The sequence below is a fragment of the Delphinapterus leucas genome, chromosome 9 (assembly GCF_059928025.1).
Source record: "Delphinapterus leucas isolate spDelLeu-1000000601 "Yukka" chromosome 9, BTC_Dleu_Yukka2, whole genome shotgun sequence".
Classification (NCBI taxonomy): Eukaryota; Metazoa; Chordata; class Mammalia; order Artiodactyla; family Monodontidae; genus Delphinapterus; species Delphinapterus leucas.
In genome coordinates, this window is record NC_143137.1 from 22,295,306 (window position 1) to 22,439,484 (window position 144,179).

The 144,179-nt window shown below is 42.0% G+C and overlaps 2 protein-coding genes and 1 long non-coding RNA gene across 7 annotated transcripts; 1 reads left to right on the forward strand and 2 right to left on the reverse strand.

The window, feature by feature from the left end:
- Positions 1–26,495: 26,495 nt before the first annotated feature.
- KLHDC10 (kelch domain containing 10) lies at positions 26,496–81,430 on the reverse strand. 3 transcript variants are annotated; one of them, XM_022581171.3, is made up of 10 exons: positions 81,155–81,430; positions 53,267–53,353; positions 38,175–38,396; positions 36,641–36,795; positions 35,295–35,443; positions 33,631–33,715; positions 32,702–32,768; positions 31,601–31,648; positions 29,661–29,800; positions 26,496–29,029 (listed from the first exon to the last, which is right to left on the reverse strand). In XM_022581171.3, the coding sequence occupies exons 1-10, from the start codon at positions 81,327–81,329 to the stop codon at positions 28,820–28,822; spliced, it is 1,338 nt and encodes a 445-aa protein (XP_022436879.1). In that variant the 5' UTR covers positions 81,330–81,430; the 3' UTR covers positions 26,496–28,819. The 3 variants fall into 3 exon arrangements, with proteins under 3 accessions (XP_022436879.1, XP_022436890.1, XP_022436900.1); XM_022581182.3 differs by lacking the exon at positions 53,267–53,353 and having other exon boundaries at positions 81,155–81,428; XM_022581192.3 differs by lacking the exon at positions 53,267–53,353 and having other exon boundaries at positions 81,251–81,427.
- A 12,433-nt stretch (positions 81,431–93,863) lies between these two features.
- Positions 93,864–112,137, forward strand: ZC3HC1 (zinc finger C3HC-type containing 1). 3 transcript variants are annotated; one of them, XM_022581112.2, is made up of 10 exons: positions 93,864–94,025; positions 95,509–95,620; positions 97,724–97,874; positions 98,649–98,732; positions 105,218–105,345; positions 106,583–106,740; positions 107,502–107,745; positions 108,551–108,793; positions 109,257–109,463; positions 111,697–112,137. In XM_022581112.2, exons 1-10 carry the CDS (start codon positions 93,880–93,882, stop codon positions 111,763–111,765), a joined length of 1,542 nt encoding a protein of 513 aa, XP_022436820.2. In that variant the 5' UTR covers positions 93,864–93,879; the 3' UTR covers positions 111,766–112,137. The 3 variants fall into 3 exon arrangements, with proteins under 3 accessions (XP_022436820.2, XP_022436829.2, XP_022436864.2); XM_022581121.3 differs by having other exon boundaries at positions 108,581–108,793; XM_022581156.2 differs by lacking the exon at positions 108,551–108,793.
- A 2,484-nt stretch (positions 112,138–114,621) lies between these two features.
- LOC149748358 (uncharacterized) lies at positions 114,622–125,390 on the reverse strand. Its single transcript, XR_016394284.1, has 3 exons — positions 121,323–125,390; positions 120,056–120,434; positions 114,622–119,986 (listed from the first exon to the last, which is right to left on the reverse strand). It is a non-coding gene; the product is annotated as an uncharacterized LOC149748358 (long non-coding RNA).
- Between the last annotated feature and the right edge of the window lie 18,789 nt (positions 125,391–144,179).

Consider the following 144,179-nt stretch of genomic DNA (forward strand, 5'->3'; position numbering starts at 1 on the left):
GCAGCATGTAGGTGGCATTTCTAAACTCAGCTTTGTGATTATAAATCCTTTGAATGCGGGCATTCCTCAAAGGTCATGCTTTGGTCCTCTGTCTCACGGCTTATGCTTTTCCTTAGAGATCTCATTCATTCTGTGACTTCATTTATCACCTCTGCATTTGATTCCCAAGTTCATCACCAACCATACTGTCTCTCCTGAGCTCTAGTGTTAAATTTCCTGTGACCTGTCAGACATTTCCACTTGGATATCATGCACATTCTCCATGTGTGGAACTGAATTCACATCTGCTGAAACAGCTCCCTCTCTAACATCCCTTTTTCTGTTCATTGTACTACCAGTCGCCCACACTCAAAACTGCTGTCATCTTGACTCCTTGAGCTCCCTGGGTCCCCAATCCAATCAGGCAGCAATCTCATCCATTCTTTCTTAACAATGTCTCTTGCAGCTGTCCCTTTCCATTTCTGCTGGCACTATGCTCATTTACACCCTTATCAACTCACACAGGACTACTACAACAGCCTAATTAATCTCACAGCTTCCTAATTGTTGCCATGCTTCCAGATTTTCCAATTCATCCTGCACACTCTCTTGAAATTCATCTTCCTAAAACACTTGTTTGATCATTTCATTCTCCTGATAAATTCCTTGGCCTGACATTTAAAACCCTTCATAATCTGGCCCCAAGCTAGCCTTATCCACCTGAATCCTTGGCTTCAGCCATTGTAGGCTGCTCCTTGCTGGGCTGTCTGCATGTATCTCCTGCCCATCCTGATCACTCCCTGGGGATGTCCCCTCCCCCTCTACAGTCTACCCTTCCCTTGAGACTCTGCTTTAATTAAACCCGCTATTTTTTGGAGCTGATCCTGACCACTGCAGCTGGCAGTCATTTCTCCTCCAGGGTGATTAGATCTGTGCCCCTTTTTTGGCACTCAGCCGCCATATGAATGAATTCAGAAGTGACTTTTAGTCTCTAAGGATGGGTACTCATAGCTTGTCTCATCTTCATGAAAGACATGAGTTTTTTACTAGTCTGAGCTGTGCTACTGTTCAGGAAGACTTTGATGATGGCTAAAGCTACCTTTTGGGAAAGGCTTGAGTTCTTGTCAAAGGACACCTTTTGAGCAGCCAGGCGCACTGACTTTCCTTTTGTGTCTAGGCCTAAGGAGGAGGAAACATTCCCAGGCCTGAAGAGCTGCAGCAGGGACATTGCCTAAAATGTGTAGGCATTAGGAAAATACACAACCAATTCCCGGTACTCTTGGGGGTCTTCCTTAGTGACCTGAGGTGAGGCCGTTAAACTTACCAGCAGCACATTGTCCCAGATCTTGCAGGGTCCACTGTGAGGGGCCAGGAGAGGCTAGCTGGCCCACCCTTCCGTCCAGGTGGCTTCAGTGACAGCACTCCTCTGCTTGTAGGTAGGGCCAACAATACCTGAGGATAAGCAACAGAGGGCTGGAATCTCTGGCAAGAAGGCCTTGGGGAAGGATCCTTGCAGGGGTGGGAGGGGCGGTAATCTGCCCACTTAGAGTGAGAGGGGTTTGCACATCAGCACCTGTGCTTCTTAGGCCCCAGTGACATTGCCACATCTCATTGTGTATGCCAGTGGCTTTGTGCTGAGCCTGCTGGATTGTTAGGCATTAGCTCTGAGCCACATCTCTAATTTGACCCCTGAATGGTCATCAGTAATTCCATTTCCACACTGAATGAGCTGCACTGACCTGGGGGACAGGTTATGGATTCTACAGAGGGTAGCACCTCAGTCGGGGTTAGGGAGAAGAGTCCAATAGAGCATGATGGGTATGAAGAACAGCCTCATGGGTGCCCAGAATTCTGTCCACCTAGGACAACAGTGACCCCAAAGATATTCCCTAGCAAAGTCACATGCAAACAATCCCAGGCACTGCTGTGGATGAAATGTAAACTATAACTAAATCCTTTCATGCCCCCAAAACGAATATTCCACAGTCAGTCTAACTAGACAAGCCACTGGCCTGAATGGGCTGAGACTTTGGAGGACTGAGCTCTGTCACTATTGGGGCAGGGCAATTAACTTTTTACACGGTGATTTCTGGGCATAAGAAAGATACTATTCATACCTCAGAGATCATTGAGAAGCTGAATGAAAATAATGGATGACAGTGCTTTTGGGTAAGGAAAAAATGGCTTTAAAAAGTCTTTCAGAATAACATTAGGATAAAACTAGGAAATGGCCCTTTTTAGCATTGTAAAGCAACTCTGTCATTCCTGGATCATGCTGAGATGTATACAGATCTTCATGCCTTGACACACACCCACCCCAACTGTCCTAGCCCAGCTGTATCTGCCTCTTGCTCCCTCTTTCCTTCCCCCACCCCAGACCTGGCCATTTCCCAATCAGAGACAGTACCGCCCTTGTATCTTGAAGGCTGGGCTTGCTGGTCTACCAAGAAAACACTGTCTCCTTCCTTTCCCATTTCTAAACTAGAAGGAAAAAAAATAACAATCCTGAATCAGACTGCTTTCATGAATTGCATCCCATAGGAGGAAAGTCAGAAGGTGGTGATCGGCTCTGTTGGGGGCAAAACTTGTTTTTTCAGGAGCCGCAGCCAGGCATGATTCTTCCTCAAACACATGGTACGTAGACTGGAATCAGGCAACTCTGTGATAGTTTTGGCCCAGAATACAGGCATTAGCTTACTGAGCTCCAACTCCAAAGAAAGGCCCCTTTTGTTCCTAATGGGGAGGGTATCATCCACTGGACAGCGTGAGGAGAAGAGTAGTCCTGCTAACTCGTGAAAGTGAGACTTGACAGAATGAAGTCTGAACTAAAGCCATCAGCCCCAAAACCTGGTGGTTTGAAAAGGTGTTATATGGCTTCCATCTCAAGTTAGCTAACCACCCTTAAGAATAAATTCAGTACAATGCTCTGCTTCCAGTTAAATGTTCTGCATGCATTCTTTAAAGTTTTTTTAATGCCATCTTGAAAATTCCTGGAGTTAACTACCTTAAAGCGGTGGTTAGACTCCACTTAGACCAAGTGCCTTGGATAGAACCCGGAGGCAAAGTCCATATCCTAGAATACAGTGTCTCTTAAATAAAACACAGATATTTTTTCTGTGTAGCCAGAGAAATGATTTTTCATTTAAACTACTGTATCTCTCTGAGTAAGTTGCTACTTTCTCCTACCACAACTCTATTTCACCACACATACCCCTCTCCACACAACCACCCCCAGGCTGGCTTGCCCTCCTGACCCTATCCTGGCAGGTATAATAGTAGGGCCATGCTACAACAAATACCCAAGGAAAACTGCAGGCCTCTCAGATGAACAGAACTCCTATAAATGATGGAGCTTCTGTTAGACTGCGGCTTCCTTAAGGTCCTTGAGAGCAGGTGCATGTTAGGTGTTCAGTAAATATTTGTTAAATTAGTAATTGGGTTAAGCAGACAGAATTCACTTGAAAAGCAATCCTTTTCTTTTTTTGGACTGTAATTTTCGCCGAGTGTGCTTTCCATGCTGAAGACCATGGAGAGTTCTCTGGCCGGTGAGTGGAAGCGTGGCAGAGAAGAAAAGAAGCAAGGAACTGGCAACAGGCAGTGGATCTAAACTTGTAGAAGGAAAGGCCAGAGGGCCCGCTCTACATTTCCATGCATTCCTCTTTGTTGGGCTGTATGAAAATTGATTCAATAGTAAAAAGTGTGTACATGGCTGGGGGAGAAACCCCATCTAGATACATATCTGCCAGTAGTTTCTCAGTAGAATGCAAAATTGGAGGCATCTTGCAATCTCTCAAAGCTGGAGCTGTATTGGGGGTGGATGCAAGGTATGAGGGCTGGGAACACTCTGATCCAGTTATAGGATACCATTATCCTGTTCCCTAACACACCGTACAGTTTCCTCCAAGTTTATGTATAATCGGACTAGAGGATGTGTTTTCCGAGCTGCTTCTCTGAAATCTGCTTTCTCTGATGAGGAAACCAAGATAGCTTCAATCTACTAGGTGGTCAGAGTCTGTGCGTCCTGGCCAGGACAATGTATACCCTAGTTATGCACACTTTTAACAAATGTACAAATGCATAAGCATTTACCAAGTGCCAGCTAAGAACTGTGAACAAAAATGCAGTGCTGTATCCCCTCAAGGAGCTTACAGTTGAGAAGCAGAGATGAGATTTTAAGACTTTGGGGTAAATGCCCACAAAGAGGCCACACTCCAGGGCTCATGAGGTTGTGGTGAATCTGCCATAGTCCTCCACTGCTGATGGCAGTGCAAATTGGTACAGCCCTTTCGGAACACAACATGGGACTGACTACGTGTGTGTTTCAGTCACTCCTGCTGCACAGGTTGCCCCCAAAACAATAATCATTTAGTATCTCTCTCCATGGGTCAGGAATTCAGGTTGGGTACAATGGGGATGACCTCTCTCTGCTCCACAATGTGTGGGACTGAAGGACTGAATAAATTTAAGGCTGTTCATTCCCATGTCTAGTGGTTGATGCTGGCTATTGACTGGGGACCTAATTGGGAATGTGGGCAGAAGGCCCACATTTGGCCTCCACATGTGGCCTGGGCTTCCTCATAATATAGTGGCTGAATTCCAAGGGCAAGTATCTTGAGAAAGAGGGGGAGGTGGAGACAGAGCATATTACCTTTTATAACCTGGGCTTGAAAGTACCATGTTTCTTCCACTGCATTCTGTTGATCAAGACAGCTACAAAGAATTGACCAGTTTCAAAGGGAGAGAACATAGACCCCACCTCTCAATGGAGGGATGTCCCACATCACAGCACGTGGGATGGGACATATATTGATGTGGGCATTTTTGAAAAATATAATCTGCCACAATGTGAAAAGCCCACCAAAATGTTAATTTTCATATTAATGCTCTTTTAATACTCCTTGGCTAGGAAAACATTCATCAGGAAAAACATTATGTCTAAGGATGTTTATTATGTGCATTTGTTCATTTATGTATCCATCCATCCAATAAATATTGATTGAAGTGTTTGCTAGGTGCTAGGAATATAGAGAAGGCTTAAGATATCCTTTTTTCTCTCAAATACCTTCTAGTCTATCATAGCTAGACTATAACAAAACCCATCAAGTGTTCAGTGATAGATGGTCTAATAAATTATAGTACATCAACTCTGTGAGATACATCCTTGAATGAGACACTTATAGACTTACTTTGACCTCTTTTAAAAACTCCTACAACTTTGAAAAGACTGTGGGAAGATGGGGGAAATGTTGGGTGGAAGTAAAAACAAATCAAAGTTGTATGTCTACTATGATAACAGTTATGTAAAAATATGCATGAAGATTGCCAAGGACTAGAAAAACTATCAAATGTGAACTCACTTGTTGAAATAGGAATATGGATTGTTTTTCCATTTTCAACTCTTTTCTCAATGCTGTATTCCTTTTACAGTTGAAAAGGTCCAGAAAGAAAAGTGATGCAAATAGGATTTTATAGGTTAAAGGATAGAAAGCTCTGCTGAGACGTAGAGAATGGACTTGAGGACACGGGGAGGAGGAAGGGTAAGCTGGGACAAAGTGAGAGAGTGGCGCGGACTTATATATAAATGTAAAATAGACAGCCAAATGTAAAATAGATAGCTAGTGGGAAGCAGCCGCATAGCACAGGGAGATCAGCTCCATGCTTTGTGACCACCTAGAGGGGTGGGATAGGGAGGGTGGGAGGGAGACGCAAGAGGGAGGGGATATGGGGATATATGTATGTGTATAGCTGATTTACTTTGTTATAAAGCAGAAACTAACACACCACTGTAGAGCAATTATACTCCAATAAAGATGTTAAAAAAAACACAAAAAACCAAAAACTCTGCTGAGCAAGAAGCTGAGGAGAGACTTCATGGGAGAGGTGGCAATCAAATTTCAGTAGGAGGAGAAGCAGCAGGAATCAAGACATGAAGACAGAGGAGGAAGAGCTGTCTTTGGAAAACTGCAAAGAATCCAAACCAAGATGTATTTAGAAGAGCATGGGAAGGTGGGACCAGAAGGAAAGGTGGACCTTAGTTACTGGGCTAAGGACTGCAGACTTTATTTGTAGAGACTCTGAAGCTTTTTGAGCAGAGGAAGTCAAAGCAGTACTTAAGGAAGATGACCGACCACAGTCCTGAAGATGGACAGAAGCTGGAGCAGCTGCAGGCACGGAGACCTGTGAGAAGGCTGCGGCAGTAATCCAGGGCCTGGACTGCAGAGGTGGCAGAAAAGGCTGGAGAGCATTTGTAGAAGAAAACTGGTCCTAACTTGGTAATTTGGTGCACACGACTCCAATGTTTCAGTTTAGGTCATTATTATATGAAGATAGTGGCAGTAACAGAACTAGAGGAAGAGGAACTGGTTTGGAGCAGAAGAGAAATTTTAAACACATTAGGTTTGAGCTGCTCTTGGGACATCCAGATGGAGATGACAACAGATAGTTGGAAATAAAAGTCTGAATCGTCTAAGAGATCCCCACTTTTGGCAAAACAATTTGACTGTATCCCTCTTCCCTGAATGTTCTTCCCCCAGCTATCTGCAACGGGTCCTTCCTGTCTTCACCAAGCTCTCTGCTCAAACATCACCTCCTTGGACCCTTTCATGCTACCCTTAAAATGGCACCCCTGTCACTCACCATCCCCCATCCCCCACCTGCTCAGTTCTTCTTCATTGCCCATGCCTGAGATTTTACTTATTACCTGCTCCCCTCACCAGCATCCCCTTTAGAGATGGGATGCTAGCCTCATCTTCCTGTTTGAAGAACTAAACATTAAAGGGTACCTATGTGTCAATTCACTCTTAAATAAATCTCTACTGTGAAATGATAACAACTAATAGCATATGTTTTTCTGACTCCATCAGATCCTAGTCTAAAGGCTTAAAACTCTTCTGCTATGTTATAGATCAAAAATACAACTCAGAAGAAAGGGCACACACCAGTGGGGCGGTGGCAGACACTTCCAGGTACATCCCACTGGCCAGCAGTTAATCACAAGGACACATCTAGCTGCATAGGAACCTGGGAAAAGTTGTTTTGGGGCCATGGCCAGCTAATAACCCTAGTACTACAGAAGAAGCAGGGAATGGATATTAGGCAACAGCAGTAGTATGTCCCTGCAGGAGATGTCTGAATCAATCTGCAGAGCCCTGGATGTGCTTGACTCCAAGAACAGTAACTGTGCATACAGAACTCCCAGTCCCCTTGAACAATTTAACTTTCGCCAAGTGCTTCCATAATTGGCTCACCTTCTCCCCCTTCCCCAGGCACTGAAAATGAGGAAATGTTCAACATTTCTGTATTCCAGATGCCAAAATTCTATAGAGCAAAACACTGCAGACATGTCCATGCTGCTTCTCCTTGACCAACATCCTAAGTACCTGCGGCCGGCACCAGCTTCACATCTGCAGGACCCAGTGCAAAATGAAGGTGTGGGCGCCCTTGTGCAAAAATTATCAAGACTTTTAAGGCAGCCACAGCAGAGCATTAAACTCAACACAGGGCCCTTCTAAGCGTGGGGTTCTGTATGATTACCCAGCTCACAGGCCTGGGAAGCCATTTCTGTATTTAGCCTTAAAAAAAAAAAAAAAAAGAAAAAAAAAAGAAAAGGAAGAAAGGAGCTGTTACATATCGTGAAACCCACAGGCAAGTAATGTTGGCTTTTCAGCCTGCTTCAGCTTTTAGGTGTGATCTTTTTTTTTTTCCTCATCATGGCTCAGAAAACATAGAAGTGGTCTGGGGGAGCAAACAGCTGGACTGTCTCATTTTACAGAAGACCCGGAAGCCCAGAGTGGGCCTGTGAGTGTCCAGGGTCTGGCTTGGTGCTGGTACCAGAGTCCACTCTAGAAGTCTGGCCTCTACACTGTGCCCCCTGGGAGCCCTGGCTGCACTGCAGGAGGGGGTCATTTTCCCCATCAGACAGGCTCTGTGATGTCAGGTCCCAGGCATCCTGGACAGTCTTGGGACCTCCCATTGCTTACTCTGTCTAGACTCTTCTTTGGGCCTCTAGTCAAAGAAGAGACAAAACCAGAAGTCACCCTGTTCTCGGCTCCCTTTGGGGGAGGTGCCACTGGTCACGGAAAGGCTGAGTGGTGGCCTGAGAAGGAAGAGCTTGGCCACTGCGCTCTGATGCTCCCTTGTCCGACGCCTCCAGGCTACGGGTCTGTGCCCCTCTGTGTGGAGGTGGGCAGAGAGGTTACAGGACGGCTGCTGGACACAGCTTGCCTGCCAGGTGCCTGAGGCTCACCATGAGGGACACTTACCAGAGTGAGGGATGGGCACACAGTCATCCTGGCGGAGGTTGCAGCAGGAGGCCGCAGGCTGGGGAGTGCCGTGTGGGGACTGCACAGAGCAGGGGCAGCGGCAAGGACAGGTGAATGCGTCACCGGGAGCAGGCAGGCCAGGTGTCAGATGGGCACGCTTTTCCCCAGGGGAGGGAAGGCTGTTCGAGACGCGAGGCAGAGAAGAAGGGAGTGATTAGCAAGCAAGGAGTGAGTCGCATCCAGTCCCCAGGGCAGCGCGCGCACGCGCGCGCGGGCTGCGGGCTCTCCTGGGTGCAGACTTGGTGGCAAGTGGCACAGCCGGCACCAGGAAAGGTGCCAGGCTTCCTGCGGGGGCCTCAGGAGGTGGGGTCGGGAGCCTGGGGTCTGATGGCCGCCTGCTCTCGTCTGGAATCCAGAGTTCGCGGGCATCTCTGCCTCTGGGCCTCGCTGGCCTCAGATACCCTCCCGGTGAGCAGGCCTGATGTCCCCACCGCCCCGTGCCCTCCAGCCCTCCCCCCCCTGCCCTCCCCCTCTCCCACCACACAGTGAGGACTTGGGGTTTCTGAAGAGCCGGAGGGAAGCAGAAAGCCCCCCAGTCTCCCTCCCAGCACCGCTCTCGCCCGGAGGACAGAACCGGGGGCCCCGCAGGGAAGGAAAGGGCCCTGAGGCGCGGGCGGTCACGGCCACACCTCCGCGGGCTGTCCCTTCCTCTCCAGGACTCCTAGGCTGCTGCCCACTAGTTTTCTGGCGCCCTGGGGAGTTGTGGGCAAAAGAAACCCGATTGTTTCTCCTCCCCCGCCGTAGGCTGGAGAGCTGTGCGCGGCTCCCCGCGCCGCCAGGCCCTCGTCCCTCAGGCTCCTGGGTCCCTGCATCCCTGGAAGATGCACACCCTGCGGCCCTGTTTCTAGAAGACCCTTTTCAGAGCCGACGGCCCCGCACTGTCCCTCCCCCTCGTGGCACTTCGTTGGCACCTCTTCCCTGGGCTCTGCTTCTCGGTGGCTCGTCAGCGCTGTGGCGGTGGGAGGCGGGACGGAGGGCCGAGGCCGGGGATGACAGGGAGCCCGCGGGAGGGACTGTTCAGAAAAGCAGGCCGGCGCCGCACTTCTGCGGCCGCGGGAGGCCCATCTCGAGCTGGGGCCCGGGGAGCGTCTGTCCCTGAATTCTGCCCTCCACTCGGGCCGTCGCTGCCGCCCGGCCCGGGCAGGGGGAGGGGGTAGGTCGGCAGCGGCCTCTCTCCCATCTCGGGCCCTGGAGTTATTCAAGCACCAGCTCCTCCCTGGATCCAGGAGGTCACCCGGCGGCCACGCGCCAGATGTTAGCCCTCCCACAGCTGTGCCAATGGCTCCCGAGGACGAGGGAGTTTTTCACACCCTGTGCTGGTCACTGATGCTTGCCCCTCTCCTGCCAGAAGCTTCTCTGCCCTAGCTGAGGGGTGGCGCGGACAGGCGTCCAGGAGGTGGAGGCCTCTCGGCTCCGGCCCCGGGCCCTGCTTGCCGGCCTCTGTGCCCCGCCCGACCCCGCACACGGCCGTCAGTGTCCTCTCCCTCCTCCCATACCTCCGCGGAGGTATGGACACTTCAGAGGCTCAGGGCCTCGCTGCTTTCGCCTTCCGATCACTTTCCTCACCCGCCTCCATCTTCTCCGTCTGCAAAATGAGACCAATACCTCTCGGCGCTGAGGTAAGAGGCTCTCTCATGGCAGAGCTGGGGAGGGAACAATAGCCAGGACCTTCGCCCCACCTCGAAGCCCGGTGAGGCGGTGACGCATTTTCTCTCCAAGGGCAAGAGCGAGCTGAACGAGCGTCGTCCTGACGCTGCCCTGCGCCACCGCCGCCCTGCGTCACCGCCGCCCTGCGTCACCGCCGCCCTGCGTCACCGCGTGGGCGGCCAACTCACCCTACCTCGCGTCACAGATTAGAGGCGCGGGACAGGGGTGAATGGCCCCTGGTATATTTTCCGGGTGTGCCTGCGCGTGTGTGTGGTATTTTGTGTGGTGGGTGTGGTGTATGTGGGTGGGTGTGGTGTGTATTTTGTGTGGTGTGTGGGGGTGTGTGTGGTGTATGTGGGCGTGTGTGTGGTGGGTGTGGGCTTGTGTATTTTGTGTGGTGGGTGTGGTGTATGTGGGTATATGTGGGTGTGTGTGGTGTATGTGGGTGTGTGTGGTATGTGGGGGGGGTGTGGTGTGTGGTGGGTGTGGGTGTGTGTGGTGTGTGGTGTATGTGGGGGTGTGTGTGGTGTGTGTGGGTGTGTGTATTTTGTGTGGTGTGTGTGGGTGTGTGGTGTGGTGTGTGACTTGTCTGTCATGTGGCGTGTGTGGCTTGTGTGCGGTGGCGAGGTCAGCACTGGGGGTGAAGGCGCTGCGTGCAGAGGAGGTTTGAACAGAGGACAGGCCCTTAATGTTTCCTTCCAGAGGCTGTTACAGGGAAGGGCCTCGGTTTGAGCTCCTAAAAGAGTGATTCTCAAAGTGTGGTTCACAGTGGATCCTACAGCTGACCCCCAATTTACTGAAGCAGAACCTCTAGGGTTGAGGCCTCATAATCTGCACTTTTTCACCAAGCCTCAAATAGTCCTTTCCGGCCCCTCAAGCCTAAAAGCCGCTGATCCGGCCAGGAGGGGGCGCAGAACCCCAGCCTGCAGGCGGCGCTGGTGCGCAGGTTTCGTCCACGCCTGCGGGGCGCTGGCAGGTGTGGCCCATCCTTAGCATGGTAGCAAACAGCTCCCTGGGTCTCGGTCATTCCCTGCGCACAAATGTTCTTCTCCTTCCGACTAGCCCCCTCGGCCCCATCTTTTGAAACCTCCTGGTTTCGTAAGTATGTACTGCCCCTGGTTTGGTTTTGTTCTCAGGCCCTTTGGTGGGTAGATTTGTGTTTCTTGACCTAAATTAGAATATCCTTGAAAGCAGATGCGTTTCTGTCTCTTTTGTTTCTTTTTTGCTCCCTGGGGTCTAATGTGGGGCTCTGTACACAGCTGGTGCTAAAAACCGTTTGTAAAATAAAATGGTGACAATGTAGAGAGGGTAGGAGAGACTAAGAGGCTGGTGGGAGTTACTGGGGCTTGGCAGGCACCTCTCCGCAAAGCCCTCTTCCCTGCAGCTGCCTCCTCAGCACCCTGGCCTGGCCGGCCCTCCCTCACCCCCTTCATTAGATGAATGTGGAGATGAAGCAACTCTTGGCAGACGTAGAGCAGATGTGGGTGCAGCTGGGACAGCGTAGCAGGTGGCCGTCCTTATCCAGCATCCTCTCGGTGGAGAGCTGGGTTGGGTGGGCTCAGGCCCTTCCAGCCCAGCAGGACTGCGAGTGCCCCGCCACTGGTGGGCTGCTTGAAGCTCCTCTGCAGGGAGCAGGACCTGAAGCTGCACCCCACCATTAGTCCTCAGGCAGCAGAATCTGGGGGAGGGCGCAGCACATCCTCAATGCCCCCTCCACGATTATATGCCAAGCAGCCTGGGGGTGGAACAGGAGGAATTCCGGGCTTTCAGGGTCAAGTGTCTTGACAGGCCTCTTAGCCTCCCACTCCCCAAGCTGAGTCAAATTTTAATTGAAGCCTGTGAAGCGCAAAGTCCTACAGAAACTATTATGAGAGTTTTCTGGAAAATAGAGACTGACGACACTCCCTGTGGGGAAGAAGATGAAAGTAATTCAGGGCTCACCAAGCCCTCTGGGCCACGAGCCCCAGGGCACCCAGCAGAAGTCTTCTCCATCTCTGTCCTATCCCAGTCCTCTCCCAATCCTGATCTCATTAAAAGGAAACCGAAAGGGCAGTATTACTTGGCTTCCATCTGGCCTCTTGAGATTTAAGGACTTTAATCAGTAGAACGTTAAAGAATAAAATAACTCTACAATAACAAGAAAGCTGCCAGCTGGCCCTTCCAGTGACCTTGCCAGAGTGCATGGGAAATGGATCGTACCATCTGGGCTTGACTTCCCTCCGGGGGAAGAGTGAGTGATTGCACACTTTAGGATCCAAGTTTACCCAAATTAAGAAAAGCTGTGCCCGGAAACAGCTTATATGCCGTATCATCTGCTTCCTGCATCCCACTGCCTTCACCCCAACCCAGCCCTCCTCTGTGCCCTATTCCAGGTCCACAGTTCCAACATGGCATTTTTGGGAAGGGTTAACAGCACCACAGAAAGCTCCCAGGGAAGAAATGTGGAAAAGACTTTAAAAGCAGGAAATAAATGACACTGGTTGAAGAGACAAGAAAAGGTGTGGAATTCTTCCCTCAAGTCCAAGTCTAGGATTTCCCAGTCCTCCTCCGGAGGCCATCCTGCTCTCACCGGGGGAACTTACACCTAAATCTGTGAAGGAAAGCCAGAGCAAGCAAACTGCCCAGTGGTGACCGTCGAGGAGGGAGGAGGGAGGAGTACTGGTGGTTCATGCTGACCTTCCCTTCTTCGAGGAGACATTGAGAGGAAGCCTGAGTTTCTAGACTGGGAGGCAGCCCCTAAATTCCCACACACACCCCTCTGGCAATGGCTGACTAGCCCCACCTGATGAGTCCCTGGGGAAGACTCCTCAGGAGGCAGGACTGAAAACTGGGGCTGAGGCTCAGGCTCAGCTCTCTGAAGCGCCACCGTGAGGAAGGGGCTGGGCTCTTCTTCCCCAAAAGGGCTGTAGCAGATGAGGCCGTTCGGGGTAAATCTCCCCACTGAAGGACACACTGCAGCCTTGAGCCACTTGGCCAGCTCCCCCTCTCACCTCGCTGCCCCTCAGACTCCTTTCCACAACCTGTGGAAGCTTTGTCCCCCTTTGGCGGGTAGGACACCACAAGCAGGCCCCTGAGGTCGTCGGCGTCTTGGCCACGGGTGCCCTTTCTGAAGGAAGTGGCCATCCGTCATCCTCCCAGGGAGCACCCTGGGCTACAAAGGTGAGGGTGGCCAGACCATGGTGGGAAGAAGTGGTGGTGAAGAAGTCGTCGCTTCCTGAAGCACGAGAAGCAGACCCTGGAGAGAGATCCTCAAGAGGTCAGCAAGGGCTTGAGGTGGGAATAGGGGCTGGTGGGTGGCACCTGGGTGGCTGGTGTGGATCCCGAGGCTGGGACCAGAGCTTCTCCCAGGCTGTAAAGTGTGACATCAATCACCCAGTAAGTATCGAATCAGACACCTACTGACATTCTGGCACTTTACAGGCACTCTGTTTTTCTTCTCGTGCTTGATCCTCACAACCTTCTGAGGGCAGTTTTTCTCATTTTAGAGAGGAGGGAAGGAAGGTCCAGCAGATCACATTCTAAATAGAATCACTGAGACTCAAAGCTATGTATTGTTTAAAGCTCATGTAACTAAACCTCCTGGCCTGGCCAGCTGAGTCCAGGTGCTCACAGGGCATCAGAGCCCACTCGCTCGCTGCCTTGTCCTGGGGCAGGCTCTCCCCAGACAGAAGTCACACGGCCCCAGGCTCAGAGCCACCAACCCCAGTAAAGAGAAGCTGAGTCTTTTTTTTTTTAAATCCTTTAAGTGAAAGTATAGAGAATATTCATACCTACTACTCAGATTTGTCTTATATCTACTACTCAGCCCTGAGCTGGTGTTTAAAAAAAAGGGTTTTTTTTTTAAGAAAAAAATTAGAAATAGATAAACTGTAGTATATCCAGACAGTGGAATATTATTCAGCACTTAAAAGAAATGAACTGTCAAACCATGAAAAGACGTGGAGGAAACTAAGTGAAAGAAGCCAATCTGAAAAGGCCACATACTGCATGATCCCAGCTATGACATTCTGGAAAAGGCACAACCATGTAGACAGTAAAAAGATAAGTGGTTGCCAGGAGCTGAGGGGAGGAGAGATGAAAAGGCAAAGCACAGAGGATTTTTAGGACAGTGAAATTCTTCTGTATGATACCATAATGGTAGATACAGGTCATTAAACATTTGTCCAAAGTGTGAACCCTAATGAAAAGTAGACTCTGCCTACTTATGATGTGTCATCCATTGCAACAGATGTACCCCTCTGGTGGGGGATGCTGACAGTAGGAAGCTGTGCCTGTGTGGGAGCCGGGGGTACATGGAAACGCTGTCTGCCTGCCTCTCAATTTTGCTATGAACCTTAAACTGCTCTAAAAGAGACAATCTTGTAAAAAACAAAAAGTACAGGAACATTAAGAACAGTAACACCCAAGTCTCCATGATGCCCCACGGAAATAGTTTCACAGGTCAGTCATAACAATGTACCTCAAACCACGTGGCTTAAACAACAGAAATATATTGTCACACAGCTCTGGAGGCTAAACATTCGAGATCACGGTGTTGAGTGGGTTCCATGCCTCTCTCCTAGCTCTGGTGGTTGGCTGGCGATCTTTGGTGTTCCTTAGCTTGCAGATGTATTGCCCTGATTTCTGCGTTCAGGTTCACATGCCGTTCTGCGTGTGTCCGTGTGTGTGTTCAAATTTTCCCTTTTTATAAGCACACCAGTCACATTGGGTTAAGTAGGACCCATCCTAATGACCTCATATTAATTTACCTCTGTAAAGGCCCTATCTCTGAATAAGGTCACCTTCTGAGGTACTAGAGGTTAGGACTGCAACATATCTTTTTTTCAGGAACACAGTGCAACCGGTCATGTCTGCTGGGGACAAGCCTTGCCCCAGCATGTGGCAGCTGATTGAGTGCTATGTTGCTACAGGACCATTCAGACTGTTTATAACCAGCCACGGCCGAGTTGATTTTATTCCATTTCGGAATCTCACAGGTAATTTCACAAATGGACTACAACTCACCCCTGGCTCTCCCATCAGAGCAGCCTGTCAACCCGCAGCGTGGCAAGACACATTTTCCAGGTGTCACAGGACAGTTCAACACGTGGCAGGTCAGCAGGCACTCAGCAGGTGCAGACAAGTCTCCACCAGTCACATCCAAAGGGTCTCAGGGAGACCTGGGCACTCCCAGAGCTTCTCTCTTTCTTATTTGTCTCTGTGCCACAGAACCCATGCCAGACATTCCACCAGCAAGAATTTTCTCAAGATCTGGTGCCCAAAACATACTTACTGTCTGACACAGTCATTTTTGTACCTTTTAGAGTCCCTTTTCGCACTGCTGACTCCAAGAAAGCTAATTAATTATTTTATACACCACTAATAAATTGACAAAGTGATTAATCTGATAATCCTTTTTATGAAATTACCTCTGAAATGCTAACTTCTCATCTTCTGAAACTCACTGTGTAAAGTACTCTGAAGATTACATTGTACCAGGTTTTGGCTCTGTAAATCTTAATGGCAGGGTTTTTTTTTTTTTTGCCAAAAGCAATAAAAGCTGTCCTGAATTTATCAGGTCAATCAGGAAAGAGGCAGGCAGCAGAAAATTGAAGGTGACTCACACTGCAAGTGGGGTTTGACTGACATCGTTCGAACCTGCTGTTGCCAGTTAGCTACGGGGGACTTTGCATCAGTGAGCGGTACAGTGGTAGCCTCATGAAGCAGAGGGGCATGTGGAGCCTGCAGTTGCAGGTGTCAGGGCTCCCTGCCTGAGAGAAGAACTAGTGTGGTTCTGAGTGGTCCCTCCCCCCACCCCTTCCACCGCCTTTCCTGCATCTTCTCTCAGTGCACCCACTGAGTCTCTTGGTGGTAGAGACCTCCCAGCGTGTCCCATTTGGGCTCAAAGCCCACAGAGAGCTGCTTCATGGCTGCCCACCCTGAGCAATCCCCAAAAGTCCTTGGCATGGGGTAGGGGCAGGGAGCGCACCTTGGCTATTGCCCTCCACTACACTTTACTCCACCCAGTGGGCAGGCTCCTGGACTCCAGTCTCAGGCTCTACCCATGCTGTCATCGCTGTCCCACAGAGGGAATCTTAAAGCCTGCAGAGGCTACCAGGTCTGGTAGAAATAGCAGAGTCCATCTTCATTCTTTTTTCTAACAGCTAGTTTTCTTTCTTTTTCTTTTTAATAGTAAGTCCTGTGCATCCCAAGTGTGCCTTACCAAGAGAGTGTTAGGTCACTTTGCCAGCATCTTCTAAAGCTGCATGCAGAACACCTTTTACTTGTTTTGAGAACAGGTGAAAGACAAAACCTATTGAACCCATGGCCTCATGTATCCATCCACCAGCCCAACCATCCATCTATCTCTCCACGCCTCCACCCATCCATCCACCCATCCATCCATCCATCCATTCAGCAGTGTATATTGAGCAACCTACTGTGTGTCAGGCTCTGTTCTAGGCTCTGGGTTAAAACAGAACAAGAACACGGCAGGGATGATTCCTGCCCTCATGACACTTCCATTCTAATAGAGAAGTTGGACAATAAATAGGATAAATGCTAAATGAGATGGTGTTCCATGCTTTGGGAAGAGGATAGGGACTTCTAGTCGGGGTGGCAGTCTACAATTGTAAATAGAGGGGTCAGGGAAGGCTGGGTTGCCTCACTCACCTCACTCTATCCCTGGCTCTGCCTCATGGAGAAGATGACATTTGAATAAAGAACAGAAGGAGGTGAGAGATTGAGCCCTGTGGATGCTGGAGGAAGAGACTTCCAGGCAGAAGGAACAGCCAGTGCCAAGGCCCTAACACAGGAGCATGACTGACTGGTCAAGGAACAGCGAGGCAGTGCTGTGGCCGGAAGAGGGTGGCGGGAGTTGAGGTCAAAGAAGTTTGGAATCCACGGGCCATGGAAAGAGCTGAGTAAACTTGACACTTCTGGGTGCTCTGCAAGGGAAGAGAGCATCTCTGTGCCTTGTTCCTGTGCTCCCCTGGCGTTCCCTTGTACCCCAATTATGACCTGAAGGTGTCTATCCCCCAGGCAGACCACAGCCTGAGGGCCCAGGCTAAGAGAAGGGTGTGGGCTGGAGAGCATGTGGGTGAGCATTTCTTGGGCTCTGAAGCCCCACTGCCAGGATTCTCTACATGGCCTGGGGAAACTGAGGTTAGAGGGCACCTCCCTCCAGCTTCCCCTGTACTGTCACTGCAGCCGCTTCTCCTCTGAGCAGGTTCCTTCTAATTCGCTGGGGCAGGAAGTTTACCACCTACAAGTTCCCTCTGTTCCAGATTTTCTCCCATCCCTGCGCACACAGGTGAGATAAACGAGAGAAGGGCCCTTCCCAGGAGCTGCTGGGCCGATTCCTCTGGTGGAAAGTTTCTGATGAATCTAACATGAAGCCTTGAAACCAGAAGCGGTTAATGATGCCCTCACGTTGCTCCTGAGGGAAGACCGCAGTGCGAAAGAGGGCTCCAGTCAGCGGCTGGAGAGTGGCACGGTGAAAAAGAGACAGTCATTGTCCTCTGGAGGGCTGAGGGGGACACTCCTCTGTGACCCTACACCCAAAATCCTGTGTGGAAGTTAGTCTATTTCATCACACTCCCCCCTTCAGCAAAAGGATGACTTTTCCATAGTCATGATGCCACATTGAGGTGTCAGCCTTCCAGGGGTCTAAAGGAGGTACAGGAAGAGCCCAGGAGGCCTCTGAGGGGAGCACAGAAGGGACAGCAGTGTCCCCTAGCTCACCCGTAGTTGTTTGTTTCAGACAAACCCTGTCTTTGGGCCTGGGGCTCTGAATCTAATCTGTGACTGCCCCTCCGCTGAGCTGCCCCACGAAAAAATTTTCTGGAAAGGGACAGCCAGGTGTGAGTTTGGGGAGACTGAGAGCTCTGGCATCTCTGTTTTTTGCTTCCTGGGTGTGAGGATAAGTGACAGATCGATAGATGTCACAATAGCACTTTGGTGTGTCCCCAGCCCTCTGGCTCATCTGCCACTCCACCGCGAGTGCCTGACGCCTGCCTCCTCTCCTCCCCTCCTCCCCTCCTCCAGGCCCACATCACGTTCCAGAACAACCCCCCACCGTGTGCGTGGGGAGCGGCCTTACTCCCTGTTGCTTTTCTAATGAGCCTTTTCTTCCTCCTGAAGCCACACTCACACACCCGAGAGCGCCATATCGACTGCCCTCTGGGTTGCCATGGAAACAGAGCATTCTTCCCTCCTCCCTCTTCTCTGTTTACCTTGGTCAGGGACTGCGGCAAAAACCAGCCTGTCGCGGAAGGAGAGGGAGGACGAAAAGCCAGCCGCTCTAAACCAGATCATTCCGGTTCAGAGTGGTGCCCCCGCCCCTTTCCAATCCTGAGAGCCTTTCCGGTAGGCGTGGTGGGCTACACTGGGAGGCTCTGGGCCCTGGGGCGGGCAGGGTCCGGGGCTCCTCTCTCCGGCCTACCCCTCTTCTTTCCTGCGGGGCTGGGTGATAGCAAAGTCTTTGCGGTGCTGGCCCAGGTTGCTGGGCCTAAGCCCAGAGCTGGGCAGTTGTTCACTGCACAAGAGCGCCCTGCTGGGGGTGAGGAGGAATGAGAGCTGAAATCCAGCCGTGCCCGCTGCCCCGGCCCAAAGCATCCTCACCCTGCCTGGACCACTGCCATGTCCTCCTAACAGAGTCCTGCTTCCTCTTGCACCTTCCCTAAGGCAGCCAGAAGCATCCTTTTGTGTTCTCCCTGCCTTAACGTTTTCCACGTTAAGGAAATAAAAGCTCTTAAAATAAAAGCTAAACTATCTGCCCAGCTCGTTATGATCTGCCTGGCCTGCCTCTCCTTTCTCGCCTCCAGTACCTCTTCTTCCGGGTTCCCCTTTCTCCTTCCTTCTAGAAGACTCCAGGAGGTGGGTTTGGTCTGTTACCATAACATTCTTCCTCATGGCGCTTTCTAGCTCTTCCTGCACATTCACTGGGTTCTTAAAAAGGCTTTATCTAACTTTTCTATGTAAAACGTAAAATAGTTCGTATTCACATTAGCCCCCCCACCCCGACCCGCACCCAGATGCAAGCTCCCTGAAGGCAGGGCCATATTCCCTGCTGCATCCCCAGCACCCGGCACTGCGCTCGGCACGTAGTAGGTGCTCAGTTAGGAACTGACCCAGAGGTAGTGAGCGCCGGACCCCCTCCACCACCACTTCTTTCCGGGTCCGGCCGGGTGGCGGTTGCCCGCTCCGGGAGGAGCTCCGCCGGCTCCATCCCCGCTAGGGGGAGGCAGGGAAGCCACCGGGACGGCTCTTCGCAACGCTTGACTGCAGCACCAGGCAATCTTGCTGCGGACGGAGAAACTCGACTCTTGACTGCCCCGCCGTGTGTCCAAGACCCAACCGGGCAAAAGCCGGGGCGGCAGGGCGGCGGGGGTCTCACTGCAGGAGTGGAGGTGGCGCGTCGGGGATCCGGCGTCCCTAAAGCTGTAACCCCAGCGCACCCCGAAGTCCCGACAGCACGGCCCTTCCCTGCCCCAGCCCAGGGCTTCACAGCCCGGAACAGCCCACCCCCGGGAGGCTGGGGTGGGCGGATGTGGTTCTCCAGACGCCCTTCGATAAGGGTTCTTTCGGTAACGACTTGCTGCCTGCAGCCAGGCCCCGCCCAGCGGGTGGCAGTTATTACAGAAAACCTCTCGGAATTGCAGGCAGGGCGCCCCTTTTCTGGGCTTTGCGGTTCAGGCAAATCCCCTGGAGGGCTGAGGGGGTCACTCCTCCAAATCTCGTGACAAATCCCCTGACTTGGCTTGTCTTGGCTTCGCAATCTGTGAAATGGGGTAAGACCTCCCCATCCTTTGATTCACCCAATCATTTACAGCCAGACTTGGTCAGAAGGGACCCAGATTTACGGTATCCTGAAGAAGAACTAAATTGAAAGAGCTGTGAAATTCTGCTTTATAAAGGGGAAAAAAGGAAAAAAACAAAAACCAAGAACACACTTGAAAAATCAGCAGCCCCTGCTGCAGCTCTTCTTACCTTCCAACCTGTCTTACAACTGTTAGCTCTTTTGTCTTTCTCTGGATACCTTTACATCTCTAATTAATGTGTTTCCTGGTTATTTGAGACATTCTGTATTTTTCCTTCCTGGTATGGAAGATGAGGATTTATCTCACTTCCATCACTCCACCTCTCCTGTCTCATCCTCTCATATTTAGTTTCTTTATTGGTTATTTTTATAATTTTAGTAAGTAAAAGTACTTCACCTTTATTTCTTGTTCCATCAACTCCAGAGAGCAACCTAATAATGCTTACTATGTGCCAAACATCGTTCTGAGCACTTTACATGTATCTACTCATTTAAGGCACACAATAATGTCAAGAGACAGGTTATTGTTATTAGCCCCATTTTAGGGAAAAGAAAACTAAGGCCATTTTACTATCATTACTAGTGGTTTTCCAAGGGGGAGAGGAGGGGAATGTGGGTGGCCAGTCTGCCATCTTCACACTGAGTTCTAACAGAGCAAGTTTTGGGAAGCACTTACTCTGACCTTTGCTCTAGTTCCCTGTTGGGCAATGAAGTGTGACAGTGACAAGTAAGGTAGGGAGGTCTCCCGGTCATCTCAGCCAGTACCAGACAGTTAGCTCAGCTGTGGGACAAGGATTCCCAAATGTTGTAAACCAGCTAAATTGTAATCAACTGAGGAGTATGTTAAAATAACCCACCTACAAGAACAGAATCTTTGGGATTTGGGCCCGGGAATCTGTTTTTAACAAGCAGGCCTCCTGCTTGGAAACCAGTGGGTCATAGGTGAGTCTGGCAGCTGGCCTTGTTCTATTCCATACTCCATTTTCAGCACTCTTCCTCGGAGCCTGCAATGAGCAAGTGGGTACCCTTTACTGTGTCACTCACTAAGGAACTACCTGGCTTTTGCAGTAGACCTCCTATCAAAGTAGGATCAACGATTTTAATATGAAGATCAAGGTGAAGAGCTAATGCAAGTCCAGTCCTAGTGTGGATTCTCACGTATGATGTTCACCATTATGCTCCAGGCCTTTGGTCATAATCACAGAATGTTAGATCTGAAAGGGACCTTGGAGATTATCTAGCCAAACTCCTCACTTGACAGATGAGTAAACCAAGGCCCAAAGGAAAGCAAATTGCATACAGAACTATTATGGACTGAGCCAAGAGCCAAGCCCTGGTCTCCCAATTCTCCAGGATGTCTCTTTCTAGAACTGTACTGTCTAGGTAGCCACTAGCCACGTGTGACTATTTACATTTAAATAAATTTAAATCAAAAATTTAAAAAAAAAGTTCTTTTTAGATTTGTTTTATTTTTTTATTTTTGGCTGCATTGGGTCTTTGTTGCTGCGCGCGGGCTTTCTCTAGTTGTGGCGAGCAGGGGCTACTCTTTGTTGCGGTGCGTGGGCTTCTTACTGCAGTGGCTTCTCTTGTTGCGGAGCACGGGCTCTAGGCACGCAGGCTTCAGTAGTTGCAGCACGTGGGCTCAGTAGTTGTGGCTCGCGGGCTCTAGAGTGCAGGCTCAGTAGTTGTGGTGCATGGGCTTAGTTGCTCCGCGGCATGTGGGATCTTCCCGGACCAGGGCTCAAACCCGCGTCCCCTGCATTGGCAGGCAGATTCTCAACCACTGCGCCACCAGGGATGCCCTAAATCAAATTTAAAATTTAGTTTCTCAGTCACAAAAACCACATTTGAAGTGCTCAAGAGCCAGCAGCTAGTGGCTACTACATATTGGACAGTGCAAACACAGAACATTTCCATCATCATGGAAAATTCTATAGTCTAGGGCTGGTCTGGAACCTGGGCCTTTCATCTGAAGGTAGTATGGGAACTGGATAGTTTTATCAATGTCTTCTCCCCTCAAACAATTACTGCAGAAGAGTAACTCAAGAGAATGTGGTTGTACTATTCAGTTAACAGTTAGCATTTTGACAAACTAGAATTTTATGCATGAAACTGGCAGAACAAACCCACCCAAACCAACTAAGCCACTGAAAACTCCTCCTAAGCTATGATGGGTCTCATCTAAGAACCAAATCAGATACTAACATGAGTTCATTTTGAAGCTCTGGCTGGTTTAAAAGGTGTAAGGTCCATTTCTTATTCCTGGTAGGTCTGAGGGGAGTATACTTTCGAAGAGACAGGAAAAATAAACCAAAGGAAATAAAATTGCTCTGCATAATAACTGTAAAATGTTAACTGTAAGGTGGGCTGGGAAGGTTTATGAATTAATTAAGGGGCAGAAATTGTATCTTTTCCTCCTTGTGGATTTATAATATCTAAGATTATTCATCCCGGGAAGGTGTATTTGATCCAAAAGTTTGTCAATGGAAACACTGGAAAACAAAAGGTGCACGTGCAATTCTGGATGGGAGACCTTAAAAGTGACCAGACTTGCGAGTGTCCACCCTACTTCACACTTAAGAGACATGAAGAAAAGTACTACTGGGAGAGGGGATCTCATTAGAAGTGAAACTACACAAAGCAGAGGTCTTGGAGAAGGAAGCATCTGGAAGACCAGTTTCAGAACTAGGAACTGTGGTTTCATTCCCAAAGGACCCTGGCGAAGGGCTCAGATCCTCCTGGGGCTTTTCCCTTGAATCATACAGATAGTCTTGACTCTGTATGTAAAGGTTCACATTCTTCCTCTGAATTCCCTGTAGCTCCTCCAACCCTTCAGAAGTCTTGATACATCCATATAAACTTGTGTGGAGGTGGTCTGGGGAATATATGGGAGGGGGCAGTAAAAGGGAGTATGCCTTGCCCCACAGTTACTCCCTTGCTGATGTCCTGGAGGGAGCCACGTTGCGTTGAGTGGATTACGTGTGTCCAGGAGTTGCAGAGGGGTAGCAGAGAGAAGGTGCCCACAGTGGGTGGGTGTGAAAGGTAGACGACACAGAGAGAAAACTGGACCCTGTGGGGTGGTAAAGGGAGTGGCGGAGGTAGGTTGGACTGACGCTTGGGTCATAGAGGTGAGCTCACATACACAAGTTACTGTCAGACAATCAAGGTGGCCTTGAACCAAATAGATCTGGATAAGATTTATTGATCAGATTGTTTTAGAAAACCAACAGCAAAACACTGACAAGATACATAAATACAGACTGGACATTTTAGGGTAAATTCACTATATTTCCTACCTGCTTGTAGGAAACCAGGTAAGGTGGGAAAAGCTGTCCTGATCATATGGCATGCACACCAGACTGCAAAAGGACTTCCACACTATTTAACAGGACTGTGGCAAACAGCTTTAAAGTAAGGCAAGCATCGTGTGTGGCCTAAGCATATCCTGTACCAAGAGCCAAGCCCAGGCTCGCCTCAGAGACTGCATGTGAGTGAGGTTTCCCTTTCTTGCCTAGTTCTTCCAGAAAAATCCTCATTGGCAGGTGCCTTTACAGGGAGATGCCTGGCGCTGTCCCTGCTCAGACTCTGTGTACAAGGAAGTGGCTTTAGAGAAAGTCAGTGTGTTTCTGATGCCTCCTTTGTATTCTAAATGTGCAACTAGTAAAACAGCAATTACTACAGCTTGGTGAAACTGCCTCTGACTCACCCTGTACAGTGACTAAGCAGGGCCTTTTAAAAACTTCTAAAAAGTGAAAATAATAAAAGATAAAAACATGAAAGTTATGTTAAAAAGATGGTACCACTTTTGAAGCACAACTCAAAACTTCTTTCCGTAACACCAGATGAGGGAAGAGGTCGCTTTCCACCAAATCTAACGACCTTAGAAGGGAAACGCCACTGCTGGGCATGATCTGGTGGCGATGCACACAGAGGTTACAGAACTCTACCAAGCCTACCTCAGGCCCTGCCAACGCTCCTAGAGCCCCGAGGCATTTGGGGAACCTAAGCAATTTAAGCGAATGGTGACCAGTTCTGGAAGCTTATGATCATAGGACCATAAACCCTCATCCATCCTGGAGCTCAATGCTAGAACAATGAAGAAGGAGGAAACTGACTTTTTGTGCTATATCGGAGTGCTGGCAGGTGGACAATTCAGTAACCTATGCCACCTTCTAAACATCTTTAAGACCACATAAAAACAAACTGGTTTTACAGAATTAAGACCAACGTAGTCTTAAGAGGATAATTCAACCTTTCCTACAAGCCAAGCTATGGGTTGTAGGAACGGTTGAGGCCCCTTCAAGAATAGTGGAAAAGCAAGTATTTGCAAAGATCCAAAGAAATGTATTCAAATGATGGGATTTCCTCTGCATCATACACAGCTTTTTTCTTCCAATATGTGCTAAGAGTTCTTTGGTGGTTATAGGAGAGACAGCCTAGAACTCAGGGCAGGAGACTATGCCAAAGCAGAAGAGTGAAGAGTGACATCTAAACTCACCATTAACCACTGTCATCAGGTTGATCACCTACAGCTAACTGGGCTGCTTACATGTTTGCTGGTTTCTAGCCCCTCCGTGATTCCTGCTTTTCAATTTCTAACTACACATTAGCCCCACTCCACTGAAAAGGAGGTGCTTGTGGGAAAGGGTAGGGAGAAGGAAGAACTATAAATCAATCAATTGTCTGATAGAAAAGTTGAAACACTGATTATCTATGGATTTCAATTATCTGTGCTTTACTCTGGGTAATGAAAGGTCACTGTTAATATACCTTTTGCTTAGAAATGTTAATGTTTATTATTATATTTTTAAATCTAGCTATGTAATGGACACGAATAGCTTAGAGCAAATTTTTACATCATGTCACCAGGGCCCTGAAAAAAGAAGATTTGCCAGTAGAAAGGGTTTCAGTTTGGCCCCTGAACAGTTAAAATTTCAATCTATTCTATATTGGTTTATAGATTTTCCAGAATATGGAAAATACCTTATTAAATGAAGAAAGCATCATTTTCTTCATTTAATAAAGTATTACTTTCACAGATAAATTAGTATATACATGGGAGAACTCATAGTATTAAATATTAGGTTTTAATTCTCCATTTAGAAAACTCCTTACAGGTAGACTTCCTTGTTCCTAGGCAAAGAAATGTAAGAAGATATGCAAACATGAGATAGTACAAATATGACTGGGGAAAAGTCTCAATTCTAACAAACCCAAGAAACAACAAGTCTCTAAGAGTTGGAGTAAGGAGGCACTGGACTTGAAAGTCCAGCTTTACCAAGAGTTGGCCTAAGCCAGCCAATCACATCTCAAATTTTTGGTATAATTTGACTCTAAAGTAATGAGCTGGCTTCCCCAAGACAGATACAAAATAGTAGTCTACCTGCTTTATAGTCACACCTTATATATAATCTGTATATATCCATATGTGTTTCTATATATTGCACTTAAACTTACAGGACTGCAGTAAGATAGCTGGGAGTACCTCAAAGAGGCAGAGAAGCAGCAGGCATAAACTTTCCTAAGTCAAGTAACAGTGTCAGGAATTCAGAGTGCTGGTTTTGGATATACTAAAATGCCTGGTGACTCCCTATATAAAATTCTAGTCATCTACATTTAAGTCATCATACACACAGTCTCATTTGGCATTCAGAACACGTGCACATGTGTGGTTCTATAGCACTCAGAGCTGATCATACTACATCATTTTCACTAGTGTTATATTAAAAGAAGACACTTTAGACCAAAGATATGTACTTTTATGAAAACGTCACACACAAGGTGTTGGATGTCAGGCCTCCAAAGTCTACCTCAAAGAATACCGCCTTCAAAAGGTTTTAAAAAGGATGCTAGGGGCTTCCCTGGTGGCGCAGTGGTTGAGAGTCCACCTGCCGATGCAGGGGACACGGGTTCATGCCCCGGTCCGGGAAGATCCCACATGCCACGGAGTGGTTGGGCCCTGAGCTATGGCCGCTGAGCCTGCGCGTCTGGAGCCTGTGCTCCGCAGCGGGAGGGGCCACAGCGGTGAGAGGCCCCCGCACCGCAAAAAAAAAAAAACGGATGCTAGCAAGTGTGGATTGAACCAGCCTCTCTTTCAGCTCTCTGGTGTCACAGAATTAGAGACCTGCTTATATCCCAAGGACTATGGAAGGATAAGCACAGAGGCTGAACATTCAGTCTTTGGTCCCTATAAATCCAGGACATTGTAAATAGAGCTGCAATGAACATTTTGGTACATGACTCTTTTTGCATTATGGTTTTCTCAGGGTATATGCCCAGTAGTGGGATTGCTGGGACATGGAAGCAACCTAAGTGTCCATCAACAGACGAATGGATAAAGAAGATGTGGCACATATATACAATGGAATATTACTCAGCCATAAAAAGAAACGAAATTGAGTTACTTGTAGTGAGGTGGATGGACCTAGAGTCTGTCATACAGAGTGAAGTTAAGTCAAAAAGAGAAAAACAAATACCATATGCTAACATATATATGGAATCTAAGAAAAAAAAAGTCATGGAGAACCTAGGGGTAAGACGGGAATAAAGACATAGACCTACTAGAAAATGGACTTGAGGATATGGGGAGGGGGAAGGGTGAGCTGTGACAAAGTGAGAGAATGGCATGGACATATATACACTACCAAACGTAAAATAGACAGCTAGTGGGAAGCAGCCGCATAGCACAGGGAGATCAGCTCGGTGCTTTGTGACCACCTAGAGGCGTGGGATAGGGAGGGTGGGAGGGAGGGAGACACAAGAGGGAAGAGATATGGGAACATATGTATATGTATAACTGATTCATTTTGTTATAAAGCAGAAACTAACACACCATTGTAAAGCAATTATACTCCAATAAAGATGTTAAAAAAAAAAAAAATCCAGGACTTTTGCCACCCTGGGTAGTGTGACTTGTTTAATTATGGATAGTTTCTGCCCAAACATCCAGAGACTAGATTGTAGTCACGCAGCAAAGCTTTGTTTTGAACTAATGGAGCTGCTCAGACTGACCTGCTCTGGAGAGAGCTCCTCATTGAAACAAGCCTAGCAGTGGGTGGCAAGAAGTTAAAGGCCAGACTGGTCATGGCAAGAGGGGGATGGGGCCTCTGGAGGAGATGCTCCTTTCCCTGCTTCCCCCCTACCCCCTCATTCCCCAAAAGGACCCAAACTCGCAGATGAAAGGTTGTTACAAAACCTTGCAGAACACAGGCTCTATGAACTCAACCCCACATGGATGGGAGGTTATAATAAGGCCTGGAGGTTAGGAGTCCAAGTCTAGAGGCCACATTCTTCTCTTCCCCAGAATTGAACACTAGATGGTAACTTTTTAGCCATAACTCAAAGGTGATTTTCAATCCACACATGAGCCTAAGAGATTCCCTTCTGGGACGAAGGGAGAAGAATAATTTTAAAAGCTAAGCGAAAAAGAGGCACTTAAAGCAAAAACATGTCCCTAGTCTCCCATCTGAGTCTCCTGTTATGATGTAACCAACGGAATGATCAGCACTGTGCCCTCTTGCACACCTTTAGCACCTTTCATACACCGAAGGACTTCCAACTGCTCATGTCTCAGTGACCACTCTAGCAGCCTGATGGCAAAGCAAGTAAAAACTTAGGTCATTTCTTTTTTAGAATTAAAATACAACACAAAACAAACCAGAACTAAAATTTCACACCAAAAAGTGAATGATCCTCAGTTTCATTCCTTCCTCATGCTAGTTTTAAAAATGATACTTAGTTCTTCAGGAAGAATGACCTGTGGCTTTTCCCCAAGACCTTTTATCCAGTTACTAGGCAATTACTCACAGCACCATGCACATTAAAGCAGACAGAAAATGAGGCAAAAAGCTAAGAGAAAAATCAAGGGCCAACTGGCTTTCTAGAGAAAAAACCCATTGCCTGAGAATACGGCAGGTGCACGGCCCAGAGTGAGAAAAGAAACAGTTCTGGAAGAGATACGGGAACATATGTATATGTATAACTGATTCACTTTGTTATAAAGCAGAAACTAACACACCATTGTAAAGCAATTATACTCCAATAAAGAAAGAAAAAAAAGAAACAGTTCTGAAAGGAAATGGCCGATATGACAGTCAAAGTTCACAGCCCAGAGCAGAAGCCCTCCCTGCCCTGCTCTATTCAGGCCTCTCACGAACTTACATTTATGTCCCACAGCATTTATGCCACACACTTAGGGTCTGCAATTCCCCACAGTGAAGTCAAAAAGATACTTGAAACCATTAATAAGCATAGGAGAATTTCAAAACTGCCCAGAACGAAGAACTGTGACCACCATAAATTTCTTGATTTGAAATGTTCTTGGTGCCATAATTTCTAAGAGCAACAACAAACAGCACAACTACAACACACAATAAAGTCTTTAGACAAGTCAACTCTAACCACTGCTGGCACCATAAGGATGAGAAAAGAAATCACTAATCAAGAGCTGCTGAGCTGCTTAACTTTTCTCCAAAGTCAAAGGATCGGTTTGGGTACCTAGGCAGCAAGACATCAACCACCGCTGCCATTAGATCCAGCTACTCAGTTAGATGTACCTTTGAAAACAGGAAGTTAAACATCTAGCTTTCCCTATAATCTGCAAGAGTCTCAAGGTTAGCCTTCTTGTTCTATCCCCAAAACTTCTTGTTGTTGTTGCTGGATTTAATTTTTTTAATTTTATTTTTGTTTTTATTGATGATGTTGCTTTAATTTATAGAGCACTGCCTGACAGGGTCATATCCTTAGAGTTCCTTTAAAATTTTCTTTATCTTATCTTAATTCATAACATTATTAAGGTACTTTCAGACTTTCCCTCAACTCCATCAAGGAAGAGGGAGTATGTGAGTATGTGTGTGTGTACTGGGGCAGAAGGGAGAGAAGCAAAGAAAAAAGCACGAGGGAAAGTGAGATTCCATAAACTTAAAACAATTTACAGAAAGGCATCTGATGTATTTTCTGAATAAGGCCTTGATCAGGGTAACCAATCCTCTCTGTAGCACATTCTACACTGCCCATAAATAAAGGAGTCTCTTTAAATTAACATTTCCAGTATCAATGAACAGTCCAGAAATCCTCATTTCAAGCGCTCGATGAGTCCCTGTGTGAGTCCAAGGTGCAGAAGCTGTGTCCGGGAGAGGTTTGCTAGGTTGGGGAAGGCCGCAAGCAGCTTCTCCCACGCCAGTTCCAGCAGGCTAGGAACCACCAGCCAGATCTTAAACAACGACCCAGTCCGTTTATTTTCGTGGATGTTCACCACTCCTCCATGAATGTACATGCAACCAGCCTATGAACAAATGGCAGTCAAAAGAGGATAAATTCACATGGGAGAGAAACAGGTACTTACGCTGAAGATTCAGCCAAAAAGTTCATAGTAGGCTGAATTAGATAACAGGAAACAGAAAAGTTTCTCACTGATCCCAACACAGTGCAGAGATCAAGAAAGGCTTAGATACTGAACGAGTTACTAAGGGAAAAGCAAGAGGCTGGTTTTGCTTCAACAACAACTCCAACAACGGTAAACTAAGACTATATTAGGCATCCCCTGTGCCCAGTACTAGGGTACAAGGTGAAAATAAAGGTCTTTGCATTCAAGAAAGTAGTAGAATCTTCAATAACATGGCATCTTGGGGGTAAAACTGTTCTGCCCTCCCAGGAAACACCTTTGATGTCACTGTCAGGGCCTGAATGCCACATGTAGCATTGCTTTTACATTTATGTTGCTCTTTTAAGCTTGTATTATGATGGTTTTTCTCCCCTTTTCTCAGGGGAAGAGCTAGCTTTGGAAGAAATGTCTTAAAAACACATTCTTAATCCAAGCTTTGCTAATATCAGAATCTTCTTTTCTTGCTCTATGTCTAAAAGTAGCTCCTTATCATCTGCAACTACATAAAAGAGATACGAAAACGAAGGCTTACTGGTGTAACAGCTGCACAGTGAAAATACACTGGCTCTGGCATGGTAGCTGGGAGCTTTACCCACTGAAAAGTCTGCAGATTCAGCTTCCAGATGTCTCCCAGGATCACTTCTCCATTATAGCCCCCGCAAATAAACACATCTATCAGGAAAAGAGAAAGCCAAAATCACACAAAGGAAAAGGGCCACGGTGACAGCATGTCCTGTCGTAGCTCTCACGGCTAGATGACACGGGACCAGTTCAGTCCCCATACCATACAGGACTCCAGCTGGCGGGCCGCTCATGCTGCTGTCCTGTCCCTCACTAAAGTTCGGACACTATGTTGGGATCTTTGCTAGGGCTAAGAATGCAAGCCTCTGAGGAAGCTTCATGTCTAGGTTCTCAACTACAGGTGCCAGGCATAGGAAGTGAATGAGCAAGAAGGTTCAGGGAAAATAAACAAATAGGTCCAGGGAACAAACAGGAGTGCACATGCTCTAACGAGGAAGATGGCGATGCAGCTCCAGCTCATCGATGCCATGCAGGACTTAGGGTCAGCAACTGCCAGATCTTCCAATTTTTTAAAAGACGCTGGAAATCCAGATTTTTTGAAAAGTGAAACATTTTGATTTTTAAGTATTGGCCACTAATTCAAAAACTGTAATACACACATGAGCCAAAGAGAACACATCTGCAGGCCACCAGGCTGCAAACTCTTCTTTTAAATAACATCCTTAAAAGGACATTTTTCTGCCCATAGAGACAAACATTCTCTACTTAGACAATTAACCTGCAGTGTTCAGTTTGGGGGCACAAAAGAGGTTTTTCCAAGCTTTCTTCAGCCCAAAGAGGACAGTTTGAAGTCCCATTTGACCTGTACCAGTTATTTATGTCAGGAACAAAACCTTCCCAAAATCAAAGGGTTTTTTTTTATTATTGTTCTTGTTGTTCTTTTTGTTTTTATAAAGTCAGTTAGTTATAACTAAGTAGACAACAAGTAACAAAGGCTATGTGAACCTTCAAGCTAAATGCCCACAACTATAGCTGAATTCCATTTGTATGGTGCCTGGACTCAAAGAACCAAATGAATACATGTGTTAACTCAAATCTAGATCAAGTTTAAGTCAATACAATTAAACTATAAAATACACTGGAAACTTTTCTGGCTAGGATTTTAAAAAAGTATGGATCCGTTCTTAAGAGAGGCAAAGCTGAACAACGCCACTATCTATAAATCTTGTCCAAAGAGCAGAAGCATAATAAAAAGCGCCTCTGTACTAGAGATGGCAGCATAATCCTAGTAAAATCTGAACTAAGCTGCTGAAAGGATACGGGCTATCAAACTCATTTACACACACCTTCCTCCCCTCCAAAAATTTAAGGTGGTATATCCAACTATAAAATAAGCTGTAAATTAAAAGACAGGATGGTTGTCCAAAGAGGAGTCATTTATCACACTCAGATAAAGTAGCTGCAGCTGCTTTCTGAAGCCATACAATGCTTGTGTTGTAATATGGCCAAAGAATGAGCTAAGAGTTCTATCTGGTATCAGATAGAGAAGAGAATAAACTTTATGAAATAACACTCTGAAGGAGCTATTACAATTTTAATACAATGTCTACCAAGGTTTCTACTGTATGTCAGGATTATTAGTGTTACCCACCAAAACCAGAGACATCTGTTGAGGTGGGGTGCTGAACGATTAGGTGGTAGAGTAAAAGCTTATTTATCACTTATTTTTGAGTTCTGTGATAACTGAGGGAACCCAAACAATACATTCGTTTACTTTATGAAAATTGCTGAGAGACGCAGAACTTTATGGATTTCCCTTTAAGTCTAAACTAAAGGAAATAGACTCTCCCCAAAGTTATGCCTCTTTTAAAGAGTTATCATTAAGAAATAAAATAATCTCAGTAGGTACAATTACAAAAATGGAACCAGCCTGTTATTTAAAATCCTTACCATTTTTTATCTGAACACAACTGTGACACCTTCGGGCTGCAGGAAAACCTGCCAAACACATAAATACAGAAATTCCATTATTCACAGAAAGACTGGGAGTAATGGTGATCCGACACAGCAAAAGACATACTATGAATAACTTGCTTAAAACAATCCCTTTGTTTTGCATTAAAGCAAACATTGACTAGTCCTTCCAATCCTGCCTTATTTCACACTAGAATAAAGCCATCATAAGTTTCATCATAATGATATAATGTTAAGGTGTCAGGAAAACAAAGTGAGGTGGCAGTGGGCAGGGGTTACTAGTGGCTTTCCCAAGCCCTTTTACCCACAAAGAGACAGGTAGATCTTGATTTAAGGGCCTACTTTTATCCTTCCCAGATTTCCCCTCTTCCACAGAATTCACCAATCCCCATTAAAAGTCTGTGCTCATGGGCTTCACTGGCGGTACAGTGGTTAAGAATCTGCCTGCCAATGCAGGGGACACAGGTTCAAGCCCTGGTCCGGGAAGATCCCACATGCCGAGGAGCAACTAAGCCTGTGCGCCACAACTACTGAGCCTGCGCTCTAGAACCCGTGAGCCACAACTACTGAGCCCACGTGCCTAGAGCCTGTGCTCCGCAACAAGAGAAGCCACTGCAATGAGAAGCCCGCACACCGCAACGAAGAGTAGCCCCCGCTCGCTGCAACTAGAGAAAGCCTGTGCCCAGCAATGAAGACCCAATGCAGCCAAAAATAAATAAATAAATAAATTTTTAAAAAATGAAATAAAAAAAATAAAATTCTCTGCTCAGTTGCTGAGGAAGAATAATAATTGGACTAAGGAATACAAGTAATTTCTTTTCTTTTTTTCTTGGCCACGCCGCACAACATGCGGGGTCCTAGTTCCCAGATCAGGGATCGAACCTGTGTGCCCTGCAGTGGAAGCTTGGAGTCTTAACCACTGGATCGCCAGAGAAGTCCCACAAGTAATTTCTAATACCAATTTAACAGATATTTTTCTTCTCATATAATGCAATAAAATTACTTTTTCTCTTTCAGAACAAGTAAAACTATAAAATACATTTATTAAAGATAAATGAATCAATATTTTAAATTTACCTATTTTTTCATGGGGTTTTGTTGCAATTTCCTCCCATGCATTCGTTTCAAGGTTATATGCATGAATCTTGGAGAGAAAAGAAAAAAAGAGGATACACAAAAAATTTTAGCTAGCCTGAAAACTGGATTTTTCATAACAGCCTGTACAAACATATTCTTGGTTGAAAAGCCTTCTTTTCCTTTGCTATTCTCTGATCTTTCCTAATTCTAATATAAGGCAAAACATTAAATGAAGCAATTGAAAATTAAGCACATACATAATTTTATTATTTTTAAATCATAGAAAAGAATGAAGAAAAAAGTTGGAATTCTGCAACTTGCACATTTTCTACAATGAACATGTATCATTTTTATAACAGAAGAAAGCAAGTGTTGGTAAGAAAACACGGAACTGCAGTTTTGACAAAACTTGAAAAAGACCATTAAGGTTCCCAATCAGGAGCTCTGAGGCCTACAGATTTCCCCTGGGACATATGGATTTAGAAATGCCACAGAGACAGATGAATAAAAGCCCTTCAGAATGCAGCTTTCTAAAGGTAGTGATGTGCAGTCCTAAACATGCCTGTTCTTTTTAGATACACAGCACTGACAATGACAGGGATGTGACATTCTGAGAATCCTGGTTCCAAATCTAATTAGTTGCTCCATTTAACCAACTATTATCTTTCTTTTAATGTCTTTTCTCATCTAGCATAAAGAGATAATTCTAATAAAGTATTTTCAGTGTGTGATTATGCAACTGTCAACTGGAAAGCATATCAGGGGCACAGAGTTCAACCTTATAAAGAGCATCTAACACAAAATAGGTGTTGATGAAGAAACTGCTTGAAAATTACAATATCTACAGTAACAGAATTGTTACTTATTATGCTTAGTGTAACACATGCCTCTCTCTAGCCTTCTTCCTCTCTCTCTCTTTTTTAATATACCTTGTTTAAGGAATAAGCTGTCCAAGAAGTACCACCTCCCAAGATGTAAATCCTCTGCCCATCATGTGCAATTTCATGTCTGTATCTGAAAATATACAATAAAATACATTTATAATTACGGGAAAAATGATCTACCTAAGATTTGGCTGCAAGACTTTTTATTGCATCATTATTTATAATAATAAATTATTGGAAATAACCCAAATGTTTAATAATAGTGAACTGGTTAAATAAATTATACAATATATAAAAAATGGATTAGCATGCAACCAATAAGAATGTAGGAACAGAGGATGGTTAATATACTGAGAACTTCTTTTCATGTCATTAACTGAAAAAAAAAAATCAGTTATATAAGAGCAGATAGGCTATAATCCTACTAAGAATTTATAGATATACAAATATGCACAGAAAATGACTATAAGGATACATGCAAAATGTTAACCCTGGTTATCCCTGAGTTTAGATTTTGCTTTTTATTTTCTTCATTTTGCTTATTGGTATTTTCTAGATTTTCTATCATGTTTTTGTGATAACTTTGTATAAGGGGGGAAATTATTACAGTTTTAAAAAGTGATCTGCCTACATTTAATTAGAAAGCTTAGACTGTGGGCTTTCAAATTAAGACACTTATTTAACAGATATAAAAATATCAGAAAAATTATGCTACATAAAACTGTGAATATAATATGAAACACCTACCAGAACTTTTATCCAAGCAGTCTAGCTAAAAGCTGAAACAAGTTATAATATGTCCATAAGATGATTCAAAGAAGGCAACCATGTGAAAATGCTTTGAAAACAATCTATTTCCTCCTTTCCCTGGAGGCCCTGGTGCTGATAAAATAAATTACATCAAAATTGCTCCCCATACGAAGCCAGCTTCCAAGTCCTCTCATGGTAGTTCTGCAATAATCAGCCCACTAAGATACTACAATAGAAATAAGTCTTCCTTGGCACCCATATGTCGTTTTTTTAAAGGCAACAAAGACATAATAGTCTAAACAGTGAATAAAAAATTATTTACTGTCTTCGCTTTTAATCTAGAGGGCAAAAAAACCTCTTTAAGTTTTCCAGTGAGTTTAATTCTAAGAAGAGGCAACTGCTATTAGGAAAAAAAAAAAGTGAAAGATCTACGACTGCTACTAGAAGGCAACTAAAGAGAATCATGTGATGTTTGAGTGTTTAACAGAGCACTTAAAATAAATGACCTTCCCTTCCTTTCTTCCATCCACCCAACCAACACTCACTGAGTACCACTATGGGCAAGGCACTGTGTTCTTACTGGGGATACGGTTGTAAGCAAATGAGCCAAAGAATCCTAATATGCAAGTTAAGAAGGGAAATCAAAAAGTAACTAGAATGTAATTATTTTGCCTGTAATATGAAATTTAGTTACAATTGTTACCATTGGTTTCACTATTTTCCTAATGCAGGAAAACTGAAGTACAAGAGGAAATAACAGGAAAAAAATTCTTTAATTCAGAGGGAGATATCATTCCCTCACCAGAAGATCCTTCTTTAATGCTGAACTGGGATCTAACAGCCAGTTAGCTATTTTAACCAGGCCAAAGGGTCTTCTTCAAACCATACTGCCAATATTCTGAAAAAAAAGTAAAATCTTAGCAAGAAAGAATAAATATGCTTTAATCCTAGAATCTCACCTCTCTTCTGGTAGATCACAGGATAGGTTGTTTGGTTTCAGTTGTGTCCACTCTCTGGTATTGAGATCTAATTTGTGCAGGTCTGTGCTGTAAATATAGCCAGTTGTCCCTCCAAAGACATAAAGGGAGCCATTGATGATAGCCATGGCCTGGATAATGAGGAAAGGTGAACGAGACTTCCTCGTTAACACTTGATTGAAGAATGTAACCTTATTAGATATCCCCAAATCAGGTTTTATGAAATTTTCTTGTATTTTTTAACTTTCTAAAAATCAGACCCTTAAAAAGGACTAAAGATTTTAGAGAAACAGAGATTATTTTTAGAAAAGTTAACTTTGCTCAACTGGAAAGAAAGTTCTATCCAGATAGGCAAAGGGCGTCAGATGATCCTTAGGGGTCCTAGCCAACCAAAGAATTTATAGATCATGGACATGAGCATTTCCACTGAAAGCTGCTTCACTTTCTAAGCAGTCTGAAGAAAAATGCCCTTAAGGAGAAGGAGCAAGTATGAAAATAAGGCACCAGAATCCCTTAAGTAAGAAGTCTAGAGGTGGCAGTCCCCCAAACTTGACATTTTCCACCAGACTCTTCTCAGTGTAAGTTTTGCTATTGTTATGGTAATTTATTAGAGTTTATTAAATGCCTCCTGTGGTGGGATACGGTCATCCAGTATGTGCCTCACACATAGTTCAGAAGCTATGTATCAGTACCAGTGCCAGCCAGTGCTAGTTGAGAAAGAAGCCACAGCTTTGGTTGTTTTAAGCTTAGCCCATTACTCTCAAAGGGTCCCTGAAGTATGGTGAGTTTTTCCTACCTTTTTAGATACAAATTTTCAAACCTAAGGTTTGAAGCACTAGAACCTAACTGGAAACTAATTTCTATATAATCTGTGTTTTAGCTCAGATCTGTATAAAAGTCTCTTAACATCACTGCCTTAGCAAAGACCCAGTGGGACTCAGTAGATAGGGATCATCTACCCTATTACTTAGGTTAGAAAGCTCTTCAAAGCATCATAACGCTCTAAAGGCGATAGGACCTGGGCCATAAACAGCCAAATCTCTCATTGGGGGTGGGTGAGGTCCTGACATTTATAGAAATCTCCATACAGGTCTAGATCATTGATCTTAATCAGAAACAAAGAGTAAGGGGAAAAAAAGGAAAGAAGAATGCAAGCAACCAGATTTACAAACTACAATTTCACATCAGAACTGAAATATCAAATAGTAACCACAATGAATTTATTCTCCATTAACAAAAATTGGTGGCAATATAAATATTCTGACATTGTTCCTGGAACTAGAAAATCTGAACAAATACATCCACAATGACTGGCTATAGATTGGTACCTGTCCATATATACGACTGGGTTTCTTCCCCCGACAGCTGAGTAAAGCCCATCTCTTATACTTCACGTTACAGACATGGACGTCATTGCCGTTGCTCTCACCAAATGGGATGCCTGTTCCTCCAAACACCAACAGGTTGTTTCCATGCAGCACAACTGGGAAAGGAGAAGCACAAATTTCATTTTTGTACTGGCTACCTGCAATGTGTTCCCACATTAACCCAGAAAATCTGAGAAACTCAAAAATGTCCGCTTTAATACTTTCAGAAGATAGCTCAAACCACTGACCTATAACTACTACAAAGTTTTACAGAAAAAGGTCTAATTCACACTATTTCACATAGCTCACTGTTTGATATGTGACATGTATTGTGAAATGCATGAAACACTGTAGATAACAATACAGAATGATATGAACTACAGTCCACCACTGCTGCGCAACACAGTTCAAGTACACAGTAAAGCAAAAGAAAATGAAGGATCATCACTGCCTTAGCAAAGACCCAGTGGGACTCAGGATGAAGGGATAAAAGGATCATTCGGTTTTTGCCAGGGGAATGATCTCTACATTTTAAATTATAGTTTCTGTCATCTTAATCCTCCACCAGATAAAAAGAACACGAATATCCTGCTAGTAACTTTCTGCTCCTGTCATCACACACACTTGTATATACTTTTTCTCTCTCTGATGGCAAATATTCTGAAAATACTGCTACTGTATTATTTCAGTGACTTTTTTTTTTAAACCAATTATTCAATTGATGTAGTGTAAGAGTCAACAGCATGAGCTCTGGTGCCCGTGAGAGCTGGGTTTAAAGTCTCGTGTGACCTCAGGAAAGTTATTTAATCTCTCTAAATTAATCTTCCCAACAACCCTATGAGGTAGGAACTATTATTATCTTTTCCATTTTTATAGATGATAAAATAGAAGTGGTGAGAGGTTTAAATAATTTGTTGAAGGTTTCCTAAAAAGAACCTTGCCAAGCTAGGGTTCAATCCCAGGCAGTCTGGCTCCAGAGCCTGCACTCACAGCCACTGCCCTTCGGGCCTCTCTAAAGCCTCAGTTTCCTCATCTGTACAATGGCGATAATTCCAGTGTTGGCATCATAGAGATGTTGTGAGGATTAAACAGATACCACATGTGAAGTACTTTGCTCAAGAGCTGCAAACCCCATTTGTTGATCTTCTACTACATTTTGCCTAGCATATATATGATACTTTATGTTGAACCCTCTGAGATATTATTAATTCCATTTTATAGGTAAGGAACTAGAAGCTAAAAATCATCTGTCAAGTAAATGACATACAGCTAAGTTCAAACTCAGGACTATCCAGCTCACAATTGATTCTGAATCACCATGCTATGGTATTGACATAGTATTATCACAGTAAGAGTCTATCCATTAACAGGGTTTAATTATATTACTATTATGATTTAGTATTATTAAACATTATTAACAAGGAAAACATGTGACACTGAGCCAGACCTCTCAGACAGTTCATAAAGTCAAAAGTTCAGAACTGCTGGCACTCACGTGACATAGATGCCAACTCTCGGGGCATGTAGCCATCTGTGCCCATCTGGTGCCATACTCCTGTAGCAAAATGATACCTCCAAAGCTCCCTGAAGAGAGGATAGTCTTCATTATCTGGCCCTCCTGATTCATCATAATCTGGGTTATAACCTCCAAACACATACAGATTGGTATTATCTGCCACACAACGATGTCCGCTTCGTGCTGGTGGAGGTCTGTGGCCTAGGAGAGAAGAGGACAGCTTTCCACAGATGACCCAGCACATTAAAAGCACAAACAAAATTTGGCAACAAACGTTTTATCTTTAAAAGGAAATCAGGGAAAATTTATAATGTGGATGTACTTTTTATTTACTTAGGTTATTTTATACATTCACACATACTACTTAGGATTTTAAGGAGCTAGTCTCCATTTCTATTTCATAGGACTATTTTCAGATTTTGATAACTGTAAAAAGATTTTTCCCAAGGGAGGCAAAATAGCATCATAAACTTGAGAAAATGGCTGGTAACTTGGAGTTTTCAAGAAAAGAAGGACAGATTTTCTATTTTCTTAGAGGAGAAGAAAACACAGGCCAACGAAATTAAACTGAAAATATTAGAGAACTACATAAATATAATCACAAATGTGAATGAGTCATGTATAAATAAAAATACACATACATAAAACCTGTGATTTTTCCACAATATATAATTATACACTTAAAAAGAAAACTGGCTTTCAAAGAGTTATAGCAATGTCTGGAATTTAAATACCACTCCAGACATTATGGTAGTTAACAAAGAATATCCCTGTATTTATCTCAAAGAGCATCTTTCATCCTATTAAGAACTTTACTGAGAAAAGCTATTTCAGGGAATTTCCTGGTGGTCCAGTGGTTAGGACTCGGTGCTTCCAATGCTGGGGCCCCGGGTTCAATCCCTGGTCAGGGAACTAAAGATCCCACAAGCTGCACAGCCAAAAGAAAAGAAAAAAAAAAGCTATTTCTACAATTTGTATTTGTAAGCTTTCTGAAGTTTAAATTATGTCAACTAGTTTACTAAAAGTTACTTCAAGATTATTTTAGAGTAAAAAACCCCGGAATTTTTATTACTTCTATTATCCTTACAATTTTTACACCAGTCTACACAAACCCTTATATAGCTACAGAACCAAAGATGCTTAAATACACACTGGATGGGATAAGCTACTATGGTCATCTGTTATCCTACAGATTTATCTACTTTCATATATTAGGAATAGATACTAGTATAATATTAATATTTATGACAATGCTGGACACCTAATAAACATTTGTTATATAAACATTTATTACCAGCCTAATATAGGCCTCACATATTTATATTTTAAATCAAAATCCCACTTCCTACGGTATGCTTTTAAACAAGAACTGAAAAGAAATTGCACAGAGCTAGAAAAACTAAAAACCAAACGAACAAACCACGAATCACCCAATCACTTAATTCCAACCTGTTGGTCCTGAGAATCTTTGATGGCTCCTTACTGCTCAAGCTTGAAGTCTTCAAACAGCAATTCAGAGCCTTTCCTGATCCTGATCCCTCACACTCCTGCCTGTTTACGTCTGTCTCTCTGCTTAGAAAGCCGAGTCCTTCCCTTAGCTCTTGGCCTGGTCTACCTAGCCTTCAATGCCTGGAAGATCCCTGGTGGCCTAGTGGTTAGGACTCTGGGCTTTAACTGCTGTGGCCTGGGTTCAATCCCTGGTCGGGAAACTGAGATCCTGTAAGCCGCGCAGTGCGGCCAAAAAAAGAAAAAACCTACAGCCCTTACAATTCAGTACCATACCACTCAAATAATAAGACAGACATGGACAATTAATAAGACGATTATACCATAACTATGTAAATACATAATAAATATAATTTTAGGCAAACTATAATCACTTAGGAAATTTACTCACAAGCTGTGATTTACCTCAAGTGAACTCTATTTCTCTTTCTAAAAATCTTGAAACACAGAAAACGTGGTGTGGAAGAAAGAGCAATAACTTCTACAAATATCTAGATTTGAATCCAGGTTCTTTCTAACTGCTTCCTTGAGCAAGTCACTGACCCTCACTGAGTCTCAGCTTCTTCATTTGTATGAATGGATTATTATTCCTGTACTTTACAGATTTATTATACTTGCTATTATGTTAAAATGTTTATTGGTTAATAATATATGTATCTTCCCAGGAGGCTATAAGCTATTTGAGGGAAGAGGAATTATTTGCATTCACCTTTCTATTACCAAACCTAAGGCACACAGAAAACACTGAACAAATTTACAAATTTAACTTTTCTCTACTCATTTAGTTAATATTTATTTTTCTTCTCCAAATAATTCTAAGTTTCTAAAGGGCAAAAATCATGTATACCAATTAGCCTGTATCACCCACAACACCTAAAACAGAGATATATAACAGAAACTAGAAGTTTCACTGATACTAACTTCAGTTCAAAGTTAACAGTAACAGGGATGATCAAAACAGTGTAGAGCTCTCAGTGGACTTTGATATTGTGCTTAAGAGAGATACAATTTTGGGGACAGGGGTTGGATTATGCAATGGTCTTCTCAAAACACAAATGTTTCTAAGAATTAGCAAGACAAATTTTAAGAAAAAAAACAGAGTTGCTATGGTCAACAGACAGGAACTCTAAGAATCTCTATAATGTCATTTGCTTTATTACCTGGAGCCAAAAGATACTTTTTGAAACTGCTTTTGGGCAAATATGAAAAGACATACAGTATATTCCAGGATTTTCTCGAAACGACTGTACAACGGAGAAGACATTCCATTCTAAGTTTACTGCCAACTATTTTTGAGACAAATGTAACTAACATGGATTAAAGGTTGAGGAGTCAATGAAAGATGATTTTATATTTACCCACTCATTCATTCATTCATTAAGCCAAAAATATTACTGGACGCCTCTACATACCAGGTACTGTACTAGTTGCTGAGGATACAATGGTAAGACCATTACTCTTTCTGTCCTCTGCAGCTTACAGTCTAGTTCTGCGCTGTCCAACACAGTGGCCACTAGCCACATATGACTCCTGAGCATCTGAACTAAGGCTGGTTCAAACTGAGCTATGCTTTAAATGTAAAATACCCCCTGGATTTCAAACACTTAGTATCCAAAAATAAATGTAAAGTTACTGATTTTTATAACTGAATATAGGTTGAAATGACATTTTTGATCTCTTGAGTCAAATAAAAATTAAGATTGTCACCTATTTTTTACTTTTTTCATGTGGCTACTAGAAAATTTAAACTTTTGTGGCTCACATAATATGTCTATCAAAAGTGCCTGTCTAGCTCAATTGCTGGCTTCTGTAAATAATGCCATTATCTATGCAAATTAAACTGCTGGGTAAAGAGCATCTGATCAACGTATGATAAATATTAAACATCCTGTCAAGAAGTCTTATAGCTAGGAGTAAAGAGGTAACTATTCTTTCTCTTTAGTCAGTAACTAAAGATTTCTTTGTACATATTTATAGTCCAAGAGTGACTAACATATTAGAAAGCCATATTTTATTTTGAATAAATCCTGGGGATTTATCAGGGTTAATGTCACGGAGACTACACATTAATTTTCATTATAAAGAATATAGCATAGGCTCCTCAACCTTGACCAAAACTTAACTGGGTTTTAGATTCTTAAAGTAGTTCTCTGAATCTTGTCCCAAATTCTCCATGTGCAAACCCCACTTTCCTAAAAAGTACTTGCTACTAATAAAATCAGCCACAGAATTAGGTTACCTGATTGAGGAACTCCAATTAGAAAATGCAGAAGTCAAAAATTAAAACTGAACCTGTGGGCTTCCCTGGTGGTGCAGTGGTTGAGAGTCCACCTGCCGATGCAGGGGACACGGGTTCGTGCCCCAGTCCGGGAAGATCCCACATGCCGCGGAGCGGCTAGGCCCATGAGCCACGGCCGCTGAGCCTGCGCGTCCGGAGCCTGTGCTCCGCAACGGGAGAGGCCACAACAGTGAGAGGCCCGTGTACCGCAAACAAAACAAAACAAAAACTGAACCCGTATGCAGAGGTGAACTCAATACCCAGAAGGGAACATGCAGCTGAGGGAGTATGGACCTGTGGTAACTGAGCCATCTTTTTGCTTCAGTGTGCTCTCATGTGGCAATGATGAGCACACTTGCTCTTTACCCCAGGGAGTAAGCCAGAGTTTACTGTAACCAGGGACATGGGCTTTAGTTTGCAGCCCAAAGGAAGAAAGAAGCTGTCAGAGATAAGGCAATGATGAGGTTGCGCCAATGTTATTACCGTTACAAATAATTTTGTAACAAAGCTTTCTTTATGTAGATTTATATGCAAATGTCTAAAAATTTCTGGAAACAGAATTTCTGGGGTCAAAGGAATATACACTTAAAATTGACACAGATAGGGGACTTCCCCGGTGGCGCAATGGTTAAGAATCTGCCTGCCAATGCAGGGGACAAGGGTTCGATCCCTGGTCCAGGAAGATCCCAAATGCCGTGGAGCAACTAAGCCCGTGCACCACAACGACTAAGCCTGCGCTCTAGGGCCCACGTGCTGCAACTACTGAGCCCGCGCACCTAGAGCTCGTGCTCCACAACAAGAGAAGCCACCGCGATAAGAAACCTGTGCACCACAAGGAAGAGTAGCCCCCGCTCACCGCAACTAGAGAAAGCTCACGCACAGCAATGAAGACCCAACGCAGCCCCCCCAAAAAAAATTCTTACAGATATAATATTGTTATAGAGCCATATTGCTTTCCAAAAAGACTGCAACAGTTTATACCCCCAGCAACAGTGTATGGTAGTGCCTATTCCTTTATGCCCTCTTCAACCTTTTTAGTTTGTGCCAATCTGATGGGTGTCAGGTTACTTTGTATTTCCCTGATTTTTACTAGCTCACATGTTTATTGGCCCATTTGTATTTCTTCTTTGGGGAATTGCCTGATCATATCCCCTGTCCACCTTCCTATCTATTGTGTTGTCTTCTCACAGATTTGTAGAAATTATTTATTTATTCTATTTCTTTCTTCCAGCCTGCTATTGGGCTTTTAATTTTGTTTATGGTACCTTTTACTATATGGAAGTTTTTGTGTAATTGAATCTCTCAATCTTTTCTTTTAAGGCTCCTTTGCAACAACAACAAAAGGCTCATTTGCTTTACATCTCATTTAGCTCTGCATCATTATAAAATTGCTATTCTTATTTATTTCTAACAATTTTTTAGTTTTGATTTTTAATATTCAGAACCTGAATACATTCAGAACATATTTTTGTGTATTTTATGAGGTAGGGCTCTAATATTTCCTGCAAAATGGATAGGCTATTGTCCCTAAACCCCTTATGGAAAGTCATCCCTTCTACACTGAACTGAAATGCCATCTTTATCGTGTACTAAATTGACATGTTCTAGAGTAGAATTAATAAAATCCCAATATCCAGGTCTAATCACCTTGGACACAAAATCTATTGCTCTTTAAGAATGCACACAATCAAGACACATCACACAATCTTAAATGCAAAAGCTTGCAAATAAAGTAGCATATAACATTTTTGCTTAATAAGCCTATCACAAGATGTAGCCACCTCTAGATGTGCTATCAAACATTTGTGATAAGGCCACTGTAAAAAAAAATTAAAACCTTTATTGCTAAAAGTATTAACTAGTTATATATATCATACAGCCTAAATGATAAATTCAGTTTAACTTAACTGGTCCCTTCTTTCCAAATATAAAGTCCAGCATTACCTCTACCTGAGAAGACAGGTCTTTTATTGTACACCTGGAAGCCTGGACAGGAAAGCCGGGGAAGACTGGGCCAGCTGGTTCCTATCCCTGACTGGTACGTAGACCGTTTTACTACTCCCAGAGTCCAAGCTGCTTAGGCAAAGGCCATCCACCCACAGCAGCACACAATATTCTTGGTTATGTAAGCATCTCCTACCACAGAGACTCCATACACTGTATGAGATTCATATATAAAGATCTGGCTTCTTAAGGCAGAGTAATCTTAAGTCTAAGTTGGCAGCAGTAAAAGAAACTTGCTTTGACAGACTTTGGTGTTACCATGAGTTAGTTTCAAGCGCTGAGCAAAGCATACTGGAGACAGCTGTCACTACATATCAGCCTGGGCTTCTGGGCTCTGTTCAGTCCCACTGTTTATTTATTGATTCCTGTACCATTACCACACCGTTTTAATTACGAAAGCTCTGAAGTATCTATCAACATCTAGTAGGACAAATTCCCCTTTGTTACTCTTTTACAAAAACTTCTTAGCTATTTTCCCCCATTTACTCTTGCATTAGGTTTTAGAATCAGTTTGTTAAAATCTGTAAGAGGCCCCTTGGACAGACACCATCTTATCCAGGTGATCAAAGTTAACATCACCAGTAAAGGGACAAATCAACATCATGTGCAGTGAAATGAACACAGCATTACTTCCGACTAAGTCCCTACTGTTCAAAAATATTAAGGCTAAAGATACATGAGAACTGAATGCAACACATGATTCTGGGACTTTATTTTACTATAAAGGACATTATTGGAATAATTGGCAAAATCTGAAATGAGGTCTGTAAATCTGATGATAATGTTAATTTAATCCATTATTTATAGTGTTAATAGTGTTAATTTCCCAATTTTGGTACTTGCTCTGCAGTTACATAAGAGAATATCTGTTTTCCAGGAACAAACACCAAAATATTTAGGGGTAAAGGAGCATAGTGTCTGCAGCTTAATCTCAAGTGGTTCAAACAGAAAAACAATATGTATATGCATATGTATTACAGATAGCGAGGGGAGAAAGGGAAGAGGAGAGGAGAGAGAGAGGGAGCAGGATAAAGTAAATGTGATCAAATGTTAACATCTGGGGGACCTGGGTGAATACAGGACCATTTTTTTACCATTCTTGTAACTTCTCTGTAAGTCTGAAATTATGTCAGACTAAAATTTAAAACTAAATTTTAAGCAAGTCCCTTGAGGATTTTACTTGAGATGACCCATGAAGAAATATAGTCTCTAGCCATTTATCCTCATCTTTTTGATATCATCAGTATAGTTTCATTGTTTTCTTCTTGTTTTTTATTCCTAAATACCTCATAATTTTCTATATAATTGTGAATAGATATCTTTTATTTTTTAATTTCTTGTTGTTAATATACAGGAAAGTAATTTATCTTTGCAAGTTTAAATTTTATCCAGCCAATTTTCTAAACTCTAATATTAGTTATCATTAGTTAATTATCTTGAATTTTACATCAGACAATCATATCATCCTGTTATTAAAGACAACTTTCAGCTCTTTCTTTCCAATATATGTACCTTTTAATTTTTTCTTCATTGTATTGGCTGAAACCTCCAGAACAAGGTTGAATAGTGGAGATGATAATGGGCATTTTTGTCTTGTTTTTTACATTTTTAATGATGATACTGGTAATGTTTCACTATTATATATGATATTTGCTATTGGTTTCTTGTAGATAGTCTATCAGTAAAATAAAATTTCTTTCATTCCTGGATGCAAATTTTTTTCTTAACCAGGAATGGTTTAAACTAAAGTCTTTATTAAAATGTATGTATAGAAAAGTACATATATCATGAGTATAGCTTGATGCATTTTAATAAAATGAACACACTGAGTATCAAATTTTATTAAATGCTTTTGATAACGGAAAAATCAAACTGTTTCTTTTAACCTTTTAAAGTACTAAATACATTCCACAGATAGACCCAATTTGATCTTAATTTCTATTTTTATTTAGATTTATCCCTGCCATCATATATATATATATTTTTTAACCATTCTTTCTTATGATTTCATTTTCCCACTTTTCTAGTTTTACTGAAATAATCAAGCTTTCTTTTTTCCTTTCCTTTTTCCCTAGGGAGATCTACATAGTATTACCCCTAATATTTTTAAAAAACCCATAAATTGGTATTTCTCTAACAACAGAGTAAACCACGTCTGGAAAGAACTTTGGCTATTAACAGTGGTTGCTTCTGGAAAGGGGAATAAGGTGAGGAGTAAAGATGCAAAATGGGACCTTGCTTTTTTAATTTAACCTCTTTCATTGTGAAATACAACACATGTATAGGAACATAATTATAAACGTATAGTTTAACAAATTATCAGTAAAGTAACATGTCGTCATCATCCAGGTCAAAAAATAAAATACTGCCAGCACACAGATGCCCTCTTACCTGCCCCTTTTGATCACAACCCTCTCCATCCCACCTCCTTCACTTCCAGAGGAAACCTATTTCCTCATTTTTATGGCAATCATAAAACCTGCTTTCTTTTAATAGCTTTATTATACCTAAGTATGCATCCCTAAACAATATTGTTTATTTGGGCCTAGTTTTGAAGTGTGTTTGTATAGAATGATATAGTATGTTTCCTTTATGGGATCTTTCATTCAAAATCATGTTTCTGAGATTCATCCACATTGCTGGGGTTAGAGGTAGTCTGTTCATTTCCATTGCCAAATAGTATTTCTTTGTATGAATATATACCACAATTTATCCAGTCTATGTTGCGTGAATGGACATTTGGGTTGTTCAAATCGGTGGCTCTTAATGCTGCTATAAACATTTTTGTACATGTTTTCAGGTGTACAGGGGCCCATATTTGTTGGCTATAAATGTAGAAATGGAATTTCTGAGTCATAATGTATGGAAATCTTTACCTTTGCCAGATAAAGGCCAAACTGGTTACAAAATATTTAGTATTAGTATCATCATTCTTTTTAATTTAGCAATTCCTGTGAGTTTGTAGACCTAGCTCACTGTGGTTTTAACATGCATCTATCCCATTACTAGTGAGGTTGAGCACATTCTCATGTTTGTTGGCCAACTGGATTGATCCTTTTGGGAAGTGGCTGCTCAAGCCTTTTATACATTCTTGTACTGAGATGTCTTTTTCTTATTGATTTATACAAATTTGTTATATATGCTTGAGATAAGGACATTCATTTTTCACCCTATATATTTCCATATTATTTGAATTTTAATAAGCATATATTACACCTAGAAATTCTAAAATGAAAAATTATAAGATCTTTAGCAGAGTTTTACTTTCTTCCTATCCCCAGTTTGTTTAAATCATCTGAAATGTTAGTTACAGAATGTTATATATATACATACACATACATACACATATACTAGATTTACATTATTCTTCTATATATTTAGAAAACTTTTCTTATCAATTATACCAGGCTTCACAGTCCCTGTATTTAGACACAACTCTAAGTTTTTCTGCTTTTTTTATACACTACTGCTTCTTATGCCCAAACCTTCCTCTTTCTTGGATTTGTTTTTCATTTTACTGGGAACACCACTTCAAGTAATTTTCTCAAAAAGGGTGTGTTCATAAACTTTCAGAGTTCTTATTTATTTTGACCTCCATTTAAACATTTAAATATTAGTGAGGCTGGGTACAGTTCTGTGTTCAAAATAATTTTCCCTCAGAACACTGAAGGCACTTATCTTCTAGCAAACTATGTTGCAGGTGAGAAATCTCAGTCTTGAGTCTTTCTATGTAGCCTGTTTTCTAACTCTGGAATCATAAGTAGTTCAGTAATGTACAGATAGATGCTTTTTGCTTTTACATTTTTCTAGCTTGTTCCTTGGTGGGCCCTTTATACTTGAAAACTCGAGAGTCTTTCTTCAGCATAGGGAAATATTCTTTATTTCTTTATTTCCTCTCTTCCACTGTCTTTCCTTATGTAACACTATAAAATGGATACTGGATCACTTAGATCTACCCTCAAAGTATAATTTTCCTCATGTACTTTCTCTTTTTGTCCTCTTGCTTTATGGTCTGTAAATTTCCTCTACTTTACTTTTGTAAAAATTGGTCTTAAGCCTGTGTATTATTTAATCCTCCAACTGCATCTTTATTTCAGCAAGTTTCAATATGGAACTAATTCCTTAACCATTCCTTTTTTTTGCATGGCAGTTGTCTTTTTATTTGTGGACCCAATTCTCTCTTGACTCTGGGGAAACCTGCTGTGATCAGAACAAGTTTAGTTTCCCTAAAATGTCTGGTAAGCCTTGATCACTGATTCATATTAATAAGTGAAGGACTACATTGATTAGTATTCTAAGAGATAATGAATTTCCTCCACGGTTGTATTACTCTGTCTCCAAACCTCCAAATGGGAGATGTGTTTGATTATGGGTGTCTTCAGGTAAGTGGTACACTCACAGACAGGTTTCTCTTTAGAAGTGGAGAAAAAGCAGTTTTTCTAAAATAAGGAAGGCTGCATTTTGCTAGTATGGTCATTTAATGTACATCAGTCCTTGGTGGAGTTTGCTTTCTTCTCCTCCCCCTATTCCACCCTCCTCATCCAATCTATTGTGGAGGTCCATTACCTAAAGCTCTGCTTTGTGCGCACACTTTCCAATCCCAGTCCATGAAAGCACTGCCTGTTCAACCCTCCCCTAAACAAATCCCCTACTTTGCTTGAAGAACTGTTCTTAGAGCTTTATCTTAGAACTAATGCCATTGCCAGGGAGGGAGGGAGAGAAGTAGGAGAAATAACAGTTCTGAAGGCAGTCCCTTAATCACCTGCCCTGATGTGCCATCTTACCCCTACCTGCTCCCTCCTCCTACACTTGCTGATTCTAGGCTTGAGTTTCAGGAAAGGAGCTCTTTAGGAAATTATCTGATTTCCAGCGTGCAGCAGGAGTACCTATTTGGGGTTGCATTTTATTCTGTTCTGGTTCTCAATCACTAGAATTCCAACTGCTTTCTGTCACCCTGAAATTCCTCAAATTTGCTGGTATTTTATAACAATAGCAAGAATGACAGCAGCTAACATTAAGTCAACGTTGGCTACACAGACTGTCAGTATAAATATTTGTTATCCTGGTCTTTAGCTAGTTGACAAGCTAGAGTTAAGGGAATTAATTTGGCTTGTTAGGCTGACTTTGTTTCTGATAAATAAAAGTTTTCAATTATGGAAAAAAAAAACATCGGCTAAACGTAAAAACTCTTCTAAGTGCTTTGCACATATTACCTCTCTTGATACTCACAACAAACTTAGGAGGTTGATACTATTATCATCATCCTAATTTTACAGATGAGGAAACTGAGGCAAAAAAAAAAAAAAAGAATAAGCAACTTGTCTAAAGTCACACAGTTGGTAAATGGCAGAGCCTGGATTCAGACATAGGTAATCTGGCTTCAAAGCCTCCCTTTTCTGTTTTTCAATATAGTTATGATTCATTCTTTTTTGTAGGTCTGCTTTGTCATTTTCAGTTATAAGTGAGAAGTATGGGAGGGTAAATGGGTGTAATCGGTCTATCATTTTGTAATGAAAACACACTGTTTTCACTACACTGATACTGTTTTCACACCACTTATAATGGGTAGCAACATCTTTTAGAGAATATGCAGGATCTAGTGAAGGAATCTAGCGACAGAAAATGAGCCCTATGAAACTGTTTAATCAGAATCAAAAGAGATAATGTGTAGTAGGAGTCCCAGAACGAGAGGCTTGAAAAAGTGGCAATTTCAAAAGTATAGATAAGTTGTTTTAAAAATCTAAGGAAACACTAAGTAGCATTTTCGTATTCTCAGCAACTTATTAGTTTACTGTCACCACCACCAGAGAGAAGTTGAGAATGTACTAAAATTTTAGTCCCATCCTATTCCCTGACAGCAGCCTTACAAATAATTCAGTTCAACTCAAATACATATGATATACCTACTACATGCACTGAGCTACAAACTGGAGATAAAGAAATGAAAGGCACTCTCCCACTGTCCCTGCCCTTACAGAGCGTACAGTCTATGGCAGGCAGGAACAAGTAAACAAATGACTATAATTCAGTGTGGTAAGTGTTATGATACAGGCAGATACACAGAGGGTGCAATCAAAACAAAGAGACAAGCCTTCCAAGGAGGTTTCTCTAGAAATAACTCATAGACTGAGTGTTCAAGGATATGCTATTATTGGCTTAGGGAGATTAAACTGAATTTATCATCTTTTCCCTCAATCTACTCTTCCATCCATCTATATAATACCTGGTAAAGAGAAAATGGTCCACACAGAAAGCTGGAAGCTTTCTTGACTTTTCCCTCCTCCTCTTGAATTGGTCATCAAGTCTCATCTAATTCCACTTCCTTATATTTCAAATCAATTACCTACTCTCTATTCCTACTAAATATAACTACCTTAGTTGCAGCCTCTTATCATTTCTCACCTTGATAACTCTAATAACCCTAACTGGTCTTCCAATTAAATCTCTTCATTAATTAAATAAACTGATCCTGAAAACTCCCCTTGGGTTGTGCTCCACTTGATATGGGCCCTCTCCAGCTTCTTCTTTCCACACTCTTTCCCACTCTGCCAAACTTCCTACAGTTCTCTGAAAGACCGTGCTCCGTTTTGCCTAACTGCCTTTATTTAAGCTGTTTGGTCCTTGTTTTGGTCCTTGTTTGAGATGTTCCAGCCTTCCCCTGTTAACACATACTCAGACTACTCAATACATCTCTTCTGAAAAGTCATCCTGATGGCTACTTATCTTCCCCTGTCCTTCCCACATGCTGAGTCAGATACCTCTTCTGTGTGCTCCCATACCACACTAACTCATCAGGACACTTATCACAAAGAATTACACTCAAATTATTCTGTAATTGTTTCTTTACTTGATTCTCTATAATCTAGATGATTGAACTAGCACAAAGCCTGTTACACAGGAGGCAATCAAAAAATACTGAAAGAATGAAAGCATGAACAAACGAACGAACGAGGTTAGTTAAGTCTGTGAAATCTGATGAGATAACCAAAGGAGATAATGGAGAGGACAGAACGTTGGAGCAATGCCCATCTCTAGTGAGTAGGAAGAAAGAAGCCAGTAAAGGAAACAGAATAAACAATCAAAGAGGCAGGAAGAAAACATCTCAGATTGTACAGCAAAGTATAACCCAAAAGAAGAGAAAACGTTAAGAAGGTACAGGTGGTCAACAGATCAAACACTACAAACAGGTCAAAGAAGGTGAGGACTAAGACAAGGCCACTGATTTAGAAGTGGTCACCGGTGATCTTGCTGTTGCTAATGCTGAGGTTACTCCCGCCTCACTCTTCTCAGCACTGTCAGAGACCATCTTCCTCAGAAATTTTTTGAGGCAATTTAGGGCTTACGAAAATAACCAAAGATATGAAACTTACCTGTGCTAATCTCTTTTTTCCATGATTAAAATATTGAAAAACAGAGAATATAAAGAAAACAAAATCCCACCATCCAGATATAATGTTATTTCACTATTTCCTTTGTTTTTTATGTTTATATTTGTACAAAACTGATATTATATTGAATTTTACATCCTAATTAAACAATTTCTTAATTATACTTAAATTTAGTCAGCCCCCAAGTCAGCCTTCTCATTGTAAATCAAAAAATTAGTATTCTAATTTTTAAATAGAAAAAAGAAAAATTTTACAAATTAGATGTACTGCTTGGCTACGTGTGCACAATGGTTTTTTTTGTCACATAACACTAAAATTACCTATTAGTTTCTATCAATAAAATTATTTATGCTAAAAGGTAGCATAGCAGGAATTCCCTGGTGGTCCAGTGGTTAGTACTTGGTCTCTTCACTTCCATGGCCCGGGTTCAATCCCTGGTCAGGGAACTAAGATCCCATAAGCCACACGGCACGGCCAAATGATAAAATAAAATAAAATAAAAGGTAGCATAGCACCCTAAGTATGTTATCTTGACCCATTTAGGCTAGATTTTTTTTTTCATGATCTGGACCTTGGCCACTAAAAATAGGTTAGGCACTAGATATAGAAACATCTTTAGCTGCTGCAGGTCTTTTTTCTAGTCTTTTTGTTTTTTTAAAAATAATCTCTTCAGTCAAAATTAGACACACTGGGGGCCTTCCCTGGTGGCGCAGTGGTTGAGAGTCCGCCTGCCGATGCAGGGGACATGGGTTCGTGCCCCGGTCCGGGAGGATCCCACATTCCGTGGAGCGGCTGGGCCTGTGAGCCATGGCCCCTGAGCCTGCGCATCCGGAGCCTGTGCTCCGCAGCGGGAGAGGCCACAACAGTGAGAGGCCCGCGTACCGCAAAAAAAAAAAAAAAAAAAAAAAATTAGATACACTGGCTTATAAATAATAAGGTCTAAACTATAACATTAAAAACGCTTGTCTGACAATTTATTATATCTAGAAAAACAGTATGAACCAGAGTTTTCAACCCTCTTCTGAGATTTTCTTTTTTCAGTAGGGAGTATGTTTTACTAGAAGTAGTAAAAAATAGAAAGAATGAAACATTTCTAAAAGTAAGAATTACTAGGTCAAAGGATGTGAACGTTTTCAAGGCTTTTGATACATATTGCCAAATTAAATCCAGAAAGGCTGTGTCAAATTTACACTTCCTTCAATATATGAGCTTCATTTCCCCATACCCTTGCAACACTGAGTATTCTTATTTTTAGTCTTTGCCAATCTAATAGGTAAAAAGATAACCTTATTATTTTAATTATGTTTATAACAATAGTGAAAATAAACATTTGTTCATATTTATTGAGCTTTCTTTTTTACAAATTGATTATTCATGTTCTTTTACCTATTTTTCTAGTGGGTATTTGCTTTTAAACTATTGATTTATAAGAGCTCTTTATATATTCATGATATTAACCATTTGTTACACATACTTCCCCCTTTTATCTTTTTATTTATGGTTTCTGACATAAGAGGTTTTTAGTTTTATAGTCAGATAAATTTTATTTCTTTCTTAAAATCATATTTAGAAAATGATTTCCCATACCCCATATTTTATAAATTATTCAAAGTTCTTTTTAATATGTTTACAGTGGAATAATACTGACATCAATGAGATGATTTATTTCTATGACCTAATACACATTAAGTGATTCTAACTTCCTAAAACTTATAATTACAATTCCAACAGTGGTCACTATGAAACACAGGTTTAAAATTAAATTCTAGATTTTCTTTCATCCAATTTTAGCTGTTTAGACAATTTTTTAAAACCAGAGTTTTGAGTTTAGAAAATTCATTCAAAGTTCCCTTTAACCCATACGAAGCACAGATCTCTTGCTAGTTATCACCCACCTCTCAAAAACCTGTTAGGGATCCTTATGATGGGACAGGACTGAATGAAGCGCCTCCTAACTGGGTCCCATCGTATTTTCTTCTTACCTGTTACCACAATTATCAGCAATAAGTCAGACACATACAACACATGGCAAATAATACATAGTAACTGTAGTTATAAAGACAGAAAAACAGGAAACAAAACAATACTTGAATACAGAAAGAAGTGATGTAAAGTAGCATTTAACCCTGTTGCGGAAGTCAAAACAAAATTTAATTAATACATAAGCAGTGATGAAGGTTTTCAACTCATCCCCAAAAGAATAAGAACAATTATGTGCACCATTTTTCAGAATTCTGGTTCAACAGACATGCATTCAATAATCACCAATGCCATCTTGTGGCAAAAATTCACCAGGAGCTTTATAAACAGATTAGAAACGATGACATTTTTACAAGTCAGTGAATGTTAAAAAGGGAGCTCTGACTAAAATTAATTTGGCATAACGTAGGCTCCTGTTCTCTTCCAGGTTTGGTATTCTTTTATCAGTTATATGGTTAAGAGGATAAAACAATGGGCACCATTCTTTAAATATGAAATAAGCTGATCTTGCTATAATTAAAATTGTGTGGTAGCAACCAAATAAAACAAACATTTAATATCGTGACACTTCCACTGTGGGGGGAGAAAAAAAAGGAAATTCCTCTGCCTTCACAGGAAGCAAATTAACTGCACATTAACCCCAATTAAAACTTGTTTTCTTATAACATGGAAGAAAAATGCAAAGCATAGAAGTGCTAAATGGGATAATTTTGTCTCTTCCCAAAGGTTTGATAGCTCCCAAAAACAGCTCTTACAAGCAATAAAAACAATTAACACTGGTATAGAATTTAAAGTTTAAAACAGCTTCTACCAGTGTTATCTCATTTGATCCTCACAACAACCCTGTATGGATTCAACAGTCATTTCATTAAGCACCTGCTATGCCTTGAGCCCTAGGCTAGGCTCCACGTAGCCAAAGGAGGATATGACTCCTAGCCTCAAGAACTCATGTGAGGAAGGCAGATGCCTAAACTAATAATTACATTACAGTGAAGTAATTGCTATAACAGGGACTATAAAAACACTTTGAGGAAGATATTATCATCTTAATTTTACAAGTAAGGAAGCTAAAAAAAAAATTAAGTGACTTAATGCCAAAGCCAGGAGTCAAGCCTGGGCAGTTTGACTCTAACACCTGCCTTCTTTCTACTATACCACACTTAACCTGTCTCAAATTCCTTGGAAAGCATATAGTTTTTGGTTTTGGCAATTGGAAATATCTGAGATGTTCATCAGCAAGGTCTGGTCTGTTTACTAGAGCACTTGTACATAGAGATACATAAATTCAGTGTAATGAAATAGCATTACCCGCACATGTATACTTAATATTGTGGTGGAGACAGACTCGTGAGCAAGGGAAAGAATTATTTTGCAAAAGAGTTGCAAACGGGTTTATCTATTAATTCTCCAAGTCTTTTAAATCAGTAGTTCCCAAATGCTGGTCTACAGACCACTGGTGGGCTAAGGTGAAGATTCACCAGTCCAACACAAAATGAGAAAAATATGGACAAGGCAATGAGTTTTTAAAAATGCTAAAATGTTCCATTTAAAAGTCTGTCCTTTTTTCAGAAATTAGAAACTTTTTATTAAATATTCTTTTATTTTAAGAGATGAAGATGATAGAAAATGGTACTTGATTTTGTTTTTTAATATTCTTTCTCAGAAAAATAAAAAACTTGCAAGCCTATATGTATCCCCAAAATATACATATATTTAAATTTATAGGTTTATGACATCCAAAGACTGGAGAAGCACAGCTTTAAATCAATACAGTATTTGTTGATCACTCATAAGTCCAACATTGTCAACCACACTATCAAAGGATACATAAGATGTATAAGAAAATTCCCTTGCCCTCAAGAAGTTTATATTCTAATTAGGGAGACAAGACAAACACATAAAACAGTTAGATAGCAATACAAGACAGAATATAACAAGTGATTAGCTTAAAATTTGACATTTTTATGTATCAAAAGCATTAAAATGTACATACCCTTTGACCCAGCTATTCCACTTCTAGGAATTTATTCCTAAAGAAATAATCATAGATGCATGGAAAGATGTATGGACAAAGATACACACTACGATATTATTTATAATGGTAAAAAATTAGAAACACTTTCAGTGTCCAATGATAGGGAGATGGTTAAGTATGCTAAATAAACATATTTAAATATATTCATATTCTATGCACCACTAAAAAAAGTACATACAAGAATATTTACTAACATGAGAAAACATTCACAATATATTGCAAATGAAAGGTGCAAGGTACAAAATAGTAGCAGTGCATGATACCATATCAACAAAGAAAAAAGTATATATTCATGAAAAATACAGGCAGGATATACATCAAATTTTAATTGTGGTTATCTTTGGGCAGTTATTATGAGTGATTTTGGTTTTTTCTCCTTAGTGCTGGTGTTTATTTTCCAAGCTTTCTCATTGAGTAGGCATTACTTTTGGACTGGAAAAAAAAACAATACCATATTACTTTAATTTTTTTTGAAGCTATGATAAGAAAATACTATAAAGAAACATACCAAAGTATTAACAGTGGTTATGATTCAGGTTGAGGATTATCACCCCTTTTATATTATCCAAAAATTCTAAGACATATTGTTTTATAATGGAAAAATATAAAACAAATTTAGATAACAGTGAGGGAGTAATAATGAAAATTATTGAACCAAAGTTGTAATCAAAAATCCTTTTTGATGTTTTCTCAGAGCTCTGTCAGACATCTTTGGCCTGCTTTTCTCTCAGCAACCAACATAAGTCTGTCACAGGCATAGGCTAATGTTGACTCTACAGAGGTTATTCACCCAAAGTAGGCACTAAGTTCAGAATCCATATTTTCTTCCTTCAGCCAAAGAGCACAAAACAAGAGAAACCAGCAACATAGCATACATATGCCTCTCCAATTTCATGTAAATATATTCCTGAAAAATATATTTGTTCTTGAAGCTTTAATTTTTATATATTTGAATGCCAATGTTCATTTGTGATTGCTTATACTCTTCAAAACAAAAACCATAATTTTTTCAATCATTTCATCAATATTTTATTTTTTGCTAGCTTTTCAATTTTTCCTTTTTATTTATTTCACTATAAATATGACATAGTCATTGACAGTCAAGATGGTAGGCTGAGCACACTGCAAGCAAGCTCCCCTCTCCCCAAAGCCCCACAAGTAACACAAAAGCCGTTTAAAAAAAAAAACACCTAAGGCTTCCCTGGTGGCGCAGTGGTTGAGAGTCCGCCTGCCGATGCAGGGGACGCGGGTTCGTGCCCCGGTTCAGGAAGATCCTACATGCCGCGGAGCGGCTGGTCCCGTGAGCCATGGCCGCTGAGCCTGCACGTCCAGAGCCTGTGCTCCGCAACGGGACAGGCCACAACAATGAGAGGCCCACGTACCGCAAAAAAAAACACCCCCAAAAAACCCCAAAAAAACTATAATCAAAAGAAAGCAAGAAATGGTCTTAGTCAATCACTGAAAGATGTAAGGCTGACAGAATCAGCTTAAAGAAGGAAACCACAGTGCTATACACCCAGAGTAGAGGGCTACTGCAAGTGATCTGAACAGCCCTCAGAGTAAACTAAGCCCAGAGGTGGAAGACAGCAGAAAGAACTGAAATAATTTATGGAATTTACAGCATAACTGGTTAGGGGGTAGCATGGAAGTTACAAAGCAGGTCAACCTCTCCCACCATTTACCATTTTGGTTCAAGCATTATAGAACAGAGGTACATAATTTGCTCCTAGATGGGAACAGTGGCATCAAACAAGAAAGGTGTCACTCCCCAGCTAGGAACAATGAGTATAAACCCTTGGATCAGAAAGACAGGACAGAGCCCTGGGTGGATATTAAATCCCAGGAAAAAGAGGGGACAGACACTAAAGAAGTCTGGCAATTGGTACGCTCTATCTCATTGCACATTCCATCTCTACCCACAGTCAGTGGAGACCTGCTGCAATAAACATATGTAACATTCACAGGAAGGCTAACAAGGGCTCTCAAATAAAGGTGAATGAGCACAAAACCAAGACTCAAACATGAAAAAGTTATTAATGTGACAAGCAGAACTCGTACCCAAAGAAAGACAGTTGACAAATTAAATAGAATAAAACCTTAGATTAGGTACAATTACTGTCCTGAGATATGCAAGATGATAATACATTTATTTTAAAAGAAATAAACTGGAACTCTTAGAAGTTAAATTTTGATCATTTAAATAAAAAAACTAATTAAGGACTGAAAAAAATAAAGAACAAATTAAATTAGTAATCTAAAAAATGGAGCCAAGAAATGCATCAGAATATGGTATAGAAGGAAAAAGAGGTGGGAAGCATTTTAAGAAGTTAAGATATAAAAGGGGATTAAGCAACTACTATCAAAACGCCACCTGCCTTTTTTGTAGAAACGGACAAGCTAATCTGAAACTTCATACAGAAACACAAGGAAACCAGAAAACCAAAACAATCTTGAAAAAGAACTAAATTGGAAGACTCACATTTCCTGGTGTCAAAACTTACTAAAAAGATATAGTATTCAAAACTGTAGTCCTGGCATAAGGATAGACATGTATATTAATGGGACAGAAATTGAAGGGTCTACAAGTAAACCCATGTATCTATGGTCAATTGATTTTTTTTTAACATCTTTATTGGAGTATAATTGCTTTACAATGGTGTGTTAGCTTCTGCTTTATAACAAAGTGAATCAGCTATACATATACATATACCCCATAGAATAGACTTATGGTCAATTGATTTTTGACAAGGGTGACAAGATTACTCAACGGGGAAAGCATAGTCTTTTCAACAGATGGCCCTGGGACAACTAGATATACTTTAAAACCTAGAATTCTGTATCTACTCAAACTCTCAGTCAATTGTGGGAGTGAAATTAAGACTTTTTTTTTTTTGGCTCTGCTACATGGCTTGCAGGATCTTAGTTCCCCGACCAGGGATCAAATCTGTGCCCCCTGCAGTGGAAGTGCAGGGTCCTAATCAGTGGACGGCCAGGGAATTCCCAAGACATTTTTGAATGTACAAGGACACAAAATTTTTGCTTCCCTCAGGGTTCTAGTGAACGAATTACTCAAAGATATACACCTGGAATTTAAAAAAAATAATCCAAGAATAATAATCAAGGTATAAGAAAAGAGTAAGCAGAGAAATCAGTAAAGTAAGTTTAAATAAGTGCTGACTGGAAAACAAAACAAAACACAAAAGCTTACTAACATTCAAAACTGTAATCTCAGTGATACCGACAGGAGTAATTATGAGGGTAAGAACAAGGGCTGGAGAAGGGAAACCAGGTGAATGGTAAAGTCCTTGTCTTGTTCAGAAGAAAGATATAGAAAGTGATTAATACAGATACTGATAGAAAATATAAATTTAAGTATTATGTAAAAAATTTAAGATGGCTTCACTCCAAACATTTAAAGAAGACACAAATTCTTTCAGAGAATAGAGAAACTCATTTATGAAACTAGTAGAACCCTGATATCAAAGTCTGATAAAGACATTAAAGATCATTACAGGTCAACATCCTTTATAAACATAGGCACAGAAATTCTAAACAAAATATTATCAAATCAAAGTTACATAAAAAGAATAATACATCATGGCCAAGTGAAATTTGTTCCAAAATTGTGAGGCTGTTATAACGTTCAAAAATCAGTATAATTCACCACAAAAACAGAATAAAGAGAAAAACTATGCAATCATCTCAATAAATGCAGAAAAAGCATTTGATAAAATTCAACACCAAGCCAACTGGGGGAAAAAAGAAATTTATGCTTACACAAAACCTTCTACGTAAATGTTCATAGAGGGACTTCCCTGGTGGTGCAGTGGTTAAGAATCCGCCTGCCGATGCAGGGGACACAGGTTTGAGCCCTGGTCCAGGAAGATCCCACATGCCGCAGAACACCTAAGCCCGTGCACCACAACTACTGAGCCCGCGCTCTAGAGCCCGTGCTCCACAACAAGAGAAGCCACAGCAATGAGAAGCCTACGCACTGCAACAAAGAGTAGCCCCCGCTCACCGCAACTAGAGAAAGACCATGTGCAGCAACGAAGACACAACACACCCAAAAATAAATTAATTTTTTTAAAAAGATAAATAAATAAATGTTCATAGAAAGTTCATTCATAATAGCCAAAACCTGGCAACAACCTTCCAATGAATCAGAATGGGTAAATGAACTGTGGTTCATCCATACCATGGCAGACTACTCAGTTATCAATGAACTAACAATTGATGGGGGCAATAACTTGAATGGCTCTCAAGGGAATTATGCTGAATAAAGAAAGCCAATGTCAAAAGGTTGCATGATTCCACTTATATAACATTATTGAAATCACAAAATTATAGAGACGGAGAACAGATTAGTGGTTCCCAGGGGCTTGCCAGGGGGAGGTGGCTATGCCTAAACAAGGGCACATGAGGGGCCCTTGTAAATGGGTCTGTTCCATATCTTGTCTAGGTGGCCATGCAAATCTATACATGTGATAAAATTACACAGAACTCAATACAAACACATGCACAGACACACACACAAATTAATGCATGTAAAACTAATGAAATCTGAGAAAAGTAAGTTGATGGTATCAATGTCAATTTCCTGGTTGTGTTACTGTGCAGTAGTAACAAGATATCATCTGGGAAACTGGATGAAGGGTGTATGAATCTCTCTGTATTATTTCTTACAATTGCATTATAAATCTACAATACCTCAAAGTAAAAAGTATGAAAAATTAAATAAATAAAAACCAAAATGCAGAGAAAAAAACCTGACTATGTTGATATGGGGCAGGTTGCATTCAAAATGATATATCTGAAACAATTATGAATATTTTAACAATGAGAACTATTGATAGAGAACATGATCTAAGAATTCTGGTTTAGGTGATATGGTCCTACTGCATTATACAATTCAGTATCTATAAAGAATTTCAAAAGAGAAGCAAATTAACACTGTATTCAGAATCACTGCACAGTTGTGCAGACTGCTTACTGCACGAGAGCTCCATGCCAAGTGGCTAAATTGGGACTAAAATCCAGCCTGCACTTTGCTGCCCAATGTACTCACAGAACTATGTCTACATGCGCCATGGCACACTTTGGGCTGGCAGTGACCAACTTGTTAAGTGAATGACTTTCTTTTAAACATAAGAGAAATAACATTTATTGAGTATCTATTCCTAGCACTTATATACACTCATTTTTAAATTTCTGCCTTTGCCTTTCAAAATAAGATCTGAACCCATATCTTAGTTCTTCTGTGCTGCTCGTGTATAGAGTATTCCTCAGGAGGCTTCGGTTCTGTCTCAAATCCTTTTTGAAACAAAGTGGTGTATAAATTAATACAAACCAAAATATGAATTACAGTACAATATTGTACTGTGTTATGGCTTAATTAGTCATGGCAAAATATATATGTATGTTTATGTGTGTGAAAACAGCTGCATTCCTTAATAAAAATACTGTTCCAAGAACTCATTTAAATCCTCACCACAACTCTTAGATAAAATTATGATCCCCAATTTACAGATGAGAAAACTAAGACATAGAGAGATTAAGTAATTTGACCAAGGTCACTTCGCTAAGTAAGCAAGTAAAAACTCTGGGATTCAAACCCATGCAGTTTGGATCCAAATCACTCTTAACCACTCACAATAATGCTCATAGTCACAATTCAGTTTGGCACCTGAAAAAGTATGTCTGACAGAGGCACTTGATAAATACTTATTAAATGAATGAATGAATGAATACTATGGCAGTAATTCTCAACCAAAGGTACACTCTCCCAACTCCCTAAAGAAGTTGCTCTCCTCTCCCAGGATTCTGGTATTATTCTCCATTATACAGTCATCCCTTGGTATCCACTGGGGGTTGGTTCCAGGACCCCCGAGGATACCAAAATCCTAGGATGCTCAAGTCCCTTCTTCTATAACATAGCTAAGTGTTTCCACACAACCTACTCGCACATTCTCCAGTATACTTTAAATCCTCTCTAGATTACTTATAATACCTAATACAATGTAAATGCTATGTAAGTAGTTGTAAATACAATGTAAATGATCTGTAAATAGCTGCTGGAGTGCAGCAAATTCAATTTTTGCTATTTGGAACTTTTATTTTCCTCAAATATTTTTGATCCGAGGTTGGCTGAATCCATGAATACGGAACCCGCGGATACAAAGAGCCAACGGTATCATTATACTGCCACTTAATTAAGAATAAAAACCAGGGACTTCCCTGGTGGCACAGTGGATAGGACTCCACGCTCCCAATGCAGGGGCCCTGGGTTCGATCCCTGGTCAGGGAACTAGATCCCACATGCATGCCACAACTAAGAGTTTGCATGCTACAACTAAGGAGCCTGTGTGCTACGACTAAGGAGCTGGCGAGCTGCAGCTAAGGAGATGACAAGCCTCAACTAAGGAGCCCATATGCCACAACTAAGGAGCCCGTAAGCCACAACTAAGACCTGGTGCAACCAAATAAATAAATAAATAAATATTTTTTAAAAAAAGGAATAAAAACCATAGTAAGTCATAGCCTATCACAGACTTCTTTCCTCCTATAAAAATGAAGTAATCACAGCACACTGAGAGACATCTTCAAACCTTAAGATATTCTTGTCATTTTGGTTTATATCATTAGTTATTAAAGTATGACTTTACTGAAAAAACAGCCTTGTAGGGTGAGTAGTTTTGTCTTTGGGGGAGGGAGAGAGCACAGGAGGAGTTGTATCAGGCTCAAACTGTTCCAAAAGGCAGATGTGATACTGAAACCACTGTTCATAAATGACTGAATTCTAAGTTATACTATCCTTCCTTAGAAATAGTAAAAACAAAAGAGGCTAAAAATTTTACAGATTAAAAATTAATCAAAAAGTATTATAATTCATAAACCTATGTTAGATTAAAATATTAAATCGGGACTAACAAACAAAAATTCTAGGAATACTCCTGACTTAAAATAGCGCCATCACATTCCTAATGTATATGAATGGCTGCCAAGACTTTGAAATAAAGTTTTAAATAAAAACCCCACCCTTTGGGACCAGTTTCATCTTTTGATAGGAAGAATTAACTATAAACACACCACAAACTATATGTATACTAGATGGTCTCTAAAGCTCTAAGAATTCTACAATTTTCAGTGGAATCAAAAATGCTCTAAGAATCTTAGAACTTACCCAGTGCAATGGTTCCTGAGATGCTGACTAGATGGCTCGTTGCAAGCTTATTAAGAAATATAAAAATAAAAACAAAAACAAAAAAAGCAGATTACCAGGTCCATCCCAGTAGGTCTGGTATATTAACTTTGGTAGGGAATCGGGTTCTATTGAGACTAATAAGAATTATTGGCTCTCTTCCCAGAAAAATGCACATATATGCTCACAATTTTACATATGATATAATCCTCTGAAGACTATTCACAGACTTGTGAATTGAGGGACTCCAAGTTAAAAAAATTAAAAGAATTTAACCCACAATGTTATAATTGTTTTCAAAGGGTAGTTAAATGGAAGAAGGAATAACCTTTTCCATATTCTACCAGAAGACACAACTGGGAGAAACTCATAAAGTTGCAGCTGAATTTAAGGCAACAATTAGAGCCAACAAATAATCTGACAGCTCTCTCCACAAATAGGCAGCCCATTAATTTAAGAGGTCAAAATAAGTAGACCTCTTTAAAATAGAGGTTAAAAAAAAAAGATTAGAGGTATTGTGGAAAGGATTCCCACACTGGGTAGAAGATAAGGCAAGATGACTTCCAATGTCTTTTTCAATTTTATGATTCTAAGGAATTTTAGAAGAGGGGAAAAGGGAAAAATAAAAAGTCAATCTTAAAACTTTTTTTTTTACTCCTTATAGGTTGTTTTCCACATTTAAGATTAAAAGAAAAAGTCTGCATTTGCGCTCTATGTTACCTGTGTCAATGTGCCTGTCTTCTTTATTTTTTAATTGAAGTATAGTTGATTCACAATGTTGTGTTAATGTGTGCCTGTCTTGAAATGTAAACCACAGCCAAAGGATCTGTTTTTCTTAATTCAATATTGCCTCCTTCCTTTTTATCTCAAGCAGAACTTCATTAACAAGCAAACAAAAAAAGCGTATAGAATATATCCTACAACCCTAGAAAATAACCCAATCAGTTTCTTTACTAACAACTATGTATTTGAATCTTAATTATACTGAAATAAAAATTTATAGTAATAATTCACTCAAAGAGCCAGACTATATTATTTGATCTTTTCTTGTTCCTGGATTTCTTGTACTCTATAACTTGAGTTTCCAGAGAATAACCTCTCTCCCCAAAAACATCCCTGAGAGACAGAGAAAAAAAAAAAGACTATATACTGGGTGAGTATAGATGTAGGAGATTAAATATGGAAAATAGATTTTTAAATCAATACATTTTGGCAAAGCCTACTGATCTAAAATTTTGCAACCTCCCTCCTTTAAGGAGCACCAAAGATGGGTAGCTCTTTAGAGGTACAGAGTCCACGCTCTTTCTGCAAGTGAAACTGAGAAACTAAAGAGAAGGAAATCCATAAATTCTAATAGTTAAATGAATGTATCCAGAAATGTCATTTATTACTTTTACTATGCATTCTGTTCCTTGATTAAGACTAGAAAAGTGATCAGTTTTGAAAGTGAAGACACAGCTGTTCTATATGAACTCACTTTCCCTTCTCTCAGGTAGCCATTTTCTGTTGGCAACTGCAGTGTCTTCCTAAAAAAATACCTAGACTTGACCAAAGGCAATGAGAACTTGTGTTGGACTAAATCTGGCAAAAAGCAACAAAACATTCACTAAATAACAAAATTTTAATACCAGATATTTTTAAGAACTGTTTTTAAAAGTCCAATATTTAGAAACAAGCTATCCTGAGAAACTGATAATAATCCTGTTATGTAAAAAGCAGAGGAGCCAATAAGAACATCTTAAATGCAAAACTAAAAGATGCCAGATATGAATACAGCCAAAGTACACATGATTTCTAGTAAGACATTTGCATGAAGCATTATATTCAGAAATAACAGCTATTCTTTTTTTTTTTTTTTTTTTGTGGTACACGGGCCTCTCACTGTTGTGGCCTCTCCCGTTGCGGAGCACAGGCTCCGGACGCGCAGGCTCAGCGGCCATGGCTCACGGGCCCAGCCGCTCCGCAGCATGCGGGATCTTCCTGGACCGGGGCACGAACCCATGTCCCCTGTATTGGCAGGCGGACTCTCAACCACTGCACCACCAGGGAAGCCCCTGGAAATAACAACTATTTTTACTCAGAAACAAAAATTTCACAAGAACATTTACATTGAAGCATTTTTTCTATAAGTGCACAGATCAGTTTTGGACTTAAAATCATAATTGAAAAGATTTTGATGTAGCTTTAAGAAGTTATTTCTCTCCCTGAGTGGTTTTCTCAGTGTTTTCTTTTGTATATGCACGTTATTAAAGCTAAATACATTACCTCTTTCTAAGGTACACAGTTCACATTATAAAATTCATATTCCTGCATCAAGCTTGTGTGTTTGTGTGTGTTTTAAGGAATTTATTTTATGTGACACCCAGATATTTGCGGTTGGCTTTGGTTTGATCAATTACACATCTGATTCAAATTAACTGAGTTGACAGTTTGCTGATGAAACCATATAGCAAGAACTACTGTGGGTAAAAAGGGAAACAACTTTTTCAAAAAGTACCTTTCAACTCCAATGACTATCTACCTCATTTTTTTTTTGGCTTAATTACTTCTAATTTCACTATCCAGTCTTACAGACAAACTCAATGATCAAGCTTGGAGCAAATTCACTGACAGTATAGCATATATAAAAAGGAAGAGTATTAGATCGAGCTGAATTCTAAATGCAACAGGAAGCCACTAAGGATTCTGATCTTGGAAGCAATAATAGTTATGCTTTGGGGAGATTAATCTTGTTTCCGTATATAGAATGAAATAGGAAGACTGAGAATGACAAAAACATTACAGGTTTCCCCTGTTATCCTAAAGTAGAGTGTTCCTAATGAAACATTTCCTAAGTCGAAATGGTGTAATGCACAGAAGCAATTACCTTAATTACCTTTGTGCTAACCGATGCACAAAATAAACCCTGAAAAAGCACGGATGCTCGCAGACACAGTACAAAGCTATACGGCTCGATGCTGAGATGATGAGTACAGTTCCCAGGGGAGGAGCTTGGCGAGGCCACTCACGCTGCTTGGGGTGCACCCTGCCTCTATAACAGCTAGCTGCAAAACAAACGCTGAACCAAGTTTTGCTTTTCACCTTTTTTTTATAAAAGTGAAAATCCTCTTCAGATTTCTCTCAGTTAGTGAAAACAGATACTCTCTTAAAAATGAAGTGGCGTGGGCTTCCCTGGTGGTGCAGTGGTTGAGAGTCCACCTGCCGATGCAGGGGACGTGGGTTCGTGCCCCGGTCCGGGAAGATCCCACATGCGGCGGAGTGGCTGGGCCTGTGAGCCATGGCCACTGAGCCCGCGCGTCCAGATGTGTCCGCAACGGGAGAGGCCACAACAGTGAGAAGCCCGCGTACCAACAAAAAAAAAAAAAAAAAAAAAAAAGAAAGAAATGAAGTGGCATAAAGCAAACTTTGTAAAAGCAGGGGATACCTGTATTAATATAGCCCTATTTGAGGCAGTGAAGGCCTGAACTACAGCAGAACTGGGAAAGACAGGCAACAGAGACGAGGATGGCACAGTGGTTAAAAGCATGGACTTTGGAACCATCCTGCTGTATCCAAATCCTGGCTCTGTCCCTTGCTAGCTATATGGCCTTGGACAACGTCTTATCCTCTGGGTCTCAGCTTCTTTCTCTATGAAAAGGGGACGATAACATTACCTACTCCTCATTAGGTTATGAATAAATGTTTATGAAAGTGCTTAGCTAAGAATATTATTTGGGGATAAAGCACAAGGACTTAAAGACTAGCTGGATGGGAAAGCTGAGTAACATAAAGAGATAAACTATAAGTGTGAGTTTTTTAATTCTGTAACTTAAAGAAAATTTTAAAAACACAGATACTATGGGCTTCCCCAGTGGCGCAATTGGTTGAGAGTCCGCCTGCCAATGCAGGGGACACAGGTTCATGCCCCGGTCCGGGAAGATCCCACATGCTGCAGAGCGGCTAGGCCCGTGAGCCATGGCCACTGAGCCTGCGCGTCTGGAGCCTGTGCTCCGCAACGGGAGAGGCCACAACAGTGAGAGGCCCGCGTACTGAAAAAAAAAAAAAAAAAAACCAGAAAACACAGATACTAAAGGGTAAGTTGGCAATATTTATCACTACGCATTGCACAATGCTTTTAAAGAGTAAAAGACCAGAGACAATTTAAATATCTATCAATTGTGTGGCTGGCACCTTGCTGTACACCTGAAACTAAAACATCATTGTGAATCAACTATACACCAATAAATTTTTTTTTAATTTGTGTGGCTGGTAAATTAGTGTACATCCATACAATGCAATACTTTCAGCCATTAAGAAGAAGCAGATCAATCTAAATGCGCTAATATAGAACAGTCCCCAGAATATATTTTCACTAAAAAGAAAAAAAAAGAGGAAAAAAGGGCAGGTGCAGAAAGAATACTTTATGTTCTACTCTAATTCGTTTAAAAATAAAGTCGACATACACCTATATGCATGTATATGCGAATTCTAATTCTGTCAAGATACACCAGAAACTAACAGATGATACCTCTGGGGAGAGACTAGAGAATCAAGGATGTAGGGAGAAAAGAGATTTTTGTCTCCCTTGTATACAATTTGATTTTATCATGTGTATACAGTGTTTTTTAGTTTAAAAAATATTAATGAAAAAACAATGACAGGCAGGGAAGGTTGAGTTCAATAGTAAGAAATCATATTTACATATTTAAGTGAACATAATTTTATGTGTTCTACAAGTTTGCCCAGTATAGATTCTGGTAACAGTCTAATGATCTGGGGGTTCAAAGACACTAAAGGCTTTTTTTAAAAAAGATGGTCTTAAAAATAGCTCAGGGAGAATAAACAAAATGAACCTTAAAAAGTATACAGGCTATTAAAAACTAGGCTGCATTTCAAATTTCTAAATTTTTATGTCAGTTTGTGATCTGAAATTCTGAATATGGTTTCCCATGTTACATATAGTTAGTAAGTCTCTAGGCCACCCCACAAAAGCCTACTATACCGACAATGATAACTACAGTACTGCAGTAATAGCAGTACAGAGTCCACCATTTTAAAACCTTATTTTACTCAAGTTCTCAGGCACATCTGACAAGGTGAGCTCTCCCTCCTTGGAACAATTTCTTCTCTTGGCCTTTGTGAAACCAAGCATCCCTGCTTTTCCTCCTATTTTACTGACCTTCCTCACTTGCTTCTCCTTTCCTTCTCACCTTCAAGAGTTATAGTCTTCTGCCGCTATTTCTATTTAATCTTTCTTGGTGATCTCACCTAATTCAGTGACTTTAAATACCATCTGTATGCTAAGAATTCCAAACTTTATATCCTGAGCCTCCACCTCTCCCTTGAGTTTGATTTATATATGAAGACTGCCTCCCTATATCCTCTACTTGGAGGTCAAACAGGCATCTCAAGCTTAACACAGCCAAAACAGAACTCTCGATTGACCCCTCACAATCCTGCTTCTCTCAGTCTGCTCCATCACATTTAATGACACCATCATCCATCAAGTTGCTCAAGACAAAAACTTTGGAGTCATCCTGATTCCTCTCTTTCCTTCATATTTCACAGTAAATCTTGTTAATGCTACTTTCAAAATATATCTCATACTCAATGACTTCTCACCACCTATACCACTGTACCCTACTCCAAACCACCATCATCTTTTTAGGAGACTACTGCAATACTTTTCTAAATGGCCTTGATGCTTCACTTTTACCAATTCCCACAATCCATTCTCCACCCGGCAATCAGAGAGAGCTTTAAAAAATGTAAATCACATCACATACTCCCCTGCTTAAAACTGTCCAATAGCTCCCCCTCTTAGAATAAAGAAAGGTCACAAATTCAGTTTTAGACATGATAAACTTGAGGGGTAAAAGCCATATAAGTGCAGACATGGAGAAAGCAAGTATTTGGCCCTCAAGAGAGATCCGGGCAGAAGTTACAAAGTGACCCTACTTATTAGCATATGAATGAAAAAATGAAAACCATGGATTTGGAAGAGAATACTTAAAATAAGTTGAAAAAAGAAGAGCAGAGGCAAGGGACCAAGACTTGAGAACTCCAATAACTTAAAGGTCTGGTAAAAGAAAAAGGATCAACAAAGAAGACTAAGTATGAGAGGCCAGACACGTAAAAAGAAAACCAGACCTGATGCCAAGGAAGCCAAGGATAAAGGACGTTTCAAAATGAAGAGAGATCAGGTAAGATGGAGACTGAAAATCAACCACTTTATTTGACAACATATAAGTCATTTGTGACTTTAGCAAGAGCTACTTCAAAGACAATGGGGAGATATGGCAATGAAGACAGCAACTCTCAGTCAATGCTTTCACAAACTTGGTTATGCAAGAAAAGGGAGAGACCAGAGATATAAAGCTTGAGAAAGCTCAAATGCTATAGGGATGATTTGATGGAGAGAATGAAGTTGAAGACACAGATAAGTGACAAAAATGTAAATTTTCTGAAAAGACAGGAAGGGATGGAATCAAGGCACAGATGGAAGGATGCAACAACTATTCTGATAATACTAAACATAAAATTGTACTTGGAAAAAAAGTATTTGGAAAAACCACACAAAAATTGTATGTGCTAAATTCCTAGATTAAAAAAGTGTATTAGACTTATGTAATGTAATGTAAAATAATCTAAACTCAATTCTTTTGCATGAATAACTATAGACATTGACAATTACTAACTCATTCAATAAACATTTAGTAAAAGTCTGCTATAAGTGGGGCAGTGTTCTAGTCTCTGTGGAAGGTGACAGAGAATAAGACATTATTTTTGTCTTTAAGAAGCCCATTGTTAGTAAGCAGATAATTGTGAAAACAAATACTTGCAATTCAGTATAATTACTGTAATCTTTTGTATATAGAAAGGAAGGTGGTGACACAAAGAAGAGGCACAATAGCATGGACTGTGAAGTCCAACAGACTGGGTCTGAATCCTAACTCTGACATTTATTAGCTGTATAAACTTTGTGCAAGTTGTGTAGCTTCTCTCTAAGCCTCAGTTCCTCATAACAGAAGGGGATGAGAAAGTTAATTACCTCATAAAGTTATGAGAATTAAATAAATTAATACCTGCAAAACACCTTGAACAGAGGCAGACACACAGTAACTACTCAGTACAAGTAACTTATTTGTATTAAAAGAGAGAATAGAAAAAAAGCTGTATAAAGTATACTTGGGTAGGTCTTAGAAGACAGTAGGAGAATGGCAATCTAGGAAGAAAAACCGTTATGTGCAGAATCATGACACAGTGTGGTACTGCAGGAAACTGCAACTCAAAATAAAATCTCTCCCAACCTAACTTCTTCCAAGAATTTATGGCAACTAACGGCAAATAGATCTATAGCTGAAATATAAAATGAAAGACATAAATGGCGAGGCTGGAGAGGTAGAAAAGGACAGACAGAAAAGTTAGAGTAAAGAGGAAAAATTGACATGACTTTATGACCAATTGGATAAGGAGTGAACAAAAGAAAGGAATCTAATGTGATTCTCAGATTTCTGGCTTGATTCACTAAATTGATGAGGTAGCCATTAAATTAGAATAAGGAGCATAAAGGGGAGAACAGGTTTGGCAGGAAAGATAATGAAATTGTTTTCAGACATGCTGAATTTAAGGCACTCATCAGTCACTTGGGTGGCAATGGCAAACAGGCCAGGAAAAGAGGTCTGGATTGGAGACAGATTTGGATGTTGTCAGGATAGTAATGATATCACCCAGGGGAAAATGTAAGAATAAGGAGGGAAACAAACAAACTAACATATACTCTTGGATGTCAATACTAAGGGACAGATAAAGAAAAACTAATGAGAAATTCAAGCAATAAAAAGGATAAATAAGACCTCTTTAGTAACTAAGAGCTCTTTAGGAATACAGATGTGTCTAGTTATGTATTCCCAGACTTTAGTACAGGAGGTAGTCAAAATCAAAATCTAGAGAAACTGGGTAGGATGAAGACTAAGAGATACTAATGGATTTGTCAGTTAGGAAGTTATTACCTTACCAAGAGCACTTGAGTAGAATGATGCAGGTAGAAGTGAGGCTGCAATAGACTGAAGAGGAAAAAAAGAAATTAAACAAGAGAGTCTATTCTTTCTGAAAGCTTGGCTGTGAAGGAAAGAAGTAAAATAGCACATCAACTAGAAAAAAGCCTAAAAGGTTATTAATATGATAAATTGAGAAGAAACAGATTCTACTTGATAAAATAACAGAAAACATAAATAAGTGTTTATGAGTAAAACATTTAAATACAGAACAGCTTTAGGAGAATCCCAAGTTGCTACTAGTAATATGTACTTATTTATATTGTATTAAATAAAACACAATTCACTGATAAAGAACTAAAAGGAAAGCAAAATATCAAAATGTTGACACAGTTGTCTTTATGTGGAATTAGTATAGATAATTTTCCCCTTGTTTCAAGTTTTCAATATTTTCCAAATTTTAATAATGAGCTTGTATTCCTTTTTTTAATCAAAGTATAGTTGATATACAATATTATATATTTTACAGATGTACAATATAGTGACTCACAATTTTTAAAGATTATAATCCATTTATAATTATTATAAAACATTTGCTATATTCCCCATGTTGTACTATATATCCTTGTAGCTTATTTTCTACCTAATCGTTTCTTAATCTCCTACCCCTATATTGCCCTTCCCCACTTACTTCTCCCCACTGGTACCCACTAGTTTGTTCTCTGTATCTGTGTCTGCTTCTTTTGCTTTATTCACTAGTTTGAGGTGTTTTTTTAGATTCCACATATAAGTGATATCATACAGTAATTGCCTTTCTCTGTCTGACTTATTTCACCTAGCACAGTGCCCTCCAGGTCCATCCATGTTGCTGCAAATGGCCAAATTTCATTCTTTTTTATGGCTGAGTAGTAATCCATTGTATATATAAGCCACAACTTCTTTATCCATTCATCTGTTGATGGACACTTGGGTTGTTTCCTTATCTTGGGTATTGTAAATAGTGCTGCTATGAGAGCTTGTATTCCTTTTATAGTGGTGGTGGTAGGAGGTGGAAGACAATAAGCTTTACCAAAATTAATGATACTTCAGGGGCAGAAAAGACTTAAGTGATTCTAACTTGAGGAAGATAGATAATAGAGAAAGATGAAATATTAGCAGGCAGACAGCAGAAAAGAAATGGAAGGAAAAAAATAAAACCAATGCAGAAATGAAATCTTCATTGTAAGTAGCACAAAGGAGTACAAATACTGTTGAAAACACAGTAAAGGACCTGGACAACAGGACTGAGAAAGGCAAGCAAGATATAACCTAAATGGGAAGGAAATCCAAAAAAGAGGGGATATATGTGTAAGTATAGCCAATTCTCTTTGCTGTACAGTAGAAACTAACACAACATTGTAAAACAACTACACTCCAATAAAAATTTTTCTTTAAATACTGTTTTCACCCCCCCAAAAAAAGATATAAACAAACTCTGAAAACCATAAAACATTGTTGAAAGAATTAAAGAAGATCCAAATAAATGGGAAAACATCCCATGTTCAGGGATTAGAGGACTTAACATTATTAAGATGGTGGTATCTCCAAACTGATGTACAGATTCAACACAATCCCTATGAGAACGCCAGCTGAGTTCTTCATACAAATTGACAAGCTGATTCTCAAATTTATATGGAATTGCAAGGGACCCAAAATAGCCAAAACAAACCTGAAAAAGAATAAAGTAGGAGAGGGACTTCCCTGGTGGCGCAATGGATAAGACTCTGTGCTCCCAATGCAGGGGGCTGGGGCTCAATCCCTGGTCAGGGAACTAGATCCCACATGCATGCTGCAACTAAGAATTCACATGCCACAACTAAGGAGCCCTGGAGCCACAACTAAGGAGCCAGCGAGCCGCAACTAAGACCCGGTGCAACCAAATAAAAAATAAATATTAAAAAAACAAAAAGAATAAAGTAGGAGAACTCACATTTTCTGGTTTCAAAACTTGTTCCAAAGCAACAGTAACAGAAGCAGTATGGTACTGGCACATGGACAGATATTATAGATTAATGGAATCAAGAATCCAGAAATAAACTTACATATGTTTAAAGTCAACTGATTTTCAACAAGAATGCCAAGACCATTCAATGGGGGAAAGAACAGTCTTTTCAACAATGGTGCTGGCACAACAGGACAGTCAGTTAAGATAACCTTTACCACAAATCAAACATAAAAACTAACTCAAAATGAATCAAAACATAAGTGTTAGAGCAAAACTATAAAACTCTTAGAAAAAAACAAAGGGGTGAGTTCTTCATGACCTTGGATTTGGCAAAGGATTCTTAGATATGACACCAAAAGCAAGAGCAACAAAAGAAAAAAAATAAGATAAATTGGACTTCATCAAAATTTAAAACTTTCATGCTTCAAAGAACACAATTAAGAAAGTGAAAAGACAACCACAGAACAGGAAAAATATTTGCAAATCATATATCTGATAAGGGACTCGTACCTAAAATATACAAAGAGCTCTTACAATTCAATAATAAAGACAAATAATCCAATTAAAAATTGAGCAAAGGATCTAATAGACATTTCTCCAAAGACATACAATTAGTCAACAAGCACATGAAAAGATACTCAATGTCAACCATACCTCAAAAAAAAAAAAAAAAACAGAAAGAAAGGAAGAAAGCAGGAAAGGAAAGGAAAGAAAAAGAAAAAGTGCTTGACATCATTAGACATCAGGGAAATGCAAATCAAAAACTACAATGGGATGCCACTTCATTCCCACTAGGATGACTGAAATCAAAAAGTCAGATAACAACAAGTGTTGACAAAGATGTGAAGAAACTGGAACCCTCTTATACCACTGGTAGGGATGTAAAATTCCAGCCACTTTGGAAAACAGTTTGACAGTCCCTGAAATGATTAAACATAGAGCACAGAGTTACTAAATGACCCAACAATTCTATACCTCGGTATATACCTAAGAGAAACAAAAACGTATCTCCACACACAGATCTGTACACAAATGTTTACAGCAGCATTATTCATAATAGACGAAAAGCGAAAACAATCTATATTTCCATCAATGGATAAACAAAATGTGGTATATATCCATACAATGGAATATTATTTAACCAGAAAAAGCAATGAAGTACTGATACCAGCATCAAATGAATAAACTTTGAAAATAGTATGGAAGGTGAAAGAAGGCAGTCACCAAAGACTCTATGATTCCATTTATATGAAAAAGTCCCTAATAAGGAAATCTATAGAGACAGTAGACTATGGTTGCTTAGAGCTGGGATAGTGGGTAGGGGAGGATGGGACAGGAGGATAAGGGAGTGACAGCTTAAAGGACATGGGGCTTCTTCTTGAAGTGATGAAAATGTTCTAAAATTGACTGTGGTAATAATTCCACAAATCTGAATATACTAAAACCCACTGAACTGAACACTTTAAATGGTGAATTGTATAGTATGTGAAGTGTATCTCAATAAAGCTACTAAAACCACAGGAATGAAAATGTTAAAGTTTAAAAGGATTAACCACTATTGTGCCAAAGAAAATAAATAAATAATTGAACTGCAAAATATTTAGAAAATAACTACAAGAAGCCTACAACCTACAAGACACAACTCAAGTAGTATTCAGGAAAAAACTCATAATTTAAACACTTAGAAAGAATGAAAAGAACATTAAGCAACTAACATAAGAAGACAGAAAAACAACCACAAAATAAACCGAAGGAAACCTAAAGGAAGGATTTAAAACATGAAAGAAAAAATAAATAAATAAGAAAAGAGAGAAAAATAATAGAACTAATTTTTTTAAAAATCCAAGAGTGGGCTTCCCTGGTGGCTCAGTGGTTAAGAATCCACCTGCCAACGCAGGAGACACGGGTTCAAGCCCCGGTCTGGGAAGATCCCACATGTCATGGAGCAACTAAGCCCGTGCACCACAACTACTGAGCCTGTGCTCTAGAGCCCACAAGCCACAACTACTGAGCCCGCAAGCCACAGCTACTGAAGCCTGCGTGCCTAAAGCCCGTGCTCCGCAACAAGAGAAGCCCCTGTAATGAGAAGCCCGTGCACCACAACCAAGAGTAGCCCCCGCTCACTGCAACTAGAGAAAGCCCGTGCACAGCAACGAAGACCCAACACAGCCAAAAGTAAATAAATAAATAAATTTATTTTTTAAAAAAATCCAAGAGCTGGTTCTAAACAAAAACAAACCAAAAAAAGGGCAAGGCCTCACATGTACAAAATAAGAAGTGATAATGAGTAAAGTGATAATGTAGTCACAGACACAGGAAATTTTTTTTAATCGTTAAAGAGTATCTTGCCCACTTCACACAAATAATTTTGAAAACTTAGATGAAACGGACTATTTTCTAGGATAATATAAGTTAGCAAATCTTCCTCTCAAAGATATAAACTATAAGCAGTCGAATTATCATAGAAGTAAGGAGATAATTGTCAAAGAGCAATTCTCCCCCCAAAATACTCAAGGTCCAAGTAATTTCACAGGCAATTCAACCAAATCTTTAACTTCAATGCCATTTAACTGGACAGGGAAAGAAAAAAGCATAGAAAAAGAAAGAAAAGTTTGAAATTACTTTTATGAAAGTGGCAGAATCTAACAAAGATAAAATACATAAAAGAAAACTACAATGCAATTTAGCTTAAGAAGAATGATGCAAAATTTCTAGATAAAGTTTAGCAAATAGAACCCAGCAGCACATTTTAAAATAATAATACACAATAACAAAGTGAATTGATTCAGGAAAGCAAGGATGGTCCAGTAATAGTAAATCTACTAGTACAATTCACCACAACAGTAACCAAAGGAAAAAAATTACATAATTCCCACAGAGGCTAAATTTTCCTTCCATATTTTAAAAAATCTTAATAAAATGGTAAGAGCTGACTACTTTAACATAATATTTGTACTTCAACTAAAGTCAGGTCTAATCTTAACAGGAAAGCACTAAAAAAAAAACTCGAATTGGGGCTTCCCTGGTGGTGCAGTGGTTGAGAGTCCGCCTGCCGATGCAGGGGACACGGATTCGTGCCCCGGTCCGGGAAGATCCCACATGCCGCAGAGCGGATGGGCCCGTGAGCCGTGGCCACTAGGCCTGCGCGTCCAGAGCCTGTGCTCCGCAACGGGAGAGGCCACATCAGTGAGAGGCCCACGTACCGCAAAAAAGAAAACAACTCGAATTGATGTCAGGAATAAGGCAAAGATCCACTACTATCTTATTGTTTAATATTTTTGGAAAGTACTAGCCAAATCAATTTGACAAAAGAAAGAAATAAGTATAAAAGCTGGAAAGGAGGAGATAAAATTATCTTTACTTGGTAATGATATGATTATTTAGCTGCAAAACCCTAGAAAAACAACTGGGAAACCATTACAGATAGTATGAGAATTCCAAAGGTGGCCAGGTACAAAATTAATACTCAGAAATTAATAGCATTACCATATTCAAACAACAAGATAAAAGACATAATAGCAATAGAAACCCCATTTACAATAGCAACAAAAAAGATAAAACACCAGGAATAAACATAAAAGAAATGTGAAAGGTCTACATGAAAAAAACTTTAAAATGTTATGAGGGCTACAAAAGAACTCTTGAACAACAAGAAATGAATGTACACCCTGTTCCTGAACAGGAGACTGAACCTCAAAAAGATGTCAATGATCTCTAAATCAGTCTACAAATATAATGCAGTATCAATAAAAATACCAAAAGATGGGGGAGGGGAGCTTGATAAACTAATTCTAAGTTTTACAGAACACGCAAAGAATATTCAGGAAAACTCCAAGAAGTAGAATGAGAGAGGACTATAATCAAAGAATGGGGTCACTAGGTATAAATAGGTAAACTGATCAATGAAACACAATAAAAAGTCCAGTAAGAGTGCCAAATTATATGTAGGAACTAAGTACATCTATAGATAATATTTCAATACTGTGATAACTGGGTAGCAACCTAGAAGAATAGTAAATTCCTACCTGAATACTTTACATAACTTAAATTTTGTATGAATAACTTAACTTAAAAATAAATTATAAAATTACCAGGAAAAACACAAGAATTTTAATTTTAATTAGAAATAATATTGAAATAGGAAAGGCCTTTCTTATGACAAAAAAACCTAAAATCCAAAAAAAGATTAATAATTACAACTACAAAAAAACTTTAATTTCTTCTGAAAAAATATACCATAAACAAGGTTAAAAGCTAAATGAAACTGTGACAAATATCTGCAACACATAACCAAGGCAACTAATTTCCGTAAAACAGAGCTCCTATAAACAATAGTAAACATCCCAGTAGAAAAATGAACAAAAAATATAACCAGATGAATAAGAATGATAAGCAGATGTTATAAATAAAGGAAACAAATATGGCTGTATGGTTCTTATACCTATTGAAAAGATGAAGAAAAATATACCTTTTAAATTGGCAATGTAAAAAAAGTTTAATAACCCACACCATTACCAAAGGTACGGAAAGCCAGAACTCCAGCACCAATAGTGGAACACAAACTGGTACAACGTCTCTGAAGGGCAATTTGACAATATCTATCAAAATTTAAATAGCACATATCGTTTGACCCAGCAATTGTACGTCTAGCAATTTACTCTAAAGGGATATTAACTGTATCATCCTTTGGATTAGCAAGACTGTAAACGTTTTAAATGTTCATCCAAACAAAGAAATGCTACCATTTTTCTCCCCTCCTACACTCACACACACACACACACACACACACACACACACACAAGCCAATTAGCTTGGGTCAAAGGAAGAAGGAAAATCTGCCTTTTACCATTTGTACCACTTGTGTCTTATATCATGAACATATATCACATTGAAAATTTTTAAGTTAAGATTTTCAGTATTATTTTTACCCAGCTTTACCAATTGTTATATTTTTCCTCCTCTTTGTCAGTTTTCCAGTTCCTACATTAGCAACAATGTTTAACTGTTTCTCCAAGAAACACATGGCATTTACTAAAATTCACACAGTTAAATCACAATAGTAATGTGGGTTCATTGTCCCCATGATCTCCTTGCCCCTGAGCTCTACACCTGCATACTTATTCTACAGAGAGCACTGTCCCTGTTCTTTACTGTGTATACGGAGATTATGAGTTAGGAGAAATCCAGGACTAAGAAGCTATGAATTTCTTGGCCTATGGGGCAAACACATAATCACTATTGTATTTTAGGAGACAGAAAAAAAGTAAGAAGCTGCTCAAACAAGGTTTCATGAAACATTATTTGTGCTGTCACCGTGGATGCAGAGTCTAGTCCACTATTTTTATGTTTAAGAAATTGATTGTATCCATTTGTCCAGAGTCAATGGGGCTACAGGGAATTGAACCACACTAACCAATCACATTCACAAGAACTTAGTTGCTTACACATAATGCCAATGTATTAATTTAGAATTTAAGAATATATATGTGTGTGTATGTATACATGTATATATACATATATATTTGATGTGTATGTGTATATGTATATATAAAGAGTAGCAAATCATGCATATCAAGGAATCACACACAAATGGTAATATATGCCCAAGGAGAACCACATGATAGCATGAGTGTGTATAGGGAGAAAAGAACAAATAGAAGGTCAGAGAAGACTTCCCTGAAAAACACAGTGTGATCAAGCTGAGATCCAATGGAAAATAAGTTTAAAAAAAGAACAGGAAAGGGCTTCCCTGGTGGCACAGTGGTTGAGAGTCCACGTGCCGATGCAGGGGACACGGGTTCGTGCCCTGGTCCGGGAGGATCCCACATGCCGCGGAGCGGCTAGGCCTGTGAGCCATGGCCGCTAAGCCTGCGCGTCCGGAGCCTGTGCTCTGCAACGGGAGAGGCCACAACAGTGAGAGGCCAGCGTACCGCAAAAAAAAAAAAAAAAAAGAAGAAGAACAGGAGGAGTAAGAGGGTTGCTGGATGATGGAATAGTAAGTACAATGGCACTGTGGCAGAAGGGAGCATGATCTAAGGAGGTAGAAAAAGATCAAAGAGCAAGACAACATGATGTAGGGTTATCTGGAGAGCTAGAGAGGGGCCAGACCATGCGGTGGCTTTTGGGCCATGTTAAGGACTTTTGCCTCATCTTAAGAGCGATGAAAAGCTAGTAAAGGGTTGTAAGCTGAGATGAGAACAGACTTGTGCTTGCAAAAGATTAGTGTGCTGTACACACTGCAGGGCAAGAGTAGAAGCAGGAAGACTGCTTAGAAAGCTGGTGCAGGAGACCTAAATCAGGGATGATGGCAGCATGGACTGCCACAAATAAAATAAATAGGACTTGGTGACTGATTGCACCTGAAATGCAAGGAAGAGGAAACCCTTAAGGAGGATGCCCAAGTTTCAAGTGTGTATAACTGCAGGAATAAAGATGCTATCACTGAAAGAGAGAACACTCCAAGACCAGGTTGTTTTGATTTTGTTGTTTTGTTTCTTTGGGGGCTAGAGAGAGGGTAGATGTGCAAAAAAGTAAGAAAGGGTTCTGAGTGCCCAGTATCTGAAAATCTTGCTAGAGAAGGATGAAAAATGGAAAATGGGATTAGAATTCAAAGGCGGGAGAAAGTTAGCTCAAAAACTTATTATTTTTTAACCTCCATGGTCAGCCATAAAACAGGCCTAGAGATTTCTACCCCTCCCCATCACCTAAAATCTTTTTAAACATATCAAAATAAAATCTTTCAATCAAGGGGAGAGGTAAGGCTTAAAATGCAATACTTGTAAAAATAAAGAATTGGTGTGAAAGAATTTCAAAGTATATACCGAAACATCAGATGTTCTTAATTCTGAGAGTGAAGAGAAGACAGAGGCTTCCTACTTGGGAAAGGAAGAATTAAGTGCCAGTCAAGGAGAAAAGAAAGCAGAAAAGAAGAGCTGATGGTTCCACTGCATGAATTTTCAGTTTAAACACATTTATCTTTACCTCTGGACAAATGGGTGTTCTTGGCCTTGTGTGCTAAGAGAATGCAGAGATAGCTCCACACCTAACCCCCTTTTCAGAAATTATGGCCTCCACTGCCATCAGGTGGTGGCAATGAGGAAGTACACCAACCAGTTTCTTCGAGCCTATATGAATGCCTATATGAAGCCTATGGTATAATTAATCTAAGATCAAAGTCCTAAGATTGCAGTAGTAGAGGACAAACTGGTTATAGTCTTTGGTAACAGATTTATCTTCTAACCTGTCAATACACAAAAATGAAATTTTTTGCTATTAATTTGGGGTAAGAAAAAAAGATTTCTCCTTTTTTTCTTTTTCATGTTAAAGAGCATATATTTAGCAATTTTAAGAATACCCAGTCTGATACTATCATCTCAAATCCAACTTTTGGTGTATTATATATTTGACTAAAACTGCTTCACTGTTAATTTTAATGGCACATATAAATGGTGCATTTCTAGCATACATCAATAACCTTATCACAAACACAAGCAATTGTCTCATTGAATATGCAAAATTCCCTTTATCTTCAAATTAATCAAATAATAATTTTTTACTACTTGGAAGTACAAGGCATGGTAGTAAACACAATTCAAAAACCCTCATATTCTCAAAACTCATCAGCTAAACAAATATATCACTGATAAAATCAACTTCAATCTTATTCACAAAAAACATGGTGAAAGATTAACACACATTCTTGATAGTTCTCGTCATGGTAAAAATAAACTTGCCCAATATAATATCTGACATTCTGGGCAGTACACCTTTATTCTACTATACTGAATATTCACTTACAAATGTAGTTCTTTAAATTTGCTGCACACACACATCGATTTGATTTGTCTGTCTTTCAAGTCATTTGAACACAAGGACACAAGGATAGGAAATCGTAGGCAAAAACGTGAAATAATCACACTGGGTACATTTTTCCAGTTCTCAATCAGCTGTTTTCATATGGTAGACACTGCATAATTTTGTCACTGAGTATATTCCTGATCTTCATTTTCTCCCATTAAAATCCATACACACTATCTATTCTGTCTCTGTACCTTCCAAAATATTAATAATTCAACTAGTTTTCCCTAATTCTCTTGGTTCTGTTTCCCACCCACCTCCCACCCACCCCACTTCCTCCTTCTTTCTTGTTTCAGAATGCCTAACTCTTACACACTCGAGGTGGTTTTTTTTTTACAAAAATCACTCTTTGGGATGCTCTTCCCTTTTCTCTCCTTAAAAATATTTCCCACAGATAGGCGCCAATGTCTTTCTTTTACAAGATCAAACTGCGGAAGAGGACGAGACTGGGAATCGAGTAAGCGAAACATTTGAGAATGTCAATGAGACAGCGGCCTCTCCTTTGAAAAGAAAACACAACTCTCAGCACAGACCTTTCAACAGAGCAAAAATACTTTTTATTTTCCGCTGTGTTCCTGTTCCCTCCCCGACCTCAAAGACACCTTTCCTTTTCTCTAAGCCCCAGTCGCTTTGCTATGCGTGGGGCCTGCCTTTCCTCCTCCCGAGGAAAAGAAAGAGGGAGAAAAGAAAAGGTAGCAATCACCTTCCCGCCGCGCCCGCGAGCTGTCAGGATCGTGCCCTACGACTCACCTGGCAGGTGCGGCCGCCCGGAGAGTTGCACGAAGCGGTTGAGCTGGCCGGTCCCCCGACCCCCGCTGCCCCCACTGCCCCCGCCGGCCCCGCTACCTCCGCCGCCGCCGCCACCACCGCCTGCGGCGCCTCCTCCCCTCCGGCGGTTCCTGTCCCAGCCCTGGGCGGCCGACATGACCCGCTAACGACAGCTGCAATCCGATCGCGGCAGCCCGTGGCCCGGCGGCACTAGCCGAGGCTCCTTCCTGGGCTCCTCAAGAGACCCGGGAGACAGGGGAAGGGGGAGCGCCCTGTCTCACCAGCGGCCAATGACTGACGGACTTGGTGACAGAGAACCAATGGCCAGTCGTCTTCTTGGTAGGTGGAGGGAGGCGGGGAGAGACGTGGTAACCATAGCTATGGCTAAAAAAAAAAGTGGGGGGAGAGAAAGGCAGAAGCAGCCACTCATCACTCGCATCCACCGCGCTAAGCAAGACCGCGTTGTAGTGACTCCTGCGGGATCAGGCGAGCCAATCGAAGGCCGAGTGAGAGAGGCCACGCCTGCAGAGAGTCCCAGTGGCGACTCCAGGCGTGTCAGGATTCAGGAATGGGACGCGCACATAATACAGATATTTTGAGGCAGTACTGTGTTCTGCCAGCTTTACAGGCTGAGATCCCTTTCCCACACTACACAAAGAGCTCTCTTCGAGGGGGAAAAAAACAGGGGGCGGAGTCAAAGCTTAACTGTAAGAATGAGGTTTCATTTGTCTTGTCTTTCAGTCGACTGGCGGAACTCCTCCCTAATTCAATATAAGCCACGTCCCAAGCAAACAGTTTTAAACCTGGTTAACAAACATGGGAAGATGTTCAAGCTCACCAGTAATCATAGAATACAAATTAAGACCCCAATGAGAAGCCGTTTCAGGCTTATTACGTTAGAAAGATTGTTAAAATAACACCCAGCAGTGAGTTGAGTCCCAAGAAAAATGTTCTTTCATAGATGACTGATGGCTATGTAAATGTTTTTGTTCAAATTCATTTTTGCTCATAGAAAATTTGAATCAGCTGGAAGACAGGAACAGGTACGGAGGATCAAGATCAAAGAAAAATGTAGATGTACAGATCAGGAATTCCTATTGTTCCAAAATTAAACAGAAAATTTGGCTTTGAACTTACTGGGCACAGTGCAAAGTGGGAAAATAGATTGTTCACTGACGTTTATGAGTGGTAAGGGAAAACCATATTAATTCCTCAAGGGAAACAAAACTTTTCAAGATTCTTAGATCTGGTGGATTTTTTTTTGTGTGTGTGTGTGTGACGTTTCATGTAGGAGAACCTTACGTGATGAAATGAAAAAAGAAAATCTGCTGGAGCTGAGGATGCGTATCCTCTTGGTGCAAATTTCATGTCCCACTGGCCCCGCCTCCTTATTTTGCTACTTTCAGGCCCTGTGGGCAGGTATTTTACCCATGAAGCATTAGAAAGCACTGCTTACAAAAATGTTTGAGATCTGAAAAAAAAAGTCTATGGCTCTAAAATATGAAAATCAAAATTAATCAATATTAATTTTTATAAAGAAACTGTAGCATTGAGTAACCAAATAATAGATGAAGAAAATTTTCTTTTTATAGGAGTATTCCAAGTAATAAATAATGAGTGATAGACTATCACCATTTTGCAATCTCTAATGAATTCAGAGATCAACCCACTGAGCATCAACCAGTGCTGTTATCACAAAAAGAAAGTTGAAACATACATGCCTCTAGAATGTAAACATGACTATGAAGTAGTCTTGTAGGAAAAAATTGAACCTGAATCCCATCAGAGGTCTATATCTAACCACCAATTTATAGGAAATATGGAGGACAGAGGAACATTAAAAAATGCTACAGAGATGCAAAAAGCAAAATCCAGACTATGGATATTCTACAGGATAAACAAGCAAATTTCTTCAACAAAAATTCCAGAGGAAAAAGATTTGAAGGGAAATAAAATCTATAGATTAAAAAGAGACTTGTGATGATTGTATAACTCTGTGAATATATTAAAAATCTTGACTGGCATTGGTTACACAACTTTGTTAACATATTAAAAACCACTGAATTGTACACTTGAAAAGGGAGAATTTTATGTTATGTGAATTATATCTCAAAAAAATTTTAAATAACATGGGAGGAGTGGATGGTGAGATAGATGAAACAACACTGACTTCATTTTAAATCAGTAAATTATATGTTATGTGAATTATATCTCAATAAAGCTGTTTTAAAAGAGAGCAACTTAAGAGGTATATCAACAAATTGCAATAACATTCACCCTTTAGTAGCATTACCAAACCAAACTTGGGTCCACTCACCCATGCACAGTAAAGCCAAGGAAGGAATGTGCAGCGTTTACTGCAGACGCCAAACAAGGAGTAGGGGCAGCTAATGCTCAAAAGACCTGAACTCCCAGATGGATTTTAGATAAGGGTTTTTAAAGGCAAGGTGAGGGAGAGTCACAGGGTGTGTGATCAGCTTGTGCATAATTCTCTGATTGGTTGATGGTGAGGTAACAGGGGGATGTCACAGGGGTTAACATCATCAGTCTTCAGGCTCCAGCCTGTCTGGGGGCTAAGTGTTCATGGTCATCATGCAGTTAGCTTCTTCCATCTGGTGGGGTTTACAGTATCTGTAAAACAACTCAGGAATGCACATCAGACACTGTCATCTATGTCCTTCAGGGAGGAACTAAAGGTTCTGTGACTATACTATATGGCTGATCTATTGTTTAAGTTGTCACCAGTTCTCCTGGCCCAACTGCTATCTTTTGTTATATGTTCACATTCTTCCAGACATTAACTCTTGAGCCAGCCTTTTGTGGCTTAGGGGAGGCCTGAGAGACTAAAGGTTTTCTACAAACAAGCAGCAGGCAGAGGACATGGGGTGGGGCTCGGGGGGGGTCTGTCCTGGGAAGACCCCTAGGGTGCAATAGTAAGCCTTATGTGAATACTGATTCATAAAAACTGGGGCAAAAAGCATGGATGAGACCACTAGAAATCTGAACACTGAATATTTTATGACATAAAGAATTGTTAATTTTTAGGTGGAATAATATTATTGTGGCTATGTTAACAAGAATCCTTTTCTTTTCTTTTTTTTTTTGGCCGTGCCACATGGCTTGTGGAATCTTAGTTCCCCGACCAGGGATTGAACCCCAGCCATGACAGTGAAAGCACCAAGTCCTAACCACTGGACCACCAGGAAACTCCCCAAGAGTCCTTATCTTTTAGATATACATACTGAAATATGTGTGGATAAAATTATATAAGTCACTTATTTGCTTCAAAATAATATAGGAACCAGAAATTCCACTCCTAAGTGTATACCCAAGAGAAATGAAAACATACGTCCACACAAAGATGTGTACATTGCTGCTTATAGCAGTATTATTCACAACAGCCCCAAAATAGAAAAAACCCAAATGTCCATGGACTGACGAATAAACAAAATATGGTATATCCATACAACAGAATATTATTTGGCAATAAAAAAGTGGAATACTGATACATGGATAAATGTTCAAAAATTATGCTACGTGAAGGAAGCCAATCACAAAAGACCACATATTATATGATTCTGTTTATTCAAAAATGTCCAGAATAGGCAAATCCATAGAGAAGGAGATTGGTGGTTGCCAGGAGCTGGGGGAGAGAAGAAGGAGTACAGGGATTCTTTTTTTTTTTTTTTGTGCAGTACGCGGGTCTCTCACTGCTGTGGCCTCTCCTGCTGCAGAGCACTGGCTCACGGGCCCAGCTGCTCCGCCGCATGTGGGATCTTCCCAGACCGGGGCACAAACCTGTGTCCCCTGCATCAGCAGGTGGACCCTCAACCACTGCACCACCAGGGAAGCCCAGGGATTCTTTTTAGGGTGACGAAAATGTTCCGAAATTAGACAGTGGTGATGGTTACACAATTTTGTGAATATATTAAAAACCACTGAATTGTACACTTGGAAAAGTGAATTTTATGGTACATGAATTATATCTCATTAAAAACAATTTTTGATAACACAATCCTTATCAATCCTTTTGATAAGGAGAGAGAAGTGGATGGGGAGCTAGCCCACCTTTGTATATGTTAAAAATTCTTCATAATAAGAAGGAAAACAATCTACAAAAATAAGATGATATTAACCAATCAACTGAAAACCATCTCATATAGTTACATAAATATATAACCATTTTAAATTCCAAGAACAAAATGAAAGATTTATTCTGAACTAAATTTAAAATTATTAAATTATTTTAAAAGCCTTTTAGGACTTCCTGGTGGCTCAGTGGTTAAGAATCTGTCTGCCAATGCAGGGGCACGGGTTCGAGCCCTGGTCCAGGAAGATTCCACATGCTGCGGAGCAATTAAGCCCATGCGCCACAACTACTGAGCCTGCACTCTAGAGCCCGCAAGCCACAACTATTGAAGCCCGCGTGCCTAAAGGCCGTGCTCCACAACAAGAGAAGCCACCGCAATGAGAAGACTGCGCACCACAACGAAGAGTAGCCCCCGCTTGACGCAACTAGAGAAAGCCCTTGCGCAGCAATGAAGACCCAATGCAGCCAAAAGTAAATAAATAAATAAATTTATTTTTTTTAAAAAAAAGCCTTTTAAAAAGGTTACAGCTGATTTTTAACATGGAGTGTGGGTACACTGATGGGTATCAACATGCCTTGGAGAGGGGCCTTCAAAATAAGTGCATGCAGACAATATATACCCACTAACATGATATAATATGAAGTACACAATATCACCTATGGAGTAATTATGCCAAAAACATTAACTTGAATTAATGAAGATATAAGTGCTAATGTCCAGTTTATAGGAACTTTCAGGGGACAAAGGAACAAGTTAAATGGCATGTGAAATGATCTAACAAATCCAGAGGGACAGTCTCCATAATAGCTAGACTGATCTTGCCAATAAGTCAATGTCATAAAAAACAAAATGAAATAACACAAAAACAAAATGCGAGGGTGGTAACCCCTAATGACATAATAGATCTAAGCAATGATAATCAATGGCTGCTAGCACAGCAAAAAGAAACCAGCAGACATTACGTCGATGAAGTATTCTTACCAAAAAAAAAAAAAAAAAAAACCCAGAATCTGAATAAAGTCAAAGTTTTAGCTCTAACTACCAGTTCACAGGAAATAAAAGGACAGAGAATATGTTAAATGATATCTTAGGGATGTAATCTGGAAAATATATAATGTGGAAAACTCTACAGAACAAATAGCCTGTTTTCTTCACCATTACATTTCAAGGAGAAGGAGGAAAAGGAAACCCACAGATTAACAGAGTTTTAAGAGACATATCAACCAAACGTAGTATTTGAGCCTTGTTTGCATTTTGATTAGAATAAGCCAAATTTTTTTTTATTGGAGTATAGTTGCTTTATAATGTTGTGTTAGTTTCTGCTGTACAATGAAGTGAATCAGCTATATGTATACTATATCCCCTCCCTCTTGGACCTACCTCCCACCCCACACCCCCCATCCCACCTATCTAGGTCGAAGCAGAGCACCGAGCTGAGCTTCCTGTGCTTTATAGCATGCCAACTTTTTTTTTTTTTTTTTTTTTTTTTTCCGTTACGCGGGCCTCTCACTGTTGTGGCCTCTCCCGTTGTGGAGCACAGGCTCCGGACGCGCAGGCCCAGCGGCCATGGCTCACGGGCCCAGCCGCTCCGCGGCATGTGGGATCCTCCCGGACCGGGGCACGAACCTGTGTCCCCTGCATCGGCAGGTGGACTCTCAACCACTGCGCCACCGGGGAAGCCCTGGCCAATGAACTTTTGACATGTGTGTCAAGTACATTGAATGGGGAAATAATCTCTTCAACAAATGGTGCTGCAATAACTGGATTTCCAGAATAAAGCTAGACCCCTAACTCACACCATATATAAAAATTAATCCTCAGTGTATCAATGACCTACATATAAGTGCTAAAACCATAAAACTATTAGAAGAAAACAGAGGTGAATCTTCATTATCTTGGATTTGGCAATAGATTCTCAGATATGACACCAAAAGCATGAGCAACAAAAGAAAAGATAGATAAATAGGATTTCATCAAAATTTAAAAATTTTATGAATCAAAGGACATTATCAGAAAAGTGAAAAGACAACCTACAGAATAGAAGAACACATTTGCAAATCATACATTTGATAAGGGTTTAATATCAAGAATACATAAAGAACTCCTAAAACTCAGCAACAACAACAAAAAAAACCCAATTTAAAAATGGGCAAAGGATTTGAATAGACATTTCTCCAAAGGAGGTATACAAATGGCCAATAAGCACATGAAAAGACGTTCAACATCATTAGTCATTAGGGAAATGCAAATCAAACCCACCTGAGGGGCTTCCCTGGTGGCACAGTGGTTAAGAATCTGTCTGCCAATGCAGGGGACACGGGTTCGAGCCCTGGTCCGGGAAGATCCCACATGCCGCGGAGCTACGAAGCCCATGGACCACAACTACTAAGCCTGCGCTCTAGAACCCGCACACCACAACTACTGAAGCCCGCGCGCCTAGAGCCCGTGTTCTGCAACAAGAGAAGCCTCCTCAATGAGAAGCCCGCGCACAACAACGAAGATGAGTCCCCACTCGACGCAACTAGAGAAAGCCCACGGGCAGCAACAAAGACCCAACACAGCCAAAAATAAATAAATGAAAAAAAAAAAACCACCTGAGATACCACTCCACATTCCCTAGGATATCTAAAATCAGAAAGATAGACAATAATAAATATCAGTGAGGATGCAGAGAGTTTAGAACACTCATATATTGCTAATGGGATTGTAAAATGGTACAGCCACTTTGGAAAATAGTTTGAGAGTTAAACATAGAGTTACTGGGCTTCCCTGGTGGTCCAGTGGTTAAGACTCCACACCTCCAATGCAGGGGGCGTGGGTTCAACCCCTGGTCTGGGAACTATGATCCCACATGCCACGCAGCACGGTCAAAAAAACCCCAAAAAACAAAAAACAACATAGTTACTATATGACCCAGAAATTTTACTCCTTGATTTATATGTAAGAGAACTGAAAACATATGTCTGCACAAAAAACTTGTACACATTCATAGCAGCATTATTCACAATAGCCCAAAAGTGTAAACAACCCAAATGTCCATCAACAGATGAAAAGATAAACAAAATATGATATAACCATACAATGTGATATTATTCAGTCATAAAAAAGAATGAAGTACAAATACATGCTACAACATAGATGAACCTTGAAAACATCATGCTCAGTGAAAGGAGCCAGACACAAAAAGCCACATATTGTATGACCCCATTTATATGAAATGTTCAGAACAGGCAAATCCATAGTGATTAAAAGATTAGTGGTTGCCAAGGGCTGGGGGGAGGGAGGAATGGAGAGTGACTGCTAATGGGCACAGACAGGGTTTCTTTTTGAAGTGATGAAATGTCCTGGAATCGGATAGTGATAATGGTCGCACAAACCTGTGAATATCCTAAAAGTCACTGACAGGTACACTTTATTAAAGGGTGAATTTTATGTTATTTTAGTTATATATCAATAAAAAGTAGCCCATAAGAATTCAAAATGTTTGATAAATGTGTGCCCAATTAAAAGCCTATTAAGTATCATGTTTTATAGAAACTAAATTTTCACTACAAATATAAATTTTGCTGTTTGATAATTTTTCTACTTCATGAAGGAATTATACTAGCAAACATCGCATGTTTGACTTAAAAGGAGAGGTCCTACATAGCATAAAAAGCTTATCCACATACATTTTTTGTATATTCTCACCTGAAAAAAAACACAATAAAGACAGTCTGACAACTGGAGCTATCAGCAGAGCTGTCTGCTTCACAGGGACAAACAAAATGGATAAGGTGACCCTGAGAGGGCGATTAACATGATGAAAGTTTTGGGGGAGGGCACATGGGACCAAGACCATGGAAAGGAGGGGAAGGAAGCAGGATTGGGCAGGTGGAGAGGCTGGACTGTGATGCAGTCTCAAGGAAGGCCCCAGGAGACCCTACTGGAAACTCTAAAGCTAATGGCCCTTTAGCATTGTCCAGAGTTAGGGCAAGGGGCTAGGCCTTTTATACCTCTGTCTTGATCAATCACTGGATGAAGGATATCCTTGAGAAAGGGGGGTGGCGACCTCAGGCAAAATGGCCCTCTCCAGTCAATAACTCCTAAGGGAACTGACAGCCAAGGGTTTCCTGTTGATGGTACTCCCAGTGGCTGGAGGAAATAGTTCCTCATTCCTGAAGGGGGATCTGGGTGGTGCATCACTGCCTCCACCACCTATACTAAAATGCTTGGGAAGAAAACTAGGACTTACCAAGAACCTACTGATATGTGCCAACCACTTTCATAGACGTTATCCCATTTAATCTCATAACCACAGGTCCCTTGAACACAAGGTCACAAGGTGAGTGATGGAAGTGGGAGGCGGGGCCGTCTCTGATTCTAAAACTCTTTCTTCCACATCACATTTTCCAAGTGACTCTTTGACAATTGTAAGTTTCAAAAGTATTTATTGACTCATGACTTAAAATTGGCATTTTCTGAGCATCTATTATGTCCAGGCACTGGGAAATTATAGAAAAAAGACAAAATGTCTGCCATACACAAACATGCACACAAATATACATATATATGTATGTGTGGAAATACACATGTAAATATGTAAACATATATGTGTGTATATATATACATACATGTATATGTATATATGTGTGTATATATACATATATATATGTATATATACACACACATACTTGTTCAGGCCAAAATCTTGGAGTCCTCCTTGAAATCTATTTCCTCACATGCTATGTATAACCCATCACCACGTCCTGTTGTTTCTAGCTCCAAAATGTACCTTGAATCTGCCCACTTTCAGCTACCTTTGCCCATCATCATCTTTTGCTGGGGTTTCTTTAGCAACCCCCTAATGGTCATTCTGTATCCTCTCTTGGCTCCAATCCATTCATCACCTAGTCTTCAGAGTGATTTTTCCCAAAACGCACAACTGTGCATGCTACTGTGTTGCTTAAAGTCTTTCAATGGCTACATTTGGCTTTTAGGATAAAGTCTAAATCCTTTAGAAGGTTAACATACATTTATTTAACAATTATTAATTGAGTACTCTGGTCCAGGCACTGTTGTAAACAATGGGAATACAGCAATGAACAACAACAACAAAAACCCACAATAACTCCTACTCTTGTGAAAATTATAAAGATTATACTCTAGTGGGGATGGGGAGAGACAGAAGTAAACATAATAAGAAAATTACATATGCTATAAGAAGATAAGCACTATAGAGAAGAACAGAGCAGGGTAAGTGGAAGAGGAATTCCAGGTGTCTGTTTGGGGAGGGGAGGAGTTGCAAGTGTCTATAGAGTGATGTGGGTAGGTCTCACTGAGAAGGTGACATTTGAATAAAGAAGTCACAAAGAATTGAAGGAGGTAAGGGAGAAAGTCACGTGGGTGTCTGGAAGAGCCTTCCAGGCAGAGGGAACAGGGAGTGCAAATGTCTCAAGGCAGGACTACATCTGTTAAATTCAAGGCCTAGTAAGGAGGCCAGTGTAGCTGAAGCAGAGGGAATGAGGGGGAGAATGGAAGATATTGGAATCAGTGAGAATAAGTAATTTTTTTCAAGGAGTTTTGCTGTAAAGAAGAGCAGAACAATGGAGTGGTATCTGGACGAGGAACTGCAATCAGAGGTTTTTGTTTTGTGTCATTTTGAAGACGGGAGAAATAATATCTTAATGCTGACGTGAATGTTCAGTAGAGGGGAGAATCACTGGGCAATGTCCTTGAGTAGGCAAGAGGGGACTAGGCCGAGTGTACAAGGTTGGCCTTATGTAGGAGCACAGACTACAGCAAGTTTTCTCAATCTCTACACGTTTGACATTTTTGGGTGAGCTAATTCTTTGTTGTGAGGGGCTGTCCTGTGCACTGTAAGATGTTTAGCAGCAACACCAGCCTCTACCATCACCCCATCTGTAATAACCAAAAATGTCTCTAGAAATTGCCAAATGTCCCCTGGGAGGCAAAACTGCACCCATTTGAGAGCCACTGATCTATAGTAACAGGAGGAAAGGTAAAGTACTATCAGAGGATAAGACAACCACTCAATATATGAAATGAAAAGACAAAGCTGCATTTATTGCTTACTATAGGCAGTGAGAGTCATACTTGTCAGGCACATGTTTAGAGAAGACCAAACTGCTAATTTTATATTCGATTTAGAGAAAGTGGGGTGTTCAGGGATTGGTGACCTTTCAGAGGTCTAAGTGTGTTGACATTCTCTGCAGAAGTGATAACTTGCATGAGGATATTGTTGATTGGTTGGCACTTGGAGGTGTGTGTACTGAAGTGAGTCTGTGATTGGCTGATTTTCAGAATCAATGGGTTGTCTCTGGGCTTGCAAAAGTATGTTCACTGGGGTGAGTTATCAATAGACTGAACTTAAAACTGGCTCTGATTTCTGGCTACTACCATGGGAATGCGGGAACTTAAAAAATTCTCAGTATTCCACATGCTAGTGGGTAGATGCGGTGGTGTTAATTTGTGGAAGTTTTCTTCTGATTGCTTAAATTTTTTAAGTGAAATAGGAAACAAGGACATCAGCAGACAGGGAGGATGGATTCGAAGAGACACTGAAGATTTGAGGAGAGAAATATGAAAGTCATCTATGAAAGTAGGAGAGGAGGTACACTAGGGAAATGTAGTATGATTACTGGGCAGAATTAAGGGCCCACTTGAGGTCGACAGTACAAAGAGAGACAAGTCAGAATGCCATGCATTTTTTCTTTAACCGTATTCAGCTGACAGGGTGCAGGAGCAGAGTGGTGGAACGCTGAACTCTACTGTGATTGAGGTTTTGCCAAACGAGTACTACAAAGCAAGAAAGGTCCAAAGAAACTGAGAGTACATTCTAGAGGATGTATTATTTTCAGTTATATATTTTGCTTTTTTATGACATTGTCAAAAATACTCAGTAATAGAAAGAATAATATAATGAACCCCCATGAGTCTATCACTCAAATCCAACAATTAAAAACATTTTTCATCATGGGATTTCCCCTGTGGTCCAATGGTTAAGACTCCACGTTCCCAATGCAGGGGGCACAGGTTGGATCCCCGTTCAGGGAACTAGATCCTGCATGCATGCCGCAAGTAAAGATCCCAAGTGCTGCAACTAAGACCTGGAGCAGCCAAATAAGTAAATAAATAAACATTAAAATAATTTTTTTTCATCTATTCTCCTCACATTTTCTTTTCCTCCAGAACTTTAAAGCAAATCCCAGACATCATACTAGTTCACCCACAAACACCTCAAGACGTATCTCTTATAAGTAAGGATTTTTTTTGGCCACGACACGAGGCTTGTGGGATCTTAGTTACACAACCAGGGATGGAACCTGGGTCCTCAGCAGTAACAGTACCGAGTTCTAATCCCTAAACCACCAGGGAATTCCCAGTAAGGACTTTTAAAAACCATAATCACAGTGCCATTATCACATATAACAAAACTAAATAAGTCTTTAATATTAACTAATTCTCTGTCCATATGCAAATTTTGCAAAGGAATGATGATAATGATTGGCATGGAACTGAAGCTGGCTAAGGAGAGAATAAGGTGGTGTTGTTCGGAACAATGGAAAGGCTGAGATCAATAGGCTGAAAGTCCTGGTGGGCGGGAACAACTACTGAAGTTAGGAGCCCACAGAGAGTGAGCTGGCGGGGGGTGGGGGGGTTGGGGGGTGGCCCCACTTTTACCTTTGCCCATTGCTCAGTCACATCAGTCTCTTTTTTCTGTTTATTATATGAGGCAAACTCCTTCCAGTTTGGGATGCTGTTAGAGTCTGTGTAGATCTCTTTCCCACAATCTCATCTATTTTAACTCCAGCACAGATGCTCTCAGGAGAATCTGTAGACTGAATTAGGTCCTCCTTTACCCTAACCCTAACCCTTGGGATTTCTTTGGAGCACTTGTAATTTCAAAAGTTCAGGAAAACGTATTTTTTTAATGTCTAACTCCACTAAAAATTACGTCTCCTTTATTCACTGCTGTCATTGCCAGCGCCGAGGACAGCGTCAGTAGGACACCCTCAATAAATAATTTTTGGACAAAGCAGGGAAGAAGTGTTCGATAACGGCAAACGCCAGACTTCTAAACCCACCCGTAACACGGTTTCTAAGGATTCTAAATTATTTACTCTCAAGTGACTGTCGCCATTCCCTCACATGTAAAAAGATAAACTTAGGAGAGTCTTATCAGTTAATTACCTTAAGACTAAATTGGGCCCCTCAACCCTGCTGAACTCGGAAAGACAGCGCTCTAAAAACCTCTTATCAAGCCAGGTATGCTCGTACATAAAGGAAACGACTAATCTTGGTGTTTAACCAGAGCCCTCCCGCGAGGGTCTACCTCGGTTTTGTTTGGGCCACGCCGCAGGGCATGCGGGATCTAAGCTCCCCGACCAGGGGATGGAACCCACACCCCCTGCAATGCAAGCGCGTAGTCTTCACTGGACCGCCAGGGAAGTCCCTACCTCGTTCTAAAATGGCCAGGAAGGGCTGGGCCCGGCGGTGACACCCGGCAGGTTGCTTGGGCCAACGCGTGGGAAGCCAAGAGAGGATCCTAACCGCTCAGAACGGAAGTTCCTGAGCCTTCACACGCGCGGGGAAGCAACTCGGAAACGGACCAAGATGGCGGCGCCCACTGAGGAGCCAACGTTTGCCGCGGGGGTCGAAAAGAATTGTAGTGCGGTTGTTCGCTCCCCAGAAGAGACTCCCCAGAAAGTCCGGCAGCTGATAGATGAGGGGATTGCCCCGGAAGAGGGAGGCGCCGAAGCGTGAGTCCGCGAGTCCACCCTGGGTCTGGCGACGGCGGATTGGAGAGGGTTTGGGGGACTCAGGCCAGGGTAGGATACCCTGGGTCTGTAACTCGGGCGATGGGAATGGCTGCGGCTTGGGATCTTGAAGAGACTGGGGTTCCTTCGCTCAGTCGGCTTTAATCTTCTCCTCGGGAGGTACTGGGCGCAATTTTGCCTTAAGACAAGTTTTGGGAGGAAGGAAAAAGACAGGACCGCGAACTGAATATGCGCACCTGATTTCTCTGAGACTTCTTAACCTTTTTAAGTCCTAGACACCTTTGGCAGCCTGGTAAAGTTTATGAACACCTTCTGAGAATTATATTTTTAAATGCATAAAGTAAATTACATAGGATTATAAAGGATACCAATTACGTTGGAATGCAGTTATCAAGAAGTAAAAGAAAAAAAGTGATGCAGTAAAACGCTTCATTATTTAAGAGTTAAATAATATCTAGTAATAGGTCTGTTATCTACCATAATTTTGAAGTAGCGAGAGCATAAACGGTATTTCAAAACATGTGCAACAACCATAATGTGGTGACAAAATACCTGTGATTTCCATTGATGACAAATTTACAGGTACTGCTGATGCTACTGTGGTTTTTTAAATTATCTTCATTCATAATGGAGGGAAATGCTACATTTCAGTTAGAGGATACCAAAATAAATGTCATTTTTTTCTATCCAAGTTTATGGAAGCTCTGAATTTTTTCCAAGATCCACACCTCCCTGAGGCTGTCACTCTCAGAAGGATTCTTAGAATAAATTACTTTATTTTGAGTTATAATAGTTGGTGTAATCTTACTTTTATTAAAATTACTTTTGTCTTCAGTAGTTCCTCCCTCTACACTTCCCAGGTGCTGTTGAAATGCCTTTCACTGAATATAAAAGAATTGTTTTGCTGGGTTTTTTCTCCTTGAATTTTTTCATGAAATAGCTAAAATTCTTTACTTTGATTTAAATTTTCAAATTAGTTCCTTTGGGGAAGAAGTGCATAGCAAGGATCAATCCAGGTAGAAATATCAAAATTGTCATTTTCTGCTGTTAAAATAGTTAAATTTCTAAGATGGTTCAAATTGGATAATGCACAGAAGCCTTGAGTCTTATTTTGTGTTTACAAAAATTATGCAAAATACTGTTGGAGAGCAATGAGTGCGGTAGCATAGTTTGCCAGTATAGGATTAGTGGAGTATGGTCAAGGTAGAAATTGCTTGAAACTTAGTTATGGCCAAACTGTAGAGATTTGAATGCCAGTCTGAAGAATTTGGATTCTGCTTAGTAAGTATTGTGAAACTATTGACAGTGTTAAACAGAAAAATTACCTGACTGAAATGATATTTAGAAAGGTTAAAATCCAGAGTGGCGTGATTGATGATACAATGTGCAGAGAAGCTAGATAAAAAACGTTTAGGCAAAGTGATGCCTTGAAAGGATTACCAATAGTTCTGCCACTTTATTTTAGGAAGGACACATCTGCCACACTCCAGTCAGTTAATGGATCACCCCGAGCAGAAGAACCTCCATTGGAATCTAGAAGCAAAGAAGCCTTCTTTAGCAGAGTGGAAACCTTTTCTATATCCTTTTTGGTTCGAGTGAGTTGCACTTTCTGCCTGCTTCTGGAATTATTCTTCTAGGAGTAACACCACTTTCTCTGATGTTTTTAATTTTTAGAATTAAACTTGGTAAGAAATTTGGCTGGAGCTCCGTGGGCTCTTCACAGGGATAGTTCACAACATGGCAGCGGGCTTCAGTCAGAGTGAGCAAACAAGAGAGAGCAAGATAGAAGCTAGGTCTCAACTGACATCACATCACTTTTGCCATTTTCTATTTGCTAGAGTGTTTTTAATTTAAAGCAATTACAGACTTATAGAAAGATTGCACAGGTTACAAAGAACTTCCTTGTGAGTACTTGAAAGTAAGTTGCCAAAGTGACACCTCATTACCCCCAAATATTTCCCACAAACAAGGACTTTCTCTTACATAACCACAATGAAACCATCAAAATTGGGAAATTCACATAATAAATTACTGCCATATAACCCTTACATCATAATCATTCCCTCAATTGTAGTAAAAATGTTCTTTATAGCAAAAGGATCCAGTTGAGAATCCTCAGTTTTTCCTTGAATTTCATGACCTTGATACTTTTGAAGATTATAGGCCGTTATTTTATAGAGTGTATCTCAACTTGCATTTGTCTGATGTTTCATTATGATTAGATTCAGGTTATGTAGGAATATCACAGAAGTAACGCTGTGTTCTCATTGCATCCTGTCAGGTGGCACATGATTTTGATCTGTCCCTTTACCCTCGATCATCATTTTGATCAATTGATTAAGGGAGTGTCTGTCGGTGTTTTCCATTGTAAAGTAGCTTTTTCCTCCTTTGTAATTAAACTTTTGTGGGGATGTGCTTTGAAACCATGTAAATATCGCATTCCTCATCAAACTTTATGTAACTTATTGTAGCAGCATGGGCTCATGATTTCCTTTTTTATTCAATGGGTCATAATCCATTACTATTATATATTTTGAGATTCCAGTTGCCCCTGATTTGGTGAGTGGGAGCCCCATGTAGATGCTCTTTACACCCCACTTGGCTACAGCACCTCAAGGTAGGCCCCCCTCTGTATGGACTCCCTCTTTACCCGACTTGGCTTTTTTTTTTTTTTGGCTTTTGACACCATGCGATGAGCTGTCTCCCCACCTCCTGGCTTAATCCTCTGCCTTGCTCACCACCTGGTGGCTTTAGGACTGAATTGTTCAGGAAGGGGAAAGTATTTTAACCATGCTTCTACTCCTGTTCCTTGGATTCATTCCTGATATTGACAAAGCATTTAAAATCATTTTCTTTTGTTGTTTTTTTGTTCCCATTGGATATAAATTGATTGCCACTTTGATATGATAATTATTTATTTAACTTAAGCTAGTTAAGTGATTCTATTACTTTTATTCTACATAATCCAAACTCCTTTAACATTTATATTTAGATTTTGTTTCTAGCCTTCAGTCCTCCTTTTGCTGCTATTAGAATGTTTTCAAGTTCCTATATCCCTTGTAAAAATATAGAACTTTCCTGCATCTTTTATGTTTTATCCTTTTTTTTTTTTCTGTGCTCTGTAAAACAAGAGCTCTATAGGTAAAATAGAAAAAGCTGAGTGTTGAATATTAAAGATCAATAAATATTTTAGGACATATTTCCCATGCACATACTTACAGATGCTCTTGATGCTCTCAGCTTACTTAAAACACACATACCACACACACGTTAGTATATAACAATCAAATTTGGAGTAGGGAGGAATAATGAATATTATTAATTTTACTGACTTTATTCTTCAGAAGGCAAAAGTGGATGTGATACAACAGGAGAGCAGAGATGAGTGATAAAATATTTTAGCTTGTTTGACCTTCACCATCCCTTACTGCTTAGGCAAATCCCAGTGCTTTCACTAGTGTTTTCAAATCCCTAGTATTTCATATTAAGCAAAAGCGAATGGCTTTTCTACTGTACCCCACAACCAATAATAAAATAAACATTTAAAACATATAGATACATAGGGCTTCCTGTTGCTTTTCCTCTTAATGTGTTTATTCCTATATACATTGAGTTAAAGTTTTCATTTCTGACTTGTTCATTTTAATGTACATGCATGCTGTCTTTCTTAATGTGAATACTCTTTGAAATGGGCAGGTAAGCCCCCTGAGCTGTCTCCACTGGTCTGTGCAAAATATGGCTGGGTCACAGTTGAATGTGATATGCTGAAGTGCTCCAGCTGTCAAGCTTTTCTCTGTGCCACTTTACAACCAGCTTTTGATTTTGACAGATGTAAGTATAAAGTACAAATTACATTTTTCTCCATATTCAAAAGATATCTATACTAGGTGTTTTTTGTTTGTTTTTTTTTGTGGTACGTGGGCCTCTCACTGTTATGGCCTCTCCCGTTGCGGAGCACAGGCTCCGGACGCACAGGCTCAGCGGCCATGGCTCACGGGCCCAGCTGCTTCGCGGCATGTGGGACCTTCCCGGACTGGGGCACGAACCCGTGTCCCCTGCATCGGCAGGGAGACTCTCAGCCACTGCGCCACCAGGGAAGCCCTATACTAGTTTTTCTGAAACGACCAGTCACTTGTGTTTGACCAAAGAATGTGTACTTCTGTATATAACAAGGTGAATTTGTGATTGTCTTCACCCTAATTACTAGCTTTAGTCATTACTTTTTTTTTTTTTAAAGCTCAGCTACTTTAGAGTGAACCTGACTTTGTGTATTCTGGGAAACTAACAGCAGTATGTTTATTTTATAGTTCCAAAATTTATACTTAGGCTAAGAGACACAGGACTTTTATGAAGGCTCACATTTTGGAATGCCTGCCTTATAAGATACATGATATCTCCTTTGTTATTGCTTTCAGAATCTTGATTTAGAACTTGTTTTGTGAAAAATATTAAGATGTTTCAGTTGCTAATATTTCATGTCTTTAAAATTTTTCTGAGTTATTTTAATTCTTAGTTGTATCTATACTCTTAAAGGCTTTTGGTCATTGGATTTTGAATCCATACAAGACATTGTTTTTAAGGCATTGTTATCTATTCGGGTTTCAGATAAGGAACGATGTGCTGAGCTGAAGAAAGCCTTGTGTACTGCCCATGAGAAGTTCTGTTTCTGGCCAGACAGCCCCTCTCCAGGTACTTATTTACAAAATTTCCCATTTACCATCTCTTCTTGGTCAATGCGGGGTTCTCTTGTTTTGTTTTTTTGCTTGTTTGTTTATTTGTTTTTAATTGGGGTATAGTTGCTTTACAGTGTTGTGTTAGTTTCTGCTGTACAGCGAAGTGAATCAGCTATATGTATACATATATCCCCTCTTTTGGATTTCCTTCCCATTTAGGTAACCACAGAGCATTGGGTAGAGTTCCCTGTGCTATACAGCAGGTTCTCATTGGTTATCTATTTTATACATATTAGTGTATATATGTCAATCCCAATCTCCCAGTTCATCACTACCCCTGATCATTGCGTTTCTCATATTGTCTATTTCTTTGAGAAAATCTAGCCTTTGAAGTTTCTTTTTCCTCCTGTCTATTTGCGCTTTACAAGAGAACTAATATTCATTCACTTATTGTGTTATTTATTAAGTGCATTTGACATGCCAAAGGTTTAATCGTACATACATTATCCCGTTTAATCCTCTCAGGGGCCCTGGGAGGTAGATATCAACCTGATCTTTAGGTGAGGAAACTGAGAATCAGAAATCTTTTTTTTTTTTTACTATTTTATTTATTTATTTATTTGTTTGTTTGTTTGCTTATTGCTGCATTGGGTCTTAGTTGCTGCGCGCGGACTTTCTCTAGTTGTGGCAAGCAGGGGCTACTCTGCGTTGTGGTACACAGTCTTCTTATTGCGGTGGCTTCTCTTGTTGTGGAGCACGGGTTCTAGGCGCACAGGCTCAGTAGTTGTGGCTCACAGGTTCTAGAGCACAGGCTCAGTAGCTGTGGCGCACGGGCTTAGTTGCTCTGCGGCACGTGGGATCTTCCCGGACCAGGGCTCAAACCCGTGTCCCCTGCATTGACTGGCGGATTCTTAACCACTGTGCCACCACGGAAGTCCCAAGAATCAGAAGTCTTAAAACCAGCTAGTGAGGAGCCATGACCATGGTTTTATCTGATCTCAGACTCTCTGCTTTTCCCACCAGAGCAAACAGCCCCATGTTCTACCCAGGCTTCCTGGTACACTAATGGCACTAACGGTGGCAGTTAAATATGGTTCAGTTGCTAAAGAAGACTCACAGGACCCCACATTAGAGTGATCACAAATCTACAGTTTTTTACAGTAAAACAGCACAATATATCAGTAGCACTGAAGTAAGGATATCATCACAGCCAAAGACTGCCCCATGGTAAGGGGTCTGGAGAGGCCAGGTGCAGGCTCCTCTTGTCCTTCTCGTGTAAGGGCTGTGGCAGTACGCACTCTCTCTCGAATCAGAAACCACTGATGTGTGCACAAAATGCTTCAGAACACGGGAACCCAAGACGTAGTCTCAAGTGGGATTTGCTTTTATTTTGCTGGTCGTGTTGGCATATTCCTGCTGAGTAACCAGCTTCAACAGCCGAGCCCGCCAGGGGGCTCACCAAGACCAGGGACAAAACTCTTTGGACCCATGTTTACAATGCAGCACTATTAATTCATATATTTCATGCCTGACAGGAAATCAGCTCCATGTAGGTATGTTTTTTATTTCAGTAGGACAGCTCAGGCTAATTCCAGGGTCACTGATGCCCAGGAATATTCCATGAGTGACCACTAAGAGGAAAAATTAGTTGGAAAGTGACCGTAGAGTGCCATCTACTGATATATGAAGAGGTGATAGAAAAGGAATTATTAAGAAATAAAATTTTTAAAGTGAAAATGACTGTATAACAAGGATTTCCTGCTGTTGGCCTAGCTGTTTCACGGTGTAGTATAACAAAACTCAGTCCTATGCGTATTTGAATCTTCTCTGTCCGGTGCACCCAGGGCAGAGATAGATTCTCTATCTGCTAAGGCCTATGTTGGTGGTTGCGAACTCTTGCTACCATGCACTCTACTTTCTTTTTTTTTTTGCATTTTAATTTTTTTGTACAATTTTTAAAGGTTACTTTCCATTTATAGTTATTACAAAATATTGGCTGTATTTCCCATGTTGTACAATACACTCTACTTTCTTGGTCCCATTTGTGACTTCAGCTACTACCTACTTGAAGACTTCTGACTTCTATTCAGATCTCTCTTTTGAACTTGACTCATATTTTCAACTACCTTCTAAACATTTCCACTTAAAATCTTACAGGTACCTAGAACTCAAAATATACAAAACTGGTTTCTTCATCTTATGCTTAAAACTTTATTCACTTCTTATGTTGTCTCCATCTTGGTAGATGTTACTTACCTCCCCTTCCAGTTATGCTACCCAAAAACCTGAAAGTCACCTTAGATGCCCCTCCTTATCATCACCAGCTGGTCCTATCCATTCTACCTCCTAAATAGATCTCAAATATGACCTTCCAATTATATCATCCCTTGATTTGTTTTTTTTTTTGCGGTGCGCGGGCCTCTCACTGCTGTGGCCTCTGCCGTTGCGGAGCACAGGCTCTGGACGCGCAGGCTCAGCGGCCATGGCTCACAGGCCTAGCCGCTCCGCGGCATGTGGGATCTTCCCGGACCAGGGCACGAACCCGTGTCCCCTGCATCGGCAGGTGGACTCTCAACCACTGCGCCACCAGGGAAGCCCCCTTGATTTGTTTTTTTGACATTCAAGAGACTTTTGTGTGGAGAAAAGAACACCTCAACTATTTATACTTTAATGCTTGCATTTATTAAGCATATCTAATAAAATTGTGAAGGTAATTTTTTTCTAACATTTACCAATAATTACAAACTAAATTAAATCACTGTAAACATTTTAAATTACAATTACTAATTTATTAGGACTGATTATTTTGAGCATATCGTATACTTTAAAGTAGACAAAATATACACATACATTAATTGTAAAACACATATTTAAACTTATGTGAAGACATTTTCATGATGGGATTAATTTCTTCTCTGTTCACTCTTTTCCCTTTATAGGTTTTTAGTGGTACTTTCTTAGGGTTGTAACAATCAGACCAAATCCTGAATTAGAAGATGATAGATAGGTGTTGGGACCTGGTTTCTTCTCCCAAGTTTTGTTAAACCAAAGCCACTGGTCATCAGGACGTGTTTCCGTTTTATTATTAAACCTCACTTTTTTAAAGTCCACACCTTTCTCATTGATTTCAGTTTTTTATTACCTGACTTTTCTAGTAAAATGATGCATCTTTTAAAATTAATGACTTTTTTGACCTATTTGGTTGCTTGCAACAACTTTAAATTTTTTTAATTTATTTTTGTCTGCGTTTGGTCTTCATTGCTGTGCGCAAGCGTTCTCTAGTTGCGGCGAGCAGGGGCTACTCTTTGTTGTGGTGCGCGGGCTTCTCATCACGGTGTCTTGTCTTGTTGCAGAGCACGGGCTCTAGGCACGCGGGCTTCAGTAGTTGTGGCACGAGGGCTCAGTAGTTGTGGCTCACGGGCTCTAAAGCGCAGGCTCAGTAGTTGTGGCACACGGGCTTAGTTGCTCTGCGGCATGTGGGATCTTCCCAGACCAGGGATCATCGAACCTGTGTCCCCTGCATTGGGAGGCGGATTCTTAACCACTGCACCACCAGGGAAGTCCCAACTTTAAATAATTTGATAAACTCTTAAGGAATATTTTGTTACCCTTGAATATAGAAAGTGTCTCTTTGTTTTATTTTTAACTTTTTGAGTAATTTCTAAAATTGTGGAGTGTTTCAAGTATAGAAAAAATTGTAGATAATAATAATATAAGAAACATCTCTGTATCTACCACCCAACCCCACCTAATACTAACGTTTTGCTATCCTTGCAAAACCACCCCACCCTGCTTTCTTTCTGTTAATCAGGAAGAATTACAGATACAGCTGTGTAGTCTTCCCCAATCTCATTCCCTGCCTCCCTGTCCTGTAATAACTACTATCCTGAATTTGGTGTCCATGATTTGCTTACATGGTTTCTATGTCTACAACATTTACATGTATCTAGAAGCAATATATATGGCACTATTTATTTGTTTTAAAATTTTCTATGAATGTTATCATTCTATATATATTCTGCAACCTACTTTTGTAGGGGGAGTCAACTTTTTTTAAATTAATCCATGTTGTCACATGTAGCATGTTTGAAGCTTTATAATAAGTAGGGCCATCTAAAATTTTAGTCTTCTAGGAGATGAGGGATAGTGTTTATCTAGTTAACTTTCCATTTGGGAAAACTAGCTTATTCATTTTGTACCATCTTTGTACATGATTGTTGTGTGTGACTGTAACTCAAACACCCTTTTCACCAAGTTATGTGTCATCACAAGTGCTAATCAATCCTTCCTGTACTTGGTACACTTCCTACCTACTCTGATTCTATTTAGCATATTCGCTCTTCCCTTCTCTGCTTACACAGATTTTGAGCTTTTAGATGTATAGATTACTGTTTTTCATAAAATTTGGGAAGTTTTCAGTTAGTATGTCTTCAAATACTCTTTCTGCCCCTTTCCCTGTCCTTCTTCTGTGTCTCCCATTATGCAGATGTTGGTGTGCTTGATAGTGTTCCTTCATTCAAAATTGATGCTCCTTCTCTCCATCCTTATGCCACTCATATCTTAGAGGGATTGCTACTTTAAATCACCTTAATGTCTGCTAAGCTTATTTCTTTGCATCCAGACTGACCCCTTAGTCTCTGCTCTAAACTAATACATACTGTCTATAATATCACTTTCACTTCTTCCTTTTAAAAAATCTTCCAGTAGTTTCTCATCACATACATTAATAAAATCATGGTCTGGCTGCTGTCTATACTTTAACCTTCTCTCCGACTAGTCTCCCCACAGGAATACTGTGTTCCAACCCTGTGAGACTATTTAGAATTCCCCACATGTGCTATCCTCTAGGGCTTTACTTTTACACACTGTTGTTGGTCTTTCCAATTCAGCTTAGACCTGACTTCTTCTGAGAAACCTTTCCTGAGACTCTGCTTTTTAAACATAATCACAGGGACTTTCCTGGTGGTCCAGTGATTAAGACTCCATGCTCCCAATGCAGGGGCACGGGTTTGATCCCTGGTCTGGGAACTAAGATCCCGCGTGCTGAACAGTGTGGCCAAAAAATAAACATAATCACAAAAGTACTATCACAACTCTATCCAAAAAAATCAGTAATTTCTTTTTCTTTTATTGTTTATTTTTCCAGCTTTATTGAAGTATAATTGACAAAATTGTAAGATATTTAAAGTATGCAGGGGGCTTCCCTGGTGGCACAGCAGTTAAGAATCTGCCTGCCAATGCAGGGGACACGGGTTCGAGCCCTGGTCGGGAAAGATCCCACATGCCGCGGAGCAACTAAGCCCGTGCGCCACAACTACTGAAGCCCGTGTGCCTAGAGCCTGTGCTCTGCAACAACAGAAGCCACTGCAATGAGAAGCTCGCACGGCACAACGAAGAGTAGCCCCCGCTCGCCGCAACTAAAGAAAGCCCATGCGCAGCAGCAAAGACCCAATGCAGCCAAAAATAAATAAATAAATAAATTTATTTTTTTAAAAAGTATGCAATGTGGTGATCTGATATACATAAACACTGTGAAAGGATTTCCCTGCCCGCATCAAGTAAATTAATTCTTTTTTGAAAATTGCATTATGGGGTTTCTAGGAACCAAAGTGTAGTATTAGAGTGAGATGATAAGGATTTTAAATATTAGGGCATTTGATTCTGGGACCCAAGAAATTGTAATCATTTTAAGACCCAAAGTACTAGAAGTTTAGCTCTATCAAATGATATTAAAAACCATACTGTAATCATTTTGTTGTTGAGAAATAAAAATCAGTACTCTGATAACTGATCTTTTAGCATCAGAAACTTAATATTATTTAATAATAGCAAATATCTATTGGGTGCTTCCGTGGTGGCACAGTGGTTGAGAGTCTGCCTGCCAATGCAGGGGACACGGGTTTGAGCCCTGGTCTGGGAGGATCCCACATGCCACAGAGCAACTAGGCCTGTGAGCCACAACTACTGAGCCTGCGCATCTGGAGCTTGTGCTCCACAACAAGAGAGGCCACAACAGTGAGAGGCCCCACGCACCGCAATGAAGAGTGGCCCCCGTTCGCCGCAACTAGAGAAAGCCCTCGCACAGAAACGAAGACCCAACACAGCCAAAAATAATGAATAAATTTAAATATATATATATCTATTGGTAGGAGTAATGAGAAATCTGTAAATTATGTGAGATATTGTCTCTGCGCTTAAGGAAAATAAAACATTACTGAGATTAAACCTAAAAACAATACCTAAAACAATCCTAAAAAACAAGTGATAAATAATGATAATAATGATGAAGTAACTGTGATACATAGCACTTACTGTACACTGGGAACTATTTTTAGCACTTCAGTTACATTATTTTAATTGATTATCACAAGTCTAGGTGTTATTGTTAATTTCTTAATATCATCGAATATCATCAATTTACATTTCCCCTGTTGTTCTATACATGCTTTTTATTTTTTATAATTTGTACCAATATAATCTCCCAGTTTACTTTTTCCACAGATCGATTTGGGATGTTGCCATTGGATGAACCTGCGGTTCTTGTTAGTGAATTCCTAGATCGTTTTCAAAGCCTTTGTCACTTGGACTTCCAGCTTCCTTCCCTGAGGCCAGAGGACTTAAAAACTATGGTGAGTTTTTCTTGGCTAGCATACAGTGGCCTTCAGTTGTCGCCAGCATGAATCATTTGTTTTAATGACAAGAGGCTACAGATAGCTAAGAAGAGAACTACTTGTTTGTCTCTTAACTGACCTTTTTCAATCTCTACCATAAAGAGGATTTGAGGGTTTAAATAAGTGAGTTCCATTTAAACTTTTAGATATGATTCTTTAAGTGGCGTAAATTCAATTTTATCTCAATTTGTTACTTAAACATTTAACAGAAGATACTGAAATGTGGCTTCATATGGTTTATCGCATACTATTTTCCAAAAGAAAGTGCTGGAGAAGTTATAAACTCCCTTTTCCCTTGTAAATAGAAATTTTGAAATGCTCTGTCCTATCTGCACTTTGAAACTGAATATTTACTGTCCCATTTCATCACCCTGTGGGTATTCTGTCAAGACAAACTTTACTGTAGGAAATAGAAGCTATTATTTTGCTTCTTCAAGTTGAGAAGCTATTATGGATTTTAGCACCAAACTGTTAGCCTCTGATGCCTATTATAAAAGTCCTCCTGTCTCTAGTCAATGAAAGTTTTTTCACCCTGTCATAATGCTTTCTTATTCTTAGAACAAAAGTAAAGACTGTGGCAAGGTCTTTTGTGGTGTCAAAAGTAAATTCAGGGCTTCCCTGGTGGCGCAGTGGTTGAGAGTCCGCCTGCCGATGCAGGGGACACGGGTTTGTGCCCCGGTCTGGGAAGATCCCACATGCCGCGGAGCGGCTGGGCCCGTGAGCCATGGCCGCTGAGCCTGCGTGTCCGGAGCCTGTGCTCCGCAGCGGGAGAGGCCACAACAGTGAGAGGCCCGCGTACCGAAAAAAAAAAAAAAAAAAAAAAAAAAAAAAAAAAGTAAATTCATTGCCAGGCCAAGAAATTAGTAGTAGTCTGTTGTGATTATTTGGGTTTGAAGTTTACAGGTTTCAGGGAAAATATGCAATTGGTAATTTGAAAACAAGTTAGTACTAAGAGAAGATGTGGTAGTTCCAGAAACACTGCTCCCTTTCTCAATCAGCAGATCCAGGGCAGTTCAGAAAGCTTCTGTGTGATACCTTAGCCCGTGCTGGAAGTAAGTCTTCTCCAATGAAGAGAATTGTCTTCGTGTGTGTCATTTTTTTCATGATTTTTGCCTTGTACCACCTAGGTACATCATTATCTATGACTTTTCATGGTGGTTGAAACTTTAAGTCTTTTCTCTTGATTTCTTTGTAGTGCTTGACAGAAGACAAGATCAGTCTTCTCCTGAACCTGCTTGAAGATGAACTTGATCATGGAACTGATGAGAGAAAAACTGCAACCAAACTAGGTTCAGACATCATCCAAATCCATGTCACTGCCTGTATTCTCTCCGTGTGTGGCTGGGCGTGTAGGTTAGTGAATTTGCCTGGGGACATAAACTGTGACAACATTATATACCCACACACAGCAGTTACTCCTATCATTTGGAGATCACATGGTGTTTCCTGTGAGAAAAACAGTGACAAAGAAAAACTAAGGGGGTGGAGGAGGGATAGAAAGAATTAGTAACAAAACCAGAATTAGAACTCAGGAATTCTTGAACATGCCTGAACTTTGTTTCTTTTACTATCACTTCCCAGCTGGGAATTCGTGTTCCTATAAACAGTGAAGCTCCTTTCTAGTTTTAGAAAGGAAAAATCAGTTTAATTGATAAGAAGTACGGAAGGAAGCACCAGCTGGAATCCTCTAGGCCCCAAGTTGGTGTCTGCATTCCAGCTGCTCAGTTCAGCAGACTCCCTCTGAGACAGAAGACTGTCAGACCAATTTTGATTTACTTTAAATATGCTTTCTTTGGTAGATTAAGCAATACTTTTCATTTACACAGAAAAACTTTAAAAGGGACATGAGAAATTTATAAAACTTACCTTTAAAATAGGCTTGCCATAGAGAGCATGCTAAGACCCCTAGATCTTTCTGTAGGAAATACGTGAGAGATGATGAAGCTGGGTCCTAGGATCGGAGGACGGGGCCCTGAGAGGAGGTGGTTCCCAGTCCCCTGGCCTGTTTCAGAGATTTGTTTGATGAGATGAAGCATACTCACAGATCATTATGCTTAGTCCCTTGAAAATGTTATCCTCTGAGAAAACGCACTTTTTTTTCTATTCCTACCTAGTTCTTCGCTGGAACCCATGCAGCTCTCCCTGATAACATGTTCACAGTGTATGAGGAAGGTGGGGCTCTGGGGCTTCCAGCAGATAGAGTCATCCGTGACCGACCTGGATGCCTCCTTTGGTCTGACCAGCTCCCCCATCCCAGGCTCTGAGTGCCGGCCAGAGCGCTTCTCTCTGGTGCCTGAGTCTCCTCGGAGGATGATGACTCGGAGCCAGGATGCCACGTTTTCCCCAGGCTCAGAGCAGGTATAGACTTAGTTGGCTTGTTTGGGGTGGACTTTTAATTTATTTTTTCAAATTTTATTCTGTTTTTAAAAAAATATTTATTTATTTGGCTGTGCCGGGTCTTAGTTGCAGCACATGGGATCTTCGTTGAGGTGTGTGGGATCTTTTAGTTGCGGCATGCGGGCTCTTAGTTGCAGCATGTGGGATCTAATTCCCTAACCAGGGAGCAAACCCGGGCCCCCTGCATTGGGAGCGTGGAGTCTTAACCACTACCACTGGACCACCAGGGAAGTCCTAGGGTGGACTTTTTTTTTTTTTTTGCAGTACACGGGCCTTTCACTGTTGTGGCCTCTCCCGTTGCGGAGCACAGGCTCCGGACGCGCAGTCTCAGCGGCCACGGCTCACGGGCCTAACCACTCCACGGCATGTGGGATCTTCCCGAACCGGGGCACGAACCCATGTCCCCTGCATCGGCAGGCGGACTTTCAACCACTGCGCCACTAGGGAAGCGCTCAGGGTGGACTTTTTAAAAACAGCATTCTTACCAAAAGTGTTGTTGGCAGAAAAGTTGGAAATTAACTTAGGTTGTATAATTAACTTAGGTTAAACTTCACTTATAACCGCATTGACAAGAATATTACAGAGTGGTTTTATCACCAGTTGCAATGGAGATGCTAAACTCATTATTTTGTGTAGAAATCTAATATTCTTTGAAGAGTTTAGTTATGTAAACAGTTCAGAAACTAAATTCTTATAGTTTTAAAAATATTAGCTTTCACATGCTTCTAGAAATATTTCTCCTGACTGTAGTCATTAATGTCATTAGGGTACTTCCATCATCTCCCCTTTCCTTCAGGCTGAAAGGAGCCCAGGTCCCATTGTCTCTAGAACTCGAAGCTTGGACTCTTCCAGTCCTGTTGACCGTCCTGAGCCAGAGGCCGCTAGCCCCACCACCAGAACCCGCCCAGTGACACGAAGCATGGGAACAGGAGACACCACTGGCCTAGAAGTGCCATCTAGTCCTCTTCGGAGAGCCAAACGGGCTCGCCTCTGCTCTTCCAGCAGCTCAGTGAGTCTGCCTGCATGTGTGGAGGTCCCTGAGCACAGCAGCACCCAAGCCCTCACCATGCAGCACAGAGAAGCAGGCATGAGCTGAGACTGCTCCTGTGGCTATAAGGAGGCCACGAGAATAAGTTTAAAGATGGGACAGTTGGGTAACCAGAGGGAAAAAAAATTTAAGGGTTTTGCCATTTGTTTCTTTGGGACATCTTCTGGCAATGTAATAAATTTGTCTTGCCCAAGGGACAGTAGTGAGAAAAGAGGATAGACCTGTTAAGGGATGGTTTAACACAAAGGGAGTAAAAGAATTTTAAAAGTGAGAGGGAAATACATAGGCGAAGTTTAAAGGAGAACGTAAAACTAGAAACGTGCACATTGTGAGATTCTAGAGTTGACAATTTATAGCAATGCCTCCCTGAACTTACATAGTATCTGCCCTTCATTAACACGGATTCCTCTTCCTCCTCTCTCAGGACACATCTTCCCGAAGCTTCTTTGATCCCACTTCTCAGCATAGAGACTGGTGTCCTTGGGTGAATATCACATTTGGAAAAGAAACCAGGGAGAATGGTGGAACTGAGGTAGATGCCAGCACCCCGGCAGAGCCAGGCTGGAAGGCAGTGCTGAACATCCTCTTGGCCCACAAAGAGTCTAACCAGCCAACTGAAACCGACTCCATGGTGAGATAAGCCATTGCCCTGACCATGTGCAGCACTTCCTGTTTATGGGATGAGGAGAGGAGGCTGGTCCTATAATTAGCACCCTGCCTGCCCACAGCTTTCATAAGTCAAGGTAGACACAGTCTGGGTTCATCCTAGAGAACAGGCATGGGACTGGTTCATTCTTTCTGCAGTTTAGCATATGGCATTCCACCGAACTCTGATAAATTCTTTGTCTTCTCCACTCAAATGACTTGAAGTAGAAAAGGAATACAGAAACAGAAAGAGATGACAGGCTGCTGCTAGTGTTGCAGAGCAGCTGCTTTTTCCATCTGAGTTACTGTCACTTGCACTTGGAGCCTGGCCAGTTAACTTAGCTGTCAGGATGGAGCACTGTGCTCTGCCACCACGACCTTGATTTCATTCCTTATGGTGGGCACGTTACTTTGCTGTGTTCCGCGGCCCCCTGTGCACTGACCCTCAGCTGCCATCACAGCAGTGACTGCTGCTGGTGACACTTGTGGGTAAATGCAAACCCGTCATGACAGCTGAGAAAACAACTCAAGTGTTTGCTCTGTGCAAAGGACGGAAGTGAGAGGAGGGTGGGCATTAAGGAATCACAAAAACTGCATTCTCTTTCCTTTACTGGCTCATTCCCAAATTTGCCATGTAACTTGCTTAGTGTAAATATAATAATTTCTGACCTCTGTTCCCTCCAAGGACAAAGTAAAATAATACTTGCCAGCAGATGTTTATCAGAAGCATTCCCAGGTTCGTGGTTTTGTAGGGTCACAGAATTCCACTGGAGGGAGCTATAGTGATGCTAGACGCCCAAGAATGTGCATTCAGGGGCTTCCCTGGTGGCTCAGTGGTTAAGAATCTGCCTGCCAATGCAGGGGACACGGGTTCAAGCCCTGGTCTGGGAAGATCCCACATGCCACAGAGCAACTAAGGCCGTGCTCCACAACTACTGAGCCTGCGGTCTAGAGCCTGCAAACCACAACTGCTGAAGCCCACATGCCTAGAGCCCGTGCGCTGCAACAAGAGAAGCCCGCAATGAGAAGCCCGCACACCGCAACGAAGAGTAACCCCCACTCGCCGCAACTAGAGAAAGCCCACATGCAGCAACGAAGACCCATTGCAGCCAAAGATAAATTAATTTAATTTAATTTAATTTAATTTTTTTTTTTTTTTGGCCGTACCGCGTGGCATGCGGGACCTTTGAAGGTCCGTTTTAACAACTTGTCTTTTAAGATTCCCCACAGCTGCTGTGACTGGGAAGTACAAAACTCAGAAGCTCTGCAGTAAAGGATCTTGAAGTTAGAAAAAAGTTTATACTATTTTTCAACTTAAATCTCTCAACTGTGTCACTGTATTAACTAAATTGCCCTCAGTCACAAGTAAGAGTTCAAACTTTTCCCTCCTGGAACTTTATTTTATTGAGACATTCAGCTGCAAAGAGTATAAGAAAACAGTGAAAATGTCGTCTTCTGTCAGAAATTGGAGTGAACTTTATGGATTATCTTGCTAGATATGTTTGTGCTCTCACTGAGACCCTGTGCTTTTCACTGTGACTCTCAAAGGCAGAGAGAACCACATGTTCTGCTTCACTGAGAACTTTTATCTTTTAGTGAACTGTTTTGTCTCCCTGTAACACCATTTCTCAGAATCTCAGGTCACTTCACAGATGTGATCAAGTGGCAGTGAGATTCTTCCTATTATTAGCTCTGCTGGCTAAATCATGAGTCTGAGAAGGCCAAGGTCATAGTTTAAACTCTTAAGGGTCATTTAACTTTGTTTCATTCCTTGGCCTTAGATTATACTATTAGCACCAGCTAGGCATCTTGTAAATATGAATCCTTGTTCACAAGAGATGATGAATAGGGCCAATTCAGCATCACAGACGTGAAATCAGTGCAAAATGTGTGCTGCACTGATGCTGGGTCACAAGTGTCATCCTCACATTCAAAGATTAGGACACATACGGGTGCTTGGAGAAGGACAATAAGCCTTATTTTAGAGGCTCCAGAGTATGTTAGCAGTAATCTAACAGTAGACTCAAGCTTCTTGATTTTTAGTCTGGCTTTAGGTGTATATTATATGTAGCACAATATAAGATTAACTGGTTTTACTCACTCCTAGACATATGTAGATCATTGTGGGAGAAATTTACAGACCACACCTTAAAGCTATTACCCATCCTTTGTCTCTATAAAAGAATTTAATCTCTAATAATGAGCTTTTCTATTCATAGAGTCTCTCTGAGAAATCAAGGAAGGTGTTCCGAATATTCCGGCAGTGGGAATCTTTATCCTCATCCTGAAGATATTCCAGCCCTTCCTGCAGAGAAGTGGAATGAGTGGCTTTGAAACATGAAGCCTGAAGTCCCTTTTGAGCAGCTGGTGCTAAGTTTTTCTCCATTCTGGTTTAATCATAAGGAGCCCCTGCCCTTGCAAAGGCATGCATGTCATCCTCTGCATCTGACTGAGGGGAGAACCTGTTTGCAACACAGGGATGTGGGCTGGGCGAGGTAGGGCGACCCTGGCTCTGTTCAAGGGGTGCGTGGTTCCAAAGCTCAACTGAGGACCCAGGACTTGAGCATTTTTAGTGTCTTTAGTGGGGGCAGTGTTTTGAGGACTCTTATATCCCAGGAATACATCAGTATGTGTTAATAAAATATTTGTTAAGATTCTCACAGCTGGAGAACTGTTTTCCTCCTTGTCTAATGGGCTGACATAAAGGAAGCTGAGACTGAGAAAACTACAGTGGAGCAGTAAACAAAGGCAAAATTTCAGTTTTCAGATTGGCTGCAAAGCCTGGAATTTATTTGTGATTCTAGTCAAAGAAGTATTCCTAAACCAGAGGCAAGACGTTGTTCATTATATCACCAGGAGATCTCCTGATGTGTTATAGTGAATGGTAAGCTGATAATTTTCTCTCTTCATTTTGATAATAACAGAATAAGAGACTATAACAAAGGCAGGAAGGCTCTTCAGAAGAGACCCCTCTCCATGTGCCTTCTAATGCAAGGCTCCCCTGAGTGGGGCTCCCCAAGGCTCTTTCACTGCTTCTGGAGAGCATTGGTGTCCATGGTGGAGAAGCTGACCCTGACCTGCCCCAACTGAATAGACTACCCATTGAGAAAGTGAGCATGAAGGAAACTAGCTATTCTCCAGAATGTTGTACTTTATTTTAGTGACTGTGGTTGGTTGGTTTTATAACTTCTTTTATACTGAAGTATTTTAAAGAACATATGTAATATAATATTCCACCCATGCTAAACTTTAGGTTATATCTCTAAAAAACAGAACATTTTTTCTATGTACTACAGCCAACAAAAATTAATAATCCCTTAATATCATCTAATACCCAGTCCATATACAAAATTCCCAGTTGTTCCAAAAATATCCTTTACTTCTTTTTTTTTTTTTTGTGGTACGCGGGCCTCTCACTGTTGTGGCCTCTCCCGTTGTGGAGCGCAGGCTCCGGACGCGCAGGCTCAGCGGCCATGGCTCACGGGCCCAGCCGCTCCGTGGCATGTGGGATCTTCCCGGACCGGGGCATGAACCTGTGTCCCCTGCGTCGGCAGGTGGACTCTCAACCACTGCGCCACCAGGGAAGCCCCTGTCTTTTACATTTGATTTGTCCAAACCAGGATCCAATTCAAGATCATGGGTTGCATAAATCTCTTTAGTCTAAAGGACACTCCCTTTTTCTCATATATGTCAGATTTTAAATTTGTCGTTTTTCAATCCTGACTTTTTAAAAGGGTAAATAGTGTTGATATCTTTCCTAAATCAAGCCTCCATCTGTGGATAAGCCTGTTAGAGGCTGCTTCCAAGTTATTTTTCTAGGGGTGCTCTTTTGCCTTTGGCACTAATGAAAGGCTTGACTGTTCATTCTCCAGTCTCCGTGGTCCCCTTAGAGGCTGGTTAATGGGCAGCTCTCTAATGTTACAGGAATGAGACTTCTGGCCCATGGTGGGAAGCCATTTGCTGACAAGTGACTATGTAGAAGTCTGCTCACTAGAAGCTCATAGCCTCTAGATTACGATTTCTTAAGGAGTAGTGTAGAATCATTAACACAAGGTATTCAAGTGGACTACAAGCCTAAGTTTCAGTTTATAATAATGTGGGGTTGTTTCTTTTGTCTTTCCATTACAATTTTTGATTTTGACCTCCCTCCAAAAGATGTTTTTACTTTTCTTTAAAATAGGCAAAGTTCCACACTTTTTTTGGTTTTGTGTTTTTTCAATCATAAATGGAAGCAGATTGGGATAGACTTGATGTGACTCAAGAAACATGAAGTTTCTTCCATGTGTGTGGCACTGTCCAAGCCCTTATATAATGCAAAGGTGAGTGACCACCTGGTTTTCACCCTCAAGAAGTATATAGTCCAGGGATTTCCCTGGTGGCGCAGTGGTTAAGAATCCACCTGGCAATGCAGGGGACATGGGTTCGACCCCTGGTCCGGGAAGATCCCACATGCCGCAGAGCAACTAAGCCCGCATTCCACAGCTAGTGAAGCCTAGAGGCTGTGCTCCGCATTGAGAAGCCCGTGCACCGCAACAAAGAGTAGCCGCCGCTCGCCGCAACTAGAGAAAGCCCCCACGCAGCAACGAAGACCCAACACAGCCAAAAGTAAGTTAAAAAAAAAAAAGTGTTTATAGTCCAGGCTGGAAGATATGTTTGTACATAAATGTTACACAAGACAAACAGTGCTAAATACTCCAGGAGTATAAAAGAATTCTCATCTTTTGAATATAAGGAATTGTAGAGAACTGGGGGGAAGGTGTGGATTTGGCCTGGGCCTTGGAGATGAGCTGGAGATATATGCTCCATGAGAACAGGGACCTTGTCTGTCTTGTTCATCATCCTAACACTTAAAACTGCCCTGCACGTGACAGACACTAAATACAAGAAGGATATTTGAGGCTGAAGGAACATTGAGCAAATGAGCAGAATTTCATATGTTCTTGAAAGAGCGGGTATTCTGCTGTGGCTAGAGCTTTCCATTGAGTAGAAGAGAAAGGATAAAAGAATACAAGTTGGGCGACTTTGGAGTCTGAGGACTTTGGTCTTGAATCTGTGGGAAAAGGGAAGCCGTTGAAGAATTTTTGAGCAGGGAAATGACATTCAGGCTCAGGAAGATAATCCTGGTGTCTATATAGCATGCAGTAGGGGAGACAGGAGTCTGAGTGAGGTGTGATGGCAGGAAAAATGGATGCCTTGATAGAAATGTCAGTGGTGACTTCAACGTCAGTTTGGGCGTGAGGAAGAAGGGAGGAGTCATGGCTGGTCTTGAGGTTTGTGGCCTGCCCAATCAAGATAGAGAACTCAGGGCTTCCCTGGTGGCACAGTGGTTGAGAGTCCGCCTGCCGATGCAGGGGATGGGGGTTCGTGCCCCGGTCCGGGAGGATCCCGCGTGCCGCGGAGCGGCTGGGCCCGTGAGTCATGGCCGCTGAGCCTGCGCGTCCGGAGCCTGTGCTCCGCAGTGGGAGAGGTCACAGCAGTGAGAGGCCCGCGTACTGCAAAAAAAAAAAATTGAGAACTCAGGTGGGGAGGGAAGATAGTAGTTTTATTTTTAACATTTTGAGTTCAGTTATGTAAAAATATCTGTCTAGAAATGGTGTTTTAGAGGTCAGGAGAGGAGGGTTCATTGCATTAAAGTCAAGGATCATTGTTTCAAATGCTCAGAACCTATAGAATCTAAAGCCACAGAGAGTGATGCTGTCAACCTCATCATCTCGCAAGGATCTTAATGCCAGCCTGTTTAACAGTGTACCTGAGGGCTCCACACTACCTGTCAAGTTTATGGTGAATATACTACGAGGCTGGACTGAGTATACTTTCAAATAGTAATGGGTGGTCTCAGATGGGGTGATGATTAATTTTGTGTGTCAGCTTAACTGGGTTAAATATGACCAGATAGCTGGTAAAACATTATTTCTGGATATGTCTGTGAGCATGTTTCCAGAAGAGATTAGCATTTGAGTTGGTAAACTTAGTAAAGAAGATCACCCTTGGACTTCCCTGGTGGCACAGTGGTTAAGAACCCGCCTGTCAATGCAGGAGACGTGGGTTCAAGCCCTGGTCCAGGAAGATCCCACATGCTGTGGAGCAACTAAGCACATGTGCCACAACTACTGAGCCTGCACTCTAGAGCCCGTGAGCCACAACTACTGAGCCTATGCACCACAACTACTGAAGCCTCCGTGCATAGAGCCTGTGCTCCGCAAGGAGAGAAGCCACCAAAATGAGGAGCCCTCGCACTGCAATGAAGAACAGCCCCCGCTCGCCGCAAATAGAGAAAGCCCGTGTGCAGCAACAAAGACCCAATGCAGATAAAAAAAAAAAAGACCACCCTCAACAATGCAAGTGGGCATGATCCAATCCACTGCGAGCCTGAATAGAACAGAAAGGCTGAGGAAGGGCAAATTTGCTCTCTTCTTGAGCTGGGACCTTCATCTCCTGCCCTGGGACTTTGGAGCTCCTGGTTTTTGGGCCTTTGGAGTTGGACTGGGACTGAACCATTGGTTTCCTGGGCCTCCAAGCTTGCATATGGTGGATAATGGGACTTCTCAGCCTCTGTAATCACTTGAGCCAATTCACATAATACACGTTTCTTTATATGTATCCTACTGGTTCTATTTCTCTGGAGAATCCTGACTAATACAGATGGGATTGAGCTCATGAGCTTCATTTCCCAAAGTGTTTGTTCTCTTCCACACACTAGGACATCACTTCAACCCCAGGCTGTTATTCATTCTTCTTGTGGGTTGTTCCTCTAGAAGTGTTTGGTTTGACCTTTCTGGTAACCCACTTTTCCTGATTTGATTATTTGAAAAATAATTTTTTTCTTTTAAAGAATGAAATTGCCTAAAATTTTTATTTTGCTACTTTACTATCTTAAAGATAGCATTATAAATCATCATTATAAGGAATTTTCCCACTTGTACCTAGCCAGACCAGGTAGCTTATGGGGATACTGTGTAATCTGTCTCCTGCTGGCTCTCTCGCTGGTAAATAGAATTTCCAATGCCTTCCTTTTTACCTCCCAGGTCAGAACCTTCTTTTGCAGTCTTGGTCCCAGGGATCAAGGCACGTGGTGCCTTGAAGACCCCCAGCTGTTCAAGGCTATCCAGTCCTGCCAACCTTCAGATTCTCCATGTATTATTTTTCTTTACTGAGACCTCTTGGATTCTATGTTTTGTTTTCACAAAAGTTGCATTTCCCATCCAAGTAGACTATGTTTTCTCAGAGGTTAAGACTGGAGCTCAAAGACATTTAATAACAAGCTCTGTCATACAGCTAGAATGTGGCAGAGCCACACTTAAACCCATGTTCCCCAGCCTTCTGTTCCTTCCATTATAATACAGCTTGGAATACCTTTCAGCACAGTGAGTCTAAGATTTTCCTTTCCTGAACATAAAGTCGAGATCTGCCTCTCACAGCGGAAAGGAATCTCTTACAACCATTCATGGGACACCAGTATCCAGAATGAGTTTCTTATCTGGCTCTTTTTAGATTTTAGCCAACTTGAATAGACTTACCAGGGGGAACATTCTCTTTGGGGGCTTTCCTCATTTACTCATCAAACTCCTAGACCAGCTGTGGCTGCTTCAGAGCCAGCTTTTAAATCCCTTGCACCCTTTTCCATCTTTGGAACAGAAACAGCTGCATGTACAGCTTGACCAAGGGCAAAAGTACAAACACTTCTTCCTCCTCAGTTTTCCTTGCTATTTTTAGTTTTATTCCTATTCTGGGTTTTCTTTGTCTTTATATAGCTGTTATCTGGGTCGAGTGACCCATGCCCTTGGAAGTGAATGCATCACCCGAGCCCTTTAATTAGAGACCATCAGTCTATCTTTATCCCACGCTCTCTTTTCTCTCATTGCTTCGTGGCTGAAGTGTTGGTGGTGGTTACTATTTTTCTCTCCACAGAGCCTCTCTGGTTGACTCGACTGTCGTGTCGCTGAAGCCAGTTAGGAAGAGAGGGAAAGGGGAACATGTATGAAGGCCTCTGGGGAGGACTGGTAGGCCATGGAGATTGGTCGTGTATCCGAAGATTATCCAAAGATTCAGACCACCTTAATATACTTCTCAGCTTTTTGTCCTTACTTCTGTCAGCTACCTAGCAATATCCTAGGATGAGATATGGGGAAAAGATGGACTATTTCCCAGGTAGGTCAATAAAAGCCCTCAAAAGAGTTAAAGTAAGGACATAAAATGTTAGACCTGGAAGGAATTCTAGGTTTACCTCCAGGTCCCTCACTGTTCTCATGAGGAAGCCAAGGTCACAAAGGCAAAATCATTTTTAGCCTCCCCATCCATTTCCTAGCTGGTCTTGTCCAGCTTAACAAAACCAAAGGAGGAGAAAGAAATCTTGGGTGGCAGGATGGATTTTGAGCCATTTTGAAGTGATAGGCAAATACTGCAGGTGGAGTCTGCATCTTAGACCTGAGAGAGGAGAGAGGAACAGTCTAGAACAGGAGAACCTCTGAAAATTGATTTTACTACTACGACAAAAAGCTGTCACTCCAAGTACATATTAAACACTGCTTAGTGTTTAACCAAGCACTGTTCTAACACTGCCTCTAAAGCCTGTGTTCCCAACACTGTACTGTCTGTCTCCTAACCAGGAACCTAGTTCAAAAGAGGGAAAGTTGGACTTCCCTGGTGGCACAGTGTTTAAGAATCCGCCTGCCAATGCAGGGGACACGGGTTTGATCCCTGGTCTGGGAAGATCCCACATGCTGCGGAGCAACTAAGCCCATGCACCACAACTACTGAGCCCACGTGCTGCAACTGCTGAAGCCTGCACGCCTAGAGCCCGTGCTCCACAACAAGAGAAGCCACCACAATGAGAAGCCTGTGCACTGCAATGAAGTGTAGCCCCCGCTCACCACAACTAGAGAAAGCCTGCAGGCAGCAACGAAGACCCAACACAGCCAAAAAAAAAAAAGTTACATACATGAAAGATGTTCGATACATAGTTACTTATAATAAGAAGTTGACAATAACCTAAACATCTAACAATTGGAGCGTGATTAACTACATAGAGTTTAAATTGGTGGAATATAATTTAAGCTATTAAAATGGTGATTGTAATGATTCCGTTGGTGTGGAAAGTTGTTTGCAATACACATGAAAAACAATGCCGGAGCATATATCTCCACTGTGATTTATATACCCATGACTAGAAGAAAACTTGAGAAAATGAAAAGCCAAATTATTAAAATGGGATTATGTAATTTTCTTAGGATTTTTTGGTCAACATACTTCAGTGCAATGAAAAATTTTTTGTGTCCTTAATCTTTTTAATTCTATAACCAGTAGTCTGTGGCCTAGCAAAGATTTCTGGTAAAGTTTTTGTTCCCTCCTTAATCCAAATCTAGAAGTTTTTATATTTTGTTTCTCCTGTACTTTTTTTTTTTTGCGATACGCGGGCCTCTCACTGTTGTGACCTCTCCCATTGCGGAGCCCAGGCTCCAGACGCGCAGGCTCAGCGGCCATGGCTCACGGGCCCAGCCACTCCGCGGCATGTGGGATCTTCCCAAACCGGTGCATGAACCCATGTCCCCTGCAACAGCAGGCGGACTCTCAACAACTGCGCCACCAGGGAAGCTCTCTTCTGTACTTTTTGTATGCATTTGATATAGGATAGGTGAGAAACAATAGAAGTAACTAATAGCTTGAATTTAGCTTGAAAGCTGCCAAATATATTGCCTAGTTTTGGTAAATGTTTTTATGCAAACAAGTAAAAACAAAACCATTCTTGGTAATTTATTAGCTCATACTGGATATCATTTTACACAGTTTATAGACTGGGCAGGAAGCTACCTGTTCTATATCATATAGAGTAAGTCCCCTACATATGAACGAGTTCAGTTCTGAGAGCACGTTCGTAAGTCCAATTTGTTCATACGTCCAACAAAGTTAGCCTAGGTACCCAACTAACACAATCGGCTATATAGTACTGTACTGTCATAGGTTTATAATACTTTTCACACAAATAATACATAAAAAACAAACAAAAAATAAACACATTTTTAATCTTACAGTGCAGTACTTTGAAAAGTACAGTCGTACAGTACAACAGCTGGCATACAGGGACTGGCATCGAGTGAACAGCAAGAAGAGTTACTGACGAGGAGGGAGAGGAGTGGGGAGATGGTAGAGCTGAAGGACGGTCAGCAATAGGAGACGGAGGGCAAGCTGCAATTTCAATCACACCTGACTTTGATGGCACAGGTTCTGGTTCCTTTCTAGATTTGATTCTACCTACCCTCTCGAAAAGAACGATCCAATGATATCTGGGTAGTAGCTCTTTTTTTCTCACCATAGATGACACGGTAGCACTGTCGCATTCTGAATGGCTGCTGCAACCTTCGTGTTCCATTCTACGTTCTGGTCCTGTGCCTCAAAAACTAACATTGCCTCCTCAAATGAAGAAAATCCTCTTGCCACTTCCTGCATCATGAATCTCTTTGGCTCTTCGGTTACTTCTTCTTCCTTTTGTCTCTCTTTGTCCTTTCTCTGGGCCTCCGATTCCATTTTTTTGCTTTGATCCACTCTCTCAATTATTTTCACTTATGTTTCCATCGTTATTGCTTGGCGCTCCTTAGCAGTACCAGCGACATCACTGCTGCTTTTACACTTGCTTCTGGACATCCTGGGCTTGAAATAAAGAAGGGTACTTCTGTTCTCTATACAGTACTGTACAGTAAAGTACACAAAAGCACAACCACTTGTAGAGGATGCACGCATGTGACAATGTACGCCGGACACGTGAACTAATTTATGTGATTGGACATGCGAATGCACATTCGCATCTTTGAAAGTTTGCAGCTTGAAGGTTTGTATGTAGGGGACTTACTGTAGTAATAGAGGAGACATGCCCTCCTTTCTTCCCTTCCTCTATTCACCTTCAATCCACCTTCTCTCGAGTGCAGAATCTAGTTAATCCTTTCTGAGCTGAGTATCTTCATAGCTGTTAAAAAAGAAATGGGGGCACACCCATGTTCAATGCAGCATTATTCACCATAGCAAAGAGGTGGAAGCCTAAGTGTCCATGGAGGGTGAGTCGATAAAGAAAATGTGGGGCTTCCCTGGTGGCACCGTGAATAAGATCTGCCTGCCAATGCAGGGGACACGGGTTCGAGCCCTGGTCCGGGGAGATCCCACATGCCACGGAGCAACTAAGCCCGTGCGCCACAACTACTGAGCCTGTGCTCTAGAGCTCGCGAGCCACAACTACTGAGCCCACGTGCCACAACTATTGAAGCCCACATACCTAGAGCCCGTGCTCTGCAACGAGAAGCCACCACAATGAGAAGTCCAAGCACCACAATGAAGAGCAGCCCCAGCTCGCCACAACTAGAGAAAGCCACGTGCAGCAACAAAGACCCAACGCAGCCAAAAATAAATAAATAAAGTTATAAAAAATGAAAAAAAGAAAATATAGGAAATATGTAATGGAACATTCAGCATGAATGAAAATTTAAAAGAAGAAAATCCTGTCATACTCTACAGCATGTATGAGCCTTGAGGACATTCTCCTAAGCGAAATAAGCCAGTCGAGAAAAGATGAATACTGCAAGTTTCCACTTACATCTAAAAGAGGTATCTAAAGGAGTCAGACTCCTAGAAACACAAAGTGGAATGTGGTTACCAGGTGCTGGGAGGGAGGGGGAAAGGGAGAGTTGTCCATTGGGTTTAGAGTTTTAGTTTTGCAAGAAGAAAAAGTTCTAAAGATCTGTACACAACAATATGCATGTAGTTAACACTACTTACTCTCAAAAATGGTTCAGATGGTAAATTTTGTTATGTGTTTTTTTAACCACATTAAAAAGAAATGGCCACTTCTACTGCCACCAACCTTTTATATGTACAGAGCAGGATCACAACTTGAACTCTGTCCCTTTCATCCTCCCAGTCTAAGTTTGGGCAGCATCGTTCATCATCCCTTTTCCTTCTGTTGACATGTTTGGGTATGTCTTTGCTTTGAGGCTCTCCAGCTGTGCCATGGTCCTGGTTTTCCATGAGCTTGAAGTTGCTCTTTCTCTAATATGGGAAGAAAATGGATGTGAAACCAGATGTGAGAGCTTTCTTCTGTAGATCCAAAGAAATGAGATGTCAAGCGAAAGGCAACTTATCAGATACTAAGTGACTAGGAGCCATCTCCCCTCCCTAATTATCATGCCACATAAGGAAGAGTAAGTCGCACAGAGTAAGTAGCTACACAGAGTCAAGATCAGGTATGCTGAGCAGTAACGCAGCAGTACCTACCAGAGCCACTAGGTGGCTGCCGTGCACCACACCTGACTTCCCTACTGAGTGACATTGCAGAGACGGGATACCTGGCCTCCGCACTTCGTTGCTAATCACTAGCAGATCAACAGTGGGGGACAGTACAGCACTTACTTTTTCAAATGGCTTATTCTCATTTTCAGCATCATTCCTACTTTGTCCTTATTTGGTTACAGGTCTTCTCCTAACCAAACTTCTTTGAAGGCTGAAGCTGCCTTGTTTCTACCGTAGGCTTATATAGTGTGGAGCGAGAGAGACAGACTGAAAGCACTGAGATGGGTGGGACAGAGATAAAGGGAGAAAATGGAGCCACAGAAGGAAAAAAGTTCCAAGGTCAGGGTTAGGACCCTGTGTCCAGGATTAGGGGAACAAGCAGCAAGGACAAGAAGCTGATTGAATGGGAATTCAACAGCAAGAGGAAACCCAGGGCAAGATAAGCCATTGGCGGGGCACACTGTCACACATGAGGCAGCCCTTCTGAGGTGGCATCTTTGTGTCGCATCTCAGCACTGGGACTAGGGGCTGGGTCACCCCAGGGCCAACCCACAAAGTTAGGCAAGCCACTAATGAAGCTTTGAGGACATGTTCTTCGAAGCACGGGCCAGAGTGGTGTGTCACCAAGGCCACAGAGCAGCTGGACTCAGGAGATGACCCTTGTGAGGATTCCAAAGGCTGTGACTCATGCTAATTAACCCTGACTCGCTGTAGCACTGAGCACAATGAGGTCATTGTCTCCACTGAATTGAGTGGGGAAACTGAGGTGTGGAGTGGGGAAGCAGCTTTGCTCCATTAGTGGCACCAGGCCCTGATCAAATGCCCATGAAGCTGCCCTTGAAAATCAGGAGCAAATACTTCCCAGAGGGCGGTACAGAGGAGGAGGAGGAGAGAGGGACATTTTCTTCGAGCTACTTCCATGTGGAGCAGAGCCATACAACTCGACAGTGTTATGTAAAACAACAAGGAGTTGCAAAGACTACTTGGCCTCACCTGCTGCTTCTACAGTGGGGAATTTGAAGGCCAGAGTTGGGGAGTGAGGGCCAAGGTCGCACACTGGGTGTTGTGGCTGCACCAGGCCTGGAATCCTGAGGATCCATGCTCAGTCCTCTTGCACTACAGCCCCACTGTCAGCAGAAGAGGCAGTAACATGGAGTGTAAGAGCACTGGCTCCAGATCCAGTAGGCTGTGTTCAAATCCTGGATCCCCCAGGTTACCTGTGTCCTTCTGCGCCAGTGACTCCGTGCTTCAGTTTCTTCATCTGTAAAAAGGTAATAATGCTAGTTGCTATGTCATAGGGATGTTTGAGAATTAAGTGAGATATGTGAAGTGTTTAGAATAGTGTCTGGCATGTAGTAAGTGCTCAGTAAATACTAGCTTTTTAAAAAAATATTATTTCGATAAGGCAGGCATGACAATCCTTAGCTGCACACCTAGCCACTCAGCCACCCTATTGGCTTCAGCTCAATGCTCTCTCTGGCGAGGTTTCTCCAGTTCGCCTGGTCTCTTGGGTCTCCTGAGGGCAGAGAGCACTGAAACAACAGGTGTTGGGATCAAGAGGACGAGACATACCAGAGCCTCTGCACCACACGGTCCTTGCTCTGAGTAGGGCTCTTAGCCCAGCAGCCTCTGTGACATCATCAGACAACACAGGTGCTGGTGAGTCAGCTCCAAGCCCCGCTCTAGACGCATCAGGAAGCATCTTGGGCAAGAAGACACAGACCAAGGAAACCACATTCCTGCCAGTCTCCTCGGGTCCTAGCTCTGGGCCTGGCAAGTCCACCCTCAGAAAGTGGTGGTGCAGTGATGACAGGAGAGCTAATTACAGTCATCACCGTGCTGGGGTAAGAATACTAGCTTGTTGGTCCAGCGCAGCTTACCTGAGTCATCCATCCTGTAGCCTGTAGCCACCTGGGCCTGGAGCTGGACCAGCATGCTGCTGGGAGGCTGGAACACCTTCTACCTCCTGCGCTGGCGAGTGCCAGCACTTTCTGCTTGTTCTCCCTTCAGAAAGCAAGTCAAGGCAGTTTGGCCTCAGAGACACAGCTTCAAACTGAGTGAAGAGCCTAGAGGGTCCTTGACAGCAGGCCAAAGGCCCCAGGACCCATCCTGGGATGAGCAGAACCAGACCTGAGCCCTCAGAGCCTTCGGAAAATCACTTCCAGGGACCAGAGATGAAACCAAAAAGTAGAAAACGGATGGGGCGGCAGCTTCCTCCTCCCTCCATGCCACCCTTTACACCACTGAGCCACTTCTGTGCTCCACTGGCCCTGGGCGGGGAGTGGGGCGGGCAGGCACTCTTGCCAAGCCCCAGCACTCCCCAGGCCAACCCCGCAGATCCGCAGTGATATGAGTCACCTCCCACTAGCTCAATCTGGGGTTTTTGCAAAGTAAAATGAGGAAGAAAATAGGAGCTATATTTCACACACACACACACACACACACACACACACACATATTTAATTACAATAGAATCAGATAATACTTTTTCAAAAGGTATGATAAATGAGAATGAAAGTCCCGTGTTCTCTCTCTGACTCAGTGGGTGGGGGAGACAAGAAGGACATGACAGAGGAGAAAAGATGTGGGCCCCTTCTGTGGGACCAGAAGGAAGAAGTTTACAGCCTTGAGGTGATTTCCATGGTGGGGACCATCTGTGGCACAGCTGGTGAAGGGAAACCTGAAACGGTCTAGTGAAGACACCTATGGATGGGACAGGAGTCACAGGAAGTAATGCGTGAAAGCGGTAATCCCGTGGGCCTAGGTATGCGGCTCTCCTCCAGGAAGGAGAGCTAAAAAACCCCATAAAACAAAGCACTGGTCAAGAGGCCAGCTTCCCTGGGCCCTGGGGGACCTGAGGTGGGGATTGCGTCAGGCTCACTCCCCACAGCTGTGGCTATTGCTGGGCTCCTTCTCCCCAAGAAACTGGAGGCTTGGTGGTGGCGCCCCCTGCTGTGCAATCCGTGAGCACTTAAAGCCTCCGCATTTCCATTGCTACCCATTGCCCCTCAGCTTTCTAGTTTGGCAGGAAGTGAGGCTGACTGGCTGTCCCCTGAGGGAAGGGAGAGGCAGGAGGGAGGGTGAAGACCTAGTTCTGACCTGGCGGCCTAGAACATGACCTCAGTCTCCTAATAACTGGCTTTCTGGTTAACCTGCCAACCTAGGGTGACTCCCAGCCCTGACCTTTTTGACAGCCTTATAAAGAATATTGAGGCCTTCCCCAGAGCAAGCTTGCCATGAACACCAAGTGAAAACTGCATGGTCTTTTCGGAACCAGCCTCAGAAATTACACAGAATCACTTCTTCTGTATTGTATTGGCTACAAGCAAGTCATGAAGGTCAACTCAAATCCAAAGACAAGGATCCCCACCTTTCAAAGAGAGAGATGTCACACAACTTGAGGACATCTTTTAAAACACTACACCTCCCTCGTCAACTTCTCTGGGATGAAAACCTTAAAGGTTAAGGATGTAAGTGAATCCTTCAATTAGAACAAAGGTATGAGAGAGAGAGGCCAACTTCCTGAAGGTAAAGGGATATGCAAAGTCTTGGGATGCAGTGGGATCATCTATGTGAGTTCAAACAGGACATCTAAGGAGCTCAAGGATAGAACTCAGGCTTGAATACCATCAACTTAGTCAAGATTCATCCAAGGCAACCTACTGAATGGGAAAGAATATTTGCAAATCATATATCTGATAAGGGATTAATATTTAAAACATATAAAGAACCTATACAACTCAATAGCAAAAAACCAAATAATCCAATTAAAAAATAAGCAGTAGGGTTTCCCTGGTGGCGCAGTGGTTGAGAGTCCACCTGCCGATGCAGGGGACACGGGTTTGTGCCCCGGTCCAGGAAGATCCCACATGCCGCGGAGTGGTTGGGCCCGTGAGCCATGGCCGCTGAGCCTGCGCGTCCGGAGCCTGTGCTCAGCAACGGGAGAGGCCACAACAGTGAGAGGCCCGTGTACCACAAAAAATAAATAAATAAATAAAAATAGGCAGTAGATCTGAATAGACATTTTTCCAAAGAAGACATACAGATGGCCAACGAGTACATGAAAAGATGCTCAACATCATTAATAATCAGGGAAATGCAAATCAAAACCACAGTGAGGTATCACCTCACACCTGTCAGAATGGCCATCATCAAAAAGACAAGAAACAGCAAGTGATGGCAAGGGTGTGGAGGAAAGGGAACCCTTGTTCACTGTTGGTGGGAATGTAAATTGGTGCAATCACTATGGAAAATATGGAAATTAGTATGGAGGTTCCTCAAAAAATAAAAAATAAGACTACTATATTATCCAGCAATTCTGCTTCTGGGTATTTATCCAAAGAAAACAAACACTAATTTGAAAAGGTATATGCACCCCCATGTTCATTGCAGCATTATTTACAATAGTCAAGATATGGAAACAACCTGTGTCCATAGATGGATGAATGGATATATATAAAATAGAATCTTATTCAGCCATTAAAAATAATGAAATCTTGCCATTTGTGACAACATGGATGGATCTTGAGGGCCTTATGCTAAGTGAAATAAGTCAGACAGTGAAAGACAAATACCATATTATCACTCTTACATGTGGAATGTAAATAAATAAAACTTAAAAAACGAAGTTCATAGACACAGAGAACAGATTGGTGGTTGCCAGAGGTGGGGCTTGGGGGATGGGAGAAACAGGTGAACTGTTTCTGTTTTGTTTTTTATTTCAAATAGAATTTAAAAAAAAAAAAAAAGCAGATGAGTCTCTTATTCTACATATCTCACCATAAAACAAGCACTGAACTCATGGCTCGCTCACTGTTGTGGCCTCTCCTGTTGCGAAGCACAGGCTCCGGACGCGCAGGCTCAGCGGCCATGGCTCACGGGCCCAGCCGCTCCATGGCATGTGGGATCTTCCCGGACCGGGGCACGAACCCGTGTCCCCTGCCTCAGCAGGCAGACTCTCAACCACTGCGCCACCAGGGAAGCCCACTCATGAGCTTTTTAAAGATCAGATGCCAAACAGGACATCTATGATTTAAGAAACTGGGTCTGGAGTTGTCTACTCAAAATTAGAGTTGGAGCCAATAACAGTTTATGTCCAAAGGAAACAAAATTGAGTCAACAACTAAAAATAAAAATTGTTCCCAGAGACTTTGGCCTCAGGACGTCGGGAAAGGTAATACATCTGGGTCAGAATAATGTACACAAAGGAATTTTCTAGCCATGATATGACATTCTTACCATTTCTTTCATAGTTCCATGTCTTTGGGGGATGGGTTACATTGTCAATTGACTTAAATTTATTTAGTACTCTTTGTGCTGTTGTGGTTATCCTGTTATATTTCCTGAATCTTGAGAAAAGTTCATACATGTTTGTGCATGTTAAAAGAAGTGTTGCTATAGCTATATATGGGGCCCCAGATGCATCATTTCGTTGTACCCTTTCCCATAAATAAATATATACATATACGTTTAGATAGAGAGATAGATAGATAAATACCAAACCAACACCAACCTCCACTTCTTTTTCTTTCTTTTTTAGCTTCAAACGATAGCCGTTTTTTTTTTTATTAACAATTCAACTTGCAATCTCAGAATACACTTCAATTTAACAAAGGTATGCAGAGAGATTTTATTCCAAGGTGTCCTCCCCAAAAAATTAAATCAGTAGCACATAGTACTGCAGCAATTATCTCCAGCAGATTTAAATTGGGGAACATACCTTGACATGTCTTTTGATATTTTAATTTTTTGTAATATTGTTTTTATTATAGCTTTTTAGATAATTAAAACTATATAAAAATTAAAAACTGTAATTAAACATTTGAAATGCTAAGGGCTGTGTAGAATATACTTTAAACTCCTCCTCTCCCCATTCTATGTGTGGGTGCGTCTGCAGTGTGTGTGCACATTCCACTTCTTTTTCAAATTGAGACTTGTATCCTACACTGAAACCCACTTCTCTTGTCCAACTCAGGTTCAAATATTGTTATTTTGTTGTTCAAAACTATCTCCTCCACATAGATCCTTGATTTCCTCTATCTCATTAAATAACTTTTCTATTTCTTCTCTCTGATATGTCCAAAATTTTAATTTATATTGACTCTTCTAAAGAATTATGAATTTTTAAAAATAAATTTATTTATTTTATTTATTTATTTTTGGCTGCGTTGGGTCTTTGTTGCTGTGCGCGGGCTTTCCCTAGTTGCGACGAGCGGGGGCTACTCTTCGTTGCGGTGCGCGGGCTTCTCATCGCGGTGGCTTCTCTTGTTGCGGAGCATGGGCTCTAGGAGTGCGGGCTTCAGTAGTTGTGGCACATGGGCTCTAGATCGCAGGCTCAGTAGTTGTGGTGCACGGGCTTAGTTGCTCCGCAGCATGTGGGATCTTCCCGGACCAGGGCTCGAACCCGTGTCCCCTGCATTGGCAGGCGGATTCTTAACCGCTGAGTCACCAGGGAAGCCCCGTGAATTCTTAAGAATGAAAGAATTAGAGAATTATGAAATATGTCTTAATCCTCAGAAAAATTTGATCTGTATATTTTTTCTTTTCTTCATACTATATTTCCACCAAATCTTAGTCAATAATTATCAACTTTATCAAAACCAATGTACTTTTTTTTTCTTTTTTTTTTTAGATGTTGGGGGTAGGAGTTTATTAATTAATTAATTTATTTTTGCTGTGTTAGGTCTTCGTTTCTGTGCGAGGGCTTTCTCTAGTTGTGGCAAGCAGGGGCCACTCTTCATCGCGGTGCGCGGGCCTCTCACTATCGCGGCCTCTCTTGTTGCGGAGCACAGGCTCCAGGCGCGCAGGTTCAGTAGTTGTGGCTCACGGGCCTAGTTGCTCCGCGGCATGTGGGATCCTCCCAGACCAGGGCTCGAACCCGTGTCCCCTGCATTGGCAGGCAAATTCTCAACCACTGCGCCACCAGGGAAGCCCAGCCCAAAACCAAAGTACTTTTAAAATTGATATATAATTGACATAACACTGTGTAAGTTTAAGCAGTAGAATGTGTTGATTTGATACATTTATATATTGCAATACAATTACCAGCTTTGACTTTGCTAACACCTCGATCACGTCACGTAATTATCTAATTATCATTACTTTGCTTTTTATTTTGTGGTGAGAATAATTAAGATCTAGTCTCTCAGCAATTTTGAAGTATATAATACAGTATTGTTGACTATAATCATTACACTGTGCGTTAGATCTCCAGAATTTTTATATCTACTAGTTGCAAGTTTGTTAAAAATTGAAGATAAAAAATAAGGACTTAATTTGGGCATGGGAAGTGCTACCATGGGAGGGGGTAGGGGACAGCAGCTGGGGGACAGCTGTGTCAAGAACAGGAAAAGAGCAGAAGTGAGAGATGGTGGTGGAAAGTCAAGGACCAGGGAGAAAGCCCTGAGAAACGAGACCGAGCAGCCCTGGGGCTATGGGTTGAAAGAAAGAAGTGAATGAGGTGGTGACCTGGGCAGAGGACGTTCTTTCCTGCACCTTCTGGGGTGCCTGCAGGCCTGCAGTCGGGGCCCCGCCTGCCAACTGAGGAGCAAGATATTTGGGGTCCCAGGCCGTGCGGGCCTCAGAGTTGCTGCCTGCTGAGCCAGAAGCAAGCAGCAGAGGCCAACAGACTGCCGTGAATGCCAGAACTGACACCACCTCTGCGGAACAGCTCACAAAGCCCAGGTTTTGGGCCCATCCTAGGCAAGTAAGACAAGCCTTTGAGAAAATTCTGATTTTTGCCCCCTCGACTGCCCAAGCCGGAAATTAGTGCCACCCAGGGTCCTCAGATCTTTTGGGGAGTCCCGAAGGGGTGCTTCACACGTGTCCACAAGCCAGTCTGTCACGGGGCATCTTCCGTCAAGATCTTTGTCTCTGGCTTCAGCTCCCACTGGCCAACCTCACAGACCCCTAAGCCACTTGAGGGAGCCAAAGCTGCCATGCTTCGGGCACCCCAAGAAGTTGAGTTCCCTGTCTTTGTGAGGACGATAACCCCCTCCCCAATTCAGCGCTAACATTGTCAGTGCACCCCAAAGCTGCAGTGCACGGTCCAATCTCAAAGCCCTTTGTTATCGGTTTGGTTAGCTTCTGGCTCTTACCCCTCAAACATGAGGGCCTAATCCGAGACCAAGGGTCTGACGGGGAGGGGACACCTACCTGGTCAGCCCTCCTTCTCTCCACCGAGATCCTCCCTCTGCCCCCTTCCTTTGGCACCCCAAGGCTGTTGTCGCTTCTTAGAGCCAGGACACACAAACAGCTCCATTTCAGAAGAAGCTGTTCTTTATGTTTCTATATCTACAAGATTGATTTTAGTGCTTTTTCCTGAAACAAAAAACTGGGTGCCCTCAATGTATACAAGAACAGCTTTCCAATGAGAAATTGGTTTGGATTGTTCCCCTGGGCTCTGAAAATCTCAGGACTGAGTTTCAGCAGGGCACAACGTTACATAATGGTAGGAGGAACAAACAAGACGAGGCACGCATTGAGTGTTGAAAGATGTGAAACCATGTGTAAGATCATGCTGATCTCTCAGAAATTCTCAGCTGTTTCATCCACCCTCTGCCACGTGGATCTTCCCCAGTGCTATCTTCCCAGTGATTGGCACAGAGAAAGTGCTCAGGAAGGATTTTTTGCATAAATGAACGTTTATAGTTGGTGTAGGTATTTGAAGGCAGAACTTTGTATTGCAACCCTGGTGTGGGTTGAGGGGTCCCATTCTGGTCCCTCGAAGAAGCTACTTTGAAAGGGGTCTGGAAGACATGATTTGCCCTCCTCCTGATGAGAAGAAGTCCGACTGGTCTACGAAGTGGGAGGGGAAATTACCCAAGGGCTGGAAAGGGGAAATTCGGGGCTATGTTTAGGCTGAGAAATGAAGAGGGGAACCATGTGCACCACCAAGTACGCAGCCTGACTTTGATAACATTAGGAAAAATTTGACGCAATGTGCACTTCTATAGCTCCTCACCGTCTCATTTAATAGGTTCAAAATGGCACAGGTAAATGAGAGAGCTGATGTGCAAGTGCTTGGGTTTTTGTTTGTTTGTTTGTTTTAATTAAAATAAGGGTAACTAACCTTGCAATGAACTTTACCTTTCACAAAACCCTAACCCATACAATTGTCTCATCTGACCCTACAAAAACTTCATAGAATTAGGTAAGCATATATTAGTCTCACCTTCCTTTTACAGATGAGAAAAGTGAGAATTGCAGAGTCAGTAAAGGGTCTATCCAACTCAGAGCCTTGTCCTCTTTCTACTATATGTATTTTACTTTGTACTGATTGCGTTACAACTCTACGAAAGGCAATTAAACAAAAAGATCTTTTTGAAAACTCCTTGTAAAACAAAGCTTTATGTATACACAAAATGTTTTTTTAGTTGTAATACAGCATATGATCAGGGCTACTGCTGGTCCATATGAAGTCTTTCTAGCAGAGTATGAGCTGTTTGTATGGTGAACAACCTGCCCGGCAGTACATGGTGTATCTTTGGGGTATGGGGGAAGGTAGTAACGGATGTGAAGTCGCAGACTCTGGGGGTTTAGTTCCAATTCTTCCCCTATTAGCTTTGCAACAGTAAACAGGTCATTTTGCCTCACTGAACTTCAGTTTCTACATCTATAAAACTTAGATATTAATTATGCTGTTACCTTTATCACAGTATTATGAGATTTAAGTGAGTTAAGATACTACAGGAATGTTGTTTTACAGATGAGGAAAGACTTGTCCCAGTATGTATGTATATGTATGCATATATCTATATATCTATAGATATAGATAGATATAAAAACTACAACTGTTTTTTGCCTTTTGATCTTATTTTGTTTTATGGGGGAGGGGGTGCTGGGGATGTGCATATTTCCCCTTAGTATTCCAGGATAGTGGACTAGTCATCGTCCTCCCAGAACACATTTCCCTTTCTTCCTTCCTAAAAGGACTCAGCTTTTCTTGGATCCAGCGGTTGGCTTGTGTATCTACCCCCCAGCATTGGAAGGTAAGGGCTCTACAGCCTCATGTCTTTTAAGGGTGTGTACTTACCCTGTGGGCAGAGCTGAATGTGCAGACCTTGTTGGCTTCAGGGCTGGGATTTTGCAAGGTGGGTCTCTGAGGATCTTTATGGTCTGGGCCTTGCTTACCCTTCATTCAACAAGGATGACAATCAGAGTTTGGGTCTGAGCTCAGAGAGGAGAAGACTGAGAAACGAGCATATCTGAGGGGGAGTCAAGAGTTTTAATTTGACCATAGATAACTTTGAGATGCTCATTAGAAATCCATGGCAAGACAGCATGAGAGCACTTAGGACCATGGGGTTCACCATTCTGTTCTCCTTACTTTTCTATATATTTGCATTTTTCCATAACAATAAAAAAGAAAACAGTTCAGCATATGAGTCTGGAACTCCAGGAAGAGCTGGAAACTTCTTACAAGACGATGTAAACTTGGAGGTCATCTGAATACACTTAGTATTTAATCATGGGCCTGCAGGAAGACACCTAGAAGAATTAAGGAATCGAGCCCTGGGAACTCTGATATTTAAAAGTCAAGAAGATAAGAGATGGACGGACACAGACATGAAGAGGGCATGTCCTGAAAGACAGGTGACGAAGGAGTCTTAAGGAGGGAATGATCAACAATATCGAATGCTCCTGACCATTTGAATAAGATGAGGACTGAGAATTGGCCATGGCCTAGGCAAGCAGAGTGATGGGGACAAAGTCCTGACTGGAAAGTATTAGAAAGACCAATGGGGGGAGGTGAGAAAGGGAGACAGGTATAGGTAACACCATGATGGGGTTTTGCTGTAAAGAGAAGTGGAGCGGTAGCCAGAAGAGGACTCCGCTTGCTTTTTGTTGCAAGATTAAGACATTACCGAATGTCTTTATGCTGATAGGAACGATCCAGTAGGGGTGGAAAAACTGACGATGAAAAGTGCTGCTACAAAAGGGAGAGAGTTAAGTGCTGGAGCAAGGTGTTTGAGTAGAAAGGAGGGAACAGCGTCCAAGCAAAAGAGAGCAGCAGGGGCCAAGTGGCTCTCTCCTTCCTTCACGGAGCTCGGGTCTGCTTGTGAGCCCTAGAGCTGCTGGGACCATTTGCGGCTGCCTGAGGATGAAGTCTGTGCTGAAGACTGGAGACCAGAGAGATAAAAAGAACTGAAATGCTCTCATGTGGAGGGGTCCCTGGACCACTAACCTGCAGTTTGCCCTGCCCCAGGACCTGCTGTCACATGAGATGGTAAACGACCTCATTGTTTAAGCGGGCTCAAGTCAGGTGTTGGTTGTTGTTTTAACTTTATTTTGTGATAATATTACTTAGAGAAAAGTTGCAATATTAGTAAAGAAAACACCCATATACTTTCCCCAGAGTCACCAATTTTTTTTTATTTTTATTTTTTTTTTGTGGTACGCGGGCCTCTCACTGTTGTGGCCTCTCCCATTGCTGAGCACAGGCTCCGGACGCACAGGCTCAGCGGCCATGGCTCACGGACCCAGCCGCTCCGCAGCATGTGGGATCTTCCCGGACCCGTGCACGAACCCCTGTCCCCTGCATCGGCAGGCGGACTCTCAACCACTGCGCCACCAGGGAAGCCCAGAGTCACCAATTTTTAATATTGTGTGTGTGAGTGTACACACACACTTGTTTTCTGAACTATACTAGAGTGAACTACATGTCTTGTGTCCCTTTATACATTAGACCTGTACTTCTTCAGTGTATTTCCTAAGAACAAGGATATTCCCTTACATAGCTATGGTCCAGTTATCAAATTCAGAAAAGTTTACATTGATGCAATACTTTTATTTAAGCTACAGTCCATATCCTAATTTTGTCAGTAGTCTCAATGATGTCCTTTATTTATTTCTTTTTATAAATTTATTTTATTTATTCATTTTTGGCTGCCTTGGGTCTTTGTTGCTGCGTGTGGGCTTTCTCTAGTTGCGGCGAGCGGGGGCTACTCTTCATTGCGGTGCGTGGGCTTCTCATCGCGGTGGCTTCTCTTGTTGCGGGGCACGGGATCTAGGTGCGTGGGCTTCAGTAGCTGTGGCTTGCGGGCTCTAGAGCGCAGGCTCAGTAGTTGTGGTGCTCGGGCTTAGTTGCTCCATGGCATGTGGGATCTTCCCGGACCAGGGCTCGAACCCACGTCCCCCTGCACTGGCAGATGGATTCTTAACCACTGCGCCACCAGGGAAGTCCCAGAAAATTTTATGTTATGCATATTTTACCACAATTTAACCCCCCCCCACAAAGTGCTTAGAACAATACTTGGCATATATAAGTGTTTAATAGTTGTAAGCTATTATTATCATCTCTCATATTACTGCCTTTGTTAAAGCTTAATAGATGTCAAAGAGAGTGGTTTGGAGATCACAGTCGTCCAAGGCTGGACCACACAGATCCAAAAGTATGACATTGTCAGTGCCTCTGGGGTTGATCAGGCTCAGGAAAATTGACTCGTTAAGTCAATTCCCTAGAAACTGATCAACTAGATCTTCAGAGGCACATTCTAGGAAAGCCTCCTAGAAAAACAATCTGTTGTCTAAAAATTCCTTACCACGTGGAATCAGAGATCAGGGGTCAGGAGCATTTAACCACTGGTGGCATTAGGGGCTGGTTGCTTAGGGTTCCATCACCCTCTGCAGGGATGGCTTTTGCTGCCAGTCATATTGCTCAGGGCACCCTCTCCCTGGGACCTGTCACTAGAGATCACAACAACTAGTGTTTTTGCCCTTCAACTTCCTTTTTTCCAAACTGCAGATAGATTTCCCCACACCTACACCCTGATAGGACAGTCTGTCTTTAGCCAAGTTTACAAAACCATTAACTCACTTACAAGCCCTTTTAGTTCTAGATCTGACACCTCTGAATGGCCTTGAGGGTTTCCCAAGTCTTCATCAGCAACACAACCCATTTTGAAGGGAAATACTTTTGCATCTGGGGAATGTGTTCATTTTCATTTCTCTGGGCAGGTAACCATCTCCAAATTCTGAGGATACCCCACAGACCTACACTGCCTACAATCTTCCTTTACTCGTTACAGCTCCTATTATTACTTGGTGTATCATTTCATTCATTCATTTAACAAGCATTTATTGAGCATCTACTACGCGTCAGGCACTGTGCTAGGTGCTGGAAATACAATAGTTGGCAAAACAGACATGTGCCCTCCAGAGCAGACAACCTACTGGACAAAAGATGACCATAAGGCTGTGAGATTGACTTTCTAACCAACATGCAGAATTGAGACATCAGCTCTCTTCCAACTGCCCCAGCAGGAGATGAGCCCCCTCCCACGCACCTCTAACAAAGCTGCCGCTGCTCAGAAGGGTTGGTTGGTTTTGTTTTGTTTTGTTTTGTCTAGCTTTTCCCATGAAATAGCTTTTAGAGCCTCTGGTGTATTCTTTTGAATAACCTCATGGTGGCAAAGGCCTAAATGGTTTACAGCAGATCTGACTTTCAGAAATAGTTAAAAGGCATGAAGAGTTAAGTCTGGCAAATAATTTGTGTGATAAAGTAGGTAATAACATTGTGGGTAGAAAAAAAAATTTGTTTTAAATGTAACTCTCTGGTGACTGATTCTTGTCATGCTCAAAAACTGCCTCTGGAAGCATCTCCAAAGCTGGAAAGCCAAGCATGTTTGGAGCCACAATGGCATCACTGTTCGGCCCCACAAAGGTGAAAAGGGCGACAGTTATTTGTATGTGAAGTTCCAGAGAATGGCTGGGTTGTTCACTCCACAACCTTTGAGTTCTTTTTAAAGTTGAGTGCCTATGGCTCTATTTTTGTATCAAAAACAATCTCATTATTTTGTTGTTATGAACTCCCAGGAGGAGGAAGGGGCCTTAAGCAGCATCTTCCCAGCCCCCAGTCTGTGCCAAGCACATTGAGGACAGTTTAGTGCCAGGGTGATGGCCCAGCCTCAGGTGCCAGATTCAAATCTCGGCTCAGTCCCTTGCTAGTTGCGACTTAAGGCAAATAGCTTAGCCTCTCTCTGCCCCAGTGTCATCTTTAGAATAGGAATAATAATAATTGGGACCGGGTTTCCCTGGTGGCTCAGTGGTTAAGAATCTGCCTGCCAATGCAGGGGACACGGGTTCAATCCCTGGTCAGAGACGATCCCACATGTCACGGAGCAACTAAGCCCATGGGTCACAACTACTGAGCTGACGCTCTAGAGCCTGTGAGCCACAACTACTGAGCCCACGTGCCACAACTACTGAAGCCTGTGTGCCGCAACTACTGAGGCCCGCGCACTGCAACTACTGAAGCCCCCGTGCCACAACTACTGAAGCCCACGCACCCTAGAGCCCGTGCTCCACAATAAGAGAAGCCACCGCAGTGAGAAGCCTGTGCACTGCAACAAAGAGTAGCCCCTGCTCACCTCAACTAGAGAAAGCCCATGCACAGCAACGAAGACCCAGCACAGCCAAAAATAAATAAAATTTTTAAAAAATTTGGGACTGCCTTGTAACCATTGCATAAGATAGTTGTGAAAATGAAATGAGTTAGGACATTGTAAGGCATTGAGAACAGTGCCTGGCACACGGTCAGGCTCAGTAAGTGAATGAGTGACTTCCAACGATGTTAGTTCTTCGGGAGCAGGAACCAGGCATGCTCTTTGGGTCTCACTGTTCCTAGCATGGAGCTATCAATATGGTACATGCTCACTAAAAACTTATTCCAGGATAAAGTGCACACACACACACACACACTTCCAAGAGCTCCGTGTCCTGACATACACATCTGTTTAAGCTCCCTTCATCTTGGGTACTTTCCCTGTGATGTCTCCCCTTCTGCCTAGGTGCAGTCAGTTGTCTGCTCCCTGGCAGGTGGACAGCAGTGGGGGGCTGGAAGCAGGGTGAGCCAGGGGTGGGGTGGGAGCAGGAAACAGGGCCCTCTATTTTAAGCACTTGCTTCAGCTGTTCCAAGGGGACCATCCCATCACAATTTAAAATAGGGCCCTCCAGGTGGCCAGGGCAGGCTCTCAAGGCCCACTGGGGCCCAACTGACCCATCATGGCAGTGAGGCTGAACCCTGCATCCTGCCGGCCTGACTAGCTGCTCCGAAGAAGAGTGGCTTTGTTTTGGGGTCAGGTGGTAGAGCTACCTGCCACGGTGGGAGCTGCCAGGGGCAGAGCTAGAAAGAAGGCTGTGGCTCCCAGAGAGCTGCAATGCCTCAGAGGCCTCTCCATCACCCCGGAGGGCCTCCGGATCCCTAACCAGCTGGCTTCTCACTGGCTTGGTTCTATTTTTAGACACTTACAGTAGGTTGGATTATCTCCAGTCCTGAACAGACTCCCAAGGCACAGCAGAACTTACCGCAACTCAGGCCATGTCTGTCTCTTCCCCAGAAATGACCAGAAATCAAAAAACATAAAGATCACAGTACAGGGTGGAAGGTCAAATGTCCAGCTGCCTCTTGGAGGGCACAGGTCTTGACTTGTGGTGACTGCTTGCTCTTCATGCTTTATCTGGCCCAACTATACCCAAACAGAGAAGTGGCCACAGTCTCCCAAGCCTCTGCCCCTCACAGGTCCAGGCCTCAGAGCAGCTGAGTCTGGCCCTTCCCGGCCTTCCTCAATTCAGATTCCTCCTGCAGGCCCTGGTCACTCCGTTGTCAAAACACAGGTGGCTTGTTAAAATCAATCACCTGGGCAGCTTGTTAACAATCCAGATGCCTGGGCCCCATGTTAAACCCATTAAATCAGAGTCTCTGTGGTGGAGGCAGGTGTCTGAATTACTTAAACAAAGTTCCAGGTGATTCTGATTCACACCAGACTCAGAGTCAATGCCCTCATCAGTCAGGTTCTCTTTGATGCTCACTTCCTTGTTTGATTGAAACTGGAAACCCCTGAGGCTCGGACTGGAGCCACATGTAATTTCTGCCTCTCTAAAAAGTGAAGTTTTCTGTTGAAATTATGCAGACACCAGATCCCCAACATGAAGAACTTCCTAACTGCCTAAGATTGGCTTTTTCTGAATATCAGACTCTGCTTTTTAAATATAAAACGTGAGGGTTATTAGCAAGAGTAACAGAGTCAGGAGAGGTGGCCTGATCTGGTTCATTTATACAAGAAGTATTGCTTGAGCAGTTATTGTAAGCCAGACATGATTCTAGGCACTAGGGGTCCAGCATTGAACAGGCCAGACCAGGTCCCTACCCTCATGAAGCTGACATCCTAGTGAGAGAGACAGTCAATAAATGAGCAAATAAGTAAATAAGATAATGTCAGGCTGCAGTTGAATCAGGTTGATCTCCAGCACAAGTAACAGAAGATCCCAACTCACCAGGCTTAAATGATAAGGGTGATTTCTTACCTTACATTATGGACTGAATTGGCCCCTGCCCCAAATCCTTATGTTGAGGTCCTAATACCCGGTACCTCAGAATATGACTATATTTGGAGACAGGGCCTTTAAGGAGGTGACTGAGTTAAAATGAGATCTTCAGGGTGGGCCCTGATCCAATGTGACTGGGGTCCCTATCAGAAGAGGAGGTTATGACACAGACAAGTGCAGAGGGAAGACCATGTGAGGACACAGGGAGAAGACATCATCTACAAGTCAAGGAGAGAGGCCTAAGAAGGAAGCAACCCTGCTGACACTTTGATCTCAGGCTTCAAGTCTCCAGAAGCGTGAGCAAATAAATTTCTGTTGTTTAAGCCATCCAATCGGTGCTACTTTGTAATGGCAGCCCTGACAGACTAATACACATGCTGAGGTCAGACGGCTCCAGGCTTGAGAAATTCAGGGGCTCGGGGGCTTCATCCCTTTCATTCCTTCCACCCTTCTGCTCTGCCATCCTCTGCCTGGCCCTCAGCTCCTCACTTGGCTGTAAGTTGTCTGGTAAAGTTCCAGGCATCAAACTCAGACAGTACAACACTCTCCCTGGAAGGAAAGAGGCACCGTTCCATGCCATGTATCTCCTCTGCAGAAAAATAAAGCCTTTTCCAGCAGGCCCCCAATGGATTCCCCTTATATTTCATTTGCCAGAATGTCATCCTGTGTTTAGTCCCAAACCAAGCACTGGCAATGGGACTGGAAGCACCTTAGATGAATTAGGATTCACTCCTGAGATGAATGGGGGTGTAGGAAACATCACCTGAACAAAATTAGAGTTCTGTGGGCAAGGCAGAAGGGGAAACGGGCTTTGGGGAGGCAGCTAACAGTGTCTGCTATGAAGTGTTCTGCAGAAAATAAATGCAGGCTGATGTGATAAAGAGCGATAGAGGCGGGGTGAAGTTGACAGGGTTAGACCAGGAGGTCGGGCAAGGCCTCTCTGAGATGATGTTTCAGCTGATCCCCGATTGACAGGAAGGAGACAGCAAGCAAAAACTGGGGCTCAAAACATTCCAGGCAGTGGAACTGCAAAGGCCTGGAGGTAGAAACAAGCTGGCTGTATTCCAGCGTCAGAAAGAAGTAGAACTATACTACCTCCAACAAGACCTTCCCTTCCCTCCTCTCCTCCCTCTCTGCCTCAGTCTACCTACCTGAAAGGGGGGTTTAATGAAGGTTGTCAGGCACCTCCATGTGCCTGAGTCATCACCAGGGTGGACACCAGTCTGGCTGCTTCCACAACAATGTCACAAGAGCAGAAAGCCCTGGAACAACCAAGCAGGTGTCCTCTTCCAAGAAGGATGGGAAAACTCCAAATGGAAGCCAGTCCAAGGGTCCTGGTGAGCAAGTACCTGGAGCTTTGGGCTTTCCTTCAGGGGGAGAATTTGCACTTTGATGAAGAAAAAGACATATCCTTTGAGAAACGTGTGTGCAGGTCCTCCAAGAAAGTAAATTTCACATGCCAACTGTCCACATCCCCCTCCAACTCATTCACATCACTTCTGCCTGGGCAGGGAGAGGCGGGGAGAGTGTAGAGAGCAGATCCCAGTCTCTCAGAACTCAGGAGTGTGCATCCAGCATCAGGGAAAAGGTATGGTCTCACCGGATGTCAGGCTGGAAGGGATGTCCGGGATTATCTGTCTGCCTGCTTCATCTACTATTTTTCTTTTTTCACTTAATAATATGTTTTTATATTCTCATTCTTAAACAGTGAGCAGAAAGCAGTCATAAATAGAGTCAAAAAGATAAAGTCCCACTGGCACATCGATACAGCCACTTTGGAATTAACCTTACCTCGTCAAGTTGCGCAGGCCCATATCCCGTGGCCCAGCAATCTCACTCCTAGGTACATACCCAGAGAAACTCATGTGCTTGCACCAGAAGATGGGTGCAAGGATGCTCGTGGTGGCATTGTTGGTAGGAGTGCAAAACCGGCAACCATGCAAAAGCCATCCAAAATAGAATACCTCTGTAAATGGTGGTATATCCAAGTTTACGATACCTCAGTAAAATGAATGAATGATAGCTGCACTCGTCAACATGGGTGAAACTTACAACACTATTGAGTGATAAAACTAGTCTGAAAATACGGCATGATTCCAATGGTTCTAATTATATAAAGTTCAAAAACAATCAAGTAGGGCTTCCCTGGTGGCGCAGTGGTTGAGAGTACGCCTGCCGATGCAGGGGATGCAGGTTCGTGCCCCGGTCCGGGAGGATCCCACATGCCGCGGAGCGGCTGGGCCCGTGAACCATGGCCACTGAGCCTGTGCGTCCGGAGCCTGTGTTCCGCAACGGGAGAGGCCACACAGTGAGAGGCCCACATACCGCAAAAAAAAAAAAAAAAAAATCAAGTAATGTTTAAGCATACATACATATATGGGAAACTAAAGAAAGTGGAGGGAAGAGGTTCCCACTGGTTGGAGGAAAAGGAGCACAAAGGTATTGGTGGTATGCCCTTCATTAGGTGGGATGGAAGGTGCATTGGTGGTCATTTTGTAAAATTGTTCTTTAAGGAACTTCTGCTTCTGTAAAGATGGAGTAGACAAACTTTTCCCTATCCTCCCACCACTATAACTAAAAGGCCTGGACATTAAATAAAGAGAAATATAAGAAGACTTTGAACGGTGGAGGGAAAAAGCCCAGCCAGTTGGAGACGTCAGACCTCCAAGAAGGACACGCTCGTGTGCTCCCTGGATCTTCTGTTGCCTCCTGTACCCCAGAGGCAGAGCTAAAGGAGCCAGCAACCAGAACTGTGAATGGGCACAGACAAAAAAAGCCCCAGCACACCCTGCTCTCCCTAGCCAAAAGACCAGGAAAGGGACAGCCCAGCAAGACAGAAAACTCGCCAGATAATAACCGCTACTCCAGTGCAGTGCTGCAGAAAAAACTGCTGCTCTCACAGTCTGCAGGAGGAGAATGTTTCAGGTTCTTTTGGTTACAAGAGACAGAGATTCTTTCAAGAGAGAGGAAAGGTGGGGTGTTGCTGAAAGAGGAACCCAGGAGAAACTGGACCAGGCCAGAAACTGACGGAGCCCTCTTTTTTTCTCCTAGATGTCATGGCATCCCTGTGTCTCGGCCAGCCTGCTCTTTCTTGCCGCACCCGCAGCCAAGTGCCCTGCACCTTTGCACAGTCCCAGCTTGAACATGACCGCAGTGGCCCTCCCACTCCACAGCTGCTCTACGTGACAGCAGTTCTTGGCACAGTCTTCATGTCTCATCTCTGTCCCTGCCGCTAACTGCCTCAGTCTCTCAATTTTCCAACTTCCAATTTCCAACAAAGAAATCAGAGCGGCTCAGTTTACCTTTCTGAGGCAGCTCCAGTCCAATTAATTGTGGGCACGGGTAGCAGAGTCTTGTCCGAAATATGGCTTCTTAGAAACTCTAATTCAAAAAGATACATGCACCCCAATGTTCACAGCAGCACTATTTTTTCTTTAACATCTTTATTGGGGTATAATTGCTTTACAATGGTGTGTTAGTTTCTGCTTTATAACAAAGTGAATCAGTTATACATATACATATGTTCCCATATGTCTTCCCTCTTGTGTCTCCCTCCCTCCCACCCTCCCTATCCCACCCCTCCAGGCTGTCACAAAGCACCGAGCCGATATCCCTGTGCCATGCGGCACAGCAGCACTATTTACAATAGCTAAGACATGGAAGCAACCTAAATGTCCATCGACAGATGAATGGATAAAGAACATGTGGCACATGTGTATACATATATGTATATATATATATATATACCATATATATGTATGCAAATAATGCCATTTGCAGCAACATGGATGGACCTAGAGATTGTCATACCATGTGAAGTTAGAAAGACAAATATCATATGATATCACTTACATCTGGAATCTAAAATATGACACAAATGAACTTATTTACAAAACAGAAACCAACTCACAGACATAGAAAACAAACTTATGGTTCCCAAAGGGGAAAAGGGTAGGGGGAGGGATAAATTAAGAGTTTGGGATTAGGGGTTTCCCTGGTGGTGCAGTGGTTAAGAATCCGCCTGCCAATGCAGGGGACACGGGTTCAAGCCGTGGTCTGGGAAGATCCCACATGCCGTGGAGCAACTAAGCCCGGGAGCCACAACTACTGAGCCTGCGTGCCACAACTACTGAAGCCTGTGTGCCTAGAGCCCATGCTCCACAAGAGAAGCCACTGCAATGAGAAGCCCATGCACTGAAATGAAGACTAGCCCCCGCTTGCTGCAGCTAGAGAAAGCCTGCACACAGCAACAAAGACCCAATGTAGCCAAAGATAAATAAATAAAATAAATAAATTTAAAAAAAAAGAGTTTGGGATTAGCAGATACAAACTATTAAATATAGAATGGATAAACAACAAGGTCCTACTGTAAAGCACAGGGAACTATATTCAATATCCTGTAATAAACCATAATGAAAAAGAATATATATATATATAATTGAATCACTTTGTTGTACACAAGAAACTAACACAACATTGTAAATCAACTATACTTCAATTAAAAAAAAAAGAACGAATTATGGCTCCTTCAGTGCCTATGAGAATAGGCGTCTTCCCAGACCCACATGGAAGGGTGGGTCCTTCAAATATACCAAGTGTAGACGTAAACGAGTAAACACATAAATTATAGTAGACTATAGTTGGTGCCAAACAATGAGCCGAGGCCTAGGTGAACCCGGGCCTGAGAGTCAGGGAAAGCTTTGCAGAGGAAAAGATCATGTGAAGGAACAGCAGGGGTTTGCCAGAGAAATATGGAAAGGAGGGCGTTCCAGATGGAGGAATGTATGGGCAAATGGAAGCTGTTGTCAAAGGTCGTGACCTGTTCAGAGCACGGAGGCAAGTGCAGGGAGACTGGAGTGAGAGTGGGTGGCAAAAATGGGAGTGAAGCTGGGAAGACAGGTGGGATCAGACTGCAAATGACTTTGTATGTACACTGAGCTAGGGAGTTGGGGTTTTATCCCATAGGCAATGGGAGCCAGTGTATGTTTATTAAGCAGGGAGGTAACATGATGCATTGTTTTCTGGAAGTAGGTTCCACATTGCTCATAAGATCACCACTTCCTGCCATGGTTGGGCTCTGATACAACATCAAGGCTACTGCACTGGGCTCCTTATCCCATGGGGGAATGGTCTTTCTTTTGTGATGGGGGCCTTCTGTCCCCCCACTCCCAAACCCACCAGAAATATCTATACACGTCTCCAATTGTGAGTGGGGTTCTAGTAGATATCCAGGAGTTTCATGGGGCTTTTGACCCAAGGATGGGCACCCCATATTTAAGAAGACAGTAAGCTCGGTAGCAGTGTAAAGGTTAGACTAGAGGGGAGCTTGGAAGAAGAGGGGTCAGTTAGGCAGCTGCTCTAATTGGCGAGATCCAACCAATAGGTAAGGAAGACGTAACCCAGGCTAGCAGGAGAGGGAGTATGGCATGAGAGACATTCTCCAGGTGGGACCCATGGCACTTGATAACTGCTGAGGGGAGGGTGAGGCAGAGGGAAGAGGCATCTAACCTGGGTGAGTGGGAAGAGAAGGGTGCTAGAACACACACAGGGGACCCTGGAGAACGAGCAGGCTTGGGAGGAAGATGTTGGATGAGGTTTTGAGAATGTTGTCCGGAGATTTCTAACAGGCAGTTGGAAATGTGGACCTGGAATTCAAGAGAAAAGTCTTCACCTTTACACACCCCATCCCCACTTCAATCTATTCTACGTGTTCAGCAAACATGTTAAAGTTATGTGCTCCATCAATATAACCACAGCTGGTTTTGATGTCCTTCAGATCCTTCACTCAAGCTGATGTCTGGCTCTGGAACTGTGGTCTCTGCCCAGGAGGGATTGTGATTCTGTATCTTATCCTTCACAATCTACCCCAACATTTGAGTTTTTTCTGTTCAGTCAACTCATAGCACTTCCTCTTATCCTTCCAAATTACCTGAGTGCCTCTCCTTTCTGTGACCCTTTTCTTCAGTAACAGTCCTGCAGCCTGGGTGAAGAACCCAGAGGGTGAGTTTCTCTCAGCCCTCTGGAGAAAGGAAAGGAAGGAGCAGGTGTAGAGGGTAGCAGTGGGAGTGGCCGCGGCTTTAATTTACTCTCCCTCTAGCTGGTCTTG

Bases quoted from the DNA above. Each gene is read 5' to 3' on its own strand.
- KLHDC10 (XM_022581171.3), bottom strand. From the start codon at position 81,329: ATGTCGGCCGCCCAGGGCTGGGACAGGAACCGCCGGAGGGGAGGAGGC. The intron at 53,354-81,154 runs GTGAGTCGTAGG...TTGTGGTAACAG, and splicing joins CGGGCGGCCGCACCTGCCAG to GTAAGAAGAAAATACGATGG. The intron at 33,716-35,294 runs GTGAGATTCTAG...GTATATTTTCAG, and splicing joins TGTGATCTACCAGAAGAGAG to ATACAGACATGAAATTGCAC.
- ZC3HC1 (XM_022581112.2), top strand. From the start codon at position 93,880: ATGGCGGCGCCCACTGAGGAGCCAACGTTTGCCGCGGGGGTCGAAAAG. The intron at 105,346-106,582 runs GTGAGTTTTTCT...ATTTCTTTGTAG, and splicing joins CAGAGGACTTAAAAACTATG to TGCTTGACAGAAGACAAGAT. The intron at 107,746-108,550 runs GTATAGACTTAG...TAATGTCATTAG, and splicing joins TTTCCCCAGGCTCAGAGCAG to GGTACTTCCATCATCTCCCC.